Source organism: Hyperolius riggenbachi, chromosome 11, assembly GCF_040937935.1.
Source record: "Hyperolius riggenbachi isolate aHypRig1 chromosome 11, aHypRig1.pri, whole genome shotgun sequence".
Classification (NCBI taxonomy): Eukaryota; Metazoa; Chordata; class Amphibia; order Anura; family Hyperoliidae; genus Hyperolius; species Hyperolius riggenbachi.
The window spans coordinates 36,702,405-36,824,320 of record NC_090656.1 but is presented as its reverse complement, the minus strand read 5'-3'; the positions used below and the strand labels follow the sequence as shown (position 1 = coordinate 36,824,320).

General features: G+C 45.7%; 1 protein-coding gene across 1 annotated transcript; it reads left to right on the top strand.

Annotated features, from left to right (window-relative positions):
* Positions 1 to 15,712: 15,712 nt before the first annotated feature.
* HSD17B2 (hydroxysteroid 17-beta dehydrogenase 2) lies at positions 15,713 to 104,039 on the top strand. The gene is made up of 5 exons (XM_068259454.1): positions 15,713 to 16,080; positions 67,325 to 67,537; positions 80,891 to 81,076; positions 91,466 to 91,603; positions 103,669 to 104,039. Exons 1-5 carry the CDS (start codon positions 15,804 to 15,806, stop codon positions 104,031 to 104,033), a joined length of 1,179 nt encoding a protein of 392 aa, XP_068115555.1. The 5' UTR covers positions 15,713 to 15,803; the 3' UTR covers positions 104,034 to 104,039.
* The last annotated feature ends 17,877 nt before the right edge of the window (positions 104,040 to 121,916 follow it).

The following is a 121,916-nucleotide window of genomic DNA, read 5'->3' as shown; positions in this document are numbered from 1 at the left end:
CAACAGCAAAGCTAAAACTAGAAAATGTGACAATCCTAAAGTAGCCTCTATGACCCCTGATTTGAGTCTTATTGAACAAATATGAAAAGAAGTGAAACCTGGAATGCGTACGTGTTCTCATGCCACCAGCGAGCTGGGTGCAGGGTGAGTCGAATGACTGCTCTCCCTGCTGCCGCTCAATTCCCCCGGTGGTGCTAAATACTATTCCTCCTTAGCGTAGCAACTCGGAGAGATGTAATTCAGGGTCTGGTGATCGCCGGAACCCCAAATTACTCTTACGCGCCCTGCGGAGCATAACACTGCTGCTATGACGGCAAAATAACCTGCTTTGCCTAGAGAAGCCGCCTACAAGCCTGACACAACTGGAGCAGCTTTCTCAGGAATAGTTGGCCAAACTCTTCGCTGGGAGGTGCAGAAGTCTCACTGTGGTCTACAAGAATCACGTGTCTGCAGTTATTTGCTTGTAAAGGTCGTGCAACAAAATTCAAGGTGAAGAGACCCATCATTTTGGTCTATGCCATTGTAATTTGTCTATTATGTGAAACATTCTGTTCAATCAAAACCCTAGAAGTCTACTAACTAGCCCCAGGTAAGTTAAACTCATTTTTTGTACCCTTATAGAACTCCTTTAAAAATGAACCACACTCTTGTTATTCCCATGTGATGGGACTTGGGAGTGGATTTTCCAGGCTTTACTTCCTCTTCCTGTTCCCCATTTCCCCAAAGTCCTGAGTGTTTAGTAGTAGTGTTTTAGCAGTGCAGCTAAGCTAAACCAATAACAAATGGTCTTTTATCTGAATAAAAACTTCAGAGAAAGGAATCTCAAATCTGTTCACTTTCATAGTTCAGTCAATTATCCATCACCAGTCTCCATGTCTGCCCCGACCACCAACACAAGTGAAAAATTGCCTTCGCTTGCAGAAATAGATAATATCTACAGTTAAGTATGTTTTTGACTCTGAAATGCTGGTGAGGTTTAGAATGACTAGTTCACAATGAGTCAACAATTGACTCTGATCCAATACAAGTGGTATTGCTGTATCACATGATTATAGGCCTAATTAGACCTCCAGATCATGTGAAATGCCTAAAATCCACTGTATATTAACACAACCAGTCTTTAGGATATTATAATAATGAAAAAAAGGGTATCAAGTGTAGTACAAAATCTATTTCACTTTATTATATCAAAATTTAGGGATTAAAAATAAGACACACAATTAAAAACTAGTAAGATGCTGCAGAGTTTGCAATATAATCATTTCTGGCCGGTTAGTACATTCTTATATGCCCGCTCATACGCCTCACATACTCCCCCGGTCAGCCTAACTAATAAAGATGTGATATAGTATATTGTCCATATCCTGATATGGCGATATTCTGATAGCTTAGTCCATTTTAAACATCAGATGGCAAGGACATTGAGTCAGTGTTCATTTCCAAGATATTATCCGCCAAAATATATATAATAAATGCTCAGGTATAGATACTGTCCCTTGAATGGCAGGATAAGGAAATATATAGGAAAGATCTCACCAGCGTGTATGAGTTCACTGCAGCGCTGCAGGCTTCCACCGCTAAATAGCAGGATGTGTTGGGGCCCTGTGCTCATATGCCGCGTAGCGCTAGCCGGCAGCTGGCTGGCGTCCCAGCTCAGCGAACCTCCTGGTCCCTGCGCTCCTCGTTCGTCACCGCACCGGCATATTCACATGCAAAGGCTCTTGGGAGTGACGTAGGCAGTGAACAACGGGCTTGTGCGGCCAGGCGAAAGGCAAACTCTGTCCACCAACGCGTTTCACGCCGGGGGCGTTTCTTCGGGGTGTAACACCCTCCTCCCATAGCATCATTCTTATGCTGCCCAGTCCTTCCTCCTGGGACACGTCATGGGTTAGTATTTAAAGGTACAGGTATATGCATATGATGTCACTCGAACGAAGATTCGCAGAGTAATATTTCTGAATAAAGTATATTCCATCTGTTGCATATCAGCTTAATTTCATATCGTTTCATCTAAATTCAGACACTACTTATTTGAATACTCAATATTCTTCTCTCTTTCATTCATAGAAAAGGACTTTTTATTCCTTCACATTACAGTCTATTTCGTTGGTGTATTCACATTCTATCACAGTGACTCTTTTCTAAAATGAGTTTCAATTGGCCCATTCTAATTCATTGACATAGATATCAACTTGAATACATGATCCGACGAAACTCGGCTGCAATTAGTCTTACATCGCCCCTTGAAAACAGCACATTAAAGAACAGACATTTTTTAGCCGCCACTAGGGGCATGATTTGTATCTAACTCTACAGATCAATGGTACTGCCCTGCTGCATCATGCATTCATCTCAAGCATACGCATTTAAATGCAAAAAAGCCCTCAGATCTAACTCTCTATTGAGGCCATGTGGGTACAGGGTGTTGAGCCTATGTATCCACATGGCCTCTTTGCAATACAGCACGTCGGCATAGTCACCCCGTCTGTTTGAAATATTGGGTTTATAGATACTTTTTACCTTAGTTCCTGTTAGGTCACTATTATGAAATTCTGCATAGTGTACCGCCAAGCAACTTTTTTATTCATTAATGTCCTCAATTAATCGGAGGTGTTCTAAGACACAATCCTTCATCATTCTTTTTGTTTTTCCTATATATTTCAGTCCACAAGGACAAATAATATGGGATCTACTTTCAAACGTATTTTGGCCCGAACTGTCAGAAAAGTGTTTATTGTCCACACGACTAATATATGGGCATAGTTTACACTTTGAACATTTGTATGTCCCATTTGGAATATATCGATTGAGCCATGTAGAGGTATCTCTTTTGTATTCACTTTTGACAAGTTTATCACGTAAATTAAGTGCACGTTTGGCCGTCATAAGGGGTCTCGGCCCTACTATTTTAAGAATTTCCGGTGAGGCTGTCAAAATACTCCAATTCTTTTCAAGTACACTACGCAGCGATTCCCAGTGTGAACCAAACCTACTAATCAGTCGCAAGTAGTTGTCACCCTTGTCCTTAGGGAACTCCTGTGAGCATAGTAATTCTGGCCTTGTCACACCCCATGCCTTGCGCAGAGCCCTGCGTAGGATGCGGTGTGAATATCCTCTTTGTCTCAAACGGTTGTATAGTGTTCTAGCCTCTAGTCAGAACATTTCATCACTTGAGCAATTTCGTCTTAAACGTATAAATTGTCCATATGGCACCCCCCCTGATAAGCAATGGAGGATTATATAAGAGAGAACAGAGGCGCCAAAAGGATAAAAGGGGTTTTAAAGGAGCTTAAAAGCCAAAACTTGGTAATTAGAGGAGGCAGTGGTGGACTTACCCCCTCCAAGTAGACACAACACGACTGTACATTCAGTCTATTTATTAACGAACTCCAGATAAAGCAAAGCAACGCGTTTCACGGGTCAGCGCCCGCTTCCTCAGGCAATAGAAAAAGGAGTTACAGCATCTAGCAAAACAAACGACACTCAGTGCCTCTGCCAATTACCAAGTTTTGGCTTTTAAGCTCCTTTAAAACCCCTTTTATCCTTTTGGCGCCTCTGTTCTCTCTTATATAATAGTGTATCCACCCTGGGTGGAGGGTTGCGACCCTTTCTACTATCTACAGAGAGCGACTTCTTATTCCTGAGTGGGGTCAGGATAATCTCCCCACCTGCCTTTACAGTGGTTGCCTATTGGTGACCCCTGTTTGTGAGTATAACAACTATTACTCTTTGTCATTACCCCCTTTGTCAATACATACTACACTATTGGGGCTCTTGGTGTTCCTCTGTTTATCTCGTTTGCAAGCAATGGAGGATGATGACTAGAGGCATGTAGCAGGCTATTGCCTGCAGTCGGTTTGCGAAAGGTAGACGTAGACAGTCCGTCCCCTTCAATCCTCAACTGCAAATCTAGGAAACTCAATTGCTGCCGGTCGACTGTATAAGTCAATTTAATATTTGTATCATTTTGGTTTATTCTGCCAATGAACTCGACAAGCTCATTTTCAGGACCAGTCCAGACCAGGAGCAGAGGTTTAGAATGACTTCCTGTTAATATGGCAGAGCAGCGAGGTGACATTCCTTGCAATAATGACAATACATGGAATTTACAGACCAAAGTCCATGTACAGCGTTGTAGAAAAATAGATGTGTATTTTCTGGAATTGCTGCTGGCTATGAAAGAAAGAAGTAAGCCTCATTTTCGCTATTCCCTTCATCCTGCATTCTGACGGACAAGACACACACTTTGACGGATGAGGCACACACTCTGGCAGACAAGGCACGGGCTCTGCAGGACAAGGCACGCACTTTGAAGGACAAGGCACGCACTCTGAAGGACAAAGCACGCACTCTGAAGGACAAAGCACGCACTCTGAAGGACAAGGCACGCACTCTGAAGGACAAGGCACGCACTCTGAAGGACAAGATGCACACTCTGCTGGACAAGACACGCACTCTGATCTACAAGGCACACACTCTGAAGGACAAGGCATGCATTCTGATGGAGAAGGCACACACTCTGAAGGACAAGGCGCACACTCTGCTGGACAAGACACACACTCTGATCTACAAGGCACACACTCTGACGGACAAGGCATGCATTCTGACGGACAAGGCACACACTCTGACGGACAAGGCACACACTCTAAAGTTGAAGAGAAATTGAGAGCCCAATATGGTGTAGTATGTCAAAATTGATTGGATAAATGAAACAGTGAGATGGTAATACTCACAAACACGGGTTACCACCTAGGTAACCACTCATTAGGCAGGTGAGGAGATTAGACCTGTCCTCACTCAGGATTAAGAAGTCGCTCTCTGTAGATAGGAAGAAAGGGGGTAGATCACCCCTCCACCTGGAGTGGACTCAAATATATTGGTAGGTGAACAGAGGCGCCAGAAGGATAAAAGTACATAAAAAATTTTTAAAAATTGCTGGGAGGAAGTGGTGGACTCGCCTCCGTTAAAGCAGACACCAAGGACTGTAAATATATAGATTTACACATTTATTGAAAATACCCCAAAGATGCAACGCGTTTCGCGGGCACAGCCCACTTCTTCAGGCAATAAGCAGGGGATAAACAACAGCAATTCAGTTATAGCAAGCAGAGGCACACACTCTGACGGACAAGGCACACACTCTGACGGACAAGGCACACACTCTGACAGACAAGGCACACACTCTGACAGACAAGGCACACACCCTGACAGACAAGGTATGGGCTCTGAAGGACAAGGCTTGTACACTGACAGACAAGACACGCACTTTAACCGACAAGGCACACTCTCTGATGGACAAGGCACACTCTCCGATGGACAAGGCACACTCTCGATGGACAAGGCACACGCTCTGATGGACAAGGCACACGCTCTGATGGACAAGGCACGCGCTCTGATGGACAAGATATGCAATCTAATGGACAAGGCACATGTTCTGATGGACAAGGCATGCATTTTCTGGAATTGCTGATGGCTATGAAAGAAAGAAGAAAATTAAGCCTCATTCTCTATATGTCCATCTTCCTGCTCTATTTTATGGACAAGGCATGTGCTCGGACAGACAAGACACAGTGTAATGGACAAGGCATGCACGTTGACGGACAAGACACACACTCTGATTGACAAGGTACGCACTCAGACAGGCATGGCGTGCACTCTGACGGACAAAACACGTGCTCTTATTGACCAGGCACACACTCTGACAGACAAGGCACGTGCTCTTATTGACCAGGCACACAGTCTGATGGACAAGGCATGCACTCTTACAGGCAAGGCACGCACTCTGACAGACAAGGCACGTGCTCTGATTGACCAGGCATGCACTCTACAAGGTACATACTTTCATGGACAAGACAATGGACCAAAAATGCATGGCTCGAAGACTACAATGGTTTTCTATGCAGGCTCCATCCCATTATTTTCCATTGTATTCCATTGCAAAAAGGTCCTGTTGTACTAATTTTCCAGACAATGCGACAAATTGGGCAGAACAGTCACCAGTAACAAAATAAAAATCAAACTGCCGAAAGACAAACATTGATGTACAGTATATATATATATATATATATATATATATATATATATATATATATATATATATATATATAGTGGTGTGAAAAACTATTTGCCCCCTTCCTGATTTATTATTCTTTTGCATGTTTGTCACACTTAAATGTTTCTGCTCATCAAAGACCGTTAACTATTAGTCAAAGATAACATAATTGAACACAAAATGCAGTTTTAAATGATGTTTTTTATTATTTAGTGAGAAAAAAAACTCAAAACCTACATGGCCCTGTGTGAAAAAGAAATTGCCCCCTGAACCCTTAGCAGCAATAATTGCAATCAAGCGTTTGCGATAACTTGCAACGAGTCTTTTACATCGCTCTGAAGGAATTTTGGCCCACTCATCTTTGCAGAATTGTTGTAATTAAGCTTTATTTGAGGATTTTCTAGCATGAACCGCCTTTTTAAGGTCATGCCACAACATCTCAATAGGATTCAGGTCAGGACTTTGACTAGGCCACTCCAAAGTCTTCATTTTGTTTTTCTTCAGCCATTCACAGGTGGATTTGCTGGTGTGTTTTTGGTCATTGTCCTGCTGCAGCACCCAAGATCGCTTCAGCTTGAGTTGACAAACAGATGGCCGGACATTCTCCTTCAGGATTTTTTGGTAGACAGTAGAATTCATGGTTTCATCTTTCTCTCAGCAGCAAAACAACCTCAGACCATCACTCTACCACCACCATATTTTACTGTTGGTATGATGTTCTTTTCCTGAAGTGCTGTGTTACTTCTACGCCAGATGTAACGGGACACGCACCTTCCAAAAACTTCAACTTTTTGTCTTGTCGGTCCATAAGGTATTTTCCCAAAAGTCTTGGCAATCATTGAGATGTTTTTTAGCAAAATTGAGACGAGCCTTGATGTTCTTTTTGCTTAAAAGTGGTTTGCACCTTGGATAACTGCCATGCAGGCCATTTTGCCCAGTCTCTTTCTTATCGTGAACACTGACCTTAATTGAGGCAAGTGAGGCCTGCAGTTCTTTAGATGTTGTCCTGGGGTCTTTTGTGGCCTCTGGGATGAGTTTTCTCTGCGCTCTTGGGGTAATATTGGTCAGCCGGCCACTCCTGGGAAGGTTCATCACTGTTCCATGTTTTTGCCATTTGTGGATAATGGCTCTCACTGTGGTTAGCTGGAGTCCCAAAGCTTTAGAAATGGCTTTATAACCTTTACCAGACTGATAGATCTCAATTACAGTACTTTTGTTCTCATTTGTTCCTGAATTTCTTTGGATCTTGGCATGATGTCTAGCTTTTGAGGTGCTTTTGGGCTACTTCTCTATGTCAGATAGCTCCTATTTAAGTGATTTATTGATTGAAACAGGTGTGTCAGTAATCAGGCCTGGGGGTGACTACAGAAATTGAACTCAGGTGTGATAAACCACAGTTAAGTTATTTTTTAACAAGGGGGGCAATTTCTTTTTCACACAGGGCCATGTAGATTAGGAGTTTTTTTTTTCTCACTAAATAATAAAACACATCATTTAAAACTGCATTTTGTGTTAAATTATGTTATCTTTGACTAATAGTTAACGTTTTTTGATGAGCAGAAACATTTAAGTGTGACAAACATGCAAAAGAATAAGAAATCAGGAAGGGGGCAAATAGTTTTTCACACCACTGTATATATATACACACACACACACACACAAATAGCTCACACAAATAGCGACACATAATGCAGGAATGGTAGACATAGTGCCAAAAATGTATCAATTAACAAAATGCATAGCATATAGCAACTTACAAGGCACAGAAGGAAGAGAACACTGCCCATGTGAGCTTTACAATTTTACAGTTTGCAGGAATAGGGAAGAAACAAGAGGTGAAGCGATACATAGGTTGTATCAGCGTATAGTCTGGAGCACAGCTTGACCAGAAGCTAATAGTAGAATGTCCTGGGTTAGATTGTGTATGCATGTCTGAAAAAGTGTGTTTGAAAGTAGAGCTTGCAAGCAAGCAACATGGTTTGAAGGAAGGGAATTCCAGAAGAGAAGAGAGGCTCGTGAGAAATCCTGTATTCCTGATAAGGAGAGGGTGACACTAGGGAGGAAAGAAGAAGATTGTGTGCAGAGCAGAGGTTGAGGTTTGGATGGTATTTGGAGACTAGGGAGGAGGTATGCAGAGAAAGAGATTGTGGAGCACTTCAAAGGTTGGAGCTAAAAAAAAGTGAATTTTCTGGTTAATTGGCATCCCATGAAGAGTTCAGCAGAGAAGGAGCAGCAGATGTGGAGTGAGAAAAGAGGTGGATGAGTCATGCGGCTGAGTATAGACTGGAAGGGTGCAAGTCATGGAGAAGCCATGTGTGAAATCTAAGTACTTTCCATGCTTTAATAGCTTGTAGAACCACCTTTAACCACATGAACCTCTTTTGTATGACTTTTCTAGTCTCTTGCATTGTAGTGAAGGAATTTTGCCCCCTCTTCCTTATAACATTACTTCAGTTCATTGAGGCTTGCAGTCATTCATTTCTGCACAGCTCTCCACAGCACTTTGATTGGGTTTAGGTCTGGACCTTGATTCTTTTGTTATACAGCCATTCTATTATGGATTTGCTGGTGTGTTTGAGATCATCATCCTTTTGTATGAGCCAATTTTGGTCAAGCTTTAGCTGTCACACTACTCTGGAATATTTTGATAGGCAGTGGTGTTCATGGTTGACTGAGTGACTGTAAGGTGCCCAGATCCTGTAGCTGAAAAACAAGAACAGAAATCAACCTTCTTCCACCACTGTGCTTCACTGTAGGTGTTTGTGCTGTAACTGTTATTTTGTGTTTGGTTGTGTTGTGTTTGGTTTTTGCTATACATGATGCTGTTGATTATGGCCAAATTCAATTCCGTCTCATCTGTCCAAGGGACATCGTTCATTTTCCACTCTTCTAGAAGTCTTGTGGTTTGTTCAGATGCAAGTTTGCAAGTCTAAGTCAGGATGCCATGCAGGATGCAGATTCGGGCCTAGACAAAGGCTCTGGAGGCATCAGCCACTGGACTGCATTTTGACTTAGCATTTATTCTGTTGTTCATCTAAGGTTGTATTTACCTAATTTTAAAGAGACTCAGAGACGAACATAAGTACAGCTCTGATACTTACCCGGCTCTTCCTCCCGGCCCATAAACACATCTAAGTCCCACGCCGTCCTCCCACGGTCTGCCATTCAGCCACAGTGAGCTCCATTACCAACCTCAGTCGATGCCAGTCAGGCACCTCCCACGCATGCGCAGTAGACACGGATTGACGTCACCGAGGCTGGTAACAGAGCTCACCGCGGCTGAACGGCAGACCGCGGGAGGACAGCGTGGGACTTAGATGTGTTTATGGGGCGGGAGGAAGCCCCGGGTAAGTATCAGAGCTGTACTTATGTTCGTCTCTGAGTCTCTTTAACCTTCCTGGCGGTAAGCCGCGCAGGAGGATCTCTCAGGCCCTGCTGGGCCGATTTGCATAATTTTTTGTTTTGCTACACGCAGCTAGCACTTTGCTAGCTGCGTGTGCATACCGAGTGCCGCCGCTCCGCGCCGATTCGCTGCTACCCGCCGTGCCGCCCCCTCCCCCTCAGAGCCCTTGCGCATACCTGGCCTATCAGTGCCAGGCAGCGCTGAGGGATGAATCGGGACTCCCAATGACGTCACGGCGTCGATGTCGTCGGTGACGTCATCCCGCCCATCGCCATGGTGATGGGGGAAGCCCTACAGGAAATCCCGTTCTTTGAACGGGATTTCCTGATCGCAGATCGTCGGAGGCGATCGAAGCGGGTGGGGGATGCCGCTGCACAGGGCTCGCTACATGATTTAAAAAAAATTTAAAAATTAAACTGCTGCACTGCCCCCTGGCGGTTTTTAATAGACCGCCAGGAGGGTTACGACCCGCTAAAGACCAAGATGATTGTTATCATGCCAAATGAGCCAAATCTTACAACTGCAGGAACGTTTTTTTTTTTCCTCCTCTGTGTGTACGGTATATCTCATATGTATTTGTAAATATTATGCCATCCCTCAGGATCTTTTAACTCTTTGCCAGAAAGGCTGAGCCAGCCAGCGTGGAGCTCCCTTACCTAAACCTCCGCCGGAAGCATCGTTGTCCCCCTCCGCCACACACACACACCACACGCACGCAGACACACACACACACACACACCACACACACGCACGCAGACACACACACACACACACACACACACACACACACACACACACACACACACACACACATACACACACACACACACACACACATACACACACACACATACACACACACACACACACACACACACACACACACACTGTAAAAAGCACTGTCAATTCTAATGATTTCCTGATGACAGGAAAAATGACAGAACAAGTGTGAACTTGTTACTTTGAGTTGGGAAAATAATGTTATTGTATTCACATGATCTGTTTTGGGTATGTTTATCACATAATTTCCCAGAGATGTCCATGTAGTTGGGTGGTCTGTTTGGCGACTCTGTTCTTATAAATTACGTGGTACTGAGGAAGACATTTCCTAGTACACCTCGTCCTGTGAACCTTAGACCTCCTGCTGGGAGCTGTGACTGGGGAATTAACTACATGAAAGCAACAAGGAGACTTGTAATTACGGTATACGCCACCCAGGTTTTTTTTTCTTCCTTTTGGCAAAGAAACTGGTGGCAAAATGTGCCTGTTAGGCGCCCATGAAACGTCTGTGTTCTGCTCTGATGATACCCAATGTGAGAGGAAACAGTTTATTATGTACTTTTCAAAAACACCATTTATAGGGTATCCTTGTGCCCCGGGAAAGTGCCAAGATGCAGGGGCTGCTAATTGTAAAATGCCAAGGTGCCAGGGCTGCTAAGTGTAAAGTGCCAAGTTGCAGGAGGTGCTAAGTGTAAAGTGCCAACCTGCAGGGGCTGCTAAGTGTAAAGTTCCAACCTGCAGGGGCTGCTAAGTGTAAAGTTCCAACCTGCAGGGGCTGCTAAATGTGAAGTTCCAACCTGCAGGGGCTGCTAAGTGTAAAGTTCCAACCTGCAGGAGCTGCTAAATGTGAAGTTCCAACCTGCAGGGGCTGCTAAGTGTAAAGTTCCAACCTGCAGGGGCTGCTAAGTGTAAAGTGCTAAGTTGCAGGGGGTGCTTAGTATAAAGTTCCAACCTGCAGGGGCTGCTAAGTGTAAAGTTCCAACCTGCAGGGGCTGCTAACTGTAAAGTGCCAAGTTGCAGGGGTTGATAATTGTAAAGTGCTGAGTTGCAGGGCCTGCTAAGTGTAAAGTGCCAACCTGCAGGGGCTGCTAAGTGTAAAGTGCCAAGTTGCAGGGGGTGCTAAGTGTAACGTGCCAAGTTGCAGGAGGTGCTAAGTGTAAAGTGCTAAGTTGCAGGAGGTGCTAAGTGTAAAGCGCCAAGTTGCAGGGAGTGCTAAGTGTATAGTGCCAAGTTTCAGGGGGTGCTAAGTGTCAAGTGCTAAGTTGCAGGTGGTGCTAAGTGTAAGGTGTCAAGCTGCAGGGGGTGCTAAGTGTCAAGTGCTAAGTTGCAGCAGGGGGTGCTAAGTGTAAGGTGTCAATCTGCAGGGGGTGCTAAGTGTAAGGTGTCAAGCTGCAGGGGGTGCTAAGTGTCAAGTGCCAAATTGCAGGGGGTGCTAAGTGTCAAGTGCTAAGTTGCAGGGGGTGCCAAGTGTAAGGTGTCAAGTTTCAGGGGGTGGTAATTGTAAGGTGTCAAGTTGCAGGGGGTGGTAAGTGTAAGGTCAAGTTTCAGGGGGTGGTAAGTGTAAGGTGTCAAGTTGCAGGGGGTGGTAAGTGTAAGGTGTCAAGTTTCAGGGGTGGTAAGTGTAAGGTCAAGTTTCAGGGGGTGGTAAGTGTAAGGTGTCAAGTTGCAGGGGGTGGTAAGTGTAAGGTGTCAAGTTGCAGGGGGTGGTAAGTGTAAGGTGTCAAGTTGCAGGGGGTGGTAAGTGTAAGGTGTCAAGTTGCAGGGGGTGGTAAGTGTAAGGTCAAGTTGCAGGGTGTGCTCAGCATCATAGATCTCCAAGTTCATAGTTGTATAAGACCTGAAAGTGCCAGGATAGCTGATCTTCATAGCAGCAAATATAGTTATCTGGCCTGGCTGTCCCCAGCTGCGATGTTATAGCACCTGGCCCTCACTCTGTCAGCTCCCCTTCTTCACTGTTCCCAGCGACACTAGAGTACATTCATTATGTATGAGTGTAATTTCGGCGCAGGGTGAAGCTGAATGTGGGCTCCCGGCTCACCCTGTTACAGCTCATGCCAAATACTGGCTATTACCGGTGACCAAATTACCTTTTTTTTTAGCTGATCTGTGCCCGGCTGAAGCTCTGGACGCCCAAATCAGCCACGCAGCGCTGGCGCCGAAACTGCTTCAGCGGCACAAGCCCTTACTGGTCTCTGGCCGGCCAAACTACAGCTTCACACTGCTGCAAGTAAGGTTAGGCATATATAAAACTCTGACTGCATTATCAGTTCTGGAGCAGACCTGGAGGAGAGGTTACATTATTAGAAAATTGTCAGAGGGAGAGAATTGAAATGTATGTGTGAATTTCACCTTTCACATCCCCAGATCTCAGTGATATTTTATTAATATGGTGCCCATACATGGTACCATTTTTTTCATCCAATCTTACCATTTCTATGTAGTACAAGGGTAAATTAAGTGACTATACTGAAAGGATAATTTAGACAGTTCCCTTATATTTGATAGAAACGTAAGATTGGATGAAAATTGTACCATGTATGGGCACTATATAGGTTACCACACACAATATAACGGTTTATGTTGGATTCAAGAATCACGATCAATCTTTCCTGTTCATTGTAACTTTTGAAAAATCTGATCAATTTATCACACACGTGTTCAATTTTTCTCCAATTCTGAAAAAAAAATATCAAAAACTCCCAAAAATTTGCTTGGGTCTATAAATTGAGACATTTACAATCTATCCTAGTCTGTTCAATTTTCAGAAAAATCTATCAAAATTGTCACTTAAAGGACAACCGAGGTGACATGTGACAAGATGAAATAGACATGTGTATGTACAGTGCCTAGCACACAAATAACTATGCTGTGTTCCTTTTTTTCTTTCTCTGCTTGAAAGAGTTAAACATCGTGTATTCAAGTGAAAGTTTCTGTCGGGTCAGACTATAGCATCACCCTCACTGATAAGTAATTACAGCCATAAAACACTTTCCTGTAAGTAAATGGAGTCAGAGAGCAGGAAAGAGATAAAAAGGGTAAATAATTCATGGATTTGAGCTCTGGCATACTTCAACAAAGGTGTCATTGAGCAGAGACAATAAAACTGTAAAAACTAGTTTTAAATCTAATATAAAACTGTGGGATATCTAAAAAAAAAGTCATTTTTAACAGAAGGAGGACAGGTACAATTGTTTTTCTCATCAGTTTATTTTCACCTCGGATGTCCTTGATGAATAAATATAGAAAAAGAAAAACATTCAATTTCTCTCTATATTGATTTAACAATGGGGGAAATTAAACATCTTATTGTATTGTGTGTGGCCAACTTTCCTGATCTGCATTCTGATATGGATATTTTCTTACTATCCTATCCTTTTTTATTTTTGGTTTGGTTTTCCTATCAGGATTTTACAATAGGATTTTATTGCTATATTTTGCCTCTGTGTACCTGTACTGGAACTGGATTTGTATGGATTTAAATCTTGCCAAGCACTGTTTTTAAGGGTCACTTCTGATTGTATTTTTTATATAACTGCCCCAGTCATAACTTATCCCCTGGTCAAGGATCTTATCTGACAACCAGGGCCGGGACAATGTGTACAGCTTAAAGAGGAACTCCAGTGAAAATAATGTAATAAAAAAAGTGCTTCATTTTTACAATAATTATGTATAAATTATTTAGTCAGTGTTTTCCCATTGTAAAATCTTTTAAATCCCTGATTTACATTCTGACATTTATGACATGGTGACATTTTTACTGTTGGCAGATGATGTAGCTGCCGCATGCTTTTTGGCAGATGGAAACAGCTGTAAACAGTTATTCCCCACAATGCAGCAAGGTTCACAGAAAGGAAACTGCCAGGAGTACGTACTCAAGAGTTTCTTGTGGGAGGGGGTTTCACCACAATGTCAGTCATACAGCGCCCCCTGATGGTCTGTTTGTGAAAAGGAATAGATTTCTCATGTAAAAGGGGGTATCAGCTACTGATTGGGATAAAGTTTAATTCTTGGTCGGAGTCTCTCTTTAAAGGACAACCAAGGTGACATGTGACATGATGAGATAGACATGTGTATGTACACAAAAAACTAGGCTGTGTTCTTTTTTTCCTTTCTCTGCCAGAAATAGTTAAACATCAGGTATGCAAGTGACAGTTTTCTTCCGGGTTGGGATGGGTCGGACTTGGTCAGACTATAGCAAAACCCTCCCTGAAAAGTACAACCATAAAACACTTTCCTGTCAGTAAACTGCTTCTGAAAGTAGAAAAGAGATAAAAAGGTTCAATAATTCATAGATTGCAGCTCTGGCATACTTCAATGAAGGTATCAGTGTGCAGAGACAATGAAACGGTAAAAACTTAAATACTAGATGTAAATATAAAATAAAACCGTGGGGATAGCTACAAAAAAGTCATTTTTAGGAGAAGGGGGGTAGATACAATTGTTTTTCTCATCAGTTATGGTAATTTTTCTGGTTTCAGCATTGCAAACACTTCCTATATCTATATATTGCTTCACATTAATATGTAACCCCACCCTACCAATGATGTCACAGCCTAGGCTGTTTAGTTATGTGGAATCCCCCCCCCCCCCCCCCCAATCATTCTGGAAGTCTAGCTACAGTATATTTTGTACTGGCTCCAGAACCCTCAGTAAGCAAACATCCTGCAGAGATCACCTGCCAGAACTAAATGTTGCCTCCTGCAATACATCTCAGATTAATAATCAGAGAGAAGAAAGATTTTACAATGGACAAATACTGACTAAATAATTTCTTTTTCTAAATTAATATAGTAAAAAAAAAATGTAAATTGTTACAAAAAAGAGCTTTTTTATTCAATGCCTTATTTTCAGTACAGTTTCTCTTTAATTTTCATATACACACTTCCTTTAGTTAAGCAGAGCAGTGATGGGTTGTGCCACTGAGCACAGTACAATCTGCGCTACTGACTCCCCTGCTCATGCAGTACAGTTACTAGGGCAGGGCTCTCTCTCCTATTGTTTCTTATAACTGCTCTAGGTTGTTAGACAAGTATTAGTCATGGTCACATTTGTGTAGCACCTCGGGGTAAGGTGGCAAGGTATCTCTCAGGAAGATACAGCCAGTAATGAATTCTAAACGCCCCACCGCGGTCCACATTCACATCGGACAGCTGTAGCCTGGGGCTGGGGGGGACATTGTCGGTGGGATATCTGTCTACCCTACTTGTGCTCGCATGCTATTCCTCCTAGAAAATGTATGTAGCCAGAGGCTGCCTCTTTACCATGTAGCCGGGACATTGGCTTGTAAGCTCTTCTGGTAGCTGCACAGACAATGGGAAATAGAGCAGCCTCTGTGTGTGACAAGTTGACACAGTGTCATTGTGGCATGCTGATTCTATAGAGAAACTCTCCTGTCATCTCTTGTAATCATGATGAATGACTTAGTGAACTACTTCTACTTGTGGGGAGGAGGAGTCAGACACACAGCACACAGTCACACAAGAAGAGGTGGGAAGAATGAATATTTATAAAAGGCAACTTATTGACAAGTATGACAGTTGCTGAGAGCTCCTCTGGCCGGGCTAGACAATGGAAGGTGACCCCCGGGATGTGACTGCGCTCTACGTGGCTCTGACCGCTCTCTTTTCCGGACTGGTCATTCACAAGTTAGCCAAGAACAAGGTGAAGATAGAGAATGCCTCTCTGTGGGGTCTCCAGTCTCTGATGCTCCTGGAATTGTTCTGTTACTTTGTGTTCCCAGCCTTGCTTGGCGCGATCATCTTCATTGTGGCGTGCGCGCTCTATTATGTGGCGCTACCGGTCAGAGAGATGCTGCCGACGCCGGGCAAGACCGTCCTCGTCACAGGTAAGAAACATCACTATTATTGGCCTCAATTCTGGTAGGGTTATCAAACAAATTACCTCATGTGAGGTAATTTACCTCATGGGGTAATGACATTTAGATTTTAGTCATGTTTTACCTCATGAGGTAAATTATGAGGTAATTCATGAGGTAATTTGCATTCATTTTACAGAAAATAGCTATTCTCATGGAAATTAGGGGGCAAGTTAGCGCATCATTTAAGACCTGCCTGTACCTGGAGGTAAAGTCAATTTGTATGCATTTTGCAGTTTTTAGTGGAGTTTCTATTGCTATTTTAGTGGTGTTCCTATTCAGGCTGTGTAATAGAAAAGAATAGTAGAAATAAAACTCCCAATATTTGTTTTTTTGTTTTTTTTTATAAGAGATGTCAAAAATACTTCACTTTATGTGTTCACCTCATGTCTTACCTCATGTTTTACCTCATGTTCGGAAATGGAGAAAAATCTTTCAGAATTGCAAAAAAAAAGAGAAAAATACCTCATGAGGTATTTTACCTACAAAATTGTTTTACCTCACATAGCTACCATAATTGAGACCATTGTCACTAAGCAGGCCATACACACATTGAATTTACCTGGTAGATTCAACCACTCTGATCGAGTCTGCCAGAATTGTACAGCACAATATGCTGCATTGATTTGGGTCAACCAGACGCGGCGGGAAGTGGCAGCTCAATATAGTGCAGCAATGCGGTTCGATGCTGAAATCTATTGAAAATCTACCTGTGGTAACGGGTCATTGACGATTATGCAAAATTTTGCTTAATTTTTCACAACTATGCATTGCGTAATTAATTTACGTTATGTACAGCATACTACGCTTGTGAATCATAATTACTCCTGTAATTACGTATAATTCACGTTCAATGTGTAAAAATATTCCCATCTATTCACCAATGTTCTGCACATGCGTGGCTATTAGTTAAATATTCAATGTGCAAAAATACGCTCATATGCCGGGAAAAAAAAAACGCGTTCACCAGCCAAAAAATTAGTTTGTATGCGTAAAACCGAACTAAATTACGTGTAAATTACACTATTATGCCTAATTATGGTTAGTGATTACTTATACATGCAAAAGTTTTTACACGTAATCTGCAAATTTCGCATTTACAATTACGATGCGCAATTATGTATAGGCGTAATTTCTGCCCACCACTAATGTGTAGTGTGTGGAGGGATCAGAAAGGGATTGATCTGTTTGCTACATTGGGAGAACACATGTTTGCTTGTATGGTCTCCTTCAGGCCGGTTGCACACATAGCAAAAACACTTGCGGAGCTAAAACGCTACATTTTATGCAGCAATGTTAGTCTATTGGACGCAGAAGGAGCTGCATTACGCTTGTAGCGTTGCGAAATATGCAGGCTGGCTGCCAAAACGCACATAATGAAAGTCTATGGTAACCTATATGCATTGCGTTTTACATGCGGTTTTTTAGTGCGCTTTTAATTAAAAATTAAAGATCTCTGACGTATTTCCGCTTCCTGTTGTCTTCCTATTGATTTGCATATATGTAAATGTAAAAACGCATACAAACCGCATATGCGTTTTCTATTAGCGAACCGCAAACGCAATGGAATGCATGCAAAATGCTTGAAAAACGCATCTGCGCTAGCAAACGCAGAACGCACCAAAAATGCAGTAAAAAGCAAACGCACCCACGGAAAACTTTACTTTTTCACGCTATGTCCTATGTGAACCTAGCCTCATTCACTTTTACTGTATTAATGAAGAGGGAATCTGTTACTCAGTGCTGTGCATTAACCCCCTGAAGGCCAGGGGTGGCAAGGGAAGGGTTGTGAACATATCAAAATTTTGCACTGGGTGCCCCATGAATTGTAGTTACGCCCCTGCTTTCATACGCTCTGACCAATAATCCAATCGCCAATAAGATAGCTTGACTGACAGATCCAAAGATAATAGAGTTGACCTTAGCGGAACAATAGACTTGTCTCGACAATTGTGAGCTTGTCTTCACTAACACAGTAACAGCTTGATTCACAAACGAGTGCTGCGTCAGCAAAACAATTAGAGGCCGCTAGGCACGCTACGCTCTCTGCTTGCAGCGTAGCGGACCTTACTTAGTTACCTGTGCTGCTTCCCTAGCAACGTACGCTCTTCTAATTACCGCTCACCGCTGCGAAGTATTGCGACTGTGATACTTCACTAGTGTGTCCGCTACTATGTTAATTAACATAGTAGCAGCTGCGCTTGTGAATTATCATAGTCGCAATACTTCACAGCAGTGGGCGGTATTTAAAAGAGTGCACGTTGTTAGGGAAGCAGCGCAGGTAACTAAGTAAGGTCCGCTACGCTACAAGTAGAGAGTGTAGTGTGAATAGTGGCCACCAATTGTTGAAGCAGCACTCGTTTGTGAATTAAGCTGTAGGATCTCTAGAAGCACTTTCTGATGGGTCAGTTAAACTGAGGCCAAAACACACTTAGGCCTCTTGCACACTGCATGCATTTCAGATTCCGATTCCGCTTAATCTGTTTTTACATCCGATTCCGATTCAGATTTTTAATCTTAACTGCATGCTGCGTTTTTTGATCCGTTTTTCTGTTGAATGTATTCAAGGAAAATCGGAAACGGAATCGGAATCGGAATCGGAAAACGGATTTGCAGTGTGCAGGGAGCCTAAGGTTGTGTTTCCACTTGTACCGGATCACGTGTGGCCAGCAGGAACCGATGGTCCGTCGTGGTCCGGCTGTAGCCCGGGACAGATGCATTTCCCTTATGCTATATGGGGGAAGGCATCCGTGTGCCCGGGATTATCACAGACTGCACGGAAGTGCGGTCCTATTACTACATCAGATCCAGTGGATCCATTGCAGCGTGACAAGTGTGAATGGCTCCAATTTATAAAGTAGGAGCTGTTCACTGTGCAGAGGAGAACAGACAAAAAATGTCCGTTCCTTCACTTAACGAGGAACTGTCACGAAAATCTTAAAATGTAACACACATACAAATAAGAAGTGCATTTCTTCCAGAGTAAAATGAGCCATACATTACTTTCCTCCTATGTTGCTGTCACTTACAGTAGGTAGTAGAAATCGGACATTACCCACAGGTTTTGGGTTAGTCCATCCCTTCATGGGGGATATTCAGCATGGCCTTTATTCTTTATAAAGACACTCCCTGAAAAAGATTTATATACAACGTTGCTGGCCAGCCTCCCTGCTCACAATACACTTTTTTGGCAGTTGGACAGAGCAACTGCCATTCACTAAGTGCGTTTAAAAATAAAGAAAACCATGAGAACCCCCCATGAAAAGATGGGCTAGTCCAAAATCGGTAATGTCAGATTTCTACTACTTACAGTAAGTGATAGCAACATAGGAGAAAAGTAATTTATGCCTCATTTTACTCTGGAAGAAACGTACTTCTTATTTGTATAGGTTTACATGTATTGTAAATTTTAAGATTTTCGCGACAGAGGTCCTTTAAGTGGGAACAGAGCCTAACTTTTTGGGGGCAGAAAGTGAATATTATTATAGGATCTCTCAATGAGGTTTAGAAACGCAGTGAATAATGTGTTTGAAATGAATGACAATAAGTGGTATATCTCAGGGGCATTGTAATGCTTTGTGGGGTTCTTCTTTAGGTAATAACCCCATCAGTAGATGCTGGGAACAGGATTAGAAGCCAATCATGCAGGCGTCTAGTCACATGATCCCTGCGATTAGCCAATCAGTGATAATTTCAATCATTGCAATATTTCCAAGCACGGGACATCTTCAGAGCTCTTCTTCCATTCATTGTGGCTTTGTGCGAGGAGTAGAGATGAACGAAATCATTGCAGGCAAGTTCTTAAGCGTTTCATCGAACTTTCCACCCTCCTAAATGTTAGCAAATCAGTCTTGTGAACTTGCATTAAGACAAAGCCCCCAATACATGGTATCATCACCAACGTTGCTAGGTATGTTAGGGGCGTACGTACAAAAAGGGCGCCTGGACAAAAAGGGCGCGGGGTGTAAACTCTAAATAATAATTAATCATTAATAGGGTTTATAAATATAGTGTGCTATATTTCGTTTACAAATAATGTTTAACAAAATTATAAATCATTAAATAATGTTTATGAAATCGGAAATTGTGAAAACGTTAATCTTCCCTGTTTCAAAAGTTAAACTTATAATTACGTTTATAAAAAAAACAATAATATATGTTTAATTGTTATAATTGTATATTATTGTGAATAACCGTCATTTATGGTTTGTTCTTATAATAAAATCTGAAAATATTGTTTTTAAAGACGATATAAATAACTACGTTCGTAATAAGTGTTGTAATACATTAGTAATTATTACTAAAATTTTACTAAAACTATACCTAAGCCTACTCTTACACAGAACCCTACCTGTACCTATCCCTAACCCCTAGACTCCCCTGTTGGTGCCTAAACCTAAGACCCCCCTATTGGTGCCTAAACCTAAGACCCCCCTGTTGGTGCCTAAACCTAAGACCCCCCTGTTGGTGCCTAAACCTAAGACCCCCCTGTTGGTGCCTAAACCTAAGACCCCCCTGTTGGTGCCTAAACCTAAGACCCCCCTGTTGGTGCCTAAACCTAAGACCCCCCTGTTGGTGCCTAAACCTAAGACCCCCCTGTTGGTGCCTAAACCTAAGACCCCCCCTGTTGGTGCCTTAGTAACCCTCCCTGTACCTACCCCTAACCCCTAGACCCCCCTCTTGGTGCCTAAACCTAAGACCCCCCTGTTGGTGCCTAAACTTAAGACCCCCCTGTTAATGCCTAAACCTAAGACCCCCCTGTTGGTGCCTAAACCTAAGACCCCCCTGTTGGTGCCTAAACCTAAGACCCCCCCTGTTGTTGCCTAAGTACCCCTCCCTGTACCTACCCCTAACCCCTAGACCCCCCTATTGGTGCCTAAACCTAAGACCCCCCTGTTGGTGCCTAAACCTAAGACCCCCCTTTATTATGTGGATAATAATGTTTTACTAATTGTGGATTGAAAAAATATTTTGCAATTTACGTTACGTACTGATCGCTTTATTTTGTGAATAATAATGTTTTACAAACAGTAAGGGATAAAACTTTAAATAATGTTTTAATTATTTAAATAAGATAAATATGTTTAGTATTTTCATAAACGTTATTCAGCACGGGTGCATTTTATAAACGTAAATCACCACAAGTTCAGTTATAAATCATTAAACATCGCCGGGCGCCGTTTGTAAACTTTATTTAGCTCCTGGCGCCGTTTATAAACTTTATTTAGCTCCGGCGCCCTTTTTTCCTACTCGGCGCCCATTAAACGCTATTTATTATGGGAGTGAATGGCGGCGCCCTTTTTGTCCACTAGCGGCATGCGCCCTTTTTTCCCAGCTCCATGTTAGGGAGAGCAGTCAACACAAATACAATAATTAAAAAGAAGCCCTTGTAGTATTTTAGAAAATGTTTTTGTTTTTTTAACATAATGAGAAAATGGATTTTAACGTGGCGGTAGGATTTTTTTTCTTTTAAATGTGGTTTAAAGAAAGTATCTTACCCATTGGTGTTGCAGCTATACCTATATCCATGTTCCGGGCAAACTTTCAATGTTTTCGCTGGGGTTGGCTGTACAGCCGAAATACTATTGTATAACTATCTCTGGCAAATATACGTACTATTTGCTGTATAAATAATAATAATAAAAATGACAAGTCTTTTTAACGGCATACATGTAAAAACGGGAAATTTGGGCACAGGGTGAAGCCAAAAAAGTCTCACCCTGCTCCTGCAAAAGTCCTGGCGACATTAATTACTATTCCCCCTTCCAGTACGGCATGGGCTCAGAGGGTAAGGCGTAATTTGGCTGCCAGCTATAGTTGACAACCGAATTACGCTGTTTTTAAATAATTTGGGCTCCGTCTTTTGGCAGTACCCAAATTGTTGTCTGCAAAAATCAGTAACCCTTTGCACACTCACATGCAAATGTTCAAACAAATGCATTCACAAATTCACTCATTCACGCACCACTGTTATCCCTACAGCTAAATTAAAGGCCGGGGTCTTAGTTCACAGAAGAATGCATTCTCATGCTTAGTCACCTACACTGCGCAGAAGTACCCAGGTAAACGTAGGTGTCCTAACTCTGGCCCTGTAACATGCATAGTGCAGACATGCAAACATTCATTGCATCAAACCTATCTGGGGATTTGGGGCACACATCCTGACGTCCTCTCCTGGGACAGATAGCGCATCATACCAATCGCATAAGGGAGCTAATCCCAATGTATCCATGCGCACAATGCACATACACCAGCATAAGCTGTGTGCATGCTGACAAAAACAAACAGGAAGGAGGGAGTGCACTAGATTAAAACCCTGGCCACAAGGGTCCATAACAATAAAAATACACATAAATCCAGGCACATCGCCTCTAGTTAGGACATTTAAATAAGTAATTTAAGGAAAGGGAGGTGCTAAAGGGGGTGTGGCAGAAAAATAGCAAAAATCAGTAACCCTTTGCACGCTCGCATGCAAATATTCAAACAAATGCATTCACAGATTCACTCATCCAGGCACCACTGTTATCTCTACAGGTGACTGAGCATGAGAATGCAATCCTTTGTGAACTAAGACCCCGGCTTTTAATTTAGCTGTAGGGATAACAGTGGTGCCTGGATAAGTGAATCTGTGAATGCATTTGTTTGAACATTTGCATGCGAGCGTGCAAAGGGTTACTGATTTTTGCTATTTTTCTGCCACACCCCCTTTAGCACCTCCCTTTCCTTAAATTACTTATTTAAATGTCCTAACTAGAGGCGATGTGCCTGGATTTATGTGTTTTTTTCCCCAAATTATTGTCTGAGCGCCGCTAAAACCGTAATTCGCATTACGGCATATAGCGGAGACCAGTAGAGCCACACCTGGAACAAGCATGCAGCCTGTGGAGTCACACCTGGAACAAGCATGCAACCAGTGGAGTCACACCTGGAACAAGCATGCAGCCAGGGGAGTCACACCTGGAACAAGTATGCAACCAGTGGAGTCACACCTGGAACAAGCATGCAGCCAGTGGAGTCACACCTGGAACAAGCATGCAACCTGAGGAGTCACACCTGGAACAAGCATGCAGCCAGTGGAGTCACACCTGAAACAAGTATGCAACCTGAGGAGTCACACTTGGAACAAGCATGCAGCCAGTGGAGTCACACCTGGAATGCAGGCAGTGATGCCAGACCTGGAACAAACATGCAACAACTGGAGTCACACCTAGATCAAACATGCAGCCATCAGAGCCACACCTGGAACAAGCATGCAGCCAGTGGAATCACACCTGGAACAAGCATGCAGCCAGTGGAGTCACACCTGGAACAATCATGCAGCCAGTGGAGTCGCACCTGGAACTAGCATGCAGCCAGTGGAGTCACACCTGAAACAAGTATGCAACCTGAGGAGTCACACTTGGAACAAGCATGCAGCCAGTGGAGTCACACCTGGAACAAGCATGCAACCAGTGGAGTCACACCTGGAACAAGCATGCAGCCAGTGGAGTCACACCTGGAACAAGTATGCAACCTGAGGAGTCACACTTGGAACAAGCATGCAGCCAGTGGAGTCACACCTGGAACAAGTATGCAACCAGTGGAGTCACACCTGGAACAAGCATGCAGCCAGTGGAGTCACACCTGGAACAAGCATGCAGCCAGAGGAGTCACACCTGGAACAAGCATGCAGCCAGTGGAGTCACACCTGGAATGCAGGCAGTGATGCCAGACCTGGAACAAACATGCAACAACTGGAGTCACACCTAGATCAAACATGCAGCCATCAGAGCCACACCTGGAACAAGCATGCAGCCAGTGGAATCACACCTGGAACAAGCATGCAGCCAGTGGAGTCACACCTGGAACAATCATGCAGCCAGTGGAGTCACACCTGGAACTAGCATGCAGCCAGCAGAGCCACACCTGGAACAAACATGCAGCCAGCGGAGTCATACCTGGAACAAGCATGCAGCCAGCGGAGTCATACCTGGAACAAGCATGCAGCCAGTGGAGTCACACCTGGAACAAGCATGCAGCCAGTGGAGTCACACCTGGAACAAGCATGCAGCCAGTGGAGTCACATCTGGAACAAGCATGCAGCCAGTGGAGTCACACCTCGGACAAGCATGCAACCAGTGGAGTCACACCTGGAACAAGCATGCAGCCAGCGGAGTCACACCTGGAACAAGCATGCAGCCAGTGGAGTCACACCTGGAACAAGCATGCAGCCAGCGGAGTCACACCTGGAACAAGCATGCAGCCAGCGGAGTTACATCTGGAACAAGCATGCAACCAGCAGAGCCACACCTGGAACAAACATGCAGCCAGCGGAGTCACACCTGGAATAAGCATGCAGCCAGTGGAGTCACACCTGGAACAAGCATGCAGCCAGTGGAGTCACACCTGGAACAAGAATGCAGCCAGCAGAGCCACACCTGGAACAAGCATGCAGCCAGCGGAGTCACACCTGGAACAAGCATGCAGCCAGCGGAGTTACATCTGGAACAAGCATGCAACCAGCAGAGCCACACCTGGAACAAACATGCAGCCAGCGGAGTCACACCTGGAATAAGCATGCAGCCAGTGGAGTCACACCTGGAACAAACATGCAACAACTGGAGTCACACCTAGATCAAACATGCAGCCATCAGAGCCACACCTGGAACAAGCATGCAGCCAGTGGAATCACACCTGGAACAAGCATGCAGCCAGTGGAGTCACACCTGGAACAATCATGCAGCCAGTGGAGTCACACCTGGAACTAGCATGCAGCCAGCAGAGCCACACCTGGAACAAACATGCAGCCAGCGGAGTCATACCTGGAACAAGCATGCAGCCAGCGGAGTCATACCTGGAACAAGCATGCAGCCAGTGGAGTCACACCTGGAACAAGCATGCAGCCAGTGGAGTCACACCTGGAACAAGCATGCAGCCAGTGGAGTCACATCTGGAACAAGCATGCAGCCAGTGGAGTCACACCTCGGACAAGCATGCAACCAGTGGAGTCACACCTGGAACAAGCATGCAGCCAGCAGAGTCACACCTGGAACAAGCATGCAGCCAGTGGAGTCACACCTGGAACAAGCATGCAGCCAGCGGAGTCACACCTGGAGCAAGCATGCAGCCAGCGGAGTTACATCTGGAACAAGCATGCAACCAGCAGAGCCACACCTGGAACAAACATGCAGCCAGCGGAGTCACACCTGGAATAAGCATGCAGCCAGTGGAGTCACACCTGGAACAAGCATGCAGCCAGTGGAGTCACACCTGGAACAAGAATGCAGCCAGCAGAGCCACACCTGGAACAAGCATGCAGCCAACAGAGTCACACCTGGAACAAGCATGCAGCCAGTGGAGTCACAACTGGAACAAGCATGCAGCCAGTGGGGTCACACCTGGAATGCAGGCAGTGGTGCCAGACCTGGAACAAACATGCAACAACTGGAGTCACACCTGGATCAAACATGCAGCCAGCAGAGCCACACCTGGAACAAGCATGCAGCCAATGGAGTCACACCTGGAACAAGCATGCAGCCAGTGGAGTCACACCTGGAACAAGCATGCAACCAGCAGAGCCACACCTGGAACAAACATGCAGCCAGCGGAGTCACATGTGGAACAAGCATTCAGCCAGCGGAGTCACACCTGGAACAAGCACGCAGCCAGTGGAGTCACACCTGGAACAAGCATGCAACCAGTGGAGTCACACCTGGAACAAGCATGCAGCCAGTGGAGTCACACCTGGAACAAGCATGCAGCCAGCAGAGCCACACCTGGAACAAGCATGCAGCCAGTGTAGTCACACCTGGAGCAACCATGCAGCCAGTGGAGTCACACCTGAAACAAGCATGCAGCCAGTGGAGTCACACCTGGAACAAGCATGCAGCCAGTGAAGTTACACCTGGAACAAGCATGCAGCCAGTGGAGTCACACCTGGAATGCAGGCAGTGGTGCCAGAGCTGGAACAAACATGCAACAACTGGAGTCACACCTGGATCAAACATGCAACAATCCACTTGTTGTCACACCTGGAACAAGCATGCAGCCAGTGAAGTCAACCTTGGAACAAGCATGCAATCAGTGGAGTCACTCCTGGAACAAGCATGCAGCCAGTGGTATCACACCAGAACAAGCACGCAGCCAGCGGAATCACATCTGGAAAAAGCATGCAGTCAGTGGAATCACATCTGGAACAAGCATGCAGTCAGTGGAATTACATCTGGAACAAGCATGCAGTCAGTGGAATCACATCTGGAACAAGCATGCAGTCAGTGGAATCACATCTGGAACAAGCATGCAACCAGTGGGGTTGAACCTGGAACCAATGAATACATTAGGTTCCCTTCCCCAAGCCTGTTTCCTCACTGGATCCAGCTAGAGCCTCAGGTACTTCTGCCTTGGGCTGGCCCTGCTTTCAAATTGTGTGTATATAAGTCATTAGAGCCATACTCCCATTACACACCCCATCGCTGTTTACATTCCCAGATAGTCCAAAGTTCATTTTCTAGATGATAACTACATATAGATAATGATAATACTACTTAACACAGAAAGTGCTGTAAGTGGCGAGACAGTGATCAGCAATCCTCTTCAGCACATAGAATATTCCTGTTCTGTATTCACTGAGGAATGTAAGCTGCCATTGCCTGTGACATTTCAGTGTCTTCCTGTGATGGTGGCTCAAGCAGAGCTGGTGATTGTTCGATCAGGGGGCCAAGATAGGGAGCAACTGTGCAGGGCAGTATCAGGGCGAGTGTATGCAAATCCCCCCCTCAACCCCAACACATACTCAGGAACAGTGTTATGATGCGGTAATCAGATCAGCTTCCAATAGAATGTGACCCCCAGTATAAGAAGCCTCTCAGTATAGATAGACAGATGTGACCCCCAGTGTATGTAGACAGACGTAGCCCCTCAGTATAAGTAGCCAGAGTTGACCCCCCCTATAGGCAGACACTTATAGCCCCCAGTATAGGTAGCCAGATGTGACCCCCTGTGTAGGTAGACATACATAGACCCCCAGTATAGGTAGACACTCATAGCCGAAGGAAGCAAAAGACAGGAGGAGCGCTCCGTAGTGTGATACCGTTTAATAAAATGAAAACTGCGCAATAAAAGATACACTTTTATTGACAGGAGGAGCGCTCCGTAGTGTGATACCGTTTAATAAAATGAAAACTGCGCAATAAAAGATACACTTACTAGATGTGTATGAACAGTAGGCATTTAAAATTGGCATATAGCCCAGAATAAAAAGGACATCCCCTCTTGGAAGCGCAGTTTTCATTTTATTAAACGGTATCACACTACGGAGCGCTCCTCCTGTCTTTTGCTTCCTTTTCCAGTAGTCCGCTCACAGCCGAGTGTTTGAGGAGCTGCCAGTGTGTGATCAGTCTGCGGTCCACTTTGACCTCTCACCTGCGTTAGCGCAAGATTGCACATCTTTTGTTTTTCCTCATAGACACTCATAGGTAGCTAGATGTGACCCCCAGTGTAGGTAGACAGACGTAGCCCCCCCAATATAGGTAGCTAGATGTGACCCCAGTGTAGGTAGACAGACATAGCCCCCAGTATATGTAGCTAGATGTGACCCCCTGTGTAGGGAGACAGACGTAGCCCCTCAGTATAGGTAGCCAGAGGTGACCCCCAGTGTAGGTAGACAGACGTAGCCCCCCAATATAGGTAGCTAGATGTGACCCCAGTGTAGGGAGACAGATGTAGCCCCTCAGTATAGGTAGCCAGAGGTGACCCCCAGTGTAGGGAGACAGACGTAGCCCCCCAATATAGGTAGCTAGATGTGACCCCCAGTGTAAGTAGACATACATAGCCCCCCAGTATAGGTAGCAAGAGGTGACCCCCTGTTTAGGTAGACATACATTGCACCCCAGTATAGGTAGCTAGATGTGACCCTCAGTGTAGGTAGACACAGTGGCGGACACAGCCAGCAGTTGGCCCCTGTGCAAAATTGCAATTGTGGGCCCCTACAACCTGCAAAAAATGGGTGTGGCTATAGCAAAAAATGGGTGTGGATAGAACCTGCGGCACGTAGCACCGCAGCAAAAAATGGGCATGGCAGTGACCGGATGAGGGTGGAGCTAACTGTAATTTAAAGTGAACCCGGGGTGAGAGTGATATGGAGGCTGCCATATTTATTTCCTTTTAAACAATACTAGTTGCCTGGCGGGCCTGCTGATCTTTTTGGCTGCAGTAATAAACTGAATTACACCAGCAGTAATAAACTGAATTACACCAGCAACAAGCATGCAGCTAATCTTCTCAGTTCTGACAATATTGTCAGAAACCCCTGACCTGCTGCATGCTTGTTCAGGGTCTATGGTTGAAAGATTAAGAGGCAGAGGACCAGCACGGCAGCCAGGCAACTAGTATTGCTTAAAAGGAGAGAAATATGGCAGCCTCAATATTATTCTCACCTCAGGTTCCCTTGAAAAGTGCAACGCAAAGACACTGGGCCCAAGTTTTGGTGACCCTTTCCCCAGAAAATTCACATAATTGTGCAGGTTCTCTCAAGAAAATACATGTAATGTGAGCAGATATGCCCAGAAAATACATTCAATCATGTCGGCAGATATGCCCAGAAAATACATTCAATCATGTCGGCAGATATGCCCAGAAAATACATTCAATCATGTCGGCAGATATGCCCAGAAAATACGTGCAATCATGTTGGCAGATATGCCCAGAAAATACGTGCAATCATGTCGGCAGATATGCCCAGAAAATACGTGCAATCATGTCGGCAGATTTGCCCAGAAAATACGTGCAATCATGTCGGCAGATTCGCCCAGAAAATACGTGCAATCATGTCGGCTGATTTGCCCAGAAAATACATGCAATCATGTAGCAGATTTGCACAGAAAATACATGCAATCATGTGGCAGACCTGCCCAGAACATACACCTGCTAATATAAATTTAAAAAAAAACATTTACTCACCTGCAGCAGCAGACCTCCTGTCCCAGCCTCCATCCGGCGCGCAGCTCCCATGGGTGGCTGGGTGGATATGTAGCCTGGTGGGTGGGTGGATAGGTAGGTAGCCCGGTGGGTAGGTAGGTAGCCTGGTGGGTGGGTAGGTAGGTAGGCAGCCTGGTGGGTGGGTAGGTAGGTAGGTAGCCCTTAGCCAGGTGGGTAGGTAGCCTGGTGGGTGGGTGGGTAGGTAGCCGGGTGGGTGGCTAGGTAGCTGGGTGGGTAGGTAGCCGGGTGGGTGGGTAGCCTAGTGGGTGGGTAGGTAGGTAGCCTGGTGGGTGGGTAGGTAGGTAGCCTGGTGGGTGGGTGTATAGCCTGGTGGGTAGGTAGCCTGGTTGTTGGGTGGTTAGGTAGCCTGGTGGGTGGGTGGTTAGGTAGCCTGGTGGGTGGGTTGGTAACTAGCCCGGTAGGTAAGTAGGTAGCCTGGTGGGTGGGTGGGTAGGTAGGCAGCCTGGTGGGTGGATGGGTTTAGCCGGGTGGGTAGGTAGCCTGGTGGGTGGGTGGGTAGGTAGCCAGGTGGGTGGCTGGGTAGCTGGGTGGGTAGGGAGCCGGGTGGGTGGGTAGCCTAGTGGGTGGGTAGGTAGGTAGCCGGGTGGGTGGGTAGGTAGGTAGCCTGGTGGGTAGGTAGCCAGGTGGGTAGGTAGCCTGGTTGGTGGGTGGATAGGTAGCCTGGTGGGTGGTTAGGTAGCCTGGTGGGTGGGTTGGTAACTAGCCCGGTAGGCAGGTAGGTAGCCTGGTGGGTGGGTGGGTAGGTAGGCAGCCGGGTGGGTGGGTTTAGCCGGGTGGGTAGGTAGCCGGGTGGGTAGCTGGGTGCGTAGGTAGTCTGGTGGGTGGGTAGGTAGCCAGGTGGGTAGGTAGGTGGGTGGGTAGGTAGCCGGGTGGGTTGGTAACTAGCCCGGTAGGTAGGTAACCGGGTGGGTGGTTAGGTAGGTAGCCTGGTGGGTGGGTAGGTAGGTAGCCGGGTGGGTGGTTAGGTAGCCGGGTGGGTAGGTAGGTAGCCTGGTGGGTCTTTAGGTAGGTAGCCTGGTGAGTGGATAGGTAGCCGTGGGGGTAGGTAGCCGGGTGGGTGGTTAGGTAGCCGGGTGGGTAGGTAGGTAGATAGCCGGGCGGGTAGGTAGGTAGCTAGGTGGGTGGGCAGCTATCCGGGTGGGGGGCCCGACTCCTATCCTCCCTCCCTCACCTCGGGGACCCCCCTCCCGGTATGCACGGCGGGAGAGCGGCAAATACAGGAAGTCTCCGGGGCTCCAGCAGGCGCTAGAGGCTCAGCCGATTGGTCTCCGATGTCTCTCTCCTCTGTATACTGCTCGCTACTTCCTGGTTTAGTAGCGAGCAGTATACAGAGTAGAGAGACATCGGAGCAGTGGCGTAGCTAGAAACCTCTGGGCCCCGATGCGGAATCTGGATGTGGGCCCCCCTCCCGGCAACAACAGCCCCCCCCCCCCCCCTTTGCAACACTTGAAGCACACACATATCCAAATCCCCATAGCTGTGCATGGCATGGCTATATCAATACCGCTTTCCAGCAGCATGGCTGCCACGTTCAATTTGCAAACATACGCAGCACCCAGAGGAAATAGGGCAATTAGTAGCAAGATGCCAGTCTGATGGAAAATAATCGTTATGTGTGCAGCATTCACCCGATAATAATTATTATGTGCGCAGCATTCATCATAAAATCGTTACGTGCGCAGCATTCACCAGAAAATAATCGTTAGGTGCACAGCATTCACCAGATAATAATCGTTATGTGTGCAGCATTCACCAGAAAATAAACGCAATGTGGGGGCATTCACCAGAAAATAAACACAATGTGGGAGCTTTCACCAGAAAATAAACGCTATGTGGGGGCAGTCACCAGAAAATAAACGCAATGTGGGGGCAGTCACCAGAAAATAATCGTTATGTGGGGAGCAGTCACCAGAAAATAATCGTTATGTGGGGGCAGTCACCAGAAAATAATTGCTATGTGGGGGCAGTCACCAGAAAATAATCGCTATGTGGGGAGCAGTCACCAGAAAATAATCGGTATGTGGGGGCAGTCACCAGAAAATAATCGTTATGTGGGGGCAGTCACCAGAAAATAATTGCTATGTGGGGAGCAGTCACCAGAAAATCGTTATGTGGGGAGCAGTCACCAGAAAATAATCGTTATGTGGGGGCAGTCACCAGAAAATAATCGTTATGTGGGGGCAGTCACCAGAAAATAATCGTTATGTGGGGGCAGTCACCAGAAAATAATCGTTATGTGGGGGCAGTCACCAGAAAATAATCGCTATGTGGGGGCAGTCACCAGAAAATAATCGCTATGTGGGGGCAGTCACCAGAAAATAATCGCTATGTGGGGGCAGTCACCAGAAAATAATCGCTATGTGGGGAGCAGTCACCAGAAAATCGTTATGTGGGGAGCAGTCACCAGACACCAGAAAATAATCGTTATGTGGGAGCAGTCACCAGAAATAATCGCTATGTGGGGAGCAGTCTCCAGAAAATAATCGTTATGTGGGGGCAGTCACCAGAAAATAATCGTTATGTGGGGGCAGTCACCAGAAAATAATCGCTATGTGGGGGCAGTCACCAGAAAATAATCGTTATGTGGGGAGCAGTCACCAGAAAATAATCGCTATGTGGGGGCAGTCACCAGAAAACAATCGCTATGTGGGGGCAGTCACCAGAATATAATCGCTATGTGGGGGCAGTCACCAGAAAATAATCGCTATGTGGGGAGCAGTCACCAGAAAATCGTTATGTGGGGAGCAGTCACCAGAAAATAATCGTTATGTGGGGGCAGTCACCAGAAAATAATCGTTATGTGAGGGCAGTCACCAGAAAATAATCGTTATGTGGGGGCAGTCACCAGAAAATAATCGTTATGTGGGGCAGTCACCAGAAAATAATCGCTATGTGGGGGCAGTCACCAGAAAATAATCGTTATGTGGGGAGCAGTCACCAGAAAATAATCGCTATGTGGGGGCAGTCACCAGAAAATAATCGCTATGTGGGGGCAGTCACCAGAAAATAATCGCTATGTGGGGGCAGTCACCAGAAAATAATCGCTATGTGGGGAGCAGTCACCAGAAAATCGTTATGTGGGGAGCAGTCACCAGAAAATAATCGTTATGTGGGGGCAGTCACCAGAAAATAATCGTTATGTGGGGGCAGTCACCAGAAAATAATCGTTATGTGGGGAGCAGTCACCAGAAAATAATCGCTATGTGGGGGCAGTCACCAGAAAATAATCGCTATTTTGGGGGCAGTCACAAAGAAAATAATCGCTATGTGGGGGCAGTCACCAGAAAATAATCGCTATGTGGGGAGCAGTCACCAGAAAATAATCGCTATGTGGGGAGCAGTCACCAGAAAAGAAACCTGTACAAATAAAAAAAATTCACTCACCTGGCCAGCCTCTGACGTGAGCTCCCCGACGTGCAGCCAGCCTCCCTCCTGCAGCTCCTCCAGCGAAGATCCTGCAGCGGAGCAGCCAGTTTCTCCCTCGCTGACAGGCAGAGTGCAGGGCTGCGGCAAGATGGCGCCCGAAGCCCTGTACTGGAGACACACAAATAGTCTCTAGTGCAGGGCTTCGGCAGCCATCTTGCCGTAGCCCTGCTCTGCCTCCGGGAGAAACTGGCTGCTGCGCTGCAGGATCCTGCTCTGCCTCCGGGAGCCAGATTTTAACACCTGGGGGGTCCAGGCCCCCGGGCCCCTCCCTTGCCTCTTTAGGAGGCGGGCCCGGTCGCCACGGCGACCTCTGCGACCGCGGGCCCTACGCCTATGCATCGGAGACCAAGCTGCTGAGCCTCTAGCGCCTGCTGGAGCCCCGGAGACTTCCTGTATTTGCCGCTCTCCCGCCGCATGAGGGGGGGGGGGCCCGAGGTGAGGGGGGGAGGATTGGAGTCGGGGCCCCCCAGGAAAAAAAAAAATAAAAAAAAAAAAACAGCAATAGTTAATGGGCCCCTGAAGCAACAGAACTTCAGGGGCCCTCGTGTGGCGGCACGGCCTGCATGGCCGTATGTCCACCACTGGGTAGCCATACATAGCCCCCCAGTATAGGTAGTCAGATGTGACCCCCAGTGTAGGTAGACAGACATAGCCCCTCAGGATAGGTAGTCAGATGTGACCCCCAGTGTAGGTAGGCATACATTGCCCCCCAGTATAGGTAGCCAGTTGTGACCCCCAGTGTAGGTAGACAGTTGTAGTCCCTCATTATAGGTAGTCAGAGGTGACCCCCAGTGTAGGTGGCCAGATGTGACCCCTAATGTAGGTAGACAGACGTAGACCCCTAGTGTAGGTAGACAGACGTAGCCTTCCAATATAGGTAGACAGCATTGACTCCCAGTGTAGGTAGACAGACTTAGCCCCCTAGTATAGGTAGCCAGATGTGACCCCCAGTGTAGGTAGACAGATGTAGCCCCCTAGTAAGGTAACCAGATGTGACCCCCAGTTTAAATAGCCAGAGGAGCCCTCAATATTAGGTAGCCAGGTGAGTACAGAATAGATTATTGGTCATTGGCAGCCAGTGTAGGAATTGGCAGAGAGGACCAGCATCAGAGGAGCAGGAGAGGTGGATGAGGTTAGCAGCTAAGCTCAAAATGGAGTATTGGTCAGTGCTGGCCAGTGTAGGAATAGACAAAGAGGAGCAGCATCAGAGGAGCAGAAGGAATGGTGGATTGTCCACTTTGTCAAAAGCTGAGAAGAAATCAAGAAAGATGAGAACAGAGTAGAAGCCTTTGGATTTAGCAGTTGACAAGTCATTAACCACTTGGACTGGGGCTGTTTCTGTGTCAGTCACTGGAGTGGAAACAAGATTGGGAGTGATCAACCAGTGAGTTAGCGATGAGGTGATGCACCATGTTTGGGGAGCAGGAAAAGCGAGAATTAGGCCTGTAATTGTGAGAGCTAGATGTTTCTTGAACACAATGGATCACCCAAGCAGCTCAGGGCGACCCCTGCTTGGGTATTCTGTTGTTCTGGTCCAAGCCCTATCCCATAGAGCCATATCAATCCCTGTCATGCACTGATGAGGACCAACAGTCTGAAACAGGAAGTCTGCATGTTGGGTTGATTTGGCTCTGCAAAATTTAAAGCTATAGGCTTGCTATACACCAGCGGTTCTGGATGCGAGCCTGGCTTCAGGGGCATAAAGAGATAATTTGCATATTCAGGAGTAATGCATTGTGGGTAACCACCGCTGCTCACTTAAAGCTGAACTGTCGCAAATACCTTCTGTTTGAAGAAGGCAAATTACACTCAGTGTTTCTTGAATACAGACAGATAAGACCTCATTTACTATGGCTCACCAAGGCTGGGAAACCATAATGTGAAGCTGACGAAACTGGCTTGGAGATATCACAGTGAGAATAGCTGATAGGTTTGTGAATATTAATTATGCAGCTATATAGCTCATGCTGTGATCATTTTATCTAATAAATGTACTTTGTACTACAAATATTTGTCACTGGAGATGCTGCACATGACTGTAATCACACAACGTCTGTTCGGGAATCCTCTCTGGGGTCTGATATGACCCAGGTGAGGACCGTAAACCCTTTTGTCTTAGTAACAGACACTTAAAGTTCAGGTCATGTTTGCTGAATTACTTGTGTTTTCCACAGTTCTCCAGGCTTGGAGGAACACAGGAAATCAGGCTTGTGTTGCCACTGTAACATATAAGGCCTGGAGCTGGGATTAAGGGAATGCCTTACTGAGGCACATCCAATAGATCTGCCCAAAATAAAGGGATTAGTGTTGCATGAAAATCGCTGCGGTCACGCCTCCACCTCACGTACTTGGCTGATCATCAGTCTAAACTTTCAATGTGTTGGCTGCTTTGTTCTTGAAGAGTATTTGGAATTGGAAACGTTATATGAAGATGGGAATCTTCTGCAGATTTACCATGCTTCAAATTGTGTGCCACAAAGAACGGGAATCTGGGTTGTTGGAGGCCTTGGAGATGACAGACTGCCTTGTGACAAGGGCTGAGGAGTCGGAGCAATTTTTGGGTACCTGGAGTCAGAGTCAGTGGTTTCATAAACTGAGGAGTCAGAGTATGGATGATTTTTGTACCAACTCCACAGCCCTGGAAGCTTGCAAAATACAAAAAGAAAAAAATCGAGAGCCCACAATAGTGTAGTAGGTTAAAACAAGTGGTATAAAGTGAGTAATTACAGGAAGGTACTCACAAAGGTGGGTTACCACATAGGCAACCATTGTAACAGCAGGTGGGGAGTTTGACCCGACCCCACTCGGGTAAAAGTCGCTCTCTGTAGACAGGAAAGGAGATGGGGTAACACCCCTCCACTGAGGGTGGACTAGACCCACTGAATGGCTAGTTTAATCGAGGCGCCAGTATAGAGTATAATTAATAAAAAAAGTTTAAAAAGGACGGTAGGGGTTAACTTACTTCCCCCTGAAGACTAAACATTCGGTTTTATCAGTAAAAATCAATTTATTCGTACCTCCAACTTTGCAACGCGTTTTATGGGTCCAAACCCGCTTCCTCAGACCATAAAAGGAGCACTGAGGTTTAGCAGTGACGTGTATGAGCGCCTCCACTCATACACGGAGACAGAGGAGCTCATACACGTCACTGCTAAACCTCAGCGCTCCTTTTATGGCCTGAGGAAGTGGGTTTGGACCTGTGAAACGCATTGCAAAGTTGGAGCTACGAATACATTGAATTTTACTGAGGTGGTAAGTCCACCACTACCTCCCTTTTTAAACAGTTTTAACTAATTTTACTCAACATAGCCCTGGAAGGGTTGTAGAGTTGGAGTCGAGGAGTTAAAGCAATTTTGGATACCTGGAGTTGGAGCCGGTGGTTTCATAAATTGAGGAGTTGGATGATTTTTGTACTGACTCCACAGCCCTGCTTGCGACTCACCATCGAGGGTACATTGGTTTGCGACTGGTAGCATAGGACAGCAAGAGGAAGGAGCGCTTGACCACCTGCTGGGTTGGGTCGGTATCAGTTTGGGTAGTCGGATGAGCAGGTGTTGAGCAGCATGGCAGCGTAGTGGATGGCACTCTTGCCTTGCTCAGCTGGGTAACTGGTTTGAATCCCAGACAGCGCACTATCTGCACTGAGTTTGTATGTTCTCCTCCAGGGGCTGGATCCTCCCACAGACATCCCCAAAAAATAGATACGTTAATTGGGTTCCCCCTAAAATTGGCCCTAGAGCATAGACTATGATGGACAAATGACTATGGCGGTGGTCAGTTTGTGAGCCCCTCTGAGTGACAGTTCATGGCAAGACTAAATACTGTACTCTGTAATTCTCTGTGGATGATCTGAAAAGGCCCAATGTGAATATGCCCATGAGGTCAAAAGGATATCCTGTTTTTAGAAATAAATTGTTATTCCCTTTGTCCCTCACAAGATGCTAATCTTATTTTGGGCGTATGAGACTTTAATAGGGCAATCAACTACAGGTAGTCCTCGGGTTATGAACGACCCGCCGATACGAAAGGCCCGATCCCGTCGCGATGACGTCATTTCTGCATGGCGGAAGTGCCGACACATGTCCCCTGCAGTGTTGGACTCACCTCCAAACCGAGCCCAACGCTGTCTGTTGTCCGCTCTCTGCCTCCTGCTCCCAATAGCTGCGTACAGCACCACTAGATGCAGCATCCATTCGCTTCCTGTATGTCATGTGACATACAGGAAGCAGTGCGATGCTGCATCTAGCGGTGCTGTAAGCGGCTATTGGAAGGCGGAGGGCAGAGGACAGACAGCGTTGGACTCGGCTGGAAGGTGAGTCCATAGGGAGAGTGAGGGGAAAGAGGTACAGGGGGGTAAAAACTGAGGCACAGGGGGGTAAAAACGGAGGGGGGGGGGTACAGAGGCACTGAGGGTACAAATGAAGGCACAAGGAAACATACAGAGGGGATTCAAACAGAGGTGGAGACATAGAGGTGCACAGAGGGGGGACAAACGGGCACTGAAGGGGACAATCAGGCCCAGGGGAAGACAGAGTGGCACATAGGGGGACACTGGAGCCAAAGGAGGGCACATGGGAGGCAAAGGGGACAGAGATAGCACAGCGTTCCGACTTAAGTACAGATTCAAGTTAAGAACAAACCTACAGTCAATATCTTGTTCGTTAACCGAGGACTACCTGTATACGCAATGTTCAGAAAACAATAATTGAGTAGATTTTGAGCCAGTTCATTTAATAGTAAGTTAATAGTATGTTTTATTATCATTAGCAAAGCATTCACTTATACAAAAAGAAGATTGCTTGAGTAGACATCACAATATCATAAATCACATGCTCTCTCACATTTATAATGATAAAAACAATATGTTTGCTCCATTTACTATTCATACATAAGCTCAAAAGAAAACAAACTAAGTCACTCTGTCTCATAAATACTTCAAACCCAATAATCCAGGGAATAAATAAAGTTTCTGCTGTTGTTATTATTGTTTTTGTTTGTTTATACTCATTTCATTAAAATTTGGTAATACTTTAACTATTTTATGGAAATGAAAAATGGTAGTACTACTATATCTAACTATAAAAAAATCTCAAATCGTTTATATATAGGATGTAACTTTGGAGCCTTAGTAGGGTGTCTCCTAGGCCCCAGACTCCAGAGGGCCTTCTCCTAGTTAATATCAAACTATATGCATCTTTTATTCAATACGCTACCCAATACGTGGGATGGAAGGTCTCACTTACCAAGAAAGGTTAGATAAACTGGGTTTATTTAGTCTAGAGAAAAGACGCCTTAGAGAGGATCTAATTAACATGTATAAATACATCAGAAGGCAATATAAAAGCTCGGCGGATGAGCTTTTTGTCCCTAGGCCTTCTCAAAGGACTAGAGGACATGATCTGCGCATGGAGGAAAAACGTTTTAGCCATTTATTTAGGAAAGGGTTCTTTACAGTAAGAGTGATTAAGATGTGGAATGCATTGCCACAGGAAGTTGTTATGGCAAACTCTATACCTGCATTTAAAGGGGGCTTAGATGCTTTCCTTGCGTTGAAAGACATCCATGGCTACAATTACTAGGTAATGTCTAATGATGTTGATCCAGGGATTTTATCTGATTGCCATCTGGAGTCGGGAAGGATTTTTTTCCCTTTTGGGGCTAATTGGACCATGCCTTGTAAGGGTTTTTTCGCCTTCCTCTGGATCAACAGGGATATGTGAGGGAGCAGGCTGGTGTTGTACTTTGTTCTTTGGTTGAACTCGATGGACGTATGTCTTTTTTCAACCCAAATAACTATGTAACTATGATTAATGTATACATGTGAAAGTTCAATTTCTTATAAAAGTCTGTCAAACATCTTATGTATATGCACTCTTGGTTCAATATTTTGGAAAACATAATTTAAATGTATATGATCATTTCATGCATCAAACGACCATTATTCATTTTCCTTATTGAAAAAACCCAATAAAAATGATTTGAATACATAAATCATGTGCAATATTAACAATTTTCATAATGCTTTCGATTGCTTCTCTATATAGGGAGCTCTCAAACTTAATTTTTCTCCCAAAATGTGGCCAATTCCAACGACACTGAAATGAAAAAACTTGAGATATAATGAATTGTACTTACACTACATAATATAGACATATGGCAATGGTAGGGATTAGATTGTGAGCTCCTTTGAGGGACAGTTAGTGACAAGATATATATATACACTGTACAGCGCTGCGTAATATGTCGGCCCTATATACGGTAAATACTAAATAATAATAATAATAATAATAATTGTATGTGTAATACAGATAATGAATAGAACATGAGTAGCAAAGAAAAAAGTCTCATATTTTTATTTTCAGTTACAGTAAATCCCAGTTATTTGGCTCTGACCAGGATCGACTGATGCTGGATAAATGTGCTTTCTGGTTGCTTGAGACTAAATGTTAAATATAGGCCCAGCCGATACAGTACTATAACCCACTTTAAATACATACCACGATCTCTGTATTACATTTTAAAACACAGTAATTTAAAGTATATTAACCTTGGGGAGCCATGGAACCCAGTCTTTAAGCAAAGCAGAGCCCACAGACAGCCTAAGTAGTTGGCCACTATGAGTACTGTTGGCAATTTGTGCTGGTTGGTTGAGACTGGATAGTTGAGTTCTGGATAACCGGGACTATTCTGTATATAGCTTTTTTTATAACATTGCATCATTCTCTAATATTTGCAGTTAACAAACTACACTCTGCACTTTAAACTATGAAACAGAGCAGAGCTAATGATTCCCTGCCATAAAATCTTATCTGAAGTTGTCTTTCACCGTTTCTTTGATGTATAAGTGCTTCAGAAAATAGCACTTAGCTCTGTGACTAAATTAGTTGGAGAGCTCAGAGAAGCTCTTTTGCATAGATAACAACTGAAGTTTCTTAACTCTTCTTGTACTGGAAACAATATGAGACTCATATCTTTGCTACTAATATTCTATTTCTTAGCTGTACTACACATGCAATTCATTATATCATACGTTTATTTTCACTTCAGATTCCCCTTTTTAAGGATAAGGTGGCATCCCACAATGGGACCTAGTGTACGTATCTTATAACCATAACTATATATGTGGACTGTCCAAGATATAACTATATTTGCAATGCATTTTGTGAACATTAAGAATTGTATAGCACACTTCCTCAGGATTAGCAGATTGTTCCAGACTCATAAACTCATACACCCCAAATGCACCGTTGGCTGGTATCCCATAGACTGGCAAACTATATATATATATATATATGTATATGTATATATGTATATATATATATATATATATATATATTTCAATTAAATGACAAGCTCACAGGTATCAGAGCTGTCTTAAAAAGACTGAAGTCTCTTAAAAATCCTTTTTTTATCCCAAAATATTGTTTAACATATTAGCCCTAACTAAACCTCCGCATCCCCGCCGCTGTACACTATCTAAATCCCCCCTAACTCGCCGGGTGGGCAATCCGGGCAGCGCTTCCATGAGAGGCAGACCTACGAGCCACAGCTCTGCCTCTCAGCGCGTCTGTCAGCCCGGATCGCCGCCTCTCCCCCGCCCCTCTCACTCTTCCTTCACTGAGAGGGGCAGGGGAGAGGCGGAGATCTGCCGCTGACAGACGCGTGTGAGGCAGGGATGCAGCTTATAGCTCTGCCTCACACGGAAGCGCTTAGGGCAGCAAAATCCACGACCAAGAAAGTCGTGGATTTTGCAGGGGAGAGGGAGGGCGAGTTTGGGGGGAGTTAGATAGTGTACAGCGGCGGGGATGCCGCGGTTTAGTTAGGGCTAATATGTTAAACAATATTTTGGGATTAAAAAAAAGGATTTTTAAGAGACTTTAGTCTATTGAAATATATTGAAATATATATATATATATATATATACATATATACATATACATATATATATATATATAGTTTGCCAGTCTATGGGATACCAGCCAACGGTGCATTTGGGGTGTATGAGTTTATGAGTCTGGAACAATCTGCTAATCCTGAGGAAGTGTGCTATACAATTCTTAATGTTCACAAAATGCATTGCAAATATAGTTATATCTTGGACAGTCCACATATATAGTTATGGTTATAAGATACGTACACTAGGTCCCATTGTGGGATGCCACCTTATCCTTAAAAAGGGGAATCTGAAGTGAAAATAAACGTATGATATAATGAATTGCATGTGTAGTACAGCTAAGAAATAGAATATTAGTAGCAAAGATATGAGTCTCATATTGTTTCCAGTACAAGAAGAGTTAAGAAACTTCAGTTGTTATCTATGCAAAAGAGCTTCTCTGAGCTCTCCAACTAATTTAGTCACAGAGCTAAGTGCTATTTTCTGAAGCACTTATACATCAAAGAAACGGTGAAAGACAACTTCAGATAAGATTTTATGGCAGGGAATCATTAGCTCTGCTCTGTTTCATAGTTTAAAGTGCAGAGTGTAGTTTGTTAACTGCAAATATTAGAGAATGATGCAATGTTATAAAAAAAAGCTATATACAGAATAGTCCCGGTTATCCAGAACTCAACTATCCAGTCTCAACCAACCAGCACAAATTGCCAACAGTACTCATAGTGGCCAACTACTTAGGCTGTCTGTGGGCTCTGCTTTGCTTAAAGACTGGGTTCCATGGCTCCCCAAGGTTAATATACTTTAAATTACTGTGTTTTAAAATGTAATACAGAGATCGTGGTATGTATTTAAAGTGGGTTATAGTACTGTATCGGCTGGGCCTATATTTAACATTTAGTCTCAAGCAACCAGAAAGCACATTTATCCAGCATCAGTCGATCCTGGTCAGAGCCAAATAACTGGGATTTACTGTAACTGAAAATAAAAATATGAGACTTTTTTCTTTGCTACTCATGTTCTATTCATTATCTGTATTACACATACAATTATTATTATTATTATTATTATTTAGTATTTACCGCTACAGTGCGTGGTTCGGGGGGTTGGCCGTAGAGCTGCGCAGCCGCACTCGCGGCCAGGCGGACTGCGCAGCCGCGGCCAATGGAAGCGGCCATATTGAGAGCGGCACGAGAGCCCGACCCGGCCTGGGGGGTCGGGGTCGGCGCGGGGGGCGATCTCAGGAAGGGGACCCGGCGGAACTGCACGGAGGGCGCGGACGGCGTCCTCCGTGCATTTAAACAGCTTACAGGTACTTTGCTTTTTTAGACAGTTTGGGCTCGTAAGTCCTTTAAAGTGGTCTGAAACTCTGTCTCTGACATAATATTCAATAAAAATGTGTTTGCCTACTTTTTATTACTCATACGGTTATCATATTTGCTTTTGTGCAGAAGTAATATTGTCTGTCTACTAATTACAAGTTTCCAGAGTGTAGTTTATCTTGCCCTGAAACCTGCCATTGGATTTATTCTTTTTCTATTATAACTGCTTTTTGTTATATATGAAAATCTTCTAATGAGCTATTCTGAACTTTGTGTGTGCCTGAAGCAGAGACAACTTTTCAGAGAGTGTTTGTTTACATTCCAGTGTTGATACATGTGTGTTTAACAAGTAAGAAATATACTGTTATCTCCAGTTTGGATGCGGATTTGAAGCTGAATAGCAGGACAAAATGCTTTGTTAAACCATTTCAGTGACGTTCTGCTCGAACTTTTTTCTGAGATAGTAGCTTTAAAGCTGTAAGGAATCTTTTAGAGCTAAGTAGAAATGCTGACTTTCAGACCACTTTAAAGGGAATCTGAAGTGAAAATAAACGTATGATATAATGAATTATATGTGTAGTACAGCTAAGAAATGAACATTAGCAGCAAAGAGCAGATTTTCATATTGTTTCCAGTACAGGAAGAGTTAAAGTGCACCTGTACTCTTGCACAGAACAGAATTAAAACATAGAGAAATGCACCTTGTATGTATTTGGAGAGTTTTGCCTGTATAATTCCCCCTTATCTGTGACTTAACACAAGTTGTAATTTGATCCCTCAGCTGTGTCAGCTGACTGCCATGGCAGAGAGCTCATTTGTAAACAGGATGTTACCAATATGTCTACTTCAATGAAAGCAGGAAGTAGACAAACTGCAGATTTATTGCAGGATTTGTATCAGCTGTAATAAAAAAATGTTTTTGTTTAAAGGATATTATGCGGTTCTGCAGAGAGGAAGTTCTGAGTTCCGCTTCATTTGTTATCTTAACTTCAGTTGTAATCTATGCAAAAGAGCTTATCTGAGCTCTCCGACCCAACTTGGGTCGGAGAGCTCGAAGGCAGGGCTGTTTTCTGAAGCACTTATACAGGGCCGGTTCTAGCCCCAGTGGGGCCCCGGGGCAAAAGTAACTGTGGGGCCCCTCAACCACCCCCCGACCGCTGCTGGAACCCCCCACCCCCTTAGATAATCTCCGACCTAGTACAGATAGCCAGATGTGTCTCCATGATTAGGTAGCTGCCCCCAGTATGGATAGCCAGATGTATACTCCATAATTAGGGGCCCCTCGTAGTATAGATAGCCAGACGCGTTCCCCATGATTAGACACCCCCTCCTCCCCCCAGTGTAGATAGCCAGATGGTGTTCCATGGTATGTGTCCTCGCCCCGTGATTGATAATCTCTCCCCCCCCCCCCCAGTGGCGGACATACGGCCGTGCAGGCCGTGCCGCCGCACAAGGGCCCCTGAAGTTCCGCTGCTTCAGGGGCCCATTAAGTATTGCAGTTTTTTTTTTTTAATTTTACCTTTTATTTTTATTTTAACCTGGGGGGCCCCTACTCCTGTCCTCCCCCCTCACATCGGCCCCCCCTCCCCCTCCCCCTCCCCCTCATGCGATGCGGCGGGAGAGCAGAAAATCCAGGAAGTCTCCGCCGGGGCTGCAGCAGACACTAGAGGCTGCTGCCGCTTGGTCTCCCGTGTCTCCTTTGTACACTGCTCGCTACTAAACCAGGAAGTAGCGAGCAGTGTACAAAGTTGGAGACACGGGAGACCAAGCGGCAGCAGCCTCTAGTGTCTGCTGCAGCCCCGGCGGAGACTTCCTGGATTTTCTGCTCTCCCGCCCGCCGCCGCCGCCGCCGCCGCCGCCGCGCATACCGGGAGGGGGGCCCCGAGGTGAGTGAGGGAGGATAGGAGTCGGGCCCCCCACCCGGATAGCTACACACCCATCCACCCGGCTACCTTACCCACCCGGCTACCCACACACTCACCCGGCTACCTACCCACCCGGATACCCACACACCCACCCGGCTACCTAACCACCCACCCAGCTACCTACCCGGCTACCTAACCACCCTGCTGGCTACCTACCCACCCGGCTACCTACCCACCCGGATACCCACACACCCACCCGGCTACCTACCCACCCGGCTACCTACCCACCCGGCTACCCACACACTCACCCGGCTACCTACCCACCCGGCTACCTAACCACCCACCCAGCTACCTACCCGGCTACCTAACCACCCTGCTGGCTACCTACCCACCCGGCTACCTACCCACCCGGATACCCACACACCCACCCGGCTACCTACCCGGCTACCTAACCACCCACCCGGCTACCTACCCACCCGGCTACCTAACCACCCTGCCGGCTACCCACCCACCCACCCGGCTACCTACCCGGCTACCTAACCACCCTGCCGGCTACCTACCCACCCACCCGGCTACCTACCCACTCGGCTACCTAACCACCCACCCGGCTACCTACCCACCCGGCTACCTACCCGGCTACCTAACCACCCACCCGACTACCTACCCACCCGGCTACCCACCCACCCGGCTACCTAACCACCCACACATCTACGCACTCACCCGGCTACCTACCCACCCGGCTACCTAGCCACCCACCCGTCTACCCACCCGGCTACCTACCCACCCAGCTACCTAACCACCCTGCCGGCTACCTACCCACCCACCCGGATACCTACCCACCCACCCGGCTACCTACCCACCCAGCTACCTACCCGGCTACCTAACCACCCACCCGGCTACCCACCCGGCTACCTAACCACCCACACATCTACCCACCCGGCTACCTAACCACCCACCCGTCTACCTACCCACCCAGCTACCTAACCACCCTGCCGGCTACCTACCCACCTGGCTACCTACCCACCTGGCTACCTACCCACCTGGCTACCTACCCACCCGGCTACCTACCCACCCGGCTACCCACCCACCCGGCTACCCAACCACTCACCCGGCTACCTAACCACCCACCCGGCTACCTACACACCCACCCGGCTACCTACCCACCCACCAGGCTACCTACCTACCCACCCGGCTACCTACCAACCCACCAGGCTACCTACCTAAAGACCCACCAGGCTACCTACCCACCCACCCAGCTACCTAACCACCCACCTACCCACCCACCAGGCTACCTACCCACCAGGCTACCCACCCACCCGGCTACCCAGCCACCCACCAGGCTACTTACCCACCCGGCTAAGGGCTGCCTACCTACCTACCCACCAGGCTACCTATCCACCCAACCACCCATGGGAGCTGCGCGCTGGATGGAGGCTGGGACAGGAGGTCTGCTGCTGCAGGTGAGTAAATGGTTTTTTTTATTATTTATTTTAGCAGGTGTATGTTCTGGGCAGGTCTGCCACATGATTGCGTGTATGTTCTGGGCAGGTCTGCCACATGATTGCATGTATGTTCTGGGCAAATTTGCTACATGATTGCATGTGTTTTCTGGGCAAATCTGCCGACATGATTGCACGTATTTTCTGGGCATATCTGCCGACATGATTGCACGTATTTTCTGGGCATATCTGCCGACATGATTGCACGTATTTTCTGGGCATATCTGCCGACATGATTGCACGTATTTTCTGGGCATATCTGCCGACATGATTGCACGTATTTTCTGGGCATATCTGCCGACATGATTGCACGTATTTTCTGGGCATATCTGCCGACATGATTGCACGTATTTTCTGGGCATATCTGCCGACATGATTGCACGTATTTTCTGGGCATATCTGCTCACATTATGTGTATTTTCATGAGAAAACCTGCTCACATTATGTGAATTTTCTGGGGAAAGGGTCACCAAAACCTGGGCCCACTGTCTTTGCGTTGCACTTTTCAAGGGAACCTGAGGTGAGAATAATATTGAGGCTGCCATATTTCTCTCCTTTTAAGCAATACCAGTTGCCTGGTTGCCGTTCTGGTCCTCTGCCTCTTATTCTTTCAACCATAGACCCTGAACAAGCATGCAGCAGGTCAGGGGTTTCTGACAATATTGCCAGAACTGAGAAGATTAAGCTGCATGCTTGTTGCTGGTGTAATTCAGTTTATTACTGCAGCCAAATAGATCAGCAGGGCCGCCAGGCAACTAGTATTGTTTAAAAGGAAATAAATATGGCAGCCTCCATATCACTCTCACCCCGGGATCACTTTAAATTACAGTTAGCTCCGCCCTTATCCGGTCATTGCCACGCCCATTTTTTGCCGCGGCGCTACGCGCCGCAGGTTCTATCCACACCCATTTTTTGCTGCGGCGTGCTTCGCGCGTCGTAGGTTATAGCCACGCCCATTTAGGTCAGGGGGGCCCACAATTGATATTTTGCACAGGGGCCCACTGCTGCCTGTGTCCGCCACTGCCCCCCCCCATATGCAGAGCAGTGAGGAGCGAGGATACAACTCACCTGTCAGCATCACTGTGAAATTCAGCAAATCTTCTCCATGTCGCACAGTCACAGCATGTCCTCTCTGATTCCTCCAGCAGCGCAATACTGGGAGGCGCCACTAGAGGGCAGAGAGGAGACGCTAAACTGATAAATAGAGAAGACTTGCTGAACTTCCCGAGCGACGCTGACAGGTGAGTGAAGCTGGCCACTAATGGTCCAATTTCTAGCGAAAAATCGTTCGAGCGATCAGAAATTCTGATCGGACGAAAAATCGTTCACTACACCATCAACTAACCAATCATTTCTTCCTATCTATCACGACCACCAAGAAAATCCAAATTTTTGTTCGACGAAAATTCATTCGGGCGACATTTTTTTCACTCGTTCATAATCGATTGTGTCCACCAATGGAGATTATTTACAACCAATCCGATCAGAATTTCTGATCGCTCGAACGATTTTTCGCTAGAAATTGGACCGTTAGTGGCCAGCTTTACACCGATGCTGATGGGGGAGCATTCCGGGAGGCCCTGCCTGTTACTGCTGCCTCATGTCCTCCACCACCCGCACCACTCACAGCACCCGGGAGACAAATCGTATTTTTAATTAAGAGATGCTGGGGGGTCCCCCCTGGGTTCTGGGGCCTGGGGGCAATTGCCCCCCTTGCCTTAAAGGTAGCTCCGGCCCTGCACTTATACATCACAGAAACAGTGAAAGACAACTCCAGATAAAGTTTTACTGCAGAGAAGTTCAAAAGGGTCATTATCTCTGCTCTGTTTCATAGTTTAATATACAGTGTAGTTTGTAACCGGCAAATATTATAGAATGACGCAGTGTTATTAAAAAAAAAAGCTATATAACAGAAAATACAAATTGCAGACATTTCTTTGCTACTAATGTTCTATTAACCCCCTTGGCGATATGAAAAATACCGCCAGGGGGCAGCGCAGCAGTTTTTAAAAAAAAAATTTTTTTTTAAATCATGTAGCGAGCCCAGGGTTTGCTACATGATAGCCGCTGCTCAGCGGCATCCCCCCGCCCGCTTCGATCAGGAAATCCCGTTCAAAGAACGGGATTTCCTGGAGGGCTTCCCCCGTCGCCATGGCGACGGGGCAGGATAACGTCAGCGACGTCGGGACGTCATTGGGAGACCCGATCCATTCCTTGGCGCTGCCTGGCACTGATTGGCCAGGCAGCGCAGGGGTCTGGGGGGGGGGGGCGCGCCGCACCGGATAGCAGCGATCGGGCGCGCGGCGGCGGCGATCGGGGTGCTGGCGCAGCTAGCAAAGTGCTAGCTGCGTCCAGCAAAAAAAAAATTATTTAAATCGGCCCAGCAGAGCCTGAGCGGCACCCTCCGGCGGCTTACCCCGTGTCACACACGGGGTTACCGCTAAGGAGGTTAAGTATCTGTACTACATACAATTCATTATATCATAAGTTTTTTGTTTGTTTGTTTGTTTTTTTTTTTGCTTCAGTGTCACTGTAAATAGCAGTAAAAGTAGTATTTGTATATAAAAAATTCAGGGAAACCAGCAGGCTCTGCAGGATGCTTGGCTTGGCAGAACCACGTGAAATGGAGGCTTTAGCGTGCGTCTCTGTGGATGATGTTAACACTATATAAATAATGATAATAAATAGACAGACACAACAGTTATAACATGCTTGTCTCTAACTAAAGCGCTTCAGGGCTGCTTGCCAAGACTACACTGGAAGTGTTGGGCGCTTCCCATGACCTCCTCCTCTCCTGTACCTGTCATTATAAAGGATCTTTGTGTTCTCCTGCCTGGCTTCACATCGGAAATACTGAAAGGGAACTGGAATTGATGCACTGCTGGTAGATATTTGGGGCACAGGCCTCAGGGACACACACCACTGAACTCACCAGTGGGTCACTTTCAATCCTCTGCACCATCAAGAATTCTTCCCCCTTCCTGATCTATGCAGACCCCAATCCCCTTCCCCCAATAACCCCAACCTTCACACTTTCCATTATTAACCCCATGGCAAATGGTAACCAGGCATCTGGTTTTGATTAAAAGGAAATAAATGTCAGTAGTGATGAGCAGAAATTATGCCTATGCATAATTACGCATCATAATTCGCAATTATGCATCGAAGAAAACAAGGAATTACGCAATCAAAGAAAAATGGTTCTTAAACTGTCATTTTTCTGAGTTTAAAAAACATTTTTCTTTGCATTTTTAAAATCAATTTTCTCAAAAGCTACAAGGCCTTTTTTTTTAACCTTCCCGGCGGTAACCCTGAACCTAGTTCGGGATAAGCCGTGCAGGAGGCTGATAAGCCGCTGCTGGGCCGATTTGCATAATTTTTTTGCAACACGCAGCTAGCACTTTGCTAGCTGCGTGCTCACTCCGATCGCCGCCGTGACGCCCCCCCCCCCTTCCGTGCGCTGCCCGGCCAATCAGTGCCAGGCAGCGCTGAGGGCTGGATCAGGACTCCCAATGACGTCACGACGCCGATGACGAAGCCCGTTTTTTTTACGGGATTTCCTGATCGGAGATCGCCGGAGGCAATCGAAGCGGGTGGGGCCCTGGGCTCGCTACATGATTTTTAAAAAAAATTCAAAAAAACTGCTGCGCTGCCCCCTGGCGGTTTTTAATAGACCGCCAGGAGGGTTAATTTTGACTGGTATCCACTATTCTCCGTAACATATCTAGCTATTTTGTTTGCAATAGCATGTATTGGGGCTTTGATATTTACCACCAAAGTCAACACAAAATTACACGTAAATTATGCGTAATTTCATGCGCAATTACGAAAGATAATACGAAGTCAATTAAATTAATTTGCAATTACAAATAGGTGAAATTGCAAAAATGTACACGTAATTTTGTGTAATCGTAACTAGCTGATTATGATCATCACTAAATGGCAGGCTCTATATTCTTCTCACTTCAGTTGTCCTTTAAAGTGTTCCTGAGATGGCCCAAAAGAAAAAATATATATATATACCTGAAGCTTCCTCCAGCCCCCTTCACGCTGATCGGTCCCTCGCTGTTCTCGTCTGCCTCCTGGATTTTCCGCAATTCGGCCCGGTAATTCGTCCAGTCCACGTACGCGCAGTCTGGTCGTGCTCCCGTGGCCGGGAGTGTTATGCAGCTGCACCATAGTACTGTGCAGGCGCAGATCTCTCCCAGTGATGGGAGCATGACGGGATGCTCGCGGCCGGGCTGCGCATGTGCAGTATGCGCCAACTGGCCAAATTACCGGGCTGAATTGCGGAAGATCCAGGAGGTAGACGAGGACGGCAAGGGAGCGATCAGCGTGAAGGGGGCTGGAGAAAGACTCAGTTTTGTATAATTTATTTTCTTTTGGGCCATCTCAGGTTTCCTTTAACCATAAGTATAACAGCCTATTTGCAGGCGTACATGTTTTACTTGCTTTTTTTACGTGTTTTTCTGCACTTAGTGGAACCTGGTGTCCCCACTTCCCCCTGAACTTGTTCTCAGACATTACCAGCAGTGCACAAATTTCTCTCCATAACAATTACTGACTAATGAGCTGGATTTTCCTGTGAGAGGCCCACAAAACATGCATTGCCAAACTTATTATTACATTGATTATTGGCTAAAAAATACTTCAGGCATATCCTATGCTAGGCTTACTGTCACAGTAGCTGATAGAGCAGATCAGAAGTCCGCTCTTCCCCCACCCGCTTGATATGGTCTGTTGTTTACACCCCTTTAGCATAAGGCGGGGCATGGGATAGCTTTAGCACATGAAATAGGAGGCGTAAAAGTGCATCCCACAATGCTGGAGGGAAGTCATTAAGGACACTCCCACTGAGCTGATCCTAGAGAGTTTTGGAAACAGGCACACAGTGCACATGACCAGCATTTTACTATGTACATAAGGGTACTTGGCTTTGCCATGTAGGTTATTTGACTTGAGCTGGTAGGTAGATGTGTATAAAACATTAGATCCTGTCCTGGTACTTAAACTGAAGTGACTAATTGAAACAGGATTAGTTATAAGTACAGCTTTAAAGTGTACCCAAGGCGCCATGTGACATGATGAGATAAACGTGTGAGATGTACAGTGACCGGGCTGTTTTACTTGTTTTATTTTGCTGAATGAAAACATTATTTTCTAGGCATGGAAGTGACAGCTTCTGTCTTGGCGGTACCTTGTCAATATATAGTAAATATCACTGATAAGCAAATTACAGCAATAAAGTTTTCCTGGCAGAATACAACTTTTGAGAGCAGTGGGAGATAAAGAAAAGGTCAATAATTTGTGTATTTTCACTCAGGGACACTTAATAGGCTGCCACTGAGCAGAGACAACAAAACATTCAATGTACTTTGTAAATGTTTGAATATAAAATAAAAGCATGGGAGATCTAAAAAAGTAAGTACTAGGAGTAAAAGGATAAATACGATTTACCTCATCAGTTTATTTTCACCTCGGGTTCACTTTAAGGAATACGTGAAATTGTCAGAGCAGCTGCACACATTGCCGGGCGCTCAGTATGAGATCTTTAGATGTCCCGCAGTCCCGCTCCACCTCGTCCTCCTTGCCAACGGCCGCCACTAACTCCCAAACACAGCGATTGCCCATAAATCTTCAGCACAGCCCATAAAAACCAATGTTCCCCTGCGCCATAAGCAAGGCAAATTGTATTTCTCTTTAATGTACTTCTCCACCTGCGAAAGCCATTACCATAGAATTGTCCTTTGCGATTTGAATATGTAGTCCTCTGCTGTAACGGCTGCTCCATAGACTGGGCTACCTCCTTTATTGATCTATTATTTATAACGCTGTTTTATACTGTTTCGATTTTAAAAATCATAAAAAGGACTAAGATAGGAAAAGTTTTGAGGTCGAGAGATTGTTCTCCACCAGACATCTATGGAGGTAAAAGGTAAAAAAAATCTCCCATTCAGCCCATTCAGTCTGACATTCCAAACACAGGTAGGTTAATGATGCTGCACATCTGCAGACAAGATATCTGACTGATGAAGGAACCAAACAGTTCTGAAAGTTCACCTTTCAATCTGTTGGGTTAGTTAGTATTACATAACTAGTTACCCTCCTGTGGGACGAGTATCTACGTCCCCGAAAATCTCACCTGGGCTTCCAAGAGAGCAGATCCTCGTCCCCCGTCTGCTTGCTCCTGTCGTGTTCCCTCCTCCCAGACAGCCTGAACCACTTCCTGTTTAGTCACGTGAGCAAGTAGAGGGAGGAAATTATTGTTCTATATGTGGGACAGCTGAAGCCATGCCTCCCCACTGACCAGAACCTGGACTTAAAAATATGTTAACTTATAGGATGTGTTGCCAAATCAACATTAAATTGCTGTTTTATCTGTAATATAAATATAATACAGCACTGATTTTGCTCCCCCAAAGATATTTGAGGACTGTAACGATTGGTGTCAGCACACAGAGATCTCTGATTATTGGTGATCTGCAGTATCACCAATAATACAGATACTATACCTGATTATATGGTGATCTGCAGAATCACCAATAATACTAGTATAGCCTGACACTGGACAAGCAATGGGAGATAGTGTTTGGTGTAACAGTAATACGGATGAGAGAGTTCACCCGAGGAGCGGGTGACCCCGAGTGTGCTGCAGCCAGTGCTCACCTTATGGGCGGATGAGACAGGCCGTGCTGCAGCCAAGGGGTAAAATGTACCACAACAAAGAGGAGGAATACAATAGTGCTGTACAACTGATCGCCTGTGGAGCAAGTGATTCAGACTGTACTGCAACTGGGTAGTGTTTGGTGCACAGTACAAGGCGGGATAATCCCAGTAATGCTGGTCTAATGATCCCCTGAGGAACAGGTGGAACAGACTGTATTGCAGCCTAGGAGTAGTTGATACAGACAGTACTGCAGCCTAGGAGCAAGTGACACAGACAGTACTGCAGCCTAGGAGCAGATGATACAGACAGTACTGCAGCCTAGGAGCAGATGATACAGACAGTACTGCAGCCTAGGAGCAGATGATACAGACAGTACTGCAGCCTAGGAGCAAGTGACACAGACAGTACTGCAGCCTAGGAGCAAGTAGCACAGATAGTACTGCAGCCTGTGGATACCTAAAGGGCGAGTACCACAGACTAAGCAGCAGTATTCTACACCTGAGAGGTTGGTGTAGAAAACTACTCGCTACCCACTGATGCGGGGAGCGAGGTCAGATAGGCAGAGTTAGCAACGAGCGGACAGATACAGTACAGGAGCGCAAGACTGATTCAACGTCAGGGACAGGCAGGGTCGGCAACGTGAATCAGATAGGCTGAGGTACAGAATCGACAAACGGAAGAATAGTCAGAGGAAGCAAAAGGTCATAACAAATAAACAATGCACTAGTACTTTAAAGCTATCAACAGACTCTAGCTAAGTGTGGATCCCCGGCTCCAGCCGGTTCTAGCACACTTTAAGATCTGACTGGGGTCTGAGCGCTAACACACTATAGCTTTCGCTACAGCAGACGCGGAGCTACTGACAGACCTGCTCTATATATACTCCATATGCACCACAGCGCCGCCCCAGTCACTCAGCCAATCCGGATGCTAGCTGGAGTCAGCTGACCGCATGATCAGCTGACTCCCCTCTTAGCTGCATAAAGGTCAAGTCGCTCTGCTCGCGCGCGCGTAGCTCTTAACCTGTGAGCAATGGAAGGACCAGGCATAACCTGAGCATGCAACCGCGCGGCAGAGGCCGCAGGCTGACACGCGGAGATAGCCGCCATGCCGCTTGACTCAGCGGCGGCATCTCCGCTATTCCTTACAAGGACCCTGTTGCTACCTTTACTCATTGTTAGAAGTCTGTACATCATATACTGCTATGACTGCTGGCAGAATCCCCTGCTTCTCCATCTGCCCTCCAAACTCCTGAGTGTTGAGCAGGGGTGTAACTAGAAATAACTTGGCCCCCTGCAAAACTTCACCCTAGTTTTTTTTCTCTCAGCGCCCTTAATTGTCAGTCTCTCAGGACAGGGAAAAGGAACTTCATCCCCCAGGGGTGTCTTAAAAGTGTCCCTCTTTCTTATCTCAAAAAGTTGGGACGTATGGGAAATGAATATTGATTTGCCAAACTCATATAAGCAAAAGGTCTTACTTGATGGTAATGAAAGTGAAACACTGCAGGCATAAATGTGTTGTCGTCGCTCTAATCTTCCACTTATCGCACTGAGTATAGCTGTATGCGCTTTTGAAACTCACGGCACCTCAGAAAATGTAGTCGTCAGTATGGCGGTGGTAAGCAGCTCATATACCTGCATGATCCATGCAGAGGCGTGGTTACACTATAGAGGGGTTCTCTTTGCACTGTAAGGAGGGGAGGTGACTGAATTGAATTATGATGAGGAGATGCACTCAAAAAAGGGGGTTAGGAGGTCTGTGTGAGAGACAGCAATGTCTGTGTTCTTTGCTGGTGTAACTATTGAATGACATTCAGAATCTACTGTATATTATACCAGCAAGCATCCCCCTCAGAACTTGCAGCTCTGAGCAAGTGTAGTAAAAAGTGCCTTCATGTGCCTCAGTTTTCTTCATGGTAGGGCCCCCCTGGCCAGGCCCCAGAATTCCTTGGGCCCCATACACTTTTCTGCCCTGTGATCCCCTATCGAGGGCCCTGATCATAAGTGATCCAGAAAACCGGGACTACATTTTTTTTAAATTGTCTTAAAGTAGATGGCAAAAGACTGCAGCCTTTGCTTGGGTCACATCCGAACTGTGCAGGGCTGAATTTACTGAAAGGCCAGCAAATGATCAGTTGTGTTATTGTATTTCCCTGTAGGCATTTATTCTCTTCTTTCTATTGCTCCAGTAAGGGAAGGTAAATGAGCCTATCAAAGCTGGCAGCCAGGGATGCTCGGGTAGTACATTTTACTACCCGCCCGGATCCGGGTACCCAGTTATTCAGATCCGATTCGGATATCCGAATTTGACATTTTTTTTTCTACCCGAACCGAATTCGGATACCCGACGCTATTATCTGTGTTATCCGCCCGGATTCGGATACCCGTACTAAAAACCTTAAACAATCGTTTTAAAAGTTAAATATCTCTCTCTCTCTCTCTCTCTCTCTCTCTCTCATTAGAACCCAGGACTCAGTGTGTAGTAGGTCTCTGCCTTACCCACTAGACCATCAGCCACACTACATGCTAAAGCTGGTTAATGATTTTTTGAAGGCCAGTCACATTTTAACCAGTGTTTTAGCCACTACAATGAGAACACAACAAAACAGACTTCTCTTAAAAGGGAAAGGGTTCACCAAACGTTGCCTCCAGGCTTTTCAAAAAGTACAAATTCTTAATCATGCTACTTTTTCTATTGAATTGATCATAATGGTAGTATGGTACGATGGGTAAGTGGGTAAGAGGGTAAGACAGAGACCTACTACACACTGAGTCCTGGGTTCTAATCCCAGCTATGGTATATAAGCTGTTTTGAAAAACTGCAATTCCCTACGAGAGAGAGAGAGGGAGGGAGAGAGGGAGAGGGAGAGGGAGGGAGAGAGGGAGAGGGAGAGGGGTTTTCATCCGTGTAATACGGATACCCGCGGGTATCAGGATCAGTGGTTAAACTATCTGCAGATAGCAATCCGGATATCTGCAAAACTATCTAGAATCCGGATCCGATCCGGATAATAGAAAAAGGTTGGATACCCGGGTTAATTCGGATACCCGAGATCCGAATGAGCATCCCTGCTGGCAGCTGCCCATCATTTGCCTGTCTGCCAGGTAAAGCCCAATTCTGGGAATGTTTTTTGTTATTTTAGTTTTGACTACAGTATAATCTCATTATAGTAATCTCAGATATAGTAAAACTTCTAGTATACATTTAGTATAGGCCCCAGCCAAGTACCATTATAAGTATGTGGTGTAACGCATTGTATAATAAACCCTGATATAATAGAACTTGTCTTCTAATAAACCTTTTTGTGATCCCTGTGGTATTCTATATCCGGCTATGGTGGAAAGTGGGCGGGTTCATACTTCATACATCAGTTGGAGACTCATAAGCCATGGTTGGTGGGCAGGCTGGCAGCTACTTGTGGCCAGCATGCTACTCTAGGCACCAGGCATGAGCTTCCGAATTCCGCGGAAGCTAAAATACCGGAATTGGGGTTTCCGCATTGTTCCGCGGAATCCAGAAATTTCAAACCGGAATGCGGAATAATGTGGAATTCTGGCAAAATCGGAATGAATTAACCAATTAGGAGATGCGGAATGAGTTGACCAATCATGATCAGAAATGTGTTGAATGGATGCTGTTTATCTAGCAAGGAAATCTGATTGGCTGTTTGTGGCTCCGCCCAGGTGTGCAGGGGGGACACGAGACCCCCAGAATATATCATCCTAGGTAGTGAGGAATCTGTATACCAATTTTCGTTCAAATCGGTCAAGCCGTTTCCGAGTCATCGCAGCATATGTACATATACACCCCCAAACAGTGCGCATATAAAAAAAACAGCATTTCTGTAAAAAAAGGCGGAAATTTACGAAAGTACACTTTTCAATCACGTTTCCGTAATATACAACAACTTTATTGGCAATAGACAACAAAGACACAATCATTCGAAAATTACGGAAGTCTGGATAAAAATTACGGAAAATACATGCGGAATACCGCGGAATTACACGGAATACCGCCGGAATGTGCCAGTATGCAGAATTTCGGTATGACGGCATGCGGAATTGTCCCGGAAACGGAAATGGGCTCTTCCGACCATGCCTGCTAGGCACTGGCCAATGCATGGACTTAAGACCTCAAGAAGCATCTACAGGTGAGACCTATGCTTCTGCTGTATAAGCAGCTGCATGATTGCTGAGGGAATGCCTGTCATCTGTGACTTGCTTGTGCATGGCTGCACAGCTACGGTATCATCCGGGCTGCACAGAAATGTGGACGGTCTGCGCTTGCTTGCTGAAGCATTGAAAAGATGACTCCCAATTATTGACTGAGTGAAGATACAATACTACAGTATACTTTATGTGCTTGAGTATAACAATTTCTGATATAGTAAACTTCTGATATAGTAAACCATGTGGCCCGGTCCCTTGGCGCTTATTATAAAGGGATTCTACTGTGATGTAGATGTGAGACAATGGGAGCCCCAATGGTGCAGTAAGCCACAGTGTTGAGTAAAATATATAGTGGTGGTTTGTGGTACTCACAAAGGAGGGTTGTGTACCATACGGGCCACTGAAGGCAAGTGGAGATCAACAAACCGAACTCCACTCAGGTGTCCAGCTCCACTGGGTGTGGTTGCGCTCTTGTTAAGAGATTCCAGATGGTTATGGGGATAAAACGCCCAACCACGTAGAACACCTCTACCGGGGAAGGGTGGGTAATAGAAGGGGGAAAGAGTCGCCTAAGAAGAACCTCAAGGATTACACATTGGTATGGGGAATAAAGGAACTTTAATATGCACTAGGCAACGGGTTTCGTCGGTCCTTGCCCACTTCCTCAGGCCGAATACAGTGCCAAAGCAGATACAAGCCGAGTGTGAGACGCCTCTCGGCAAACAATTTTTGCTGTTTTTAGCACAGTTTTACTACTCTTTGGGTGCCTCTTTCTACTATATTGTGGAAAGCAGCTAGAGCCTTTGGGAAGGATGTTATTTCTGTCTGTGTCCCCACTGGAGAGATTCCCCCTCACTTCCTGTCTCTGAGGACTCCATGAGACATTATGGTTTTCTTGCAAATATACATTATTGTCTGTGTTTTTTTTGTGTGGTATATTGCAGAAGTTACTTGTTGCTTAAGCAGCTGGGTTACCCAAATATCAGAATTCATTATGTCCCTGAATGTGTAAGTAGCCCCCCAGTATAGGTAATGAGGGGTGTCCCCAGTATAGGTAGTAAGAGGTGTCACTCATAGGTAGTGAGAGGTAGCCCACCCCCAGTATAGGTAGAGAGATGTCCCCTGGTATATGTAGCCCCCCAGTAAAGGTAATGAGAGGTGCACCCCATGGTAAATGGCACACCAGTATAGGTCGTAAGGCATCTCTCAGTATGCTGGTGCAGTATGAGGGAGCAGGCATGGCGCCCATGGCATGAGTCATGCCTGCATCCACTAGATACGCCACTGTACACAACAGCAATAAAATCCATAAAGTAAACTTGTGAAGTTTGGGGAGGGGAGAGATTTCTCCACCAAGCCGTTCAGCCACAAGGACCGCGAAGCACGGCCGTACTCTGCCTACGCAGTAGCACGGGTCTGATTGGTCTCGGCTTTTTTCTTCAGAGCCCGGGTGGGTCCGCCTTATTATTATTTTTTTATTATTATTTAGTATTTATATAGCACCGACATCTTATGCAGCGCTGTACAGTATGTATATTGTCTTGTCACTAACTTTCCCTCAAAGGAGCTCACAATCTAATCCCTACCACAGTTATATGTCTATATCATGTAGTGTATGTATCGTAGTCTAGGGCCAATTTAGGGGGGAGCCAACTAACTTATCTATATGTTTTTTGGGGTGTGAGAGGAAACCGGAGTGTCCGAATGAAACCCACACAGACACAGGGAGAACATTCAAACTCCTTGGAGATAGTGCCCTGGCTGGGATTCAAACTGGGGACCCAGTGCTGCAAGGCGAGAGCGCTAACCACTACGCCACCGTGCTGCTCAACTAGGCAAGTGCAAGCCATCAACAAGCAGTTTTGCGGAGGGGACAGCAGAGGAGCGCCAAGGAGGAGTGGGACAGGCGAAGCCTCTTGATCATCCAAAGGCTTCCGTCTATTCACTTGTTTTCCTACACGTTTACTTTAAAGTGGACCTGAACTCTTGCACAGGACAGAAGGAAAACAGAGAAATGCACCCTCTATGTATTTACAGAGTTGAGCCTGTATAATTCACCATCATCTGTGACTAGTCACAAATGTAATTTGATCTCTTAGCTCTGTCAGCTGGCTGTCTTGGCAGAGCAGTTAATTTTTAAACACAGGATGTTAACCCTCTGTCTGCATCCATGAAAGCAGGAAGTAGACACACTGCAGATTTATTACAGGGTTTGTATCAGCTGTAACAAAGAAATGCTTTTCTTTAAAGGTTATTATGCTGTTGCTTACCTTTTAGCGCAGAGAGGAAGTTCTGAGCTCAGGCCCGCTTTAATGAACCAGTAGTGACGGGATGTGATTGGCTCTGTCTATTTGTGTTTCTGGGTCACTGGAGAACGTTATGCTCATCTCTGATAATCAGGATTTAATGTAATACGATATTTTTGGAATTTCCATCACGCTTTATCCTGTGGGGCCTTTATTAATGTCGTTTTATCTGGACTCTCCTGGTTGATAGTTTTTTTGCTTAGTTGTGCCGCTACCATGGAATGGACTTAGTAAATCTGAGCTGAGGGAGGAGGACAGTTTAATGCGGTAGAGCGTGCTGGGCTCATATTAGCTCACTCATCTTCTCTGTCACCAGATAAGGGAGCGCAGAGCCTGCTCTCCGCTAACAGCCTTCTGTAGGAAACCGTATAACTCCTGCTTGTGACGGTCACTATGGGAATATTACATGCAGATTAGATTCCAGCACGGATCTGGTTTTGTGAGGCCTTCGAGTGCTGTGATTCCATTATAGTATATTGCAGATGCAGACTGGACCCAGGGGGAAACTCAGTGGTCCTAAGTGCTTCCATATTGGAAGGTGGAGCCAGGAGACATGAGGATGTGCCAGGCCTGGCTTCGTGGGGGATAATTGGCAGGAAGGACAACAGCTTGAGGCAGGTTACAAACAAGCGTTGTAGGTGCAGTGCAATCGGAGGATCGCACCACACCGTAGCATTAAAAATAGCCTTTGGAGTTTACCGCGGCAATGTGCTGTAATCTCACTTCTGGCTACAAGCCAAGCTACAAGTTAGGCCCTCTAGTGCACACTTCCTGTGACGAAAATACAAAGAGCACAGAAGTGTATTGACAAAATACGCTTCCACACATGCGCAACGCGAACGCAAAACAGTTTCAAATATCTGCATCTTACATAATCAGCATAATTACAATTTTGCAAAATTTTGCGTAAATGTTCGCAGTTATGCCTATATTTAATTACGACTTGCAAACTAAATTGATTTCCTAGTCATTCGTAATTTCGCATAAGAATGTGCATAATTTTCGTGCGATTTCACGTAATTTTGTGCCGAGTTTGGAGGTTAATACCAAAGCCCCCATACATGCTATTGACACTAAAATTGCTACCTATGTTAAAGGGAATAGTGGGTACTAGAGATGGCCCGAATGGTTCCCGGCAAACTTCCGGGGTTCGCGATCACGGAGAACCGCAAACTTTTCCGGAAGTTCGATTCGCCCCCATAGTGCATCATGAGGGTCATCTTTGACCCTCTACATCACAGTCAGCAGGCACATTGTAGCCATTCAGGCTACACTCCCTCCTGGAGGCCCTCCCCCCCCCCCCCCTTATAAAAGGCAGGCAGCGTCAGGCTTTTCACTCATTTGTGTGCCTGCAGTAATTAGTGAAGGGATAGCTGCTGCAGACTCTCATAGGGAAAGCTTAGTTAGGCTCTTGTAGGCTTGTTAGCTTGCTCCTTGCTGATTCTTATTGCTAAAAAAGCACCCCACAACAGCTTTTTTGAGAGCTAATCTTGTTCTTGTGATCTCTTTTTTTTTTCTGTGTGTGTCTCACTGACACTTGTGTTGCATAGAAAGCCTTGCTAATTCCTACTGTGTGTGCCACTGCCAGACCCAGCACATTCAGTGACTACTACCTGTGTGTGTGACAGGTGCACATTGTAATACCCACTGCATATACCTACCTGTTGTTCACTGTGCACCCACCCACCTACGTGAGCGCACACAGTAACACTGTGCCTGTCCGGTACCTGTCTGTGTGTGACAGGTGCACATTGTAATACTCATCATTGCATATACCTACCTGTTGTTCCTACGTGAGTGCACGCAGTGTGATATACCACACCATGCATACCTGTTAACTGCACCTGTGTGACTGCACATTGTATTACTCAAGTTAGTGCATACCTTTCACTTCATCCCCCCCCCCCCCCCGATATGGACAAAACAGGTAGAGGCAGAGGTAGAGGCAGACCCAGAGGAAGGCCACCCGCAGGTCTATGCAACGTCGTGGTGATGTGATTTCGTGCGGCCCTGGACCAAAGTACAGTGCTCAGAAGAAGGCACGTCCCATCAACTCCCAAGATTGTCAGGGCGTGGTTGACTATTTAACACAGAACACCTCCTCTTCCACAGCCGACAGCGCTACACCAAGTACCACATCCGCTACATTTGACAGTTCGCAGGAGTTATTTGGTGGGGAAATCACTTATACACAACCATTATTGTTACAACCAGATGAAGGCGCTAAGTAAGTTACACCACCTCATATGTTAGGCGACACTATGGACGTAATGTGTGCGGAGGTTGATGATGAAGTACCTGCTGTTGGTGCAGTTTTGGAGGTGTCTGAGGCAAGCGAAGCTGGGCAGGATGATTATGATGATGACGATGATACGGATCCCACGTACCGTATGTTTCGAAAAGAGGAGATGACAGTTCACAGGGGGAGTCAGAGAGGAGTAGGAGGAGACGAGTTCCTGAAAGAAGCAGGGGGAGCTCATCGTCAGAAACAGCTGGTGGCAGTGTCCGGCGCCGTGTATCGCCACCTATGAACAGCCAGCCAACATTCCCTTCAACGTCAGCTGCTGATGCCACAATAGTGCCATCACCCCAGGGGGGCTCAGCGATTTGGAAATTTTTTAATGTTTCTGCCTCAGATTGGAGCAATGCCATCCGTAGGGACAAGTGCCTTACGAAGGCACATGGAGTAAAGGCGCAAACTGCAATGGGAAGAGAACCTGAGCAAAAGCAGCACACAAAAGAAAAGCCACCCTCCTTCTACTCTTCCTCCTTCAGGTGCACCATCCTAAGCCGCTTTCTCCCTTGCACCTTCACAGCCACCCTCCTCCACTCCACCTCTGACCTTGAGCTGTTACTGCTCCTCTGCCCACAGCAGCCAGGTATCTGTGAAGAAAATCTTTGAGCGGAAGAAGCCAATTTCTGCCAGTCACCCCCTTGCCCGGCGTCTGACAGTTAGCTCACTAGCTGTTACCATACCAGCTGGTGGACTCTGAGGCCTTCCGTAAATTTGTGGCCATTGGGACACCGCAGTGGAAGATGCCAGGCCGCAATTATTTCTCTAAAAAGGCGATACCCAAATTGTACCGTGAAGTTTAGAGGCAAGGGGTGTGCTGTGTGGGGAGCGACTTAGTCTTGGGGCAGGCAGTCACACGGCGTGCAGGCAGAGATGCTGGGTGTTCATTGGGACACCGCAGTGGAAAATGCCAGGCTGCAATTATTTCTCTAAAAAGGCGATACCCAAACTGTACCGTGAAGTTGAGAGGCAAGTGGTGTGCTGTGTGGAGAGCGACTTAGTCTTGGGGCAGGCAGTCACACGGCGTGCAGGCAGAGATGCTGTGTGTGAGGACTGACTTAGTCTTTCGGGGAGGCCTGACCATGCTTTGCAGACCACGTGGTCAGATGGACCCTTGACCCAACGCTGTGTGCCAGAGATGACACCACTTGCCTTTCAATATCACGGTACAGTTTGGGTATCGCCTTTTTTGAGAAATAATTGCGGCCTGGTATCTTCCACTGCGGTGGGTGGCTTTGCTTTTGTGTGCTGCTTTTCCTCAGGTGGTCATCCCATTGCAGTTTGTGCTTTGTCATCATGTGCCTTCGTAAGGAAGTTGTCCCTATGCGGGTCTTGGTCTTTCCACAGCTCAATTTTTGGTGGCAGAGAGTACAGATGGCACACAAAAAAAATTCCACACCGCTGAGCCCTGGGGTGATGGCACTTTGGTGGTGGCTGCAGAAGGAGTGTTAAGTGGAGTGCCAGAATCAGAGCAGGAGGAGGAAGATATGTAAAGCTTCCGTGCGGAAGATGAGGTGTTCTGTGTTAAATAGTCAACTACGTCCTGACAAACTTGGGGGTTGTTGGCACGCTGCTTCTGAACACTGTACTTTAGTCCAGGGCCGCACAAAATCACGACAGCATAACCTCGAACAGACCTGCTGGGTGGCCTGCCTCTGCCTCTGCCTGTTTTGCCCATATTAGTGAAAGGTATGCACTGACATGACTAATACAATGTGCAGTCACACAGGTGCAGTGAACAGGTATGCAGTGATTGGTATTACAAATATGCAGCTGTCACACACACAAGTACCGTGAACAGGTGCAGTGACTGACTGGTATATAACACTGCGTGCGCTCACGTAGGTAGGTACGTAGGTGCACTGAACAGGTAGGTATGCAGTGATTGGTATTACAAATGTGCAGCTGTCACACACACAGGTACCGTGAACAAGTGCAGTGACTGGTGGTATATAACACTGCGTGCGCTCATGTGGGTGGGTGGGTGCACTGAACAGGTGGGTATGCAGTGACTGGTATTACAAATGTGCAGCTGTCACACACACAGGTACCGTAAACAGGTGCAGTGACTGGTGGTATATAACACTGCGTTCGCTCACGTAGGTAGGTGGGTGCACTGAACAGGTGGGTATGCAGTGATTGGTATTACAAATGTGCAGCTGTCACACACACAGGTAGTCACTGAATGTGCTGGGCCTGGCAGTGGCACAGTAGGAATTGCCAAGGGCCAGCAGCTGCGACTGACTGACAGGGCTGTATATGTAACACATGTGTCTGTGGGACACACACACAAACACACACACACAAAAAATAGATCAGAAGAACAACATAAGCTCTCAAAAGAGCTGTTGAGGATGAGGAGTGATTTTTAGCAATAAGTATCAGCAAGGAGCAACTTAACAAGCCTAACACAAGAGCCTAACTAAGCTTTCCCTATGCCAGCAGGTTCTCTCCCTTCTCTAATTACTGCAGCCACACGAGTGAGTGAAAAGGCTTATGCTGCCTGCGTTTTATAAGGGGGGGGGAGGGACTCCAGGAGCGAGTGTAGCCTAATTGGCTACCCTGTGTCTGCTGACTGTGATGTAGATGGTCAATGTTGACCCTAATGATGTAGTATAGGGGGAAGGTCGAACTCGTATATAGTTCAAGTTTCAACGCGAACCACCGAAGTTCGCGCGAATAAGTTTGCGATCGAACCGTTCGGGCCATCTCTAATGACGAGGAGAGGAATGGTAAAGCTCTATAGGACTCAGAGCCTTCTCCCTCCTTAGGTGAGTATCTGTGGGTTTTTTTTCTTTCTATTTTTGGCTTTAGACCCCCTTTATTGTAGAGGTGTATTGTTTGTTCATTTGCCCTTTTTAACCTCCTGGGCGATGATCCTGAGCTGAGCTCGGGGTAAGCCGCGGCGGAGGATTTCTCAGCCCCTGGTGGGCCGATTGCCACACTTTGCTTTGTTACATGCAGCTAGCACTTTGCTAGCTGCGTGTACAAGCCAATCGCCGCCGCTCCGCGCTGATTCACCGCTACCCGCCGCGTTAGTTGCCCCCCTAGACCCCGTGCGCAACCTGGCCAATCACCGCCAGGCTGCGCTAAGGGGTGGATCGGGACTCCCCCAGATGCCATGACATGAATGACGTCGATGGCGTCATCCCGATCGTCACCATGGAGACGGGGGAAGCCAAACAGGAAATCCCATTCTGAACGGGATTTCCTGCTTGCTCTGATCGCCGGAGGCGATTGGAAGGGGTGGGGGGATGCCGCTGCATAGCGGCTATCATGTAGGCTAGCGCTAGGCTAGCTACATGATTTAAAAAAAAAAAATTAAAAAGTGCTGCGCCGCCTCCCTGGGGATTTTATTGTATCGCCAGGAAGGTTAATCTTGAAGTCTAGTAAAATGAATTTGGTATTGTAGTGCATTATCTGCCCGACTGATGTTATCGATGATCCTGGAATATCTCTCCTTATATTCCATTTACAGATTTCTATTTATTTCGCTTCAGGTTCACATTCATATATAATCTCTGCTGACTTTGGATAGGAACGCACTAGGCAGAATCGCATATGCATTTTCCATAGCACATAGTGGAAAACGCATATGTGATTCTGCCCAGTGTGTTCCTACCCTTCTACTGCCGCAGAACCATTATAATTGTAAGAGGCTTTAGGTTTTGCACATGTGGCTGCAGCGCTAAGGCAAGTTTCACGCTTTCCGCATGCGTTTTCATGCAATGCAAAATCGTATATTGCAGGTCACCTGATGTATTCCTATGGGCTTACTACCATTGGTAAAAACATTAAAGATTTTTTGCATAGTGAACATTCTGTGCTATTTTTTTCACATATAACAATCGCACTCATTTTTTATTTTTTTTTAATTGGCACTCATGTGTCGCTTTAATGTAAAATATGCCCAATTATGTTTTTCCTGCTCCTGTCTTCTGACTGCAAATGAAAATGCAAAAAACGCGCAATGAAAATGTAGGTGTAACGCAGATATAAAACATGCAAATGCATAAAAAAAAAAACACACAAAAACGTATGTGGAAAGACGCTTGTTTTTTTTTTTTTTTGCACATGTAAGTGTAAGCCCTCCCCAAGTGCAACTTTGCTTTTATTCAGTCATTTTGGTGTCACTTTTATTATTTTACAAAATGTACAAAAAATATTTAGGGTGGGTTGTTGACCATGTGATTCTGCCTACAAGAATGTGCAGGCCTGGATTTACATCACAGGAGCCTATTAGCATAGATGTCCTGGCACCCTACACTTCTCCCTCCATGAACTTACAAACTCTTGCCAAACCGAACAACAAGTGTACTGGCTGGCCCAGCTGTCACTTCTCCCTTCCCTTGCCCGTCATTGGTAACTACAGGTGTCCCTTAGCATTAAGTAGCCACCTTTTCATCATCAAGCGCCAGTAGGCATGTGCCTACAATGTTTTATAACAAATTTCATAGGGAGCCAGGTACTATGAATTTACAAATTTATTAACGTATCAATTGTATTTTTAAGCATCAACTTCACGCATTAAAATCAATTAAAACTCTCTATATAGCAACCTACAATGAGGAATTCCCTGGATCTATATAGGTGCACCTATAATTAAACAGTTACCGGTAACTGCATCAAAAAATTGATTATTTTCTTCAGGCCCCTTTAAGATAGCACGGGTTATTCCATTGAGTATAGTTATATTGGTCACCAAAAAACAATGCTCTTCTTGTCCAAACCCGTGTGCCACTACAGCACGCCTCTTACAGATAGTAATACGCTCTCATTACGTCCACATATAATTAGTGTACAACCCTGTAGCCAAAGCAACAACCAGACTGATTAATGAGGTTACGTTTTCCCCTTGCTTGAAACGCCATGCAGTACTGTGGACACAACTCGAGCACCGCTCGTTCACTGTGTATAATTCACAATTGGCCGGCAAGTCAGTACTCACGCTACCAGTATGGATAGCCGCTTGGCTGTGAGCCGTCCGAGGACAAGTTGCTGATGTCTGTTCATTTTCCGCGCTATGTAGCACCGTCTAGGTGCATCGGCTAACCAAGGAAGAGAGCGGAGGCACGGGAGGACTAGCGTGGTGACGCGCACTTACGTGACGCGTTTCGCCCAATCGGCTTCTTCAGACGTGATGTCAGTCTGCCCTGCTTCCTGATTTTATACAGGTACGGACGACTGCGTATGTTACGCGTGACGTATAGCAACACTTTAAGAATCAGTAAGGGCTCCATCTTGTGGACACTTTCAAGAATGCAGAAAGATATCACTCTAAAGGAATATCTTCAAGTTCATATCGCTATTTAAGTCATAGGGTTGCATTGAATATTCAGTGCGGAAAATGAACGGACATCAGCAACTTGTCCTCAGACGGCTCAAAGCCCAGCGGCTATCCATACTGGTAGCGTGAGTACTGACTTGCCGGCCAATTGTGAATTATACACAGTGAACGAGTGGTGCTCGAGTTGTGTCCACAGTACTGCATGGCGTTTCAAGCAAGGGGAAAAAGTAACCTCATTAATCAGTCTGGTTGTTGCTTTGGCTACAGGGTTGTACACTAATTATATGTGGACGTAATGAGAGCGTATTACTATCTGTAAGAGGCGTGCTGTAGTGGCACACGGGTTTGGACAAGAAGAGCATTGTTTTTGGTGACCAATATAGCTATACTCAATGGAATAACCTGTGCAATCTTAAAGGGGCCTGAAGAAAATAATCAATTTTTAATGCAATTACCGGTAACTGTTTAATTATAGGTGCACCTATATAGATCCAGGGAATTCCTCATTGTAGGTTGCTAAATAGAAGAGTTTTAATTGATTTTAATGCGTGAAGTTGATGCTTAAAAATAAAATTGATACGTTAATAAATTTGTAAATTCATAGTACCTGGCTCCCTATGATATTTGTTATAAGATATGGTTTGTTATAATAGGTGAGACGGTGGATATAATTGGAGGTTGATATCCTACAAAAGTTCTTTATTTATTAATGTGCCTACAATGCCTTATGGTAAATCCTGCCCTGAGAATGTGCCTAGCAAGATGCATGCTGGGAGATTTACAGGTGTCCCCTAATAGTCTCTGCCTCTCTGTAGTTCTGTAATAGCAGATGCTGGAGATTTCATAAATTACGGTATTCCTATAGAAATTCCACTATAGTGCCCTTTTATCAACAAGGCAGATTTTATGCTAGGTACACACCATACAATTATCTGGCAGATTTACCTGCCAGATCGATTATTTTCAACATGTCTGATCTGAATTTGGATCGATTTTTTTTTTGATTTTCCAATCGTTTTTTTATATTTTTTTCGATTGTTTTTTTGATCGTTTTCATAGAACAAAACGAAAATCAATAAAAAAAAAAAAAGATTGAAAAAATGTTTAAAAAAAGATCGGAAAATCAAAAAATCTATTGAAATTCAGATCAGACATGTTGGAAATACAGTAATCGATCTGGCAGGTAAATATGCCAGAAATTGTATGGTGTGTGCCTAGCATAACTCCTGTTGTCTTCAAGCTCAGTTAGAAAGCAGGCAGATGCCAAATGTCGTGTCTCGGGAACAATGAAAAGACTAGCAGTGTTGTCTGGTCTCTGGCATATTAAAGGATTATCTGTGAATTATAGGATTATGGGCACATGGGCTATGACGCGATCTTGCTTTCTATTGTTATTCATTTTTCGGTTGGCCTGCTCTGTGGTTGTTCCATAACCTGTCAAGTTCCTGGCTGCCCTGGGAAAGATGTTTATCTTGGCTGGGTCACGCTCATTTTGTCACTTTTATTACATCCAGGGTGTGATTCTGGCTTTGGGCATGCTTTAGCAAAATATTTGGATGAACAAGGCGTCCTGGTCTTCGCTGGTGTTTTGGACAAGAACGGGCCCGGAGCTGTGGAATTAAGAAGATTCTGTTCGTCAAAACTGTGCTTAATCCAACTAGATGTTACCAATTCTGGAGAGATTGAGGCAGCCTACCAAGAAATCAACCGTCAAGTGCAAGACTCAGGTAGGAAACTTTATCGAATGTCTCCAAAGACGTAGAGTTTGGCAACCTGCACAATGTACAAGCATATCGGAGGGCTTAGTGCTTCTGTTCCTGGCTGGTGAGGTCAAGTAGAGGTAGATCACCCTAAAGGCCTGAACTAGCTGTGCATATTTGGATTTCGAGGAATTCAAATTTCCGCATTTCCGATCGGAAATTGCCTTTTTTGATTGGAAAATGGAAAACAGGAATCGGAATTCTGCGGAAATCTGATTTACCGCGACTTGGTAATTTTGGACCAATCACAGAACGCGGAAGCATTGGACCAATCAGAGAATGCAGAATTTTTCTGCAAAAATCAGATCACCATGGTAATTTTAGACGAATCACAAGATTTTCTGATTTCCTGCTTTTCCGATTTATTTTTAATTTTTTTTGCTTTCTCTGATGCAAAAAATGACTAATAAAATACTCCTCAAAAAATGGAAAATTGGACAAAATGTAAATCAGAAATTGGCATTGGTGGAAATTGGAATTTCCGCAGAATCGGATGTGGGCATTTCCAATCATCTCTAGTCTGCACCTCAGTACTAATAAATGTCAGGTGAACCCCTGATGGCAGGGAAAATTATTAAAGTGAACCTGCAAGAAGTTTTAAATCAGGATGATACCATCCTGATTTAGACAAAAAATCTCCTCAGCAGCACTGAAAAGGCTTGGTGTTCCTTTAACCACATGCCGACCGCCTTAAGCCGATGGGCGGCGGCAAGGGCTGGGCCCAAACGACCGCAATACGCCCATCGGCGATGGCAGGCATGGTTAGGTGGAGATCGCGTCAGCAATGACGCGATCTACCGCCAGCATCTGGCTCCGCCCACTCTGCGCCGTAACCCGCCGGCCAATTAGCAGCGCCGGCAGGTTTCAAACAGCGCGATCGGGCCAATGAGAAGTGTATAATACACTTTGTTATTGTAACAAAGTGTATTATACTGGCTGCCTCCTCAGCTGATGGTCACTCGTCGTGCGACTATCAGAGAGGACAGGCAGCCTTGCAGCTAAGTGAAAACGCACACTTTTTACCCACACAGACCCCCCGATCGCCCACCACAGCCCTCAGAACCCCCCTGCTCACCCCAGCACACCACATTTTGCACCCAAGCACCCCCATAAAACCCATCAATCACTCCCTGTCACTATCTAGCGACGCTATCCCCTCGGTTAGATCCCTAACTGCCCCCTAGGGTCCCCTGATCACCCCCCCTACCCTCAGATCCCCCCTCCCAGACCCCCTCCTGTATACTGTATACAGCTGTATAGCTGCCTTACCCACTGATCACCTGTCTATCACCCCTTGTCACCACCACCAATCAGAGCAGACCCTAAACTGTCCCTTGGGGGCACCTGATCACCCACCCAGACCCGCAGATTGCCCTCAGACCCCCCCCCCCCTCCTGATAACCTCCCCAGTACATTGTTTACATCTATTCTCCCCTGTAATCCCTCACTGATCTCCTATCGTCACCCCCTGTGTCTGCCACCCACCAGATCAGGACCCAGTCTGCCCCGTGCAGCACCTACTCAACCACCCACACCCTTAGATCGCCCTCAGACCCCCCCCCCCCCCCCCCAAATCCCCTTCCCAGTGCATTGTATTTGATTGTGCTGTAATTGTATTTGTGCTGACATTGTATTTGTGCTGACATTGTATTTGATTGTGCTGACATCATATTTTATTGTCCCATGATTGGCTGTGATTGTGCTGTGATTGCCCTTTGATTGGCTTTGATTGCCCTGTGATTGCCCTTTGATTGCCCTGTGATTGGCTTTGATTGGTCTGTGATTGTCCCGTGATCGGCTTTGATTGTCCCGTGATTGGCCTGTGATTGGCTTTGATTGGCCTGTGATTGGCTTTGATTGTCCCGTTTTCGGCTTTGATTGGCCTGTGATTGGCTTTGATTGTCCCGTGATTGGCTTTGATTGTCCTATGAATTGAGTGCCCTGTGATTGGCCTGCGATTGCCCTGTGATTGTTTCTGATTGCCTCTGATTCCCCACTCGCCACCACCCCCCTGTCACTATCCTAGTGATCTAAAAACAGTGACAACAACTGTGACTTTTTTAGTATCACTAGTGTTAGCAGTTAGGCCAGTTAGCTAGGCCCCTTTGAAAGTGTCAGTTAGTACTCAGCCCACTGCACCACAGTCACTAATTAGCGTCATCACTGTCGCTAATCAACATTGGTACTATATAGTATCTGTAAGTGATCATTACTGATCGCAGTCAGATCTATTAGGGTCACTAGGATCCACAAAAAAATGCAGTGTTTGCCCGATCAGGCCTGATCATTCGCCTGCACTTGCGTTCAGCCCGCCCCACCGCAGTGACAGATTTTTTTTTCTGATCACTGCAAAAAACACTGTACAATAGCTGTGGCACTGTAAACCTCAGTTTAGATTTTTTTTTTTAATCAACACTCAGTGACCACAGCTTTCTACCTCTCAAATACTCCCTTTTGCTAGGTAGGTGCTCTTTTTTTCTGGGTAGTCTCAGAGGAATACCCCCTAAATTTAGCAGTCCACCATGGCAAGAAAGGGGTATTCCGATGATGAGGTTCTCAGGTACATGGCCCAGTCGGATGAGGACGATTGGGACGCCTCATTCGACGAATCTTCCGGGTCAGAGTTTGAACCTGAATTGAGCAGTGGCTCACTGACCGATAGTGATGACGAGGTTGAGGTCCCGGCTAGAGTCAGTAGTACCACACCCCATGTTGTTGGACCGCAGGTGGCGCAGGATCGGCCTCAAGGGCAGCAGAGTGGTGTTCGTGCTGGTCTGAGATTTCATGGTGGGGCAGGCACCAGCAGCACAACATCTCCTGGACCTAGAACCAGTACTTCCGTAGACCCTGGTGAAGTGGCGAGCACCAGCATGGAAGTTGAAACTGGTTCGGTGGCACGTGCAGTAAGATCCCAGTCGCAGCCACCAAGAAGACGGGCCCGTACTACCCCTAGTTTACCAGAGGTGCTGGCAAACCCAAATTGGCAATCCCCTGATTCTGCCGCACCCATACTTCCCTCTTTCACCGCCCAGTCTGGAGTCCAGGTGGAGACAGATAATCTAGGATCGGCCCTAGACTTTTTCCATCTGTTCTTCGCCCAGGATCTCTTAGACTTAATTGTGGCAGAGACCAACCGTAAGGCCACACAATATATAACCGCCAATCCGGAAAAGTTCCTTGCCCAGCCTTTTTGGTGGAAACCAGTCCAAGTTTCCGAAATAAAAATTTTTTTGGGCCTTCTCCTTCACACGGGACTATTAAAGCAGAATGTGTTGCGGTCTTATTGGTCTACGGACCCAGCATATCATGTTCCCCTGTACTCTGCTGCCATGTCCAGGACACGATTTGAGAACATCCTGCGCTTCCTGCACTTCAATAACAACGAAACCTGTCATCGAAGTGACCACCCTGCTTTTGACCGGCTCCACAAAATTCGACCCCTTATAGACCACCTGTCATCCAGATTTGCAGATGCTTATACCCCTGACCAGGACATCTGCGTAGACGAGTCCCTCATACGTTTTACCGGGCGCCTTCGCATCAAACAGTATATCCCAAGCAAGCACGCCCGGTATGGGGTGAAACTGTATAAGCTCTGTGAAAGGGCCACAGGCTATACATCTTATTTTAGGGTCTATGAGGGAAAAGACTCAAAATTGGAGCCGGTCGGATGCCCTGACTACCTGAGGAGCAGTGGAAAGGTTGTGTGGGACTTGGTGTCACCCTTGTTCCAGAAGGGGTACCATCTTTTTGTGGACAATTATTACACAAGTGTGGCCTTCTTTCAGCACTTAAAAATAGAAAAAATCCGATGCTGTGGCACCGTGCGGCCTAGTCGCCGGGGCTTCCCCCAACGGCTTATTACCACCAGACTTGAACGGGGGGCAGAGGGCCGCCTTGTGTGCTGACGACCTGCTCGCGGTGAAATGGAAGGACAAGAGGGAGGTTTACTTCCTGTCCACCATTCACGCAGACACGACAGTTGAAATTCAAAGGCGAACTAAGGTCATTGAAAAACCTCTTGTCGTCCACGAGTATAATACTAACATGGGAGGGGTGGACTTCAATGACCAGAGGTTAGCGCCCTATTTAGTTGCCCGAAAAACAAGACGCTGGTATAAAAAAGTGTCTTTTTACCTCATTCAATTGGCAATTTACAACAGCTTTGTTCTCTACAGTAAGGCGGGGAGAACTGGATCGTTTATTCAATTTCATAAACAGATCGTGATGGAATTCCTGTATCCAGGAGGTGCCGTGGCCCAATCCCAAGATGCAACTAGCCGGCTGCATGGAAGGCATTACGCCTATCCAATTCCGAGTACCCCAGGTCACCGAATCCGAAGAAAACGTCGTGTCTGCAGCAGGGAGGGAATAAGGTGTGACACCACTGTTTATTGTCCCACCTGTCCTGACCAGCCTGGCCTATGCCTAGGGGAGTGTTTTGAGAGGTACCACGAGCAGGTACACTATTAGAGAGTAGGGAACTGCAGACACAGCGGTAGGCACAGAAGATTTTATTTTTTGTCACAAGTTAGCGGAAATTGATTTTTATTGTTTTTTTTCACAAAGTGTCATTTTCCGCTAACTTGTGACAAAAAATAAAATCTTCTATGAACTCACCGTACTCCTAACGGAATACCTTGGGGTGTCTTCTTTATAAAATGGGGTCATTTGTGGGGTTCCTATACTGTCCTGGCATTTTAGGGGCCCTAAACCGTGAGGAGTAGTCTTGAAACCAAATTTCTCAAAATGACCTGTGAAATCCTAAAGGTACTCATTGGACTTTGGGCCCCTTAGCGCAGTTAGGGTGCAAAAAAGTGCCACACATGTGGTATTGCCGTACTCAGGAGAAGTAGTATAATGTGTTTTGGGGTGTATTTTTACACGTACCCATGCTGGGTGGGAGAAATCTCTCTGTAAATGGACAATTGTGTGTAAAAAAAAATCAAAAGATTGTCATTTACAGAGATATTTCTCCCACCCAGCATGGGTATGTGTAAAAATACACCCCAAAACACATTATACTACTTCTCCTGTGTATGGCAATACCACATGTGTGACCCCTTTTTGCAGCCTAGGTGCGCTAAGGGGCCCAACGTCCAATGAGCACCTTTAGGCTTTACAGGGGTGCTTACAATCTAGCACCCCCCAAAATGCCAGGACAGTAACTACACCCCACAAATGACCCCATTTTGGAAAGTAGACACTTCAAGGTATTCAGAGAGGAGCATAGTGAGTCAGTGGCAGATTTCATTTTTTTTTTTTGTCACAAGTTAGCAGAAATGGAATTTTTTTTTTTGTGGTCACAAAGTGTCATTTTCCGCTAACTTGTGACAAAAAATAAAATCTTCTATGAACTCACCATGCCTCTCAGTGAATACTTTGGGATGTCTTCTTTCCAAAATGGGGTCATTTGGGGGGTATTTATACTATCCTGGAATTTTAGCACCTTATGAAACCTGACAGGTGGTCAGAAAAGTCTGAGATGCTTTAAAATGGGAAAATTCACTTTTGGCACCATAGTTTGTAAACGCTATAACTTTTACCCAATCCAATAAATATACACTGAATGTTTTTTTTTTTATCAAAGACATGTAGCAGAATAAGTTTCGCGCTCAAATGTATAGGAAATTTTACTTTATTTAAAAAATGTTAGCACAGAAAGTTAAAAAAGTCATTTTTTTGACAAAATTCATGTCTTTTTTTGATGAATATAATAAAAACTAAAACTCGCAGCAGCAATCAAATAGCACCAAAAGAAAGCTGTATTAGTGACAAGAAAAGGAGGTAAAATTCATTTAGGTGTTAGGTTGTATGACCGAGCAATAAACCGTGAAAGCTGCAGTGGTCTGAATGGAAAAAAGGCTCTGGTCCTTAAGGGGCGAAAAGACTGTGGTCCTCAAGTGGTTAACAGGTTCACAGCATCAGAACTTTATTTTTTATACCTAAGCCTAATTTTTAGCTGCTTATAAGCTAAGCTCCGCCCCATCAAAGTTTGTTTAGGCTGAAGTTCCTCTTTAAAGTCTCAAGAGTAACTAACCCAACAGGAATGAGCTGGTGAAACGATCAATATTTTCAACTGAATTTGCAATTTTTATAAAAACTTTACAAAATATAATTATTTTGGGAAATTCAAACTCGGCATCATTGTCAACCTAAAGGAGAAGAGTAAAACATTTATTTCTCTTCTGGCCAAATAATAGTGAGACAGGTGGTTTTGGTGCACACTCTTGTATAGCAGCGCCTCCCCTTCCATGTGCAGCCACCTCTTCCATGTGTATCATCCATGTACGGCGGCCCATCCCATTCCATGTGCAGCCCCCACTTCCATGTGTATCATCCATGTACAGCAGCCCCCTCCCATTCCATGTACAGCCCCTCTTCCATGTGTATCATCCTTGTGCAGCAGCCCCTCCCATTCCATGTGCAGCCCCCTCTTCCATGTGTATCATCCATGGACAGCAGACATCTCCCCTTCCATGTGCAGCCCACTTTTCCATGTGTATCATCCATGAATAGCAGCCTCTCCCATTCCATGTGCAGCCCCCTCTACCCATGTGTATCATCCATGTATAGCAGCACCTCCCCTTCCATGTGCAGCCCTCTCTTCCATGTGTATCATCCATGTACTGCAGCCCCCTCCCATTCCATGTACAGCCCCTCTTCCATGTGTATCATCCATGTACAGCAGCCCCTCCCATTTGTGTACAGGTTCCCTTATTTAATGTCCAAGTGCCCCATTAGGCTGCTGCCACCCAAGGCCAGGGCCTTTGGAGCTTTTCCAGAAATATGGCCCTGCCCTTATATAAATCAGTGCCAGATGCCAGAGTTGGGCTTTCTTGACAAGTGTATTATCATCAGCAGAGCAGGGAGAGCAGGAGGGAGCTTTTTCCATAAACACAAGTGCCTGTAGGTAAAAGGAAAGAAAAAATAATTAACTAAAGAAAAATGAACTCCTAGTTTAGCAAAATGGCTTCTCAAACTGTCATAGCTCTTTTCAGATCTCCCAAAAACATTGTTTATAAATTTCAAACCAACCAAAAACATTCTGGTACAACCAGTAGCTTAGCTAAGGTGCTGCGGGCCCTAGTGCAAGCTTTACATTGCCCCCCCTGCCCCCTCCCCCTTTACTCTATATATAATAATTGACACAGCGCACCAAAACCAGCCAAGGATGCCCACAGTGTCAGAGGTGCAAGAAGGGAATGATTTGTTAATGACTACTACCATTCAAAGCATCTAAAGAAGTAAATATTACCAGCACAGGACCAACAAAGAGCTAATACTGCGGTTCAGGGTCGTAACTAGAAACAACTGGCCCCCCTTGCGAAACTTTGGATGCCCCCCCCCTCGCTTTCTGCACAGGTAAACTGAGAAGCAATGTTATTAAATTGGCTACTGCACACTTAAATGTGTTTTCCCCATGCAGATAAAAACAGACAGCAGTGAACAGGGCCGTGCAGAGGGTCCTTAAGTGGGGGGTGCTGAAATTTAAAAAAGGAGCCTGGCAATGCCTTCCCTCGCATGCCTCCCCCCCCCCCCTCGTTTCTGGCTAGGGGGGTATTGATTGTCATGCTGCTGAATGCAAATAATGGGTGCCATGTGGGTTCTGGGTGTAAGTACTGAGTGCAGATAGTGGGTGCCATGTGAAGGCGGTGTGCAGGTGTGAGTAGTGAGTGCCATGTTGGGGCTGGGTGCAAGTACTGTGCCATGTAGGTGTGAGTACTGGGTGCCAGCTATAAGGTGAAGGGGTGCAGGTATTGGGTGTGGTGTGGCTGTTTGATGCAAGTACTAAGTGCCATATTGAGGCCGGATGTGAGTATTGGGTGCAGGGTGCTTGGTGCAAGTACTGGGTGCTTGCTATAGTGGGGGTTACTGGTTGAGTGTAATGTGGGTGCTGAATATTGGTGGGATTGCTGTGGGTGCAGGGGGTGGGAGATCACTGTGGGTACTGCTATGAATGGCATAGTTGCTGCTAGGGGAGGTAGAGGTCAGTGTGGTTGATGGAGGAAGGGTAGGTTTCTGTGGGTGCTGAGAGAAGTCATTGTGGTTGCTGGATGTTGGTAGAGGCCACTGTGGGCGCTGGCAATGGGAAAGGTCACTGTAGGTGCTGCTTTTGGCATGGGAGGTCCCTGTAGGTGCTGCAGGGGACAGGAGGGTAGCCACTGGGGGAGGGAAAAATCACTGTGGGTACTGGGGGAGGGAAAAATCACTGTGGGTACTGGGGGAGGGAAAGGTCAGTGTGGGTGCTGGGGTAGGCAGAATCACTGCTAGAGCTGGGGAGGAAGAGGTCACTGTGGGTGCTAGGTGGAGGGAGAGGTCACTGTGGTCTATGGGTGCTGGGGGAGGGGTCACTGTGGGTGCTAGATGGAGGGAAAGGTCGCTGTGTGTGCTGGGTAAGAGAGAGGTCACTGTGGGTGCTAGGTGAAGGGAGAGGTCTCTGTGGGTGCTAGGTGGAGGGAGAGGTCACTGTGGGTACTGGGTAGGGAGAGGTCAGTATGGGTCCTAGGTGGAGGGAGAGGTCACTGTGAGTGCTAGGGGAGGGAGTGGTCACTAGGTACTAGGTGGAGGGAGAGGTCAATAAGGGTGCTGGGGAGGTAAAGGTCAGTATGGGTCCTAGGTAGAGTGAGAGGTCAGTATGCCACACTGGGATTCCTGTCTGGGCATCTTCACTTGAAAGTGTCCCAGGCGGGGCGGAGCTTCCTGCGGGTGGGCGGGGCTTATCACAGTCGGGCGGGGCTTATTTTGCAATGTGAGCGGGGCCTTTTTTTTGAAGATTTTAAAAAGGGGGGTGCCTGGGCACCCAGAGCACCCCCCTGTGCACGTGCCTGGCAGTGAAACACTGCAGGCATTTTTATTATCAATTACATTAGCTTCTGTGATAAAACGTGCATGTTTTCACACATACTGACAGATGAGTGTGCTCCTAGCCTCAGCTTCTTATTACACTCACTCTGTCCATCTCTGATAGAGAAGAACTGGCTCTGCAGACTTCTACAACATCACTACAGTACAGAGCACTTGTAGAGAGGTAGAGAGCTTGCACTGTACACAAGACATTGCTGCACACTGAATAGGAACTGTCTACAAATCTATTTCTTCAAAATTTTGTATGATTCCTTATCAGTGGCTGAGCTGACACAGTCATTATAACAACTGTGCAGAGAGCAGAAAGTTTTTTTTTCTCCGTGCCCTTAGTTGTCAGTCTCTCAGGACAGGGAAAAGAAACTTCTCTCCCCTACGGGCTCCCTGTGGGGTCTGCATCCCTTGCAGGGTCTTTTGTTACACCCCTGCTGCGGTTGAGAGGTGGCCACTCTGGCCCAAGGGCCCTGGTGCGGTAGCCTCCCCTATTGCTACGCCACTGGCTGTAACTTGCAGAAGATAACTATGCCTCTTTGCTTGCCTAATACAGTGATCAGCTGTAGGATGTAGTAATAAAGGGACAGCTGCTGTTTAACATTCCGCAGGTAGGCCTGACATGCATTCAAGAGGACCTGCCATCAGTTCTGACGCTCTGAGGAGCTCTCAGAGAGAAAGTTTAGTCTATCACTTTCCCTGCTTTTCCCTATTCAGACTTTATCTTCCTCCGATCCTCTGACAGGCAATCATAATAAATTAAAGAGGATGAGGAATAATTTCCTCTTTTGTTTCAGTGTTGCCTGACACGGTAACTTGATGAAAAAGACTCAAATATTTGACTCGTTAATGCAATAATGCTTCGTCTAATCACGTCAAATACTGCTACAACTGACACACACACGCCGATACATTTTAATAGAGGAAATTTGTGTATTTTGAGGAAGAAGGAAGTTCAGTGCACAGCCCAAATGGCCCTCCACTATATCAGACTCAACTATATCGGGCTGCATTAATTGTCAGCACTGTGTAAATAAACAAATATTTATAATAATAATAATAGCAATGAGGAGTGAATGAAAATAATATTTAGGAGCAAATTGGTGGACACTTTGATGACTGACAAACTTCAGTGCAGCTCTCATCCTCTCCCCAAGGATTTCAGCTGTCAGATGTGGTGGGTCACTATATACCAATTTGCATATGCAGGAGAACAGTACCCAATTAACAGCACCAAAACCACTTGAAATGGTTATAATTAACAAAATAATTGTATTGTGAAAAATACTTTCAATGATTAAAAAACATTAAAAACACCAAAGGTGATGGACTAGGTAGGTATCTAAACATGCAATTCCAAAACAGTGGCTTGGAGTCCTGTGTATTATTGTTTACTCTTTTGGAATTGCATATTTACACCTTTGGTGTTTTTAATGTTTTTTAATCATTGCAACTATTTTTCAAAATAAAATTATTTTGTTAATTATAACTATGTCGAGTGGTTGGGTACTGTTCTCCTGCATATGCAAAAGCTGCAGAGAGTATGCACATGCGGAAGTTGTTGCTGTTATCTCACTTGCACAGCGGAGTCCACCGATGTCCGTCCTCCTGTCACCATTCAGCTCTCCCCCGAGTCCCCCAGCATTGCAAGATTATACAAGTGCAGGAAAGCCGCATCTACATGAGTAGATGCGGCCGCGATGCTGCTTATCAATCGAGCCGAGCCGATTGATAAGATCCGACAGGACGGATCTCCGTACCGCCGATTCCCTGCTCGATCCCCGCGAGGGGACAATGGCAGGGAATCGTGCGGGAGATAAGCGGCGCCGGCGGGGACGAGCGGGCACGAGCGGGGAATCGAATGCGGCGCATGCGCGGCGAGCGGGGACGCGGCGGGCACGCGGAAGAGGCGATCCGGCGGCTAATCGAGCCGCCGGATCGCTACAATGTCCCATGGTGTAGATGGGGCTGAAGAGATGCCGACACTAGGGTAAGAGCTGAGCTGACAGGAGGCCGGGCATCGCTGGACTCTGGCATGCAGGTGAGATGCCAGCACAGCTTCCGCTCACCCAATATTATTATTATTAGTTATATAGCGCCATCATCTTCCGCATCGCTGTACAGAGAATATAGTCTTGTCACTAACTGTCCCTCCAAGGAGCTCACAATCTAATCCCTACCATAGTCATATGTCTATGTATGTATCGAGTAGTGTATTTATGGTAGTCTAAGGCCAATGTGGAGGGAAGCCAATTAACTTATCTGTATGTTTTTGGAGTGTGGGAGGAAACCAGAGAGCCCGGAGGAAACCCACGCAGACACGGGGAGAACATACAAACTCCTTGCAGATGTTGACCTGGCTGGGATTCGAACCAGGGACCCAGCGCTGCAAGGCGAGAGAGCTAACCACTACGCCACCGTGCTGCCCACAACTTTGCATTACATGTCACCTGGTGGGGAGCACAGACACAGCAGGCACAGGCAGCTGATCAGGACTCCGGGAGTCACCCCCTACCATGGTGACCTGAGGGCGGCCCGTCCCCACCACCTCCCCTTAGGTACGCCACTGATGAGGATTCAGATCTGGTGAAAATGTTGAAATTATTGACTTTTTGGTAGAAAATTGTAACTCTGAGTTTGAATTTAAAATGTAAACACTGATTAGTACAGAATTTAGTGTTTCCAGTTTCTGTGTATTTGGCTTTGCAGTCTGCAGAAGTGGCTTTCTAAGTTATTTGTAGATTAACCCAACATGCTGCGGTGACCAGCTTGCTGTGACATTTGCAGGAATATATTGTACATAAATATAATAATAGTAAGAATAACATAAATAACTTGAGAATTTTAGTGAAACATTTTGTACATTTTTAACAGTCATTTTTCTTTCTTTCATCTTGTTTTTTAGTCTGGCAGGGATGGAATTGTGGCTCATTAGCATCTTATGTCTTACTATGTTATACGTTTTTATTTCTCAAGCTCTGCCTTGTCTGCTGCCTTCCTTGAGCTTGACCTGCTCTATCCCCGCCCCCACTCCTCTCCACACTCCTCCTCCCCCATAGTAACACCATTGAAAGGGGGGAGATTTGGAAGCTGCTATGGGGTCTGTGCCCAGGGATATTGCCCAGTTTGCACTATTGGAAGTGTTGGCCATGCTTTCGGTTGTAACTTAGCAGTTTCCAACAGCAAATAATCCACCTCCTATTAGGGATGGTCATTCGCTTCTCTGGTGGAGACCAGGTGATTCCGTGCCTTGGGAGAACCCACACCACCTAGCAGTGATAGGTGCCACTTCCAATACCTTCCCTCTGCTCCTCCCCGCTCTTTGGTACTTTCCTTTGTTTGCCTCTCCTCACGTCTGTCCTTTCCTTGTGGCCCTCCACTCCTCACGTCTGTCATTTCCCTTTCCCCCTCCACTCCTCACGTCTGTCCTTTCCCCATCCCCCTCCACTCCTCACGTCTGTCCTTTCCTTACCCCCCTCCACTTCTTACGTATGTCCTTTCCTTATCCCCCTCCACTCCTCACGTCTGTCCTTTCCTTATCCCCTCCGCTCCCCCTCTCCCCCCCACTGCTCCTTTCCCACTCAACTCCTCCCCCCACTGCTCCTTTCCCCCTACTGCTCCTCTGCCCCCACTGTTCCTTCCACCCCACTGCTCATCTCCCCCTCAGCGCCTCTCCTCCTATCCCCCTCAGCTCCTTCCCCCCCACTGCCCCTCTCTCCTTCCCCCACTGCTCATCTCCCCTTCAGCGCCTCTCCTCCTATCCCCCTCAGGTCATCTGCCCCTCTCTCCTCCCCCCACTGCTCATCTCCCCCTCAGCGCCTCTCCTATCCCCCTCAGCTCCTTCCCTCTACTGCTCCTCTCCCCCTCTTCTCCTTTCCCCCCACTGATAATCTCCCCCTCAGCGCCTCTCCTCCTGTCCCCCTCAGCTCCTTCCCTCCCACTGCTCCTCTCCCCCTCTGCTCCTCCCCCCCCCACTGCTCCTCTCCCCCTCTGCTCCTCCCCCCCCCCACTGCTCCTCTCCCCCAACTACTCATCTCCCCCTCAGCTCCTCTCCTCCTATCCCCCACTGCTCCTCTCCCCCTCAGCTCCTCTCCTCCTTCCCTCCCACTGCTCCTCTCCTCCTATCCCCCACTGCTCCTCTCCCCCACTGCTTCTCTCTCCCAACTGCTCATCTCCCCCTGAGCCCCTCTGCTCCTATCCCCCTCAGCTCCTCCCCCCACTGCTCCTCTCCCCCTCAGCCCCTCTCCACCTCAGCTCTTCTTCACTGCTCTTCTCCCCCCATTTTCTCATCGCCCCCTATTGCTCCTATCCCCCCACTGCTCCTCTCCCCCTCAGCCCCTCTCCCCCTCTGCTCCTCTCCTTATTCCTCCCCTTCCCTTTTTGCTCCTCTCCGCACTCCCCCTCCCCCCTCTTAGACACAGAGGGGCTTGAATAATGTACACACTTGTATCTCCATCCCTCTAGGCCTGTGGGGTATCGTGCACAATGCAGGCATCCTCGGCTATGCAGCTGATGGCGAATTGCTCCCTGTAAGTTTCTACAAGCAAAGTATGGAAGTCAACTTTTTTGGTGTTGTAGGAGTGACCAGGATGTTCCTGCCGTTACTGCGGAGATCCAGAGGAAGGCTGGTTGCCATGTGTAGCCTGGCAGGTGAGAGTCCGAAAACATAGAGCATAAGGAATAGGGAACATGTGGAGGCCACCAGCGTTTACTTGTTCTGATTCAGTGACAGGTATGAGACTCGATGCAGTCTGTGCACCTGATCTGCATAGTGGTTCTCAGTCACTTGTTCTGATTCAGTGACAGGTATGAGACTCTATACAGTCTGTGCACCTGATCTGCATAGTTGTTCTCAGTCACTTGTTCTGATTCAGTGGCAGGTATGAGACTCGATGCAGTCTGTGCACCTGATCTGCATACTTGTTCTCTGAGTCACTTGTTCTGATTCAGTGGCAGGTATGAGACTCGATGCAGTCTGTGCACCTGATCTGCATAGTTGTTCTCAGTCACTTGTTCTGATTCAGTGGCAGGTATGAGACTCAATGCAGTCTGTGCACCTGATCTGCATAGTTGTTCTCAGTCACTTGTTCTGATTCAGTGGCAGGTATGAGACTCGATGCAGTCTGTGCACCTGATCTGCATAGTTGTTCTCAGTCACTTGTTCTGATTCAGTGGCAGGGATGAGACTCGATACAGTCTGTGCACCTGATCTGCATACTTGTTCTCTGAGTCACTTGTTCTGATTCAGTGGCAGGTATGAGACTCGATACAGTCTGTGCACCTGATCTGCATAGTTGTTCTCAGTCACTTGTTCTGATTCAGTGGCGGGTATGAGACTCTATACAGTCTGTGCACCTGATCTGCATACTTGTTCTGAGTCAGTGAAAGAAAAGAAAAGTAGTTTTACTTACCTGTTGCTTCTTTCAGCCCCTAGAAGCCATTTGGGTTCCTTGGCGCAGATCTGGTCCCCCACGGTGTCCCGCTGGCAGTCTGTAAGGATCGCCGACCCCCGATGGGTTGGTGCCTTCTGTGCATGCGCCAGCGCAGTACAATCCCGATGACGTGGGCAGGTGCTTGTGCAGAAGACGCCGACCCATCGACGGTCGGCAATCCTTAAAGGTGGGCAGCAAGACCAGGGAGGACCAGAGCTGCGTCGAGGGACCCAAATGACTTTTAGGGGTTGGAAGAAGTACTTTTCTTTTTTGACCCCGTGAGTGCAGTGTGAATGTACCATATTCAAAGTCAGATGTCTCAACTTTTCTAAGGATTGTTGTTTTTTTCTTACTGACTTCAGAATCTCCTAAACATAAACATCAAACTTAAAGGGTACCTGAGGTGACATGTGACATGATGAGATAGACGTGTGTATGTACAGTGCCTAGTACACAAATAACTATGCTGTGTTCCTTTTTTTTCTCTGCCTGAAAGAGTTAAACATCAGGTATGTAAGTGGCAGTTCCTGTCAGGACTGGGTCAGACTACAGTGTGACCATCACTGATAAGAAATTCAAACTATAAAACACTTTCCTAGCAGAAAATGGCTTCTGAGAGCAGGGAAGAGATATAAAGGGACAATAGTTCATAGATTTTAGCTCTGGCATACTTCAATGAATGTCTCATTGAGCAAAAACAATAGAACAGTAACTTAAAACGTAGATTTAAATATAAAATAAAACTGTGGAATATCTTAAAAAGTCATTTTTAGGAAAAGGAGGATAGATACAATTGTTTATTTCACACACCTTAATCTCTAGTCATCTGGCTTGCAGTCACTGCCATGCATCCCCTTTCCTTATTTCTCTCTGCTTCAAACACAATAAGGGAATGATAGCTGAGTGAGATGGGCTCCCCCTCCCACACTGCGCCCTGAGGCTGGAGCCTCTCTTGCCTCTACTTCGGCCCAGCCCTGTGCACAATAGCAGAATATTTGCAATTTACTTATATTCTACTAGTGGCTTCACCCGGTTCCAAATGTTGTGGCTGTGCTTTTTCGGCTTATGTGCAATTATAATATGTCATAAATGGTTGCCTCCATATTCCTCTCACTTCAAGTTTATTTTGAAGAGAATATCCATATTTTTACAAATGATACAACATTTGTCAGAAATATATATGCGCCATTTCTTTTTTTCATTTTTGATCATTAAAATTACTTTTCTATCTTCATTTGTTGCACACACTGTTGCTAGTTTACTATCAGTACAGGCACAGAGTAATAGCTTATACTGTACATACTGGAGGTTGCAGAGATAGCACACATTGCAGCTAGTTTACTATCAGTACAGGCAGAGAGTAACAGCTTATACTGTACATACTGGAGGCAGCATTGATCAGCACACACTGCAGCTAGTTTACTATTAGTACAGCCCCAGAATAACAGCTTATACTGTACATACTGCAGGTTGCAGAGATAGCACACATTGCAGCTAGTTTACTATCAGTACAGGCACAGAGTAACAGCTTATACTGTACATACTAGAGGTAGCATAGATCAGCACACACTGCAGCTAGTTTACTATTAGTACAGCCCCAGAATAACAGCTTATACTGTACATACTGCAGGTTGCAGAGATAGCACACATTGCAGCTAGTTTACTATCAGTACAGGCACAGAGTAACAGCTTATACTGTACATACTAGAGGTAGCATAGATCAGCACACACTGCAGCTAGTTTACTATTAGTACAGCCCCAGAATAACAGCTTATACTGTACATACTGGAGGTTGCAGAGATAGCACACATTGCAGCTAGTTTACTATCAGTACAGGCACAGAGTAATAGCTTATACTGTACATACTGGAGGCAGCATTGATCAGCACACACTGCAGCTAGTTTAATATCAGTGCAGCCACAGAGTAACAGCTTATACTGTACATAATGAAGGTAGCAGATGTCAGCACACACTGCAGCTAGTTTACTATCAGCACAGGCACAAAGTAACAGCTTATACTGCACATATAGGGTTTGGCAGAGATCAGCCCACACTACGGCTAGTTTACTATCATTACAGGCACAGAGTAACAGCTTATACTGTACATACTGGAGGTAGCAGAGATCAGCACACACGGCAGCTAGTTTACTAACCATATAGGCACATTATAAAACAGTATAATTTCACTAGTACTTTAGAGACGAGAAGTCAGTGTGGTAGTAAACATTGTAGAACTCTTGTAGGAGGACAGGAATGGCAGCCTCTGTGCCTGTCGTGGTACAGGTCTGTACATTATCGCTATATTTAGATAAATTGCGGCGTGTGCTCAGAGTGGAGATTGACAGCTCCATGGTGTGACATCCCGCGCACCTGCAGCCCCGCTGCGCACTGCACACTCCACACTTGCAATCATACCGTCACTTATGTACAGAAACATTAACGCACGGATCAATCACCACTCTGACGCCGGGTCTGGGCTACTCATTAATCAGCTCATTAGTTTGTCAGAAAGAACTTGTTAGAGCGAAGTAATTGGCTCTGTGATTATATAATTACTTTGTTATGTGATTGTAATTGCACAGACGTCCGTCTGTGGTTTACGTGGAAAGCGACAACTTCGGGGGTCTGCGGGAGGCAGCGTCTCTGTTACTCTGACAGATCGCCCAATACTGGGCTTGTGGCGGGTCCAGCCTGCTCCGTCGGCCCTCTGCGAGACGAGCATCTGTGCTTCTAAATAGGCATGAGCTCCTGAAATATGTTCTTCTAGTTTCCAGGATAATACATTGCAAATCGAAAAGTCGGTATTCTGACACATTTGGAATTCGGCTGTTCTAACCAAGGGCATAACTACAGGGGAGCAGTCCTTGCAACTGCAGGAGGGCCCCCCGAGGTATGAAGGGGCCCCAACTACTAACCCTCCCACCCTCTGATACTCCACATTAGGTGGTTTTGTGGCCACACTTGTTATGGGTGGGAAGATCCTGATGGACGCACTTGTTTTATGACCCTTGTGAGATGGATCACCAGGCCGTGAGGGTCACCAAAGGGAGGCAAGAAAGGTGTGTGAACATTAATAGGGCCCCATCAAAGTTTTTCAAGGGGGCACCAAGATTTGTAGTTACGCCCCTGATTCTAACCATCCCTTCTTCTAAAGGTGCCCATTTATGATACAATCTTGATTGTACAATCTTACCAAATCTATGTCATGGAAGAGTTAACTGAGTGAATATGCTTTTAGATTTTGGGATTGGATACTTCACGCTGTCCCTTCTATTATATAGAAGTGGTAAGATTGTGCAATCAAGATTGTGTCATTGGTGGGCACCTGTCCCAGACAAAGTCACAGAGCAAGATTTAGTTAGGCTCTGGGGGATTCGGATCCATACCCAGGAAATATAGGATGTGCTTGGAGTTTGTATGATGCTCTATACAAGTTTCCCTAGATGCTTCAGTGTCCTCCAACATCCCTAAAACATACAAAAGAGGTCCTAATTTGATTGGTGCAGAGTCACCAACCTACGGTAAGAACCACTTCCAGCCCTGCCCACACCTTTTATGACACCACCTCCAGCCCTGTGCCACACCCCCTGGACACCAGCTCTGGCCCTGGGCCACATCTCCCTGACAACAACTCCAGTCCATGGTCACACTTTCCTGACAAAACCTCCAGCCCTGGGCCACATCTCCCTGACACCACCTTCAGCCCTGTCCCACACCCCCTGGACACCAGCTCTGGCCCTGGGCCACATCTCCCTGACAACAACTCCAGTCCATGGTCACACTTTCCTGACAACACCTCCAGCCCTGGGCCACATCTCCCTGACACCACCTTCAGCCCTGTCCCACACCCCCTGGACACCAGCTCTGGCCCTGGGCCACATCTCCCTGACAACAACTCCAGTCCATGGTCACACTTTCCTGACAAAACCTCCAGCCCTGGGCCACATCTCCCTGACACCACCTTCAGCCCTGTCCCACACCCCCTGGACACCAGCTCTGGCCCTGGGCCACATCTCCCTGACAACAACTCCAGTCCATGGTCACACTTTCCTGACAACACCTCCAGCCCTGGGCCACATCTCCCTGACACCACCTTCAGCCCTGTCCCACACCCCCTGGACACCAGCTCTGGCCCTGGGCCACATCTCCCTGACAACAACTCCAGTCCATGGTCACACTTTCCTGACAACACCTCCAGCCCTGGGCCACATCTCCCTGACACCATAGTTGCATAGTTATTTGGGTTGAAAAAAGACATACGTATATCAAGTTCAACCAGAAAACAAAGTACAACACCAGCCTGCTCCCTCACATATCCCTGTTGATCCAGAGGAAGGCAAAAAACCCTTACAAGGCATGGTCCAATTAGCCCCAAAAGGAAAAAAATTCCTTCCCGACTCCAGATGGCAATCAGATAAAATCCCTGGATCAACACCACTGGGCATTACCTAGTAATTATAGACATGGATATCTTTTAACGCAAGGAAAGCATCTAAGCCCCCTTTAAATGCAGATATAGAATTTGCCATAACGACTTCCTGTGGCAATGCATTCCACATCTTAATCACTCTTACTGTAAAGAACCCTTTCCTAAATAAATGGCTAAAACATTTTTCCTCCATGCGCAGATCATGTCCTCTAGTCCTTTGTGAAGGCCTAGGGACAAAAATCTCATCCGCCAAGCTTTTATATTGCCCTCTGATGTATGTATACATGTTAATTAGATCCCCTCTAAGGCGTCTTTTCTCTAGACTAAATAAACCCAGTTTATCTAACCTTTTTTGATGAGTGAGACCTTCCATCTCTCGTATCAATTTTGTTGCCCGTCTCTGCACCTGCTCTAAAACTGCAATATCTTTCCTGTAATGTGGTGTCCAGAACTGAATTCCATATTCCAGATGTGGCCTTCCTAGAGAGTTAAACAGGGGCAATATTATGCTAGCATCTCAAGTTTTTATTTCCCTTTTAATGCATCCCAAAATTTTATTAGCTTTAGCTGCAGTGGCTTGGCATTGAATACGATTATTTAACTTCTTGTCGATGAGTACTCTTAAGTCCTTGTCCAAGTTTCATGTCCCCATCTGTATCCTGTTTATTTTGTATGGTGCTAGACCACATGATATAGCCATCCTATCCAGATCCTGTTGCAATATGTCACTATTTTCCTAGCCTTGAATCACATCTCCATCTCTAGCCTTGAATCACACCTCCCTGACGAGGTGAAAAATGAGTGAGACTGAGTGACGAGTAACTCCCACTACCCACAAAGCTTCATCCAAAAAACTCCTGGTTAAGTGCCGGATTACTGAAGGCCCTGTTTACTCACAGATGTTAAACCTCGTACACATCAGGCACAAATGTAGCAGAACTAATTAAAAAAAAAAAAAGCAGCGACAGCTCGTCGCCAGGTCCCTCTGTGCAATAGCCGTACACATGGCGGACAGAGATGCGGCGGAAGCTGTCGCTGGAGGTTCCTCCCCCCGCCGGAAGCTCCGTCCAGGGTAAGTGGGTTGCTGTCGCTAGTCCGCATACACACGGCGGACTAGCGACAGTTGCGGCAAAGTTGCAGCGACAGCTGTTGCAGGCGATTGGCCGTGCCAATAGCCTGGCAATGGTTCGGGGCGCGCGTCATACACACGGGCGACCTGTCGCCGCAACACGCGGTTGTGGCGACAGCCGTAGCCCGCGTGTATGAGCCATTAGGGGTGAGCTCTTCCTAGGCGTGAAGTTTTAAGTGTCCATGGGTCTTCACCAGAGCACTGTGCAAGGGCTGGTTGGCTGCTACGTTGCTGCCTGGTGGCCACCAGGTCATGACACCTAGGATTTTCCCACCAGTGATCGAGGAGAACAGGAGACGCTGTAATGTGATGTCGTCCAGATGGAACTGTTTACCCAAGATGTCAGAACGAACAGCACTGACAGCTGGGTGAAGGGAGTTCATACAGGCAGGAACCAAGGATTTTGGCACTAAATTATAAATGCTGTGTGTGCATGGTGGTTACACGACAAATTAGTCACATAAAGCCACAGCTGGACTCACACCCACCCACCAGCATGGATGGAAGTGAGAGTAACATTCCAACCTGATTCATAATGCTCCATGATCCTGCCCCCTCCCTTCAGGCCATCTCTGATTAAGAGACAGAAGATATTGGCTGTGACAGACACCTCCCTTCTCCCAACAACAGGCAACAGAGGGAGAGAGAAACCACATTCCTCCTCAATGATGGATTAAGATAAAATAGGGCCCTAGGAAACATAGTAGCTTTGGCTCATCCTGATAATTCTTTTGGCAATCTCAGGTATGAGGCAGGACAGATTAAGTGGGAGTTGGGCCCCCTGAAACCCACTAGGCCCTAGGCACCTGTTCCTCCTCAACAGTGATTGAGCAGGCTGTGTCATTGTGGTGATGTACCATCTCTCTTTTTACATCAAGTTATGCTCTGGTTGGGGGTGTTGTGTATCTGCGTAAAGTCAGGTGGAGAGGGATAGTAGAAACTTTGCGTAAGCGTTCAGGAGCCCCGTTGTCAGACGTGTCCTGCAGGACAGACCACAGAGTAGTCTTCAGGCTGCAATCTCTCACACCGAGTGCCCCACCTCCCTGTATTCTGATATCGATACCAACAATTCTGTCCACAGAGCCTGCTGTTACCTCCCTCAGCTGGGTCGCTTGAGGTCATGTGAAGACTTTGGCTGAACAGTTCTTGTGTGCTATGAAAAATGAAACGTCTGGCCACCATACCTGCTCGGCTGTTAGATGGTGTATGTAGAGAGCAGCAAGTTATTAATTCCGCGTCTGGCTGGAACGTTTCCAGATGACCAGATCAGGCGCTGTTTAATCTTTCCTCTCCATGTCTCATTACGATGGAACAAATTCATACACAGAACCACGTAGACTTGTGAAATTAAACAATGAGCCTGTTATGGAACACTTAGTGTGCCTCATTCAGTGCAGAGCAGCAAGTCCTGGCCTGTAATCACATGCAAACAGTTTATCCCGCCACAATGGGTCGCACGTGTGGTTATGTCAGCTGACCGCATCCGCTAATCAGGCCCGTGTTATAACCAAGACGAGGTCGCCCTGACCTCCGCTGAGCTTCTCATGTCAATAGAAGTTTGGTTTTCCTGAATGGAATAAAACAGTCTTCAAGAATGTAGCACAGTAAAACCTTGCATAAAGGTTTAGAGAAACATCAAACAGGCATTCAAGCTCGCCAGTTCTCAAGGAAACTAGGCAGAGCATAATACAATTCTACACTAACTACAGGATCTTCTAAAAAAATTAGCATATTGTGATAAAGTTCATTATTTTCTGTAATGTACTGATAAACATTAGACTTTCATATATTTTAGATTTATTAAACTACAACTGAAGTAGTTCAAGCCTTTTATTGTTTTAATATTGATGATTTTGGCATACAGGTCATGAAAACTCAAAATTCCTATCTCAAAAAATTAGCATATTTCATCCGACCAATAAAAGAAAAGTGTTTTTAAAACAAAAAAAGTCAACCTTCAAATAATTATGTTCAGTTATGCACTCAATACTTGGTCGGGAATCCTTTTGCAGAAATGACTGCTTGAATGCGGCGTGGCATGGAGGCAATCAGCCTGTGGCACTGCTCAGGTGTTATGGAGGCCCAGGATGCTTCGATAGCGGCCTTAAGCTCATCCAGAGTGTTGGGTCTTGCGTCTCTCAACTTTCTCTTCACAATATCCCACAGATTCTCTATGAGGTTCAGGTCAGGAGAGTTGGCAGGCCAAATGAGCACAGTAATACCATGGTCAGTAAACCATTTACCAGTGGTTTTGGCACTGTGAGCAGGTGCCAGGTCGTGATGAAAAATGAAATCTTCATCTCCATAAAGCTTTTCAGCAGATGGAAGCATGCAGTGCTCCAAAATCTCCTGATAGCTAGCTGCATTGACCCTGCCCTTGATAAAACACAGTGGACCAACACCAGCAGCTGACATGGCACCCCAGACCATCACTGACTGTGGGTACTTGACACTGGACTTCAGGCATTTTGGCATTTCCCTCTCCCCAGTCTTCCTCCAGACTCTGGCACCTTGATTTCCGAATGGCATGTAAAAGTTGCTTTCATCCAAAAAAAGTACTTTGGACCACTGAGCAACAGTCCAGTGCTGTAGCCCAGGTCAGGCGCCTCTGCCGCTGTTTCTGGTTCGAAAGTGGGTTCATGCTCCCATCTGCTGAAAAGCTTTATGGAGATGAAGATTTCATTTTTCAGCACGACCTGGCACCTGCTCACAGTGCCAAAACCACTGGTAAATGGTTTACTGACCGTGGTATTACTGTGCTCAATTGGCCTGCCAACTCTCCTGGCCTGAACCCCATAGAGAATCTGTGGGATATTGTGAAGAGAAAGTTGAGAGACGCAAGACCCAACACTCTGGATGAGCTTAAGGCCGCTATCGAAGCATCCTGGGCCTCCATAACACCTGAGCAGTGCCACAGGCTGATTGCCTCCATGCCACGCCGCATTCAAGCAGTCATTTCTGCAAAAGGATTCCCGACCAAGTATTGAGTGCATAACTGAACATAATTATTTGAAGGTTGACTTTTTTTGTTTTAAAAACACTTTTCTTTTATTGGTCGGATGAAATATGCTAATTTTTTGAGATAGGAATTTTGAGGTTTCATGAGCTGTATGCCAAAATCATCAATATTAAAACAATAAAAGGCTTGAACTACTTCAGTTGTAGTGTAATGAATCTAAAATATATGAAAGTCTAATGTTTATCAGTACATTACAGAAAATAATGAACTATATCACAATATGCTAATTTTTTTAGAAGATCCTGTACATAGATCACTACACCTCAACATGGCCTGACCACTGGACAGAGCATAATACAACTCTACTACACTCTATACATAGATCTCTGTACCCCAACATGGCCTGACCACTGGACAGACTATAATACAACTCTACTACACTCTATACATAGATTACTGCACCCCAACATGGCCTGACCACTGAAGAGAGCATAATACAATTGTACTACACTCTATACTTAGATCACTACACCCCAACATGGCCTGACCACTGGAGTGAGCATAATACAACTGTACTACACTCTATACATAGATCACTACACCCCAACATGGCCTGACCACTGGAGTGAGCATAATACAACTGTACTACACTCTATACATGGATTACTACACCCCAACATGGCCTGACCACTGGACAGAGCATAATACAGCTGTACTACACTCTATACATAGATTACTACACCCCAACATGGCCCGACCACTGAACAAAGCATAATACAACTCTACTACACTCTATACATAGATCACTACACCCAAACATGGCCTGACCACTGGGCAGAGCATAATACAGCTGTACTACACTCTATAGATAGATTACTACACCCTAACATGGCCTGACCACTGGACAGAGCATAATACAACTCTACTACACTCTATACATAGATCACTACACCCCAACATGGCCTGACCACTAGATACAATCATAATTATACACAATTCAAAGAGCATCAAACACCTAACCATAGCAGTACATTTAATAAAGGTAACCATGACCTAACTGTGTTTCTGAAAGATTTGTGTTCTGTCTCAGGTGATTGTCCTATTCCGGGATTCGCAGCCTACGCTGCCACCAAGGCGGCCCTCTCCATGTTTTCTGCTGTCATGCGTCAGGACTTGTTGAAGTGGGGGGTGAAAGTCTCCACCATCCATCCCAGCGGCTTCAAGACAAGTATGTGCTGAAGAGACTTGTACAGCCATTTTAAGTCTAATGGTGTTTGTTAAGCCATATTAGCTTTATATGTTGAAATATTTTGTCCTTTGCTGCTTAGACACTACTAGTATTGTTCAGCAATGTAAGCGCAGTCCTTTTATAATGTGCTCATTTGAGGAGTCTCTAGTGACTCATAAACCCGAGCTGTGAGTATCGGGGAAAAGAAGGAACTGAAAGGACCACCACAGATTAACTGGCGACTTTCGCGTACCCCAAAAAAGGGCGTTGGGAAAAAAGGGCGCGGGGTGTAAACGATAAGCACTAATAGCGTTTATAAAAATATTGTGCTGTATTTCGTTTACAAATAATGTTTTACAAATTTATAAATCATTAAATAATGTGTATTAAATCGGCAATTGTGAAAACTTTAATCTTCCCTGTTTCAAAAGTGAAACTTATCATTACGTTTGTTAAAAAAGCGATAATATATGTTTAATCGTTATAATTGTATATTATTGTGAATAACCTTCATTTATTGATTCTTCTTATAATAAAATCTGAAAATATTGTTTATAACAATGATATAAATATAACTACATTCGTAATAAGTGTTGTAAAACATTAGTAAATATTACAAAAATGTTACTGAAACTATACCTAAGCCTACTCTCCTCCCTGTACCTATCCCTAACCCCTAGACCCCCCCTGGTGGTGCCTAACCCTAAAACTCCCCTAGTAGTGCCTAAACCTAAGACCCCCCTGGTGGTGCCTAACCCTAAGACCCCCCTGGTGGTGCCTAACCCTAAGACCCCCCTGGTGGTGCCTAAACCGAAGACCCCCTGGTGGTGCCTAAACCTAAGACCCCCCTGGTGGTGCCTAAACCTAAGACCCCCTGGTGGTGCCTAAACCTAAGACCCCCCTGGTGGTGCCTAAACCTAAGACCCCCTGGTGGTGCCTAAACCTAAGACCCCCCTGGTGGTGCCTAAACCTAAGACCCCCCTGGTGGTGCCTAAACCTAAGACCCCCTGGTGGTGCCTAAACCTAAGACCCCCCCTGGTGGTGCCTAAACCTAAGACCCCCCTGGTGGTGCCTAACCCTAAGACCCCCCTGGTGGTGCCTAACCCTAACCGCCCCCCTTAGTGATCGCGTTATTATGTGGATAATAATGTTTTACAAATAGTGACTGTAAAAAATATATTGCAATTTACGTTACTTACTGATCGCTTTACTTTGTGAATAATAATGTTTTACAAACAAAGGGAGAACATTTTAAATAATATTTTGGTGCTTATCCGTTAGCCGGGCGCATCCAGCAGATGGTGCTAATTACTATTCCCCCTCCAGGCCGCCATGGATAGTAGGGAAAGATGTAACTCTGGTGGAGTTTTGTCGCCACCTAGAGGATGCGCCCCGCTAACGGATAAGTACCAATGTTTTAAATAGGATAAATGTGTTTAATATTTTTATAAACATTATTCATCACGGGTGGATTTTCTAAACGTAAATTATCACAAGCACAGTTATAAAACGTTAAAAATCTCCGGGCGCCGTTTGTAAATCGTTATTAATCTCCGGCGCCCTTTTTTCCTATTCGGCGCCCATTAAACAATATTTATTCTGGGAGTGAATGGCGGCGCCCTTTTTGTCCACTAGCTGCCTGCGCCCTTTTTTCCTGTTACCGCCGACTTTCTGCAACCCCTGTATTCATGGCACAGCAGCACAAAAACATCCTCAATATATTTTCCTCATTAAAATGCTCAGAAAATGAACTTTTTCATATCAGTCAGCAGGGCTTCTAACTGGAATAACCCAGTTTACTTTGTGCCTCCCACCACACAAAACTTCTCACTACCATGGCTGGTCAGCACAAGCTGGGTGCTGGCCTGTCCATCACTAAAGTGAAGTAATGGCTGTGTTAAGTTTTCAATTCATGGGTACACATACTTGCAAGTACATTTCTCCCAGATTAGAATGTGACATAAATTGCTTTTCTCCTATGTGGCTGTCACTTACAGGTGAGGTGAGGGGGGTGGCGGCACTCGGGGAAGCACAGGCGTGCCCTCACTACTCTGTGCCCAGAGGTTGGTGCCTCTTTAACGTCTGCTGTGGCCCTGTTTACAAATTAATAGAGATTTTACCTACCTGGCAGTGTATGTGTTGCGCAGAGAACTTACCTTTGAGAATGTAGATGTGGCTTGTGGGTGGAGTTGGAAAATCAGGTGCAGAAAAGTTACCTTTGAGATTGTAGATATGGCAAGTGGGTGGAGTTGGAAAAATCAGATGCAGAGAGCTTACCTGTGAGATGTAGATGTGGAAAAGGGGTGGAGCTGAGAACTCAGGTGCAGAGAACTCACTTGTAAGAGGGAGATGTGGCAAGTGGGTGTATCTGAGAACTCAGGTGCAGGGAACCTACCTGTGAAGTGCAGATGTGGCAAGGGGGTGTATCTGAGAACTCATGTGCAGAGAACTTACCTGTGAAGTGTAGATGTGGCAAGGGGGTGGAGCTGAGAACCCATGTGCAGAGAACGTATCTGTGAAGTGTAGATGTGGCAAGGGGGTGTATCTGAGAACTCATGTGCAGAGAACTTACCTGTGAAGTGTAGATGTGGCAAGGGGGTGGAGCTGAGAACCCATGTGCAGAGAACTTACCTGTGAAGTGTAGATGTGGCAAGGGGGTGGAGCTGAGAACTCATGTGCAGAGAACGTATCTGTGAAGTGTAGATGTGGCAAGGGGGTGGATCTGAGAACTCATGTGCAGAGAACGTATCTGTGAAGTGTAGATGTGGCAAGGGGGTGGAGCTGAGATCCCATGTGCAGAGAACTTACCTGTGAAGTGTAGATGGGGCAGGTGGGTGGATCTGAGAACTCATGTGCAGATAACTTATCTGTGAAGTGTAGATGTGGCAAGGGGGTGGATCTGAGAACTCATGTGCAGAGAACGTATCTGTGAAGTGTAGATGTGGCAGGTGGGTGGATCTGAGAACTCATGTGCAGAGAACGTATCTGTGAAGTGTAGATGTGGCAGGTGGGTGGATCTGAGAACTCATGTGCAGAGAACGTATCTGTGAAGTGTAGATGTGGCAGGTGGGTGTATCTGAGAACTCAGGTGCAGAGAACTTATCTGTGAAGTGTAGCTGTGGCAAGGGGGTGGAGCTGAGAACTCAGGTGCACAGAACTTATCTGTGAAGTGTAGATGTGGCAAGGGGGTGGAGCTGAGAACCCATGTGCAGAGAACTTATCTGTGAAGTGTAGATGTGGCAAGGGGGTGGAGCTGAGAACCCATGTGCAGAGACCTTACCTGTGAAGTGTAGATGGGGCAGGTGGGTGGATCTGAAAACTCATGTGCAGAGAACTTATCTGTGAAGTGTAGATGTGGCAAGGGGGTGGATCTGAGAACTCATGTGCAGTATCTGTGAAGTGTAGATGTGGCAAGGGGGTAGAGCTGAGAACTCATGTGCAGAGAACTTACCTGTGAAGTGTAGATGTGGCAAGGGGGTGGAGCTGAGAACTCAGGTGCAGAGAACTTACCTGTGAAGTGTAGATGTGGCAGGTGGGTGGATCTGAGAACTCATGTGCAGAGAACATATTTGTGAAGTGTAGATGTGGCAAGGGGGTGGATCTGAGAACTCATGTGCAGAGAAAGTATCTGTGAAGTGTAGATGTGGCAAGGGGGTGGAGCTGAGAACTCATGTGCAGAGAACTTATCTTTGAAGTGTAGATGTGGCAAGTGGGTGTATCTGAGAACTCAGGTGCAGAGAACTTACCTGTGAAGTGTAAATGTGGCAGGTGGGTGGATCTGAGAACTCATGTGCAGCGAACTTATCTGTGAAGTGTAGATGTGGCAAGGGGGTGTATCTGAGAACTCATGTGCAGAGAACGTATCTGTGAAGTGTAGATGTGGCAGGTGGGTGTATCTGAGAACTCATGTGCAGAGAACGTATCTGTGAAGTGTAGCTGTGGCAAGGGGTTGAAGCTGAGAACTCATATGCAGAGAACTTACCTGTGAAGTGTAGCTGTGGCAAGGGGTTGGAGCTGAGAACTCATATGCAGAGAACTTACCTGTGAAGTGTAGCTGTGGCAGGTGGGTGGAGCTGAGAACTCATATGCAGAGAACTTATCTGTGAAGTGTAGATGTAGCAAGGGGGTGGAGTTGGTAACTCCAGACCAGAAAGCTCATATTTGAAATATACAGTAGATGTGAAAAAGGGTTGAGTAGGGAGCTCATATGTAGACAGCTCACCAATGCAGCATAACTGTTAAGTTAGTAGAGTTATGAATTCCAGTGCTAAGAAGTACTAGACAGAGTATGGCTTTAAAAAATGATTTCAGTAAATAAGTGCTGCTTGGTGTGATTTGCCTTCTTAAAACAGGAGGTACTTGCGATAATTCAGCTTTAAGTGAACATCTGTAGTCACCTACACGCCACTGAATATGCAAATTATCTCTTTATGCAACTGCTGTTGTATACATTAGCTCGACTATAGCTTTAAGTTTTTTAGAGCCTTATCAACCCCACATGTAGACAGCTTGTTTTGGACTTGGGGTGACCCAAACCACTTGGAAAGTATAGGGGACTAAAAGAGACCGAAAAGCCCAAACCTATCAACATCTGATCAGTGGGACGTGCAGGTGAAAGTATCACACCAAGCATTGCTTTTTAGTAGGAGGGCTTTTTGGTCTCTTTTAGTCCTCTATACTTTCCTAGTGGTTTGGGTGACCCCGAGCTGCTTAGTTATTTTGTGGTAAATGAGTGTAGAGAGTTCCTTAGCTAGAGTTCCTCAGTTAGTTTGGGCTGTGGTAATGGTTGGAGATGAGATCTTTAGTGCAGAGCCTATTAGGGTTATTAGGACTTGGCGGGTAATTTATGCCAGTATGTCATATAAGAAGCTGAAATGGGCAAATGGACCCTTCAGTAGATTTGATTGAATCATGTAGTCCATCAGGTTCTAAATCTAACAAAAACTCTAATATCAAATCTAATATAATATCGAATATCATGTGTTCTTTCTGATTTTCCTGCATGTTAGCATGGAAAGCTGTGTTTTTTCTCTTGACATCTGCTGTAAAGCTGACATCGTTGAGTGGGCTGATTCAATATGCTTTACGGCACTTTGCGCAGAAGATGGCCCTTGACCCACCCTTTAAAACGATAGTGTATTTCTATGGAGTTTCCTCTGCATCTGAAACACAGCTACATACTTTTGTATGTCATTTCTTCTACACAATGTCCATCTACAAAAGGAACTTCAAGATACAAAGACTTCTCTCTATTTGTAAGTGGCACCCACACAATTACCATCTGCAGTGTCAACAGTTCAAGTACGTTTCCATCAAAAATAATGTTTCACTCTGTTGTGCTTAGTATAACATTCTCAGAGTCTCAGCGAGGGTGTGAAAGCCTAAGTAGTGGAGAGATTGTGGAGACATTTCTAAAGGAATTATAAGAAAAAGAAAAAGACAATATCCTCCAAGTCTCATCTACGTACCTTGCAAGAGTGAAGGCTTTATTGTTTTATCACTGACTAAGGCCCAGTCACACCGAGCGGATTTGGATGCGATCCGCCGGCCGCATCCGCCTGTAAATCCGCTTGCCTAATGTATTTCAATGTGCTGATGCATACCAGAGCGGGTCGGTTTTAGCTGAAACTCAAACTCCCGGGCTGCAGCATTTTTTGGATTTCGGAGGATTTTTTCGAAGGATTTCGGAACCAACCCAATTGTTTTCACGTTGTTCACTTTTAGTAGTATCTGTATTCGATCTATTTTAGCAATATAAATTAAAAGTTACGTTTTATTCCTAATTTTCCTCTGAAAAGGTATAAATTGTTGGTACCTTGTCAGGAATATAGTAAACATCACTGATATGCAGATTACAGCCATAAAAGTTTTTCTGGCAGAATACAACTTCTGCGAGCAGAGGGAGATAAAATACACGAACTACTGATCATTTTCTAACTCTAGGACGCTTAATAGGCTGCCACTGGTTAGAGATAGTAAAACATTCAACCTACTTTATAAATGTTTAAATATAAAAGAAAACCATGGGTACTGTCATTTTTTGGAGTAGGAGGATAAATATAATTGTTTATCTTATTAGTTTATTTTCACCTCAGGTTCACTTTTAAAATGAGTGGCTAATACACAAAGGCCTTGATTCATAAAAGGCTGTGGGATGAAAAAAATCTGGACATTAAAATACCGCATCAGTATTTTAGACTTTTGTGTGCTAATTCATAAAAATGTTCACAGGTACGCTAAAAGTTCGGTAATTTACCGGCTTCAATACCCAAAAACTTGTTCGGTAACAGCAGAACAGTGTGGAGCTGTCTCTGTTTTGTTATAAGAATGTACAGAGGCGCCAAAAGGATAAAATATGCTAAAAAGTTTAAAAAGTTCAGGTGGCGTTGGTGAACCAGCCACACCAAAACAGACACGATGCTGTCGATTGAGGTAGTAATAATTTATTCACATACTCCTAGATAAAACTGCAACGCATTTCATGGGCACAGCTTCATCAGGCAATAAACAACCGGAGTAGCACACAGCTCGGGGTCCAATAACAGCTTAGCACCTCTGTTTTGTTACAAGCTGTTCTGTGCACTGAAGGCATTACAATAGTAAGAGGCATCCTGACATCCCTTTAGAATGTACATGTTTGTTATACTGCCTCTGTTCGCTCTGAATCTGTCTATTAGTCTTTCTTAACATTTTATTTAATTGCCACAGCTTACATAAACTCCAAGAGACTTTAAACATGCCATGCTTAGGTGATTTCCCCACTAGTTCCTCTGCATCTTCAAACAGGAACCTAAATGGTTAAATGGCCAAAGGGCTACAGGGGAAACCTCTTTTGTTCCATGTTTTCTCTGCTCGCTGCCTGGGCAGTAGAAAAGCTTGTTCCAACCAAGAATCCTTTGTAACCTATCAACATCTGCTCAGCGGGATTTGCAGGAGACGGGCTGTTTCTATTGGCTCTGCTCCTGTCAGTCATAGCTTTCTCTGCTTTAGCTTCTGTGAGTCACAGCTGACTCTGCAAAGTCTCCGCACTGATTACGCCACACCAGAGGTGCCAATAATGTTTCAGGTTTTTACCGCATGTTGTAGTCTTTATGAATTGAAATTTACTGACATGTGTTGAGGTAAGTCGATAATCTACCTCACTGCTCGGGAATTTCAGCTTTTCATGCGGTAACAGTCTCTATGAATTGACATTTTCTTAAGTGCTCGGTAAAGTCAGCTGTTTTCTGCATTACTGAATGCAGTAATGCTTTATAAATCGTGGCCATAGTGTATAATACTTATTATGCTTTCAACACAACTTACGTTATGCACACAAGGTATACACTGTACAAGTAATGTTCATTAACTTGATAATTCAGTCAGTGTTGACTAGCTCAGCCAGTAAAGTACATTGTAAGCATGCTTAAAATAGAGGTGCGAGAAAACAGGTGTAGGAGGAAGCCAATATAAGTCTAAACAATAAATAGTGTTGTGAATTGGGCACCAAATGGATAAAAAATATTTACAATGGTATTGGCAATGACAAAATAAAACATTGGTAAATTGTATTGGTAAATGTTAGCTAAACCTAACCCTAGTCTCACACAGAACCCTCCCCTCTTGCTGACACCTCACCCTAACCCCCCCCCCCCCCCTTCCTGATGTCTAACCCTAAAACCCTGTTTCCTGATGCCTAACTCTAAATCCCCCCTTTCTGATGTCTAACCACCCCCTAGGTCCATACCCTTGCCACGGATAACATAAATACAACAAAAGATTCCTTAAAAAAAACATACATTTAAAAAACCATAAACTTTAATATTTGAAAATGATACATTTTGAAATGATAATTTTCAAAATCTAATAAACTTTGGTTGGACTGACCTGGTGCCCTATATATCGGGCGCCCAAATTTCTGCTTTTGGTGCCCAATAGCCAATATTTACATCAGCACCTACGGCAACGCTCAAATTGTCCATTAGCCGGAGTTGCCAAAATGTCCTGCTTCCCATTATATTATTGATAATTGTTTTGGGATAGAAAATAGTGCACGAGAGGAAACTGCATGAAAACAGAAATAGATTCTTTGTGGTAAACAATCCTAGATCCCTAGAACTTCAAGACAAGGGTTCTAACCATTAAGTCACAGGCATGCATGAAATAGAGGCGTTGGGAGAAAAGGGCATAGGGTAAAGCCGAAATCATTGTTTTTCGGCAACGATAAGGAAAAACAAGTAAACATAGGTTAAAATAGCAATTGTTTCTAACCACTTTACCCCCAGCGGTGCGGATTTCTCTGTCCCTTTTTCCACCCTGTTAACACCAGGGACGGAGAAATCTGCACCTCCTACGCTCCCGCCACTGCCCGCGCTCCCGCTCGCTCGTGCGCACGCTCCCACTCTTGAGCACGCCACCGCTCACTGGCCCGGAGATCAATGAACGGGAAAAACTTTTCACGTTCGTTGATCTCTGCCCCCCGCAATGATCAGCTGGTTCTACGAGAAGCAGCGATCATTGTGAGAAAAAAATCAGTTTCCCAGCCTCCTAACACTTCCTGCAAGCGTACTTCCTGTACGCTTGCAGGTCGCATAAACAAAAAGTAACTGTGGCCATCTTGTGGCCAAATAGTAAAACTACACCCTAAAGCATTTTTCATATACAAATACTATTAATAAATTACTTTTACACTAAAAATTAACTCATTACCTCCCACACTCCCCAATTCCTTTTTTTTGTAATTAAAAAAAAAATTACAATTAAAAAAATTGCATAAATAGTTACCTTAGGGACTGAACCTTTTAAATATTTATGTCAAGAGGGTATAACACTGTTACTTTATAAACTATGGGCTTGTAATTAGGGATGGACGCAAAACTGAAAAACATGCACCTTTATTTCCAAATAAAATATTGGCACCAAACATTGTGATAGGGATATAATTTAAATGGTTTTATAACCGGAAAAAATGGGCAAATAAATTTCATGAGCTTTAATTACATTAGCATGCATTATTTAAAAACTATAGTGGCCGAAAACTGAAAAATAATGATTTTTTCCCCCAAATTTTTTCCTATTTTCCCATTAAAACACAATTAGAATAAAATAATTATTGGCATAATGTCCCACTTAAAGAAAGCCTAATTGGTGGCGAAAAAAACAAGATATAGTTCATTTCATTGCGATACGTAATGATTAAGTTATAGAAGAATGAATGAAAGGAGCGCTGAAAGGTGAAAATTGCTCTGGTGCTCAAGGGGTAAAACCCCTCAGTGGTTAAGTGGCTAAAGTCATTTTTAATGGTTTTAAGTATTGCAAAGCCAAATATTTAGGTAATTTTTAACAATAAAGAAGAAAATATATTTATAGTCGAAATAAGCATAGTAGAACATTGGTAAATATTACCAATATTTTACTACGACTAAACCTAACCCTACTCTCACACAGAAGCCTCCTTCTACCAATGCCTAACCCTAAGACCCCCCCTCCCCCCCTGGTGGTACCTGTAACGATAGGTGTCAGCAACCAGAGAGAGAATCTGATTCTTGGCGATCTGCAGTATCCCCAAGAATACAGATATACCTGATTATTGAGGATCTGCAGAATCGCCAATAATCAGATATGTCTAACCTCTAGACACCTGGGTGTGTAAGTGTTTTGGTGCAACAGTAATCTTTGGACCACCGGGGTAGCAGGTGATCCAATAAGTAGAGAAGACTCTACTGCAGTCAGGAACACCTGGAGAGAGAGTCCCTGACCGATAAACAGCAGTGTCCCCTCTGCGGAGCAGGGGACCCCTGCGGGCAGGCTGGACACCCTGTGGGGGGTGACAGCCAGAAGGTTAGACAGGCCGGGTCGGCAACAGAGTATCAGATATGCAAGGTACCAATACAGAGATCAGAAGAGTAGTCAGGAAAGCATAAGGTCATAACAGATATCAATACAAGGCCTAGTCTGGGGTGTGAGGTCCGTGGTCTTGACACCCTGGAACTATGCTAGAGAATAACACAGATGGTATACAGTATTCCTAGTCTGAGGTGTGGGGTCCGTGGTCTCTACACCCTGGAACTATGCTAGAGAATAACACAGATGGTATACAGTATTCCTAGTCTGAGGTGTGAGGTCCGTGGTCTCTACACCCTGGAACTATGCTAGAGAATAACACAGATGGTATACAGTATTCCTAGTCTGAGGTGTGAGGTCCGTGGTCTCTACATCCTGGAACTATGCTAGAGAATAACACAGATGGTATACAGTATTCCTAGTCTGAGGTGTGAGGTCCATGGTCTCTACACCCTGGAACTATGCTAGAGAATAACACAGATGGTATACAGTAACTAGCTAAGTGTGGATTCCCAGGTCCACCTGGTTCCACCACACTGAAGGATCCGACTAAGGTCTGAGTGCTAACACATAGGCATTCGCAACGCCAGACAACCAGCAACTGAACAGCAGGAGATATATATAGTAAAGCACCCTGCAGCGCCGCCCAGCTCCCATCAACCAATCACTAGCTGAGCAGGAATCAGCTGACCGCCCTGATCAGGTGATCTTCCTCCTATCGGTATAAAGAGCCTGTCTTGCAGCGCGCACGCGCATAGCTCTCCATCTGTGTGCACTACCAGGTCCAGATAACCCAGACGCATGTTGCTGCGGGGAACCCGCCGCAGTGGACGCAGAATCCGCCGCCTTGCCGTCAGAACACGCGGCGGCCCCTTCACCATTCTTCCCATGCACACTGTTAGTTCCAGACAAACCAGACGCATGCCGGCGCGGACAAACCGCCGCACCAGATGCGGAATCAGCCGCCTTGCTGTCAGAACACGCGGCGGTTTTTTCGCTATTCATCACAGTACCTAACCTAATACTCCTCTGGTGGTACCTAACCTGATACTCCTCTGGTGGTGTCTAACCCTAAGATTCCCCCCTTCCCCCCGGTGGTACCTAACCCTAACACTCCCCTGGTGGTGCCTAACCCTAATAGTCCCCTGGTGGTGCCTGCCTAATCCTTAGACCCGTGGGTGGTGCCTAACGCCTAACCCTAAAATCCCCTTCTTGACGCCTAACCCCCAAACCCCCTTTCTCTGCTGCATATAAAGTAGATACAAAAGTGGTACATTTGTAAGATAATACATTTTAAAACTACAAGTGATACATTTGTAAGATAATACATTTTAAAATGATAATTTATGAAATTATAATTCTCAAAACTAATTTCAAAAATGTTAAAACGATAATTTACATTTTAAAATTATAATTTACAAAATTATAATACAAAATGAATTTCAAAATGTTAAAACAATAATCAACATAAATGATAATTGTCAAATTTGAAAACGATATTTTACAAACCACTAATTTTCAAAACCAAAAATTTCCCACTATTTACCGGACACCAAATCAGCTAGTTTTGCACCCAATAGCCGATATCTAACATTGGAGTAAATGGTGGCGCCTAATTTGTCCACTTCTGACATGTGCCAGATTTTGCTGCTCCCTATGACACCGAGCTATCCCCTGAGCAAAGCAAATGATCTCAATTTATTTTTTTAAATCAGTTATATTGTTCTGTTCCCTGTGGTGGAGCAGAGTAGTCTGTACACACAGATTGGCACCCAGTATAACAAGTTAGGACTCTTTACTGAAGAAAAACATGCAGAGATAAAACATACACCACCATCAGGTAATGCAGCTTACTTAAAACAGGGAGGAACACACAGAGTGAATATAGGAAATCACAATACCATAGAGATCTTCACATCATTCTATGGACAGTGACATCTTGTGGTTGCTTGACTATACTGCTTTTTAAAGTAATGTTGTTTTTTCCAACAGGGTGGACTATTTAAATTTAAGGCAGATCTTTATTTAGGCTTCCCATGAAGTCCAGAGATAAGGTTTCTGAAAATTGCTTTACGATTTTATTAAGTGTGACCTTGCACTATGGCTTAAACCTTGGGACAAAAAAGCTTCACCAGGAGAATGACACATTGCATTTTACTATTCTATTGTTCCCTCAACAGTGTAAATTTCCAAACTTGCTATGATGCCAACTAGTTTATCTCTTGCTCCATCTTGTTTTGTAGATATTTTTGGCTCTCAAGAATATTTGTCAAGCCAAACTCAGAAGATATTGGAGAGCATCACACCAGACGTCAGAGAGGACTATGGAGATGACTATCTGGTCGCGCTGAAGGACCTACACCATGAGATGTTTACAACATCATCTTCCGATCTCTCCCCTGTTTTGGAGGACGTCTTCCATGCTCTCCTGGCTCGACACCCCCATCCTTCCTACAGCCCGGGCAGGTTTGCCTACTTCATTCCTTGTTTGTTCCGCTACTTCCCTTCTTGGGTTTATGATACATTTTCAAAGAAAACTTTTAACTACCACCGGACTATTCTCCCAAAGTCTCTCAGGATATCCAACAATAATAATAAAACAGACTAGAACTTAGTAGTGACAGGTGGTGGAAATGTTTCACACTGGTCTGAAAGGAGCTAAGAGGAATCTTGAATGCAGAACATCATTTTTAGATGAATTGGCACACTGAGAAGGACTGTACTGTATGTAAACTACAATCACCAGCATATTATTGAAATTGATGAAATGTGATTGGCCATTATGGTCTGGCCTGCATATCGATATTTGTTAATGACCATTACTGTGGAATCCTGTGGTAGTGTGGTGGCAGTGGCGTACCTCCCCCCCCCCCCCCAAAAAAAAAAAATGAGCTTCTCTGAGGGAAATTACCATGTACTCCGTAAAGCCCTGCAGGAGATGTCACTGATATATAGATACATCATAATAATATGGTAGTGTTAACTATGATTATGGTGGGATTAGATTGTGAGCTCATCTGATGACAGACGGTGACATTATTATGCACTCTGTAAAGTGCTGCAGATGTTGTATAATAAAATGGTAAGACATTACACTATGACTATGGTAGGATTAGATGTGAGCTCATCTGATGACGGTCGGTGACATTACTATGCACTCTGTAAAGTGCTGCAGATAATGTATAATAAAATGGTAAGACATTAGACTATGACTATGGTGGGATTAGATTGTGAGCTCATCTGATGACAGCCGGTGACATTACCATGCACTCTGTAAAGTGCTGCAGATGATGTATAATAAAATGGTAAGACATTACACTATGACTATGGTGGGATTAGATTGTGAGCTCATCTGATGACAGTCGGTGACATTACTATGCACTCTGTAAAGTGCTGCAGATGATGTATAATAAAATGGTAAGACATTAGACTATGACTATGGTGGGATTAGATTGTGAGCTCATCTGATGACAGCCGGTGACATTACTATGCACTCTGTAAAGTGCTGCAGATGATGTATAATAAAATGGTAAGACATTACACTATGACTATGGTGGGATTAGATTGTGAGCTCATCTGATGACAGTCGGTGACATGACTATGCACTCTGTAAAGTGCTGCAGATGATGGATAATAAAATGGTAAGACATTAGACTATGACTATGGTGGGATTAGATTGTGAGCTCATCTGATGACAGCCGGTGACATGACTATGCACTCTGTAAAGTGCTGCAGATGATGGATAATACCACAGGTCTGCACATTTTTTTACAAGAGTTGGTTTGGTCATTCCACATAATCTTTGTTTTTTGGTGCGCTGAATCTGAAAATGTCCTCCATTTTGTCATAGGAGATCACATTACCTGACAATTTTTGTAACTACCGTATATTCCGGCGTATAAGACGACTTTTTGTACCCTGAAAATCTTCTGCAAAGTGGGGGGTCGTCTTATACGCCGGGTGTCAGGTGCGGGGTGTTAGTATTGTGGCAGGCAGAGCTTACCGGGTGCAGCAGCCTTGGCAGAAAGGTCCGCTCGTGTCCTCGGTCCTTCTGTGTCCTCCACTGTCCCCCGCATCATTTATGTCCACGTCCGCTGTGTTTGAAAATGCAAAGCTGCAATATAATAGCATCTTGCAAGCAGCTGCTCGCATGGATAATACGGCAGCTTCCTGATTCCGGGTCACCTGACTGGTGACATGCGCTCCACAATTCAGTGTCTTTCTCTTCCTATGCACGTCACCAGTCAGGTGACCCGGAATCAGGAAGCTGCCGTATTATCCATGCGAGCAGCTGCTCGCAAGATGCTATTATATTGCAGCTTTGAATTTTCAAACACAGCGGACGTGGACATAAATGATGCGGGGGACAGTGGAGGACATAGAAGGACCGAGGACACGAGCGGACCTTTCAAGGCTGCTGCACCCGGTAAGCTCTGCCTGCCACAATACTGACACCCCGCTCTTAAAAAAAAAATCACACCCTGATCTCTTTTCCCTCCCCTGGATGACTGCGGCACGCAGTAATATCCAAAGGTGTATACAGGGGTGGACCAGGAGGATGGAGGAGGCATGTTGTGAAAAGGGGTAGTCTTATACGGCGAGCATATGCCAAATTCTTTATTTTAACAGGAAAAGTTGGGGGGTCGTCTTATACGCCGGGTCGCCTTATACGCCGGAATATACGGTATGTTAACTAAGGCTATGTTAACTCAAAATAAATGAAAATAATTTATTAACATTTTTTCATGAAAATCCTTATTTGTACTGAAATGAGTTCACCTACACACACTAAACTCAATTCTTGTTCCCTGAGGCACCTCTTGGTGTATTTACACTCCTGAGTATCATCTGCAATGTCTCTCTGAAGCATCCAACAGTAGTCTGCCATCATTGTGCTCCATTTTCCCTGGTGTCTCCTTTCCATCTCTTTAATGTCTTGGTGGAATTGCTCACCTTGTTCCTCACTCACAGCTCCCAAATTTTAAGAAAAGTACATACCGGTACCTTCCAACTTATTGAGATAAGTAAGAAGGACACTTAAGTAGAGATGGCCCGAACGGTTCACCGGCGAACTTTATGGCGGTTCGATTCCCCTCCTATACTACATCATTAGGGTCAACATTGACCCTCTACATCACAGTCAGCAGGCACATTGTAGCCAATCAGGCTACACTCCCTCCTGGAGCCCCCCCCCCCCCCATCGATTCATCAAGACTAGAGATGTCGCGAACCTCCGTTTTTCGGTTCGCGAACTTCCGCGGAAGGTTCGGTTCGCGTAAAAGTTCGCGAACCGCAATAGACTTCAATAGGGAGGAGAACTTTGAAAAATAGAGAAAATTATGCTGGCCAGAAAAATTATGGAAAAGATGTTTCAAGGGGTCTAACACCTGGAGGGGGGCATGGCGGAGTGGGATACATGCCCAAAGTCCCGGGGAAAAATCTGGATTTCACGCAAATCAGCGTTTTAAAGGCAGAAATCACATTGAATGCTAAATTGCAGGCCTAACGTGCTTTCAAACATCTTGCATGTGTGTACATCAATCAGGGAGTGTAATTAGAGTTCTGCTTAACACTGACACACCAAACTCACTGTGTAACACACCGCAAACAGCTGTTTGCGTAGTGACGGCCGTGCTGGACTGGTGCGCACCGTGGCGAGAGTGTAGGCCGTGGCAGTTTTAAAGCCCATATGGTCGCCGGGCTGTGGTAGCTCAATAATAGAACAACAGTGACTGTCCAGCTGATCGAATTTGGTCTGTCCACAATGAAGCAACGACCTTATTATCTTCTTGTATGTAGGTAGGCATAGGTAGGAGTCCCAGTATAGGTAGGTAGGCATAGGTAGGAGTCCCAGTATAGGTAGGTAGACATAGGTAGGTGCCTCAGTAGTTAGCTAGGCATAGGTAGGAGTCCCTGTATAGGTAGGTAGGCATAGGTAGGTGTCCCAGTAGTTAGCTAGGCATAGGTAGGAGACCCAGTATAGGTAGATAGGCATAGGTAGGTCCCCTAGTATAGGTAGGTAGGTAGGTGTCCTCGTATAGGTAAGTAGGTGCCCCAGTAGTTAGGTAGGCATAGGTAGGTGTCCCAGTATAGATAGTTAGGCAGGGCCTGGCTGGCTCAGTAATAACAATTACCAAGGTCCAGCTGCAGCAGATAGGGCTGTATAATGTCAGTGTCAGTGAGCAACACACAAAAAAAAACACATCAGGAAAACACAAGCTCTCAAAAGAGAGCTGAGGGGTGCTATTTTAGCAATAACAATCATCCAGGAGCAAGCCAAGAGTCTAACTAATCTTTCCCTAGGAGAAAAAATCTGCAGCAGCTCTCACTAGTCTGTCTATTTGCAGCAGGCACACGAGTGAGTGTCATGGCCAGCGAGCCTCCCTTATATAAGGGGGGGTGGGGCTCCAGGGCTTAGTGTAGCCTGAATGGCTACAATGTGCCTGCTGACTGTGATGCAGAGGGACAAAGTTGACCCTCATAGTGCATTATGGGGCGAATCGAACTTCCGCAAAAGTTCGCCTGGTCCAGGCGAACGCGAACCCCCAAAGTTCGCCTGGAACCGTTCGCCGGCGAACCGTTCGCTACATCTCAAATCAAGACTCATCGAATTGGTTAACGACAGTTCGGTAAAATACAGAATTCGTTAAGTTGATTTCAGGATTCATCAAATTTATCTACAGCTGTTAGCGAGCATTCGGTAATCATTCGTTAGTGATGCGTTAAAACGGAACAAAGTGCAATTCATGAAAATGAAAGTGGTCGTGGTTTAGCATTACATTTAGGATTAGTTATCTCCTTCACTTCTCTGTCGTTATTCCTGTCAGATCATTGCTGACAGAGAAGATGGAGCCATTTGAAGTGGTTATGTATCAGCTGAGAGTGATTCAAAGGCACAGAAGGGCAGGAATAAGGTGTAGAACCATATTTATTTGCAAGAGAATGGATTTACTTGCTATAACAGGACATCTGCATTTCTCTTGAATCATCTTGTAAGAGAACACAGGCAGTGCCTAATTTGCTAGCTGCACTACATTTTTTTAGAAAGGGCTCCTATCAAGCCGCAGCTGGCGAAATTGTGGGATTGTCCCAAGCCACTTCCAGAATCCTGGTCCAGGTGTCAAGCACTATTCATGCTGCTACGCAGTGTTCAAAGGACTGCCTTTTACCCACAATCCCATGGGAATCTTATGGCCCTGTGTTAAATTACCGCTGTAAAATGGAAATATCGACACGTTACCGAATGGTTATCGATATTTTATCGACTTCACACCGAATGCGGAAAAACCTTGATGAATACAACTAGAAATCGATAAACTTCGAATTCGGTAATTTAACAAACTGGAAAAAGTTATCTCAAAGACAATGATGAATCGAGGCCTATGTCCATGATAGAATCAGATTGTGAGCCAGTCTCGTCTAGTGTTCCCCCTCCTCCCTCCCATGGTGGAGTTAGCGGATGGCTCCCACTGTGCCTGCTGTGCTTGGCCCTTCAGCTGAGGCAGTGAATGCCGAGTATTGCACCGTGCTGATATCCCACCTAATCCGCCGTGCAGCGCTGTCACACCTCCTGCCCGCTCAGCTCTCCTCCTAGCATCCAGCATCTCTTCCTGTATCATAAGATTACACGAGTGCAGGAAGAGGTGCCAGCACTAGGGGGAGCTGAGTAGTGACAGGAGGTCGGACAATGCTGGGCTACGGCGTGCAGGTGAGATATCATCGCTTTCGCACACGCCATACTGTGTATACATTGCCTCAGCTGGGGGAGCCAAGCACAGCGGACATGGGTGGCTGCACAGGGCTCCCGGTGTCACTCCCCACCATGGTGTCACCCAGGGTGACCTGCCCCTGCCGCTTCCCCCTAGGTATGCGTGGTGGATTAGAAACTGGGAAGAGTTTACTGTGACATAAAAAAAGTCTTCAAGTACTTTTTTGACGGGGAAAGTGAATAATGTCTCCACGTTACTGCTCCTCAGCTCTTCACCTTTCAGCCAAGCTACCACTGCCCTCAGGTTAGGTAAATCTTCACGTATTCCTATAAGGACAAATAGAACAGCCTTCCTGTAGGCCATACTTTTTGTACAGTCTCAACTGAAGTGCTTAGACAATTAGCTAAAGTAAGTGGCATCAGTCATTTTAACCAAGAGGCAAATACATTTTGTCACAGCTGTCCCAGAAATGTGATTCAAAATGTTGGCGAAACGGCTACTCCCCCACTCTCAGTCTAAACACAGGAATGGATCAGGTACTCTTTAAACACAAGCTCTGAGATAGTGGGCAGTACTTGTTAGGTAATGTATAATTAGGATAGAGAGGTAGATGGGTAGGCAGTTTTGAGAAGATGGGCTTGATCTATTTGAACTTGTCAAAGGAGATGAGAAACCTGAAAGGGTGAGGAAGGAAGTTCCAAAGAACAGAAGCTCCTCCTCTGAAGAAGTCTTGCTGCTGTACAATGGATGAGGTTATGGAAGACATCAGTAGGTTACTGGGGAGGGGAACTGGAGAGGATGTTCACTGGAAGGGACTGGCAGAGAGTGATGATGATGGATAGTTTACAAAAGCTATAGCATTTTTGTGAGAAAACGTGGAAAAGCCGCCGCATGTACTCAGAACAAGGCGGCTGATTCTGCGTCCAACGCGGCGGTTGGCACGCGTAAGCCTACATCTAGTAGTATAGCCGAACTCGGAGAAACCGCCGCATGCCTTGATAGCGGTGTGGCGGATTCCGCGTCCAGCACGGTGGGTGCTTTACATCACATGTCTGGTGTGGTTGGGACTGATAGTCCACACAGGTTCAGAAGGACGCGCGCGCGCTGAGAGGCAGAACTTATATGACAGCCAGAAGGGAGTCAGCTGACCAAGCCGGTCAGCTGACGGTAGCACCACTTCCCATTGGTCCAGCACTTAGGGGAGGCGCTGGAGAGCGCTTTGCTATATATACTGGGTACTGGTCATTCTCTGGTTGTCTGCCGTTGCGATCACTACGTGGAAGCACTCAGACCTTATTGTCAGAATCTGTGTTATCTCTGTTATACTTCAGTCTAGTTCCAGGGTGTTGATGATCAAGGACCTCACACCCAAAGACTAGGAATACTGTGTATCGTGTTATACTTCAGACTAGTTCCAGGGTGTTGATGATCAAGGATCTCACACCCAAAGACTAGGAATACTGTGTATCATCTGTGTTATTCTTCAGACTAGTTCCAGGGTGTTGATGACTACGGAGCTCACACCCTAGACTAGAAATTAGCTTTACCATCCTGTTATTCTTCAGACTAGTTCCAGGGTGTCGATGATCAAGGAGCTCACACCTATAGACTAGACATTGTTGATTATTTGTTATGACCTTCTGCTTTCCTGAGCTCTCTTCTGATCTCTGATTTGGTACTTCGCTATATCTGATACTCCGTTGCCAAACCTTGCTTGCCTTAGGACTCTGTATCAGTCTCTTCCACTGTATCTTGTCTGTCTGTCTGTTGCCGACCTGGCTTGTCCGACCTCGAGAACTATCTCCTCTGTTTAGAGATAGTTCACAGATCTGTCAGTGACACTCCACCATTGGTGTCACTCACACTCTGGTCCTTCCCACTCTCAGCCTGACTCCTCCCCTTGGGGAGCCACAGGCCATTGGAAGGAGCTCGTTTCTGGGCAGTATCTCTTACTGCCTTGCACCCTCGATACGGGTGCTCTCCTCAAAGTATTACTGTTGCACCAAACACTCATCTTACTCTGGTGTCCAGAGGTTAGAGATATATCTGATTATCGGTGATACTGCAGATCATCAATAACCAGGTATATATCTGTATTCTCTGTGATACTGCAGATCACCGATAATCAGATCCTCTCTGTGTTACACCGATCGTTACAATTTTAGTGTCTAGTTACTAGAAGTATAAAGAGGGATTTTACAAAGTGGGGGTTAGGAGAACTTTAATGGTTTCTGTCATTTAGAAAGACCATGGCCTCGATTCATCATTGTCTTTGCGATAACTTTTTCCAGTTCGTTAAATTACCGAATTCAAAGTTTATCGATTTCTAGTTGTATTCATCAAGGTTTTTCCACATTCGGTGTGACTTCGATAAAATATCGATAACAATGCGGTAACCATTCGGTAACGTGTCGATATTTCCATTTTACAGCGGTAATTTAACACAAGGCCATAAGATTCCCGTGGAATTGTGGGTAAAAAGGCAGTCCTTTGAACACTACGTAGCAACATTCCGAATAGGGCTTAACACCTGGACCAGGATTCTGGAAGTGGCTTGGGACAATCCCACAATTTTGCCAGCTACGGCTTAACCACTTAAGGACCAGGGGATTTTGCAATGATCGGTGCTGCGTGGGCTCTACAGCCCGCAGCACCGATCAGGAATGTGGCAGGGCGATCAGACTTCCCCCCCTTTTTTTCCCACTAGGGGGATGTCCTGCAGGGGGAGTCTGATCGCCGCCGGCTACCATTAATTTGCGGGGGGGGGGGTCCTCAAAGCCCCCCTCCGCAGCGTTTTCCGGGCTCCCCTGCTTTCCCTCCCTCTCCCTTCTCCTGTGTGCGGCGCAGGACGGATATGCGTCCTGCGCCTGATAGGATAGGCTTTTGCCTATCAGATGCCGGCAATCCCCGGCCAATCAGAGCAGCAGCGCCGTGTGATGTAAACAGCGGGGATTCCTTCCCCGCATGTTTACATTATGCATGCGAGCCGCGATCGGCGGCTCGCACACTGTTCACGGAGGCAGTCTCCGTGAACTGGCATGGAAAGGCCGCTCGATCGTTTCCATGCTATACCACTAACGACCCGCCGACGCCTATGGGCGTTAGGCGGTCGTTAAGTGGTTAAATGCTGATGTCCTGGTATAGCAAATAATCCATTCTGTTGCAAACTGATAGGGTTGTAGACCTTATTCTTGCCCTTCTGCGCCTTTGAATCACTCTCAGCTGATACATAACCACTTCAAATGGCTCCATCTTCTCTGTCAGCAATGATCTGACAGGAATAACGTCAGAGCATTGAAGGGGATAACCAATCCTAAATTTAACGCTAAACCACACCCACTTTCATTTTCATGAATTGTACTTTCTTCCGTTTTATCGCATCATTACCGAATGCTCGCTAACAGCTGCAGATAACGTTGATGAATCCTGAAATCAACTTATCGGATTCGGTATTTTACCGAGCTGTCAGTAACTGATTTGATAAGTCTTGATGAATCGAGGCCCATATCTTACAGATGTTCCATAAGCTGAAGTGTTTGGAGATAGTCTGGAGGAACAGAATGAAGAAGAGGCTAGGGAAGACTATGACAGTGTACTTGCTGTGCAGGGGAACTGTGAAGCCACTCAGACACAAATCATCCAGCTTCCTGAATTCTTCTTAATGTATTGATCTACGTAGCAGGTGTGTGATGTGACCTTGAGGTGATTCCATTTTTTTACAGCTAGTTCAAGTAAGTTTTAAGACAAAATTTAGTTCCTTGTGCAAAGCAGATGTAATGTGATCAGTCTGATCAGGTGATTGATATTTAAGATCCCGATTCACCAGTCATGATCATATGATGTTTTAATTTCCTGTCTGTGCGAGCTAAACCAGGAAGTGATCACAGCAAATCAGAGCCTTTCTAATCTACGGTTATCACTTTGATCAGACTGACCGTGCGATTCTCCATGAGTTCTGCTGCACATAAGGAACCCTAGTATGTATACCCGGTGTTCTCTCCAGTAATCCTGGGTCTTAAATATAACATGACATGAATGTGAGATATGCTTTTAAAATAAAAACAAATAAAGTTTATTTTAACAGGATGGGACTTGTGATTGGTTACATTTTGTACTGTGGATTACTAAGCATCGGCGTGTTCATGAAACGGGAGGTACTATTTCCTTCCTCCCCACATTGGGTATTTCCTGCTGTACGTCACCTATTATATTCCCCTTCTGCTCTCTAATGTCAGCCAAACTATTAAGGATGACCCCAACCATCAGTACCACCTTGTAACTTTTTGAGATGAGAAAGAGGGACACTTAAGCCATGCCCCTGATCACGCTTGCGTCACACCCCTAGTCACGCATACCATAAAGATTTCATAAGAAAAATATGTTGTTTTATAATTCATACCACACTGGTCCTTTCTATCCTTGTTCATTTTCCTTCATATTAACATTTTAAAATTAGTAATTTATCTATTTAAAGGAGGGGAATAAAGTTTAGAGTCAATCAAACACATTTTTTAGTAGAGAAATATATATATTTACATAGAAAGAGGGACAAAGTCCTGAGAGAGGGACAAATGAGGAGGAAAGATACAAAGATACGTGTTGACACCCGCTATAGCGTCCTGCTACTGTGGTAACACATGCAATGATACGCATGGCGGCCTGCCGACTTGGAGTCGGCAAAAACGAAACTTGCTGACGGGGGACTAGAGGATCCAGGAGTGACGTCAAGGGCACAAGATGGCTGCAGGGGGCTGTTAAAAGCCCCAGGTAAATGAAACTAATTTTTTTTCATTGGGTTTAGGTTTCCTTTAAGGGCTTTGCCTCAGACACAGAAGACCAGGGTTTGAATCTCTGCTCTTCCTGTTAACCTCCCTGCCGGTTATCCCGAGCTCAGCTCGGGGTAACCTGCCGCGGAGGATTCCTCAGGCCCTGCTGGGCCGATTTGCATAATTTTTTTCTTGTTACACGCAGCTAGCACTTTGCTAGCTGCGTGTAACTTACGATCGCCGCCGCTCCGCGCCGATTCGCCGCAACCCGCCGCATCAGAGGGTGCCCCCCCCCCGAGACCCGTGCGCTGCATTGCCAATCAGTGCCAGGCAGCGTCGAGGGGTGGTTCGGGACTCCCTCTGACGTCGGTGACGTCATGGCGCCCGTCGCCATGGCGACGGGGGAAGCCCTCCTGGAAATCCCGTTAAGAACGGGATTTCCGGATGGGTATATGCGCCGGCGGCGATCGGCGCATTCGGGGGGACGCCGCAGGGAGGGGGGAAGCATGTAGCTAGCGCTAGGCTAGCTACATGCTAAAAAAAAAAAAAATAATGCCAAAAAACACCCTCCCTGCCGTGCGCAGCAATTTTTTATAATGGCAGGGAGGTTAAAGAGACACTGAAGCGAAAAAAAAAATGATGATATTATGATTTGTATGTGTAGTACAGCTAAGAGTAAAAACAAACATTAAGATCAGATACATCAGTCTAATTGTTTCCAGTACAGGAAGAGTTGAGAAACTCCAGTTGTTATCTCTATGCAAAAAAGCTATTAAGCTCTCCGACTAACTTAAGGTGGCCATACACTGGCCCGATTCGTGGCCGTTTCGACAGCAGATTCGATCCTGGGATCGAATCTGCTGCCAATCGTTCGCGGTAAACGCCGCCGACGATCCGATTTCCTCCCAAAATCGGATCGGTCCGTCGATCGCGCCGTGCGGGAAATTACCCGTGATCGCCCGCGGGTAAAGTGCGCGTCGCTAGCGGCGGCCGATCCGATGAAAAATACATTACCTGATGCGGGCTCCCGGGCGTCTTCTCCGCATCTTCTCAGCGCTGCACCCGCTCCATCCCGGCGCTTCCTGGGTCACTGCAGTGACCCAGGAAGTTCAAATAGAGGGCGCTCTATTTGAACTTCCTGGTCACGGAGTGACACAGGAAGCGCCGGGATGGAGCGGGTGCAGCGCTGAGAAGATGCGGAGAAGACGCCCGGGAGCCCGCATCAGGTAATGTATGCGCGGGGGGGACAGGCGGCAGGAGCAGCTGAACAGATTGTGATCGGTTTCAGGCTGAAATCGATTCACAATCTGTTTGCAGTAAAGGCAGCCATACGATCGTGGAGAGGGCTGTTATCTGACTTTTATTATCTCAACTGTAATTGAACTGTTTACTTTTCCTCTGCTAGAGGAGAGTTCATTACTTCACAGACTGCTCTGAAAGACTCATTTTGAATGGTGAGTGTTGTGTAATCTGCACATATTATAGAATGATGCAATGTTAGAAAAAACACTATATACCTGAAAATAAAAATATGATAATATTTTCTTTGCTGCTAATCTTCTAGTAATTATTCATAGTACACAACCAATTCATTATATCATATATTTTTTTCGCTTCAGTGTCTCTTTAAGTAAGCCATTAGTAGGAGACCTTGGGCAAGACTCTCTAACACTGCTACTGCCTATAGAGCATGCCCTAGTGGCTGCAGCTCTGGTGCGTTGAGTCTGCCAGGAGAAAAGCATGATATAAATGTTCTGCATCTTGTCTTGTCTCTATCTTGTAAAGGTGACGGGGAGCAGATGTATACATAAAGTCCTGGCAACTGCCCTTAGGCTACATTTCCACTAGAAGGATGCAAATCGCTTGCTATTTTTCGTGTGCAAAATTCACATGTGAATGCATGTATGCGATTTTTACATGCAAAATTTTTTTGGGGTGCGATTTTTACAAAGAAGGAAATTCTACTGGTACGATTGATCGTGTATACGGAAACGTGCCCCAAAACACATGTGGAAGTAGTAGAGTGTTGTACCGTGTTAGCCATCAGTATATGCAAGGAGTTTTCAATCCATTTTTTGGCTAATTTAGAGATGAATAAACAGTGAGCTTTCGGCTAATAATAAGCCTTCGTCGGACTTGGTTCATGACAAAATTTGGAAAAACAGCTTATATATACTTACATACAGAGGAGAAACATTCTTTATCAAACATAAATAAATGTAATTAGATGTCTTAATTGTTACTTCAAGAGGCTTTCCCAGGCATACTGGCTAAATTGATAAGATCAACAGTTTCCTGAACATAACATGAAGCAGACTCTGGTGATGGAGAGACAACGTAAATTCCGAGTTCAAATTGTGACTGGGCTGATTACATGCACTATTACCGTATTTTTCGGACTATAAGACGCACTTTTTCTTCCCAAAAAGTGGGGGTGAAAAGTCAATACCTCAATCCTGATTGGCTGCCAGCCCTGCAATGCATGGTGATTGGACTTCTTGGTCCCACCCGAAGAGGTATCGCGGCCAATAGGCAGGGAGAGTGCACTACACCGGGAAGTAACAGAAGACAGGACTTGCAGCATGCCGGTGCTGTGTTTGATAGCGTTACACTGCATCGGCTGAAGACTGAAGAGAAGATGGAGGACGCGCCGGATAGATGGGTAATTACGCTCCTGCTGCGCTCTGCATTAGGTGTTGCTGCCACGGGGGATTGCGCGGGGTTGTATATTAGCGGCTAAGTCGGCTATTATCAGTATTCTAATCTCACGCTGGCTTTGCACGGATAGCTGCCACGGAGATTTTACGGGGACCACTTGTCTGCATTAATTTTGAACAATGACTCGCGCTGGCTGCGGGGATTGTGCGGGGACCACTTGTCAGCATTAACTTTGAACAATGACTCGTGCAGCGGGGATTGTGCTGGGGACCAGTTGTCAGCTTTAACTTTGAGTTTGGACTCGCGCTGGCTGAATTACAGATCGCTGCCACATGGATTGTGCCAGGGACTGGGTGTCATCTGCCGATTGTCACGGTCATGTACGGTCATGCCTTCGGAGGAAACAGGAGTAAGGGCAGCTGTGCATAAAATACAGGGTGAAGCTTTTGCTGCATCATCCTGGGCAGATCTACTCCACTCTAAGCACCTCATTACCCCTGTTTGTACTCCACATTTGCACAGAGGCACAGAAATAATCCCCAAGCCTGTCTATTTAGGTCTCCCTCATTCCTGAATTTGTATTCGCTTTACATCTGCACTTGTAGCCAGTGTTGCAGGGATTAGTTTTTCAGGGATTAGTGTTGCTGGTGGGGGCAGCAGGAGTTAGTGTTACTGAGCAGTGTAACTTAAATAGACAGCTTGGAGGGTAAGCTTCACAAGATGCCCCTGCAGCACAGATGCAACCAGGTTTAGTATCTTTTTTTTCCTGGATTTTATCCTCTAAACATAGGTGCGTCTTATGGTCCGGAGCGTCTTATAGTCCGAAAAATACGGTAGTTCTAAGCTAAAGACAATTGTGGCATTTTAAAGCATCTTCCCAGCACATGAAAGAGAATAAAATGAATAGTGACAGTAAACACCATTTTACCAGCATATGAAACAAAAAATGAAGCTAGAAAAAATAAAAAGAATTGTGGCATGTAAGATGGTGTTTAACTGTCACTATTCACTTTATTTTCTTTCATGTGCTTTATCCAGTTCGGCCTATCTGGACGAGCTTCCTCGTCCAGATAGGCACTGCTGCTGCCGCCGGCTGGTGCGCGCGATCGGGCGCGCCCCCGCTGCCCGCCGCTAGCCCTCCAATCAGTGAATGGGAATATAATTCCCATTCACCGATCTAACTTCCCCGCAGAAATACCGACGCTTTCCCTCCAGAGAGCGCGGTATTTCTGCCCCCAGGAAACTTCTCCCCAGCATTTTAGTTCCTGGATGCGACATCGTTCGCATCCAGGACTTTTTTCACTGTGGCCATCTTGTGGCCAAATAGTAAACTGCACCAACATACATTTTTAATTAAAAAAAAATATTATTTTACATTTAAAATGTTCCCTTCCACACCAAAAATTACTCACATACACTTTTTTTTATTAAAAAAAATAAAATAAAAAATACAATTAAAAAAAAACAAAAACAACATAAATAGTTACCTACAGTAAGGGTCTGAACTTTTTAAATATGCATGTCAAGAGAATATGGTATTCTATTATTTAAAATTATAAGCTTATAAATAGTGATGGACGCAAATTGAAAAAATGCACCTTTATTACTAAATGAAATATCGGCACCATAAATTGTGATAGGGACATTGTTTAAACGGTGTAATAACCGGGACAGATGAGCAAATAAAATACATGAGTTTTAATTACGGTAGCTTATATTAATTTCAAACTATAATGGCCAAAAACTGAGAAATAATTATTTTTTTTTCATTTCTTTCTTAATCTTCCTGTTAACATAGATTTAGAAAAAAATAATTCTTAGCAAAATGTACTACCCAAAGAAAGCCTAATTAGTGGCGGAAAAAACAAGATATAGATCAATTCATTGTGATAAGTAGCAATAAAGTTATAGGCGAATGAATGGGAGGTGAACGTTGCTCGGATGCATGAGATTTTCGGACTGCGGTGCTGAACCGGTTATGTTATGTTGTAGGAAACTTGATCTTATCAATTTAGAAACACACGATTGGTTCACACGATGGCCAGGGGCCCCGGACCTCTCTCACTGGCCCAAGGCCAACACACGATACCTGGAGGGGAGTGCAGGTGGGCCTGGACCTCTCACACCCAGGCTCTGGACCTCTCACATCCAGAAAACCCACCAACACTGCCTCCATACTGAATGCTAAATTCAACACACACAAGCAATAGAACACAGCAGTACATGCATCCAGCTACATTTGAAAGTGGTCAGCAGGTGCTCGTCAGCCAATCAGGATGCACTGTCATACACCCTTTACCTGCCATACCCCATCTAGCAGCCATTAGCATTCAGGTGGGAGGCTTCAGTTGGACGCCATCGCAAGATTGCGTCGCTAGCAGGACTGCCCCGTGCAGGCATCCCTCCCACAGGGGTCCCTCCCTAACCGCTCACCTTTCCGCCATGTCCTAGAGCTGAAAGAAAACGTTTAAAAACACACGATTGTTTCAAACGATGGCCAGGGGCCCCGGACCTCTCAAGGCCAACACGCGATACCTGGAGGGGAGTGCAGGTGGGCCTGGACCTTTCACACCCAGGCTCTGGACCTCTCACATCCAGAAAACCCACCAACACTGCCTCCATACTGAATGCTAAATTCAACACACACAAGCAATAGAACACAGCAGTACATGCATCCAGCTACATTTGAAAGTGGTCAGCAGGTGCTCGTCAGCCAATCAGGATGCACTGTCATACACCCTTTACCTGCCATACCACATCTAGCAGCCATTAGCATTCAGGTGGGAGGCTTCAGTTGGACGCCATCGCAAGATTGCGTCGCTAGCAGGACCGCCCCGTGCAGGCATCCCTCCCACAGGGGTCCCTCCCTAACCGCTCACATGTCCGCCAGCTCTAGGACATGGCGGACAGGTGAGCGGTTAGGGAGGGACCCCCGTGGGAGGGATGCCTGCACGGGGCGGTCCTGCTAGCGACGCAATCTTGCGATGGCGTCCAACTGAAGCCTCCCACCTGAATGCTAATGGCTGCTAGATGGGGTATGGCAGGTAAAGGGTGTATGACAGTGCATCCTGATTGGCTGACGAGCACCTGCTGACCACTTTCAAATGTAGCTGGATGCATGTATTGCTGTGTTCTATTGCTTGTGTGTGTTGAATTTAGCATTCAGTATGGAGGCAGTGTTGGTGGGTTTTCTGGATGTGAGAGGTCCAGAGCCTGGGTGTGAGAGGTCCAGGCCCACCTGCACTCCCCTCCAAGTATCGCGTGTTGGCCTTGGGGCCCCGGCCAGTGAGAGAGGTCCGGGGCCCCTGGCCATCGTGTGAACCAATCGTGTGTTTTTAAACGTTTCCTTCAGCTCTAGGACATGGCGGACAGGTGAGCGGTTAGGGAGGGACCCCTGTGGGAGGGATGCCTGCACGGGGCGGTCCTGCTAGCGACGCAATCTTGCGATGGCGTGCAACTGAAGCCTCCCACCTGAATGCTAATGGCTGCTAGATGGGGTATGGCAGGTTCTTATCAATTTAGCCAGGATGCCTAGGAAAGCCTCCTGAAATAACAGTTAAGGCATCTAATTACATTTATTTATGTTTGCTAAAGTAAGTTTCTCTTCTGTACGTCAGTATATATAAGCTGTGTTTTTCACATTTTGTCAGGAACCAAATCCGACGAAGGCTTATTATTAGCCGAAAGCTTACTGTTTATTCATCTCTAAGTTAGCCAATAAATGGTATCATCCTTATTCAAAACTTCTTGCTTTTTCTGGATGTGAATTCTGCATTTAATGGAAACTGGCCTATAGGAAATAAATGGCGTGTGAATTTGTGTGCCGGGAAAAAAACGCACAAATTTGCCCCTAGTGGAAAAGGGCCATTAAAGAGGATCTGTCGTGAAAATTACATAATGAATAAAATTGCTTATTTTTTACAATATTTACTTATAAATTATTTAGTGTTTGCCCATTGTAAAATCTTTCCTCTACCTGATTTACATTCTGAAATTTATCTGTACGGAATGTTCACTACTCAGAGCTCTGTGCACAGACAGAGATACTGCTTGCTTGACACTTGGAAACAGCTGTTACTTCCCACAATGGGGTAGATTCATAAAGCATTACTGCATTCGGTAATGCAGAAAACAGCTGACTTTACTGAGCTGTTAGGAAAAAGTCAATTCATAAACCCTGTTTCCACATGAAAAGCTAAAATTTCCGAGCAGTGAGGTAAGTTACCGACTTGTGCGGTAATTACCTCAACACATGTCCATAAATGTCAACTCATAAAGTGGTAATGGCACGAAACCTTACCGTCTGCTTTGAAGTGGCGAAAAGAATGCGGAGAGTAGACTGCGGGAGCGTGACTCACAGGCAGAAGCCGAGGCAGCTGTGACTGACAGGAGCAGGGAGCCAATAGACACAACAGCCCCTGCTCTCCTGCAAGTCTGAATGGTGGAATCTGATAGGACCCGCAGCCTTCGCCGGAGGGACAAGCTTTTAACCATTTGAGCCGCGCAGACGTGACCTTCACGTCTGCAGCGGCGGGTGCTTTAGCCGCAGGGACGCATCAGTAATGTCCCTGCACTTGCCGGCTGTGTGAACGCGATCGGGAGCGCGCATGCGCGCGATCGCTATGAGTCTGGAGGCAGCGGGGATTGGCTGCAGGGGACTGAAGTCCCCTGAGCCAATCCATCATTGTGCAGCAAGAATGATCGCTGTTTTTGATCAAAAACAGCAATCATTCTGATCAGGAACAGACAGGCAGCGTGAACACGATCGGGAGCGCGCATGCGCGCGATCGCTATGAGTCTGGAGGCAGCGGGGATTGGCTGCAGGGGACTGAAGACCCCTGAGCCAATCCATCAAAGTGCAGCAAGAATGATCGCTGTTTTTGATCAAAAACAGCAATCATTCTAATCAGGAACAGGCAGGCAGTGTTTTTGTGATCGTGCACGAGCACAGGCGTGCACGTGCGCGATCATGATTGGCCCAGCAGCAGGGGGGATTGGCAGAAGAGGACATGTGTCCTCTGAGCCAATCCCAGTCTGGAAACTGAGAATGATGGCTGTTCCAGCCAATGAACAGTCATCATTCTCATAAAAGTTTGCAAAACATATACACAACTGACACAGTATATCAAAGAGTATCTCTAAGCAGATCTGTCACCTCAGAGCTGATTTATGAGCTGACAGGAGCTGCTAGAGATATTCTTTGATAAGAAAAGTAAGTTTTTCACACATTTTTAAAACTTTAATAAAACTTATATCCCATACCATCCCCATCCCTTATATCCCATACCGTCCCACAGGTAGATAACTTCTAAATTTTTTCCCTTTCTATTTTTTTCTTCTCTCTCTTCTCTGTATACT

Excerpts from the sequence above, each read along its gene's own strand:
- HSD17B2 (XM_068259454.1), top strand. The coding sequence starts at position 15,804 with ATGGAAGGTGACCCCCGGGATGTGACTGCGCTCTACGTGGCTCTGACC. Across the intron at positions 81,077-91,465 it reads TGCCATGTGTAGCCTGGCAG|GTGATTGTCCTATTCCGGGA; the intron begins GTGAGAGTCCGA and ends GTTCTGTCTCAG. Across the intron at positions 91,604-103,668 it reads TCCCAGCGGCTTCAAGACAA|ATATTTTTGGCTCTCAAGAA; the intron begins GTATGTGCTGAA and ends CTTGTTTTGTAG.